The 144,179-nt window shown below is 42.8% G+C and overlaps 2 protein-coding genes and 1 long non-coding RNA gene across 6 annotated transcripts; 1 reads left to right on the top strand and 2 right to left on the bottom strand.

Annotated features, from left to right (window-relative positions):
• Positions 1-23,731: 23,731 nt before the first annotated feature.
• Positions 23,732-92,296, bottom strand: LOC110494755 (SRSF protein kinase 1). Of its 4 annotated transcripts, none has more exons than XM_036950806.2 (16): positions 92,196-92,296; positions 91,344-91,398; positions 43,842-43,948; positions 43,478-43,586; positions 42,120-42,207; positions 41,896-41,983; positions 41,214-41,320; positions 40,791-40,956; positions 38,298-38,323; positions 37,289-37,493; positions 36,624-36,974; positions 31,313-31,413; positions 30,200-30,307; positions 26,866-26,935; positions 26,388-26,480; positions 23,732-25,558 (listed from the first exon to the last, which is right to left on the bottom strand). In XM_036950806.2, exons 1-16 carry the CDS (start codon positions 92,206-92,208, stop codon positions 25,374-25,376), a joined length of 1,872 nt encoding a protein of 623 aa, XP_036806701.2. In that variant the 5' UTR covers positions 92,209-92,296; the 3' UTR covers positions 23,732-25,373. The 4 variants fall into 4 exon arrangements, with proteins under 4 accessions (XP_036806701.2, XP_090062548.1, XP_090062550.1 ...); XM_090206422.1 differs by having other exon boundaries at positions 36,717-36,974; XM_090206424.1 differs by lacking the exons at positions 91,344-91,398; positions 92,196-92,296 and adding an exon at positions 82,534-82,682.
• Positions 92,297-119,839: 27,543 nt separating this feature from the next.
• On the top strand, positions 119,840-132,898 carry LOC110494754 (bcl-2-like protein 15). The gene is made up of 4 exons (XM_021570084.3): positions 119,840-120,287; positions 120,585-120,700; positions 126,774-126,983; positions 131,590-132,898. The coding sequence occupies exons 1-4, from the start codon at positions 120,164-120,166 to the stop codon at positions 131,608-131,610; spliced, it is 471 nt and encodes a 156-aa protein (XP_021425759.1). The 5' UTR covers positions 119,840-120,163; the 3' UTR covers positions 131,611-132,898.
• LOC149976488 (uncharacterized) lies at positions 128,516-132,894 on the bottom strand. Its single transcript, XR_016488088.1, has 2 exons — positions 128,833-132,894; positions 128,516-128,559 (listed from the first exon to the last, which is right to left on the bottom strand). It is a non-coding gene; the product is annotated as an uncharacterized LOC149976488 (long non-coding RNA).
• Positions 132,899-144,179: the final 11,281 nt, after the last annotated feature.

The following is a 144,179-nucleotide window of genomic DNA, read 5'->3' as shown; positions in this document are numbered from 1 at the left end:
TCCCTCAGAGAGGAAGAGGAGAAGCAGATAGACACTTCCCTCAGAGAGGAAGAGGAGTAGCAGATGGACACTTCCCTCAGAGAGGAAGAGTAGTAGCAGATGGTCACTTCCCTCAGAGAGGTAAAGGAGAAGCAGATGGACACTTCCGTCAGAGAGGAAGAGGAGAAGCAGATGGACACTTCCCTCAGAGAGAAAGAGGAGAAGCAGATGGACACTTCCCTCAGAGAGGAAGAGGAGAAGCAGATGGACACTTCCCTCAGAGAGGAAGAATAGAAGCAGATGGTCACTTCCCTCAGAGGAAGAATAGAAGCAGATGGTCACTTCCCTCAGAGAGGAAGAATAGAAGCAGATGGTCACTTCCCTCAGAGAGGAAGAATAGAAGCAGATGGTCACTTCCCTCAGAGAGGAAGAGGAGTAGCAGATGGACACTTCCCTCAGAGAGGAAGAGTAGTAGCAGATGGTCACTTCCCTCAGAGAGAAAGAGGAGAAGCAGATGGACACTTCCCTCAGAGAGGAAGAGGAGAAGCAGATGGACACTTCCCTCAGAGAGGAAGAATAGAAGCAGATGGTCACTTCCCTCAGAGAGGAAGAATAGAAGCAGATGGTCACTTCCCTCAGAGAGGAAGAATAGAAGCAGATGGTCACTTCCCTCAGAGAGGAAGAATAGAAGCAGATGGTCACTTCCCTCAGAGAGGGAAAAGGAGAAGCTAGTAGCCTTTTTTTTTGTTTCGCTCACCAAGCCAGGAGTTTTTGCATGGATGTCAACGAGATTGTGTTGAATTTGACAAAACATGTAATGACTTACTTGCTACGTGTGGCTTATTTGATTGATCGAATATAAGTTTTGTAATGATTAGGTTGGTACTATAAATATAGGACACGTGACATCCCGGGAAACTTTGACAAAAAAACACTTAATAAAGGAGTTGACAGGTCGTGTTTAGTTACCACAGCCACAAAGTCATAAACTCCGCATGCTTCTATAATTTATATTGTTTTAAAATGTCAATTTGAAATTGAACCATAACATTAACCACACTTCTAACCTTATACTATCCCTACTCATAACCTTAAATAAAAACCAAAAAGCACATTTTTGTTTCATACATTTTTAGGACATAGACAATTTTGACTTTGTGTCTGTGATAACTAGTGGAAACCGTTGTGCCTGTTGTTCACACGCGTATCTGTCCTCTCATTGGCTAGCATGGTCCCACCTGCTCTTGCCTCCTCCCGAATACCATCCATTTTTTAAAGACATTTATTTTCATTGTTAGAACAATATAATGAATCAGCTGTGTTTCCGTTCGTCACGAGACGCGTGTCTTCCGTCTGGTGTTCTATCCATGAGAGGTGGCGCGCGGCGGCGGAGATGGATGCAGGAGCAGATGAGCGGTTATGGGTTTTTATTGATTTACCGGCGCTCCCACGAGACCGAAGCATTGTTCGTTTTTCTCACGGCCTGTTAATTCGTTTCAATAATCCTGACATATTGTGAAATTATGCGACAAGGCAGACGCCGGTTACTATGCTTTGCCTATAATTCTCCTTTAATGTCATGATCATCTTGCACATGTCATTGTTGAGAGTTGACAGTGATAATGCAAAAAGAATGTAATATGCAAATGAGGGTAATTTCATGGGCACTGGGCCAAATAAATGTTGGGGTGGACAGATGGATCTCTGTTTAAAAATAGTCAAAAGCCGTTAACATTTTAGATGTACACATACATAGCCTCCTACCAAATTCGGGAATAGACCTAGGTTTTCTGATTTCAGTCTGACTGTTCATGTGTGTGACGACCCATTAAAGAGAACTGCAGCTATTTCAATTATAAAGCTATAGCGACACCTACTGGTGAACATGGTTCTGAACTGAACCTCCAATTGGAATTAAATCATAAAATAGCCCAACATGGCCATCGACCTTTTCACATCCTATTGTTGTAACATCGTCATGACATTGTCATGCATGATGTGCCTTCATATAGGCTATAAGACCACACCATTCTGTATACGTCTGGCCCTTCTTTGGACACTGTGTTAAACTAACCTCCAGACGAGCTTCAATGCCATACAACACTCCTTCCGTGGCCTCCAACTGCTCTTAAATGCAAGTAAAACTAAATGCATGCTCTTCAACCGATCGCTGCCCGCACCTGCCCACCCGTTCAACATCACTACTCTGGACGGTTCTGACTTAGAATATGTGGACAACTATGGTTAGACTGTAAACTCTCCTTCCAGGTCTCTGCTGCTGGAACGAATGACAGGAACGAACTGCGAAAATCACTGAAGCTGGAGACTCATATGTCCCTCACTAACTTTAAGCATCAGCTGTCAGAGCAGCTTACAGATCATTGCACCTGTACAGAGCCCATCTGTAAATACCACACCCAACTACCTACCTCATCCCCATATTGTTATTATTTTGCTCCTTTGCACCCCACATTCATCTTCTGCTCATCTGTCACTCCAGTGTTTAATTGCTAAATTGTAATTATTTCGCCACTATGGCCTATTTATTGCCTTACCTCCCTACTGTTCTACATTTGCACATACTGTACATATATTATTTTCTATTGTGTTATTGACTGTATGTTTGTTTATTCCATGTGTAACTCTGTGTTGTTGTTTTTGTCGCACTACTTTGCTTTATCTTGGCCAGGTCGCAGTTGTAAATGAGAACTTGTTCTCAACTGGCCTACCTGGTTGAATAAAGGTGTTCTCTACTAGCCTACCTGGTGAAATAAAAAAAGAAATACAAATAAACTAACTAACTCGACTAACCGATGCCCACGCACATTGACTCTGTACCGGTACCCCCTGTATATAGCCTCCACATTGACTCTGTACTGGTACCCCCTGTATATAGCCTCCACATTGACTCTGTACCAGTACCCCCTGTTTATAGCCTCCACATTGACTCTGTACCAGTACCCCCTGTTTATAGCCTCCACATTGACTCTGTACCAGTACCCCCTGTTTATAGCCTCCACATTGACTCTGTACCAGTACCCCCTGTATATAGCCTCCACATTGACTCTGTACCAGTACCCCCTGTTTATAGCCTCCACATTGACTCTGTACCGGTACCCCCTGTTTATAGCCTCCACATTGACTCTGTACCAGTACACCCTGTATATAGCCTCCACATTGACTCTGTACCGGTACCCCCTGTTTATAGCCTCCACATTGACTCTGTACCAGTACCCCCTGTTTATAGCCTCCACATTGACTCTGTACCAGTACCCCCTGTATATAGCCTCCACATTGACTCTGTACCGGTACCCCCTGTTTATAGCCTCCACATTGACTCTGTACCAGTACACCCTGTATATAGCCTCCACATTGACTCTGTACCAGTACCCCCTGTATATAGCCTCCACATTGACTCTGTACCAGTACCCCCTGTTTATAGCCTCCACATTGACTCTGTACCAGTACCCCCTGTTTATAGCCTCCACATTGACTCTGTACCGGTACCCCCTGTATATAGCCTCCACATTGACTCTGTACCGGTACCCCCTGTATATAGCCTCCACATTGACTCTGTACCGGTACCCCCTGTATATAGTCTCCACATTGACTCTGTACCAGTACCCCCTGTATATAGCCTCCACATTGACTCTGTACCGGTACCCCCTGTATATAGCCTCCACATTGACTCTGTACCAGTACCCCCTGTATATAGCCTCCACATTGACTCTGTACCAGTACCCCCTGTATATAGCCTCCACATTGACTCTGAACCGGTACCCCCTGTATATAGCCTCCACATTGACTCTGTACCGGTACCCCCTGTATATAGCCTCCACATTGACTCTGAACCAGTACCCCCTGTATATAGCCTCCACATTGACTCTGAACCGGTACCCCCTGTATATAGCCTCCACATTGACTCTGTACCGGTACCCCCTGTATATAGCCTCCACATTGACTCTGAACCAGTACCCCCTGTATATAGCCTCCACATTGACTCTGTACCGGTACCCCCTGTATATAGCCTCCACATTGACTCTGTACCGGTACCCCCTGTATATAGCCTCCACATTGACTCTGTACTGGTACCCCCCTGTATATAGCCTCCACATTGACTCTGTACTGGTACCCCCTGTATATAGCCTCCACATTGACTCTGTACTGGTACCCCCCTGTATATAGCCTCCACATTGACTCTGTACCGGTACCCCCTGTATATAGCCTCCACATTGACTCTGTACTGGTACCCCCTGTATATAGCCTCCACATTGACTCTGTACTGGTACCCCCCTGTATATAGCCTCCACATTGACTCTGTACTGGTACCCCCCTGTATATAGCCTCCACATTGACTCTGTACTGGTACCCCCTGTATATAGCCTCCACATTGACTCTGTACTGGTACCCCCTGTATATAGCCTCCACATTGACTCTGTACTGGTACCCCCCTGTATATAGCCTCCACATTGACTCTGTACTGGTACCCCCCTGTATATAGCCTCCACATTGACTCTGTACCGGTACCCCCTGTATATAGCCTCCACATTGACTCTGTACTGGTACCCCCTGTATATAGCCTCCACATTGACTCGGTACTGGAACCCCCTGTATATAGCCTCCACATTGACTCTGTACTGGTACCCCCTGTATATAGCCTCCACATTGACTCTGTACCAGTACCCCCTGTATATAGCCTCCACATTGACTCTGTACCAGTACCCCCTGTATATAGCCTCCACATTGACTCTGTACCGGTACCCCCTGTATATAGCCTCCACATTGACTCTGTACCGGTACCCCCTGTATATAGCCTCCACATTGACTCTGTACCGGTACCCCCTGTATATAGCCTCCACATTGACTCTGTACTGGTACCCCCTGTATATAGCCTCCACATTGACTCTGTACCGGTACCCCCTGTATATAGCCTCCACATTGACTCTGTACCGGTACCACCTGTATATAGCCTCCACATTGACTCTGTACCGGTACCCCCTGTATATAGCCTCCACATTGACTCTGTACCGGTACTCCCTGTAGATAGCCTCCACATTGACTCTGTAACGGTACCCCCTGTATATAGCCTCCACATTGACTCTGTACCGGTACCCCCTGTATATAGCCTCCACATTGACTCTGTACCGGTACCCCCTGTATATAGCCTCCACATTGACTCTGTACCGGTACCCCCTGTATATAGCCTCCACATTGACTCTATACCGGTACCCCCTGTATATAGCCTCCACATTGACTCTGTACCGTAACACCCTGTATATAGCCTCCACATTGACTCTGTACCGGTACCCCCTGTATATAGCCTCCACATTGACTCTGTACCAGTACCCCCTGTATCGAGCCTCCACATTGACTCTGTACCAGTACCCCCTGTATATAGCCTCCACATTGACTCTGTACCGGTACCCCCTGTATATAGCCTCCACATTGACTCTGTACCAGTACCCCCTGTATATAGCCTCCACATTGACTCTGTACCAGTACCCCCTGTATATAGCCTCCACATTGACTCTGTACCGGTACCCCCTGTATATAGCCTCCACATTGACTCTGTACCAGTACCCCCTGTATATAGCCTCCACATTGACTCTGTACCAGTACCCCCTGTATATAGCCTCCACATTGACTCTGTACCGGTACCCCCTGTATATAGCCTCCACATTGACTCTGTACCAGTACCCCCTGTATATAGCCTCCACATTGACTCTGTACCAGTACCCCCTGTATATAGCCTCCACATTGACTCTGTACCAGTACCCCCTGTATATAGCCTCCACATTGACTCTGTACTGGTACCCCCTGTATAGAGCCTCCACATTGACTCTGTACTGGTACCCCCTGTATATAGCCTCCACATTGACTCTGTACTGGTACCCCCTGTATAGAGCCTCCACATTGACTCTGTACTGGTACCCCCTGTATATAGCCTCCACATTGACTCTGTACTGGTACCCCCTGTATATAGCCTCCACATTGACTCTGTACTGGTACCCCCTGTATATAGCCTCCACATTGACTCTGTACCAGTACCCCCTGTATATAGCCTCCACATTGACTCTGTACCGGTACCCCCTGTATATAGCCTCCACATTGACTCTGTACTGGTACCCCCCTGTATAGAGCCTCCACATTGACTCTGTACTGGTACCCCCTGTATATAGCCTCCACATTGACTCTGTACTGGTACCCCCTGTATATAGCCTCCACATTGACTCTGTACCGGTACCCCCTGTATATAGCCTCCACATTGACTCTGAACTGGTACCCCCTGTATATAGCCTCCACATTGACTCTGTACCGGTACCCCCTGTATATAGCCTCCACATTGACTCTGTACTGGTACCCCCTGTATATAGCCTCCACATTGACTCTGTACCAGAACCCCCTGTATATAGCCTCCACATTGACTCTGTACCGGTACCCCCTGTATATAGACTCCACATTGACTCTGTACCAGAACCCCCTGTATATAGCCTCCACATTGACTCTGTACCGGTACCCCCTGTATATAGACTCCACATTGACTCTGTACCAGAACCCCCTGTATATAGCCTCCACATTGACTCTGTACTGGTACCCCCTGCATATAGCCTCGCTATTGTTATTTTACTGCTGCTCTTTAATGATTTGTTACTGTTATTTTTATTTTCTACTTATCTATTCATTACTTAAAACTTATGTTTTCTTAAAACTACATTGTTGGTTAAGGCCTTGTAAGTCAGCAGTTGTATTCGGCACAGGTGACAAATAACATTTCATTTGATTTGAAGTGTCTGAAACTCACCTGTGTGACATGGATGTTTTCAGATGCCTGAGTAGAGATGTCGGAGTAGAGATGCCTGAGTAGAAATGCCTGAGTAGAGATACCTGAGTAGAGATGCCTGAGTAGAGATGCCTGAGTAGAGATGCCTGAGTAGAGATGCCTGAGTAGAGATGCCTGAGTAGAGATGCCTGAGTAGAGATGCCTGAGTAGAGATGCCTGAGTAGAGATGCCTGAGTAGAGATGCCTGAGTAGAGATGTCGGAGTAGAGATGCCTGAGTAGGGATGCCTGAGTAGAGATGTCGGAGTAGAGATGTCGGAGTAGAGATGCCTGAGTAGAGATGCCTGAGTAGGGATACCTGAGTAGGGATGCCTGAGTAGGGATACCTGAGTAGGGATGCCTGAGTAGGGATGCCTGAGTAGGGATGCCTGAGTAGAGATGCCTGAGTAGGGATGCCTGAGTAGAGATGCCTGAGTAGAGATGCCTGAGTAGGGATGCCTAGGCTACTTTGCCTTTTCTCTGTAGACAACAAAATGATCAGTGTCATCGTCACCAAATGACTCACTATCAATATCCATGTCAACTGTACGAGTCTGCCTTTTATCCGTCCATGATCAATAAGTGAAAGTAGCCAAGCGTTTTCCCCGCTCCCCATCTGGTAGCCAGGGGGCGCGATGTCATTCTATTCCAAGGATCTGTTTCCCGCCATCAATTAATAATGATGACATTCTGAGAAATAATAGAGGCATTACCCACTAGGCCCATTTATTATGAGTGAGTTTTTTTTACCTTTATTTAACTAGGCCAGTCAGTTAAGAACAAATTCTTATTTTCAATGACGGCCTAGGAACAGTGGGTTAACTGCCTGTTCAGGGGCAGAACGACAGATGTGTACCTTGTCAGCTCGGGGGTTTGAACTTGCAACCTTCCAATTACTAGTCCAACGCTCTAACCACTAGGCTACCACTAGGCAACCCTGCTGTCCCAATGAGTGAGTGAGTGAGTGAGTGAGTGAGTGAGTGAGTGAGTGAGTGAGTGAGTGAGTGAGTGAGTGAGTGAGTGAGTGAGTGAGTGAGTGAGTGAGTGAGTGAGTGAGTGAGTGAGTGAGTGAGATGAGAGAGTGAGATGAGAGAGTGAGTGAGATGAGAGAGTGAGAGAGTGTGTGAAACAGCGAAGGGACTCAGGGGGTATGCTAATGTTGTATAGAGCAGTCCTAACTCACTCATTTAAATTAATCAAAACAGGAACATTTAACATTTGGCTAGAAATTCAAAAGGAAATTATCTTAACAGAGAAAAATGTCCTGGAGGGGAAAATCAATCATTTCCAGGACCAGGGACATGTACTAGTCTGTGGTAACCTAAATGCCAGAACCGGACAAGAACCTGACACCCTCAGCACACAGGGGGACAAACACCTGCCTGGAGGTGACAGCATTCCCTCCCCCATATGCCCCCCTAGGCACAACTATGACAACATAACCAACAAAAACGGGTCAACTCCTGCAGCTCTGTCGCACGCTGAGTATGTACATGGTCAATGGTAGGCTGAGGGGACTCCTATGGTAGGTACACCTATAGCTCATCTCTTGGCAGTAGTACTGTAGACTACTTTATCACTGACCTCAACCCAGAGTCTCTCAGAGCGTTCACAGTCAGTCCACTGACACCCCTGTCAGATCACAGTCTACTTGAACAGAGCAGTACTCAATCTTGAGGCATCAAATCCAAAGGAACTGAGTAATATTAAATAAACTAAAATAACATTTATTCATGAAGCCCTTCTTACATCAGCTGATATCTCAAAGTGCTGTACAGAAACCCAGCCTAAAACCCCAAACAGCAAACAATGCAGGTGTAGAAGCACGGTGGCTAGGAATACCTCCCTAGAAAGCAATGCAGGTGTAGAAGCACGGTGGCTAGGAAAACCTCCCTAGAAAGCAATGCAGGTGTAGAAGCACGGTGGCTAGGAATACCTCCCTAGAAAGTAAAGCTATAAGAAATGCTATAGATGGAAGGAATGTAGTGTGGAAACCTACCAAAAAACAATTAGGCAACAACAAATTGAATTTCTTTTAGACAACATCCTGGGTAAAACGTTCCACTGTGATAGCGAAGGTGTAAACTGGGCAGGAGAAAGTCTAAACAGTTTATTTGACCTCTCAGCTTCCAAAACAAATCTAAACATTTCAAACAGAAAACCAAAAGAAAATGAGCAACAAAAAGTGACAAATGGTTTGATGAAGAATGCAAAAATCTAAGAAAGAAATTGAGAAACCTGTCCAACCAAAAACATAGAGACCCAGAAAACCTGAGCCTACGCCTTCACTAATGGTAATAAAAAAAAATCTAATCAAATCAAAGTTTATTTGTCACGTGCGCCGAATACAACAGGTACAGCCTTACCTGTGAAAATGCTTACTCTAACCAATAGTGCAAAAAGGTGTTAGGTAAGTAAAGAAATAAAACAACAGTAAAAAGACTACTATATAGAGACTACTATATACAGTAGCGAGGCTATAAAAGACACCGGTTAGTCGGGCTAATTGAGGTAGTATGTACATGAATGTATAGTTAAAGTGACTATACATATATGATAAACAGAGAGTAGCACTAGCGTAAAAGAGGGGTTGGCGTGTGGTGGGTGGGACACAATGCAGATATTCCGGTTAGCCAATGTGCCGGTTCACTGGCTGGTCGTCCCAATTGAGGTAGTATGTACATGAATGTATAGTTAAAGTGACTTTGCATATATGATAAACAGAGAGCAGCAGCGTAAAAAGAGGGGTTGGGGGGCACACGATGCAAATAGTCTGGGCAGCCATTTGATTACCTGTTCAGGAATCTTATGGCTTGGGGGTAAAAACTGTTGAGAAGCCTTTTTGTCCTAGACTTGGCACTCCGGTACCGCTTGCCATGCGGTAGTAGAGAGAACAGTCTATGACAGGGGTGGCTGGGGTCTTTGACAATTTTTTGGGCCTTCCTCTGACACCACCTGGTGTAGAGGTCCTGGATGGCAGGAAGCTTAGCCCCAATGATGTACTGGGCCGTACGCACTACCCTCTGTGGTGCCTTGCGGTTGGAGGCCGAGCAATTGCCGTACCATGCAGTGATTCTCGATGTTGCAGCTGTAGAACCTTTTGAGGATCTCAGGACCCATGCCAAATCTTTTCAGTCTCCTGAGGGGGAATAGGCTTTGTCGTGCCCTCTTCACGACTGTCTTGGTGTGTTTGGACCATTCTAGTTTGTTGGTGATGTGGACACTAAGGAACTTAAAGCTCTCAACCTGCTCCACTACAGCCCCATTGATGAGAATGAGGGCGTGCTCGGTCCTCCTTTTCCTGTAGTCCATAACCATTTCCTTAGTCTTGGTTACGTTAAGGGATAGGTTGTTATTCTGGCACCACCCGGCCAGGTGTCTGACCTCGTCCCTGTAGGCTGTCTCGTCGTTGTCTGTGATCAGGCCTACCACTGTTGTGTCGTCTGCAAACTTAATGATAGTGTTGGAGTTGTGCCTGGCCATGCAGTCATTAGTGAACAGGGAGTACAGGAGGAGACTGACCACGCACCAGTATTGAGGATCAGCGTGGCAGATGTGTTGCTACCTACCTTCACCACCTGGGGGCGGCCCGTCAGGAAGTCCAGGATCCAGTTGCAGAGGGAGGTGTTTAGTCCCAGAATCCTTAGGTTAGTGATGAGCTTTGAGGGTACTATGGTGTTGAACGCTGAGCTGTAGTCAATGAATAGCATTCTCACATAAGTGTTCATTTTGTCCAGGTGGGAAAGGGCAGTGTGGAGTGCAATAGAGATTGCATCATCTGTGGATCTGTTTAGGCGGTATGCAAATTGGAGTGGGTCGAGGGCTTCTGAGATAATGGTGTTGATGTGAGCCATTACCAACCTTTCAAAGCACTTCAGGCTACGTATGTGAGTTTTACGGGTCTGTAGTCATTTAGGCAGGTTGCCTTAGTGTTCTTGGGCACAGGGACTATGGTGGTTTGCTTGAAACATGATGCTATTACAGACGCAATCAGGGACATGCTGAAAATGTCAGTGAAGACACCTGCCAGTTGGTCAGCACATGCCCGGAGCACACGTCCTGGTAATCCATCTGGCCCCGCAGCCTTGTGAATGTTGACCTGTTTAAATCTCTTAGGAATTACTAAAACAATACAGAAATACACTACAGAAAAAGAAGGAACAGCACGTCAGAAATCAGCTCAATGTAACTGAAGAATCCATTCAATCGAACCACTTCAGGGAACATCGGAAAACACTAAACAAACAACAACACGAAGAATTATCTTTCCAAGTGGAGATATTTGGGTAAACCACTTCTCCAATCTTTTGGCTCTATAACAAAGAAAAAACAGCAAAAACATATAGATGATCAAATACAAATCTTAGAATCAACTATTAAAGACAACCAGAACCCACTGGATTCTCCAGTTACCTTGAATGAACTACAGGACAAAATAAAAAACCAAAAAGGCCTGTGGTGTTGATGGTATCCTCAATGAAATGATCAAATATACAGACAACAAATTCCAATTGGCCATACTAAAACTCTCTAACATCATCCTTAGCTCTGGCATCTTCCCCAATATTTGGAACCAAGGACTGATTACCCCAATCCACAAAAGTGGAGACAAATTTGACCCCAATAACTACTGTGGGATATGCGTCAACAGAAAATCCTCTGCATTATCATTAACAGCAGACTCCTACATTTCCTCAGTGAAGACAATGTACTGAGCAAATGTCAAATTGGCTTTTTACCAAATTATCTTACGACCGACCACATTTTCACCCTGCACACCCTAATTGACAAACAAACAAACCAAAACAAAGGCAAAGTCTTCTCATGCTTTGATGATTTAAAAAAAGCCTTAGACTTAATTTGGCATGAGGGTCTACTATACAAATGAATGGAAAGGGGTGTTGGGGGAAAAACATGATATTTTAAAATCCATGTACACAAACAAGTCTGCGGTTAAAATTGGCAGAAAACACACACACCTCTCTTTCCACAGGGCCGTGGGGTGAGACAGGGATGCAGCTTAAGCCCCACCCTCTTTAACAAATATATTGACGAATTGGCGCGGGCACTAGAACAGTCTGCAGCACCCGGTCTCACCCTACTAGAACCTGAAGTCAAATATCTACCATTTTCTGATGATCTGATGCCCAAGGAGTGTATACAGCAGCATCTAGATCTTCTGCACAGATTCTGCCAGACCTGGGCCCTGACAGTAAGACAAAAAATAATGGTGTTCCAAATAGGTCCAGTTGACAGGACCACAAGTACAAATTCCATCTAGACACCGTTGCCCTAGAGCACACAAAAAACTATACATACCTTGGCCTAAACATCAGCACCACTGGTAACTTCCACAAAGCTGGAAGGGCCTTCTATGCCATCAAAAGGAACATAAAATTTGACATACCAATTAGAATCTGGCTAAAAATACTTTAATCAGTCAAAGAGCCCATTGCCCTTTATGGTTGTGAGGTCTGGGGTCCGCTGACCAACCAAGAATTCACAAAATGGGACAAACACACTCTGCATGCATAATTCTGCAGAAATATCCGCAGTGTACAACGTAAAACACCAAATTATGCACGCTGAGCAGAATTAGGCCGATACCCGCTAATTATCAAAATCAAGAAAAGAGCCGTTAAATTCTACAACCTCCTAAAAGGAAGCGATTCCCAAACCTTCCACAACAAAGCCATCATCTACAGAGAGATTAACCTGGAGAAGAGTCCCCTAAGCAAGCTGGTCCTGGGGCTCTGTTCACAAACACAAACACACCTCACAGAGCCCCAGGACAACAGCACAATTAGACCCAAACAAATCATGAGAAAACAAAAAGATAATTACTTGACACATTGGAAATAATTAACAAAAACGCTGAGCAAACTAGAATGCTATTTGGTCCTACACAGAGAGTACACAGCGGCAGAATACCTGACCACTGTGACTGACTCAAAATTAAGGAAAGCTTTGACTATGTACAGACTCAGTGAGCATAGCCTTGCTATTGAGAAAGGCCGCCGTAGGCAGACCTGGCTCTCAAGAGAAGACCGGCCATGTGCACACTGCCCACAAAATGAGGTGGAAACTGAGCTGCACTTCCTAACCTCCTGCCCAATGTTTGACCATATTAGAGACACGTATTTCCCTCAGATAACACAGATCCACAAAGAATTCGAAAACAAATCCAATTTTGATAAACTCCCATATCTACTGGGTGAAATACCACAGTGTGCCATCACAGCAGCAAGATTTGTGACCTGTTGCCACAAGAAAAGGGCAATCAGTGAAGAACAAACACCATTGTAAATACAACCCATATTTATGATTATTTATTTTCCCTTTTGTATTTTAACCATTTGCACATCGTTACAACAGTATATATATATATATATATATATATATATATATATATATATATATATATACATATATATATATATATACACAGTGCCTTGCGAAAGTATTCGGCCCCCTTGAACTTTGCGACCTTTTGCCACATTTCAGGCTTCAAACATAAAGATATAAAACTGTATTTTTTTGTGAAGAATCAACAACAAGTGGGACACAATCATGAAGTGGAACGACATTTATTGGATATTTCAAACTTTTTTAACAAATCAAAAACTGAAAAATTGGGCGTGCAAAATTATTCAGCCCCCTTAAGTTAATACTTTGTAGCGCCACCTTTTGCTGCGATTACAGCTGTAAGTCGCTTGGGGTATGTCTCTATCAGTTTTGCACATCGAGAGACTGACATTTTTTCCCATTCCTCCTTGCAAAACAGCTCGAGCTCAGTGAGGTTGGATGGAGAGCATTTGTGAACAGCAGTTTTCAGTTCTTTCCACAGATTCTCGATTGGATTCAGGTCTGGACTTTGACTTGGCCATTCTAACACCTGGATATGCTTATTTTTGAACCATTCCATTGTAGATTTTGCTTTATGTTTTGGATCATTGTCTTGTTGGAAGACAAATCTCCGTCCCAGTCTCAGGTCTTTTGCAGACTCCATCAGGTTTTCTTCCAGAATGGTCCTGTATTTGGCTCCATCCATCTTCCCATCAATTTTAACCATCTTCCCTGTCCCTGCTGAAGAAAAGCAGGCCCAAACCATGATGCTGCCACCACCATGTTTGACAGTGGGGATGGTGTGTTCAGTGTGATGAGCTGTGTTGCTTTTACGCCAAACATAACGTTTTGCATTGTTGCCAAAAAGTTCAATTTTGGTTTCATCTGACCAGAGCACCTTCTTCCACATGTTTGGTGTGTCTCCCAGGTGGCTTGTGGCAAACTTTAAACAACACTTTTTATGGATATCTTTAAGAAATGGCTTTCTTCTTGCCACTCTTCCATAAAGGCCAGATTTGTGCAATATACGACTGATTGTTGTCCTATGGACAGAGTCTCCCACCTCAGCTGTAGATCTCTGCAGTTCATCCAGAGTGATCATGGGCCTCTTGGCTGCATCTCTGATCAGTCTTCTCCTTGTATGAGCTGAAAGTTTAGAGGGACGGCCAGGTCTTGGTAGATTTGCAGTGGTCTGATACTCCTTCCATTTCAATATTATCGCTTGCACAGTGCTCCTTGGGATGGTTAAAGCTTGGGAAATATTTTTGTATCCAAATCCGGCTTTAAACTTCTTCACAACAGTATCTCGGACCTGCCTGGTGTGTTCCTTGTTCTTCATGATGCTCTCTGCGCTTTTAACGGACCTCTGAGACTATCACAGTGCAGGTGCATTTATATGGAGACTTGATTACACACATGTGAATTGCATTTATCATCATTAGTAATTTAGGTCAACATTTGATCATTCAGAGATCCTCACTGAACTTCTGGAGAGAGTTTGCTGCACTGAAAGTAAAGGGGCTGAATAATTTTGCACGCCCAATTTTTCAGTTTTTGATTTGTTAAAAAAGTTTGAAATATCCAATAAATGTCGTTCCACTTCATGATTGTGTCCCACTTCTTGTTGATTCTTCACAAAAATACAGTTTTATATCTTTATGTTTGAAGCCTGAAATGTGGCAAAAGGTTGCAAAGTTCAAGGGGGCCGAATACTTTCGCAAGGCACTGTATATATATATACACATACATACATACATACATACTATGACAATTGAAATGTCCTTATTATTTTTGAACTTCTGTGAGTGTAATGTTTACTGTTAATTTCTATTGTTTATTTATCTTTTGTTTATTATCTACTTCACTTGCTTTGGCAACGTTAACATATGTTTTCCATGCAAGTAAAGTCCCTTGAATTGAATTGAGAGGTCAACCAGAAACGCGTTCAGCACTGGGAGCTGTCCATGGTCTTGAGTTTTCCCGAGCAGCAGCCGCTGAGCCACCTCAGGACTGGCAACGCATATACAACTCTCTCTAGTTACCTGTGCTTCTCTCCAATATTCTAAACGGAGGAATAGCCTACATCTATAAGTGATGGTTCGAGGGAGTGTAGGTTGAAAGAATCAAACTTTTCCAAAACCGGCTGCGTTTTCTCTCTCTCCGTCAGTCACTTGTAAACCTTCACAGAAACGCAATCCTCTCGCTCACTCTACTCACTCTCCTTCAGCATAGACGATATCTAGACAGCCATCATAGATATCTAGCAATAGTTTCTCCAAACGTCGCCATGCTCCCCGCACAGGAAGCAGACAAAATATAACACACCAACTACGTACGAAACGCAAGCGCAGTGGGCGTCCTGTGGACCATTTTTACTACCTGCTTTGCCACCTTGGTGATGGTGGTGTTCATACAGGTCAGTAGACAGATCTAGGATCAGATTCCCCTCCCCAATTCTAACTTTAAGCATTAGTGCGGTAAATGCACAGCTGACCAAAGATAAGGTTCTAGGGGCAACTTGACCCTAATCCGTTATGCTCCTACAGGTCAGCAGCCTAGACATTCATACATTTATTTTGAGGATTTTGACATTCAGGCAGCGGTATTTCAGTGTGAAAAAAATGTGTCCAAAGGCTGGGCAAAGGCTTTTCCCCATGGCAACAAGGTCTATTTGTGCACGTGGTGAACATAACTTCACTCTCAGTCTTTTATCTACTTCTGAAAAGATGCCTTTGACATCACTGAGTGCACAACTTTTCCAGGGTTGTTCAAGAAATTAACCGAATGAGCTGTTCAGTTGAGCATTTCAGCACCAAGGACAGCTACATAGATGAAAGAGGGTAGCTAGTTTTGTCACAAACTCTTGGTCTGGATAGCTATGTCCAAATATTTTTTTTGAACTAACCCAAGATAGACCACAGCCTGTCGTTTCCAATGGGAACACATTGGTCAATAGTGGGCAGAACAAACAAGGAGGTGAGCAGAGCCAAACACAAGCTAGCAAGATCCTATTGGCACGTTCTAGCAAATATTAGCATGTTTTAGTTTTAGGAATGCCTACTCAGTGCAGTGCGCATGTGCAATACCTAAATTCGCCTTTGCATTCCTTCTAAACAATACCATTTTTAAAAACAAAGGGTAAAGTCTACAAAACTTAGTCCACACTGTTCATAATATATTCTAGTTTTAAGAACAGAAAACTGTATTTAGATCAAATGTTAAATTGATGAGAAAAGGTGCAGAATGTTGGCCAAAATCCATCTGGTTTCATCTTCCCCACTGCCGTCCACTGGGCTTCCTCTCACTACCATATTTGGTAGTGAGTGGAAACACCAAGCATGTCCAGTGTCAGGGTAGAGTGAGAGTGTGTTTCCAGTGTCAGGGTAGAGAGAGAGTGTGTTTCCAGTGCGAGGGTAGAGAGAAAGTGTAATTCCAGTGTCAGGGTAGAGAGAGAGTGTGTTTCCAGTGAGATGGCTGAGGTCTGGTGAGATGGCTGATGGCTGAGGTCTGGTGAGATGGCTGATGGCTGAGGTCTGGTGAGATGGCTGATGGCTGAGGTCTGGTGAGATGGATGAGGGCTGGTGAGATGGCTGATGGCTGAGGTATGGTGAGATGGCTTAGGGCTGGTGAGATGGCTGATGGCTGGTGAGATGGCTGATGGCTGAGGTATGGTGAGATGGCTGAGGGCTGGTGAGATGGCTGATGGCTGGTGAGATGGCTGAGGGCTGGTGAGACGGCTGGTGAGATGGCTGAGGGCTGATGAGATGGCTGAGGGCTGATGAGATGGCTGAGGGCTGATGAGATGGCTGAGGGATGGGGAGATGGCTGAGGGCTAGGGAGATGGCTGAGGGCTGGTGAGATGGCTGAGCTCAGGTGTGAATAATAGTTTACTTTTATTTTTCTCATCAGACTTAAATTGTCAAGCAACCCCTTTCACTCCTGCATGTTGGTGTCTGTTGGTCTTGTTCAACTGTCTGTCTGTCCCTCCCCGTCCTCCGCCACCTGCAAGGTGATAAGCTATATAACCTGTCAATCTTTCTGCCCCGCTCCCTCACCAGCTACCTGCATGGTGATTGGCTGTATGATCTACCCGGACAGAGAGGAGGTGAAGAGTATGTGTGGACAGAGAACAGATAAGTACACCCTGGGTAACTGCACTGTGCGCTGGGCCTACATCCTGGCTATCATCAGCAGCATGGACTCTCTCATCCTCTCCTTCCTAGCTTTCTCACTGGGGAACAAACAGGACTAACTACTGCCTGACAACTTTCAGGTGGAGGGAAAAGAAAAATACTAAATGTATGGAGAGATGAGGAGGAAAGGTATGGAGGCAAGAGATTGTCCTGTCTCCCAAAGAGAAGGCATGGCCAACTACTGCCTGAAACCTTTTGGGTTGGAAGGGAAACAAAAAGGTATGGAAGGACTGGGAAGGTGTGAGAGGGTGAGATGGAGACACGTTGAAAAATGTCATTCTAAAATGGTACCTCAACCCTCTTCAGACTTTAAAAAAACTAGAAAGCAGAACAGTGGTGTAGAAAGAGAGAATAGAGAGAGAGAAGAGAAAGAGAATAGAGAGAGAAGAGAGAGAGAAGAGAGAGAATATAGAGAGAGAGAGAATAGCGAGGAGAGAATATATATATATATAGAGAGAGAGAGGAGAGAGAGAGAGAGAGGAGAGAGAGAATAGAGAATAGAGAGAGAAGAGAAGAGAAGAGAGAGAGAGAATAGTGAGGAGAGAATATATAGAGAGAGAATAGAGAGAGAGAGTAAAGATGAAGTCTATTATAACCTCAATTCCAGAAGTGATGTTGATGGTGTGTGAGCAGAATGTTCCTCAAAAACAAGGCGTTCACAACATTAGTCTCTAGCTGTTGTCTCCATCATTAGTACTGGGTTCAGATCACCAGAGGGCCTATCACTGAGTGCCTAACGAGAGACTGGGACCACTTCAAACACGCCTCTATTAAAAATACATTTAAGCAAAGCAACTTTCCAAAACAACATGAGTTGTTGAGAGGTACAGTGCCTTCAGAAATAATTCATACCACTTGAATTATTGCACATTGTTGTGTCACGGCCCAAATTCAAAATGTATGACTTTTTTTTCTCACCCATCGACACACAATACCCCATAACGACAAAGTGAAACATGTTTTTAGACATTTTAGCAAATTGATAAAAATGTCTTTAAGTATTCATACCCCTGAGTCAATACATTCATACCCCTGAGTCAATACATTCATACCCCCGAGTCAATACATTCATACCGCTGAGTCAATACATTCATACCCCCGAGTCAATACATTCATACCCCCGAGTCAATACATTCATACCGCTGAGTCAAGACATGTTAAAATCACCTTTGGCAGCGATTACAGCTATGAGTCTTTCTGGGTAAGTCTATGAGCTTTGCACACCTGGATTGTACAATATTTACACATTATTTTTTTAATTCTTCAAGTTCTGTTAAGTTGTTTGCTGATCATTGCAAGACATTGCCATAGATTTAAGCCGATTTAAGTCCAAACTGTAACTAGGCCACTCACAAACATTCAATGTTGTCTTGGTAAGAAACTCCAGTGTATATTTGGCATTGTGTTCAAATCAAATCACATTTCATTTGTCACATGAGCCGAATGCAACAGGTGTAAGTATACCTTACAGTGAAATGCTTACTTACAAGCCGTTAAGCCGTTACTGTTAAGAAAATATTTATTAAATGAACTAAAGTAAAAAAAAAACAAGAATAAAAACAATAAAGAGGCTATATACAGGGAGTACAGGTACCGAGTCAATGTGGAGACTATATACAGGGGGTACCGGTACAGAGTCAATGTGGAGGCTATATACAGGGTGTTACGGTACCCAGTCAATGTGGAGACTATATACAGGGTGTTACGGTACCCAGTCAATGTGGAGGCTCTATACAGGGTGTTACGGTACCCAGTCAATGTGGAGACTATATACAGGGTGTTACGGTACCCAGTCAATGTGGAGGCTATATACAGGGTGTTACGGTACCCAGTCAATGTGGAGGCTATATACAGGGTGTTACGGTACCCAGTCAATGTGGAGGCTATATACAGGGTGTTACGGTACCCAGTCAATGTGGAGGCTATATACAGGGTGTTACGGTACCCAGTCAATGTGGAGGCTATATACAGGGTGTTACGGTACCCAGTCAATGTGGAGGCTATATACAGGGGGTCCCGAGTCAATGTGGAGGCTATATACAGGGGGTACCGAGTCAATGTGGAGGCTATATACAGGGGGTACCGAGTCAATGTGGAGGCTATATACAGGGGGTACCGAGTCAATGTGGAGGCTAAATACAGGGGGTACAGGTACAGAGTCAATGTGGAGGCTATATACAGGGGGTACTGGTACAGAGTCAATGTGGAGGCTATATACAGGGGGTACCAGTACAGAGTCAATGTGGAGGCTATATACAGGGGGGTACCAAAACAGAGTCAATGTGGAGGCTATATACAGGGGGTACAGGTACAGAGTCAATGTGGAGGCTATATACAGGGGGTACTGGTACAGAGTCAATGTGGAGGCTATATACAGGGGGTACAGGTACCGAGTCAATGTGGAGGCTATATACAGGGGGTACAGGTACCGAGTCAATGTGGAGTCTATATACAGGGGGTCCCGGTACCAAGTCAATGTGCAGGGGTACAGGTTAGTTGAGGTTAGTGTTTTTGGTTATTTTCCTGCTGAAAGGTGAAATCATCTCCCAGTGTGGTGGAAAGCAGACTGAACCAGGTTTTCCTCTAGGATTTTTACTGTGCTTAACTCTATTCAGTATCTTTTTTCATCCTGAAAAACTGCCGGTCTTTAACGACTACAAGCATATCCATAACATGATGCAGCCACAACTATGCTTGAAACGAAGGAGAGTGGTACTCAGTAATGTGTTGTATTACATTTGCCTCAAAAATAACACAATGTGTTTAGGACAAAAAGTTAATCGCTTTGCCACATTCTTTAAAGTATTACTTTAGTGCCTTGATGCAAGCAGCATGCATATTTTTTAAATATTCGTTCTGTACAGGCTTCCTTCTTTTCACTGTCAATTAGATTAGTATTGTGGAGTAACTACAGTGTTGCTCCATCCTCAGTTTTGTCCTATCATAACCATTAAACTTGGCCTCATGGTGAAATCCCTGAGCGGTTTCATCCCTCTCCGACAACTGAGTTATAAAGGACACCTGTATCTTTGTGGTGACTGGGTGTTTTGATACACCATGCTCAAAGGGATATTCAATGTCTGAGTTCCCTGGTCTTTGTGGTGGAAAAGGTGTTTGAAATGTACTGCTCGACTGAGGGACTCCACATATTATTGAATGTCTGGGGTACAGAGACAAGGTCGTCACTCAAAAACCAGGTTATTAACCAAGTTACTATTATTGCACACATTCAACTTGTGAAGCACATCTTTACTCCTGAACTTAATTATGCCTGTTGTAAATAAGTGGTTAAATACTAATTGACAATTCAGCTTTTCATTTTTAATTAATTTGTTAACAATTGTAATATATATAATTCCACTTTGCCATTATGGTGCATTGTCTTAAGGCCGGAGACGCAAAATCATCAATTTTACATTCAGGCTGTAACAACAACATGTTGGCGTGAACACAGGGCTCTGCATTAACTGGGAGAATATAACGTAGTATTGGCCTTATAGAAATGTGACAACATATTAGGAACACCTTCCTAATACTGAGTTGCACCCCCTTTGCCCTCAGAACAGCCTCAATTCGTCAGGGCACAGACTTTACAAGGTGTTGAAAGCATTCCACAGGGATGCTGGCTCCTATGCTTCCCACAGTTGTCAAGGTGCTTCTACACCTGCATTGCTTGCTGTTTGGGGTTTTAGGCTGGGTTTCTGTACAGCACTTTGAGATATCAGCTGATGTACGAAGGGCTATATAAATACATTTGATTTGATGTCCTTTGGGTAGTAGATCATTCTTGATACACACAGGAAACTGTTGAGTGTGAAAAACCCAGCAGCATTGCAGTTCTTGACACAAACCGGTGTGCTTGGCACCTACTACCATACCCTGTTCAAAGGCACTTACATATTTTGTTCCTTGTCCATTCACCCTCTGAATGGCACACATACACAATCCATGTCTCAATTGTCTCAAGGCTTAAACATAATGAACCAGTCTCCTCCCCTTTATCTACACCAGGTATGAGCAACTGATGGTGGGGGACACAAAAAAACTAAACTCATCATGAGGGGCCGCAGTGGCTCCTGGGTCTGTGTACCCACATCCATAACCCCCTACACATTTTGTCCTAGGGTGTAGATTCATTTTACACAATGGACCCCATCCTGGTCAGTAATTCAACCAGGCTTTACTACAGGTTTAGATAGCTGGCCACTAGACTAAGTTACCACTAGACTAAGTTACCACTAGACTAAGTTACCACTAGACTAACTTGCCACTAGACTAACTTGCCACTAGACTAAGTTACCACTAGACTAAGTTGCCACTAGACTAAGTTGCCACTAGACTAACTTACCACTAGACTAAGTTGCCACTAGACTAACTTACCACTAGACTAAGTTACCACTAGACTAAGTTGCCACTAGACTAAGTTGCCACTAGACTAAGTTACCACTAGACTAAGTTGCCACTAGACTAACTTACCACTAGACTAAGTTGCCACTCGACTAACTTACCAATCTAAAACATGTTAGCTGACATGGGCTAATTGAGTGACTGTGTACAACCAACATTTCTAATTTGTGCAATATTCTATTCTTCTAAATCTCAACAGGAAGTTCCCAAAAAATACCAATCGTTTACTTCTTTTTGTTGTATTTGACCTTTTTCTTCCCAATTACGATCTTGTCTCATCGCTGCAACTCCCCAACGGGCTCTGGAGAGGCGAAGGTAGAGTCATGCGCCCTCCGAAACATGACCCGCCTGTCCACGCTTCTTAACACCTGCCTGCTTAACCTGGAAGCCAGCCGCACCAATGCGTTGGACGGAGGAAAGAACGTGCAAACTGACGATCAAAGCCCGGCCCACCACGAGTCGCTAGAGCGCTATGAGCCAAGTAACCCTCCCCTAACCAGGACAACACAGGGCCAATTGTGCGCCGCCCTATTGGACACCGCCTGGGATCAAACCCGGGTCTGTAGTGATGCCTCAATCACTGCGATGCAGTTCCTTAGACTGCTGTGCCACTCGGGAAGCCCAAACTTATTTTTGCATTTATTTTTAAATTGTTTTTTACTCATTGGTACGCAGGCCACCAGCTGCCCATCCCTGATCTACAGAGTGAAGTGGATTTAACAAGTGACATCCGTTACACTAGACACGCCTCGTTCTCTTCTGAATGGAACTGAGTGTACAAAACATTAGGAACACCTAATGGTGTTAATAAGGGATCATAGCTGTCACCTGGTCAGTCTGTCATAGAAAGAGCAAGTGTTCCTAATGTTTTGTACACTCAGTGTACGTTCCATTCAGAAGAGAACGAGGCTAGTCTAGCACACACAGAGGATGTAATAGAGAAATCATTTTTTTGTCATAGAAAGAGCAGGTGTTCCTAATGTTTTGTACACTCAGTTCCATTCAGAAGAGAACGAGGCGTGTCTAGTGTAACGGATGTGAAACGGCTAGCTTAGTTAGCGGTGTGCGCTAAATAGCGTTTCAATCAGTGACGTCACTTGCTCTGAGACCTTGAAGTAGTTGTTTTTGTGGAGCGATGGGTAACGATGCTTCGTGGGTGTCAGTTGTTGATGTGTGCAGAAGGTCCCTAGTTCGCGCCCGGGTATGGGCGAGGGGACGGTCTAAACTTATACTGTTACACTAGCCCACACAGGATGTAATAGATGTAACTGCCCCCTGCAGTTCTAGTCATTAGGATACTCATCCAAACCACTACTTATCTTCCTCCAAGTCTTCAACATGACCAAACTTTAGTCATGTAGTTTCTTCAGTGCAGTATTTACTGTAGAATGACCGTGGTGTACTAACAGATACCAGTGTGTAAAATGTGGTGAATACCACTAACTAGTGTGTAATAACCACAAATACCACTCCAATAGATCGCATGACAGCCTGCCCTCACTGTCGGCTGAGGAACGAGCGTAGCACACGAGTGAGGCCACCTGTCTGGAAGAGAATGCCCTCATGATGTAACAGTCAGAGAGAACTGTTTCAGAGGCAGCCTGAGGTCATCAACCCCAGACTTACTACATACAACATTAACATGAGTGAAGGCTCAGAAGTGGTGTTGATTGAGTAAAGCCCAGCTAGTTGATTGGCAATATAAACCCCCGATACAAGGACCACTTTACAATAATTAATGTAGACCGGTGATAATAAAACATAGTAATAAGAATAATGTCCAGACTAATATTTGCCGATCGTGTGTAATCACGTTTCTTCAGTGCTTTTCCTTTCCCCCACCTGGGCTCGAACCATGGACCCTCTGAACATAGACAACTTTCCCCCACCAAGCACCGGTACCTCGCAAGCACTTGACACATCGGCAACAGATGTTTTACTGGAATCTAGAAAATACTATACAGCATCCTAACAATTACAAGTCAGCCATTTTCAAAATGTTTTATTTTTTATTAAGTACAGAAAAGAGGCTCGATTTAGCAGTAAACAATCAAAGGCAGAGGAGGAGGAAGAGGCAAGGGGCGGTCAGGGAAAGAGAGAAGGGAGAGAGGCTTGTAGAAAAAGAGCAACAGGGGAGAGGGGGGGGGAGCCTTCAAAGCCTTATTCCAGCCTCATTATTATTACAATCCACGATTTAGTTTCTCTTTGATGCAGTTAAAACAGCAGACCACTGCAAGCGGGGCAACATCAGTATGAAAATATGCTTTAAAATTCAGCAAAAAAAACTAGCAAATGCGTCTCAAGGCATCAGTTGACATCCGAAACCACGCAGACATGGTCCGTCCCAAGTGGCACCCTATTCCCTATATAGTGCACCACTTTTGAACTGGGCCCTTAAGAATCTGGTCAAAAGTAGTGCACTATGTAGGGAATGGGTTGTCATTTGGGACGTAGGCAGTGTAAACGTACACCGTTGAAACAGCAGCTGTCCTGTAGAGGGAACGCAGAGAACCAAGGTCAACGTTTTGAGCACAGATATGTACAACACAGGGGTCCGTTCAAAATGGCACCCTGTTCCTAACTTTATAGGGAACAGGGTGGACATTTTTTGGAAGGCAACCACGACCTTCTGATTGGAAAATAAAAATCGGATGTTCTTGAATCAGATACAGTAGTACTCCCATTCTGATCATATTGTGAAAGTGGAACATTCTCATGATATTGTATCACACCATCTAGCTAACACCCAAATCATTTTTTTCCCTTTTCTTTCTGAGGCAAACCTTGTCTGGAACGTTAAACACCACAGGAGAGAACATATGAAACATGGTTATTCAGTAGCATTAGTCATGGTCTGTGGACCCATGCAGGTAACAGAAAGTAGTAAATTACATTTGGTTCATGGTACTATCCCCACGTTGTGCGAAGTGCTATTACAAAGCTGCTACCTGGAGTGTGACACCGAAGGACAGGGACGATCTTACGGAACCAGACGGTTCCATTCCGTTCAGGAAGTTTCAGTTCATTCACATCGGTTCCCAGTTCAGGAAGATTTCATGGAGAATCCATGTATTCTAGGCAGCTATTCTTCCCCACAAACACAAAATAAAGATCCAAACTAACCTCTATCAATACTGTACATGAAAAAAAAAAAAATTCTGATGTGCTAGTCTAGTGGTACAGACAGTTGGTGTTCTGGAGATATGATCCATTGGAGGTCTGTAAGGTTTGATCTTAACTCTGACAGGTGTGTATATTCAATCAAACAAGACAAAAAACTAAAAAAAGACAGGATATTCTCAGAACAAAAAGAGTTACCTAGGTGTCATCGTTGGTACAGAGAGAAAAGACATTGATACTCAAGTGATATTCAGTCAGTTGAAACAAAGGAACCAAATAACAGACGAACAGATAAGAATAAGAGTTCTACTGGATTATACCTAGGACACGAGGGTGTTCAGCCGTGTGTGTGTGTGTGTTGAACCACTAGGTGGAGATGCAGTCATAGTGAAAGCCCTGGCTCTCCGTTGAGGTGTGTGTTTACGTATGTTTGAATGTGTGTTTATGTACATGTCTGTCTGTATGTACTGCAATATGTGCTGCTTGTGGCTGTGGTAGCGCCGGGGATCCTCTAGGGGGCGATCCATGCGTGTCGGAGGCACTCCGCAGCCGTGGCTCTCTTCTCTGGTACCAGGTCTAACATTGGGAGCAGGAAGCTGGAGAAGGTAGCTGCCTCCTCTTTAGACCACTCATACTTCTCTACCAACACCTCCAACAGACCCCACGGCTTCAGCTTGGTGATGTGCCGGAGGTCCCCTACACAGAGAGAGGGAGTTAACTCCACACATACCGCGGAAAGACATACACCGTCACACGTAGACACGGCTCAACTTTAAATCAAATCAAACTGGATTTGTCACATGCGTCGAATACAACGCAGTTAAGGAAATATTTACAAAAATATAGTAAGAAAAAATAAATGTGAAAAAGAATACTATAAAGAGCAACATTAAAATAACAATAGCAAGATACAGGAGGGTACCAACCAGTACAGTGTCAATGTACAGGGGGCACTGGTTAGTTGAGGTAAAACGTCGGTAGAGTAATTAAAGTGACTATAGATAATAAACAGAGTAGCTGCAGCGTAACAATGGGAGAGGGGGGGGGGGGGTTAGCTGTTCAGGAGTCTTATGGCTTGGGGGTAGAAGCTGTTAAAAAGCCTTCTGGACCTAGACTTGGCACTCTGTTAACGCTTGCCATGCGGTAGTAGAGAGAACAGTCTATGACTGGGGTGGCTGGAGTCGTTGACGATTTTTAGGGCCTTCCTCTGACACCGCCTGGTATAGAGGTCCTGGATGGCAGGAAGCTTGGCACCAGTGATGTACTGGGCCATACGCACTACCCTCTGTAGCGCCTTGCGGTCGGAGGCCAAGCAGTTGTCATAGTAGGCAGCAAACTTAATGGTGCTGGAGTCGTGCCTGGCCATGCAGTCGTGAGTGAACAGGGAGTAAAGTGGGGGACTGAGCAAGAAAGTTACCTATGCAAAGACCTTGTATAGGAAAGAGCAAAAAGACAGAAAAACATCACACACACTAACAGACACACACAAACACAGTAAGAAACAGCAGATGCAACTTTTGTTTACCTTTCTTGGTGAAGAATTCCTTGGAGTATTTTCCTGCTAGGATCAGCTTCCTAGGAACTTTACCCAGCAGCTCAATGATCAGCGCGATGTGGTCTACACACAGGATGAAGAGAGGAAGAGGAGGAGTGAATAAGACAACACAAGACATCCAGAATCCTCCTCGGGGAGACAGCAGCAGGATGACATTGGATGCCAGTGTCTAAAGTAGGGCCCTGTGTTTTGTGCAAACATGACATAGTTGGATTTATTTAAAAATCTATTTTTTTATTATCAAACTGACCCCTTTTCTTTTAATGTCAGACTGTCCTGCACCTCAGACAATTGCTTTTCGTTTTGGGGTAATTTTCACTTCTTGATTAAGCTTAAAATACAGGATAAAATCTTGCTATGTCACATAAATCGCTCAAAACACACGGTCCCTAACTCTTAAAGGCGCAATCTGTAAGATTTAAATAAGAAGGGGAGGGGTGGAACATACCTTCATCTCTGGTGTAGTCCTGTCCGGAGTGAGGCTCAAACAGGTAGTCCCCTGTAGCCAGCTCAAAGGCCTGGTTAAAACACACAGTCACAACGGTTCACATAAAACACACAGTCACAACGGTTCACATAAAACACACAGTCACAACGGTTCACATAAAACACACAGTCACAACGGTTCATATAAAACACACAGTCACAACGGTTCACATAAAACACACAGTCACAACGGTTCATATAAAACACACAGTCACAACGGTTCACATAAAACACACAGTCACAACGGTTCACATAAAACACACAGTCACAACGGTTCACATAAAACACACAGTCACAACGGTTCACATAAAACACACAGTCACAACGGTTCACATAAAACACACTGTATAAACACAGTCAAAAGAACTTGTCCTTGTACCATTACTGTCCTGTCCTCTGTGTTTTCTCTCCATAACATCTCACATTCCTTTGTGGTTTAACTGCCTTCTGAATGTCAGCACACTCCTCCTGCCCTTCAAGGACGGCTGATCTCCTGTGTGTGTGTGTGTCCTTCAGGGAACGCTCTCCTTTATGCGTCTGTGTATGTAACTAATGAACTAGACCATAGCCAGCCCTTATTGTTGTTTTGAAACGCTCAGTCATACCGACAGGGTAGACTGATGACTAGCCAGCCGGGCAGCTCAATACAAGCCCATATCAAAGTACTGTCTGCTAGGCTAGTTAGACTTACTGAGGCTATACATTTACTGAGGTGTTTCAAGTTCCTGGGGGACCTCCTTAGGAAACTAACCCGTCTATTAAAACATGCTTGTATTTGTAAGTTGTAACAGGCATTCATTTTTTGTGGTGCAGTGAAATGACTTAGTCAACATCATACAGCCCTTCTGACCTACGGTATTTCTAACAGATGAAAAACACAGAAACATTCCACATTCATTTCAACTGACAGGAACACAGAAACAACTGACAGGAACACAGAAACAACTGACAGGAACACAGAAACAACTGACAGGAACACAGAAACAACTGACAGGAACACAGAAACAACTGACAGGAACATAGAAACATTCCACGTTCATTTCAACTGACAGGAACACAGAAACAACTGACAGGAACACAGAAACAACTGACAGGAACACAGAAACAACTGACAGGAACACAGAAGCAACTGACAGGAACACAGAAACAACTGACAGGAACACAGAAACAACTGACAGGAACACAGAAACAACTGACAGGAACACAGAAACATTCCACGTTCATTTCAACTGACAGGAACACAGAAACAACTGACAGGAACACAGAAACAACTGACAGGAACACAGAAGCAACTGACAGGAACACAGAAACAACTGACAGGAACACAGAAACAACTGACAGGAACACAGAAACAACTGACAGGAACACAGAAACAACTGACAGGAACACAGAAACAACTGACAGGAACACAGAAACAACTGACAGGAACACAGAAACAACTGACAGGAACACAGAAACATTCCACGTTCATTTCAACTGACAGGAACACAGAAACAACTGACAGGAACACAGAAACAACTGACAGGAACACAGAAACAACTGACAGGAACACAAACATTCCACGTTCATTTCAACTGACAGGAACACAGAAACAACTGACAGGAACACAGAAACATTCCACGTTCATTTCAACTGACAGGAACACAGAAACAACTGACAGGAACACAGAAACATTCCACGTTCATTTCAACTGACAGGAACACAGAAACAACTGACAGGAACACAGAAACAACTGACAGGAACACAGAAACAACTGACAGGAACACAGAAACATTCCACGTTCATTTCAACTGACAGGAACACAGAAACATTCCACGTTCATTTCAAATGACAGGAACACAGAAATATTCCACGTTCATTTCAACTGACAGGAACACAGAAACATTCCACGTTAATTTCAACTGACAGGAACACAGAAACATTCCACATTAATTTCAACTGACAGGAACACAGAAACAACTGACAGGAACACAGAAACAACTGACAGGAACACAGAAACATTCCACATTCATTTCAACTGACAAGAACACAGAAACATTCCACGTTCATTTCAACTGACAGGAACACAGAAACAACTGACAGGAACACAGAAACAACTGACAGGAACACAGAAACATTCCACGTTCATTTCAACTGACAGGAACACAGAAACATTCCACATTCATTTCAACTGACAGGAACACAGAAACATTCCACGTTAATTTCAACTGACAGGAACACAGAAACATTCCACATTCATTTCAACTGACAGGAACACAGAAACATTCCACATTCATTTCAACTGACAAGAACACAGAAACATTCCACATTCATTTCAACTGACAAGAACACAGAAACAACTGACAGGAACACAGAAACATTCCACGTTCATTTCAACTGACAGGAACACAGAAATATTCCACGTTCATTTCAACTGACAGGAACACAGAAACATTCCACGTTAATTTCAACTGACAGGAACACAGAAACATTCCACATTAATTTCAACTGACAGGAACACAGAAACAACTGACAGGAACACAGAAACAACTGACAGGAACACAGAAACATTCCACATTCATTTCAACTGACAAGAACACAGAAACATTCCACGTTCATTTCAACTGACAGGAACACAGAAACAACTGACAGGAACACAGAAACATTCCACATTCATTTCAACTGACAGGAACACAGAAACATTCCACGTTAATTTCAACTGACAGGAACACAGAAACATTCCACATTAATTTCAACTGACAGGAACACAGAAACAACTGACAGGAACACAGAAACAACTGACAGGAACACAGAAACATTCCACATTCATTTCAACTGACAAGAACACAGAAACATTCCACGTTCATTTCAACTGACAGGAACACAGAAACAACTGACAGGAACACAGAAACATTCCACGTTCATTTCAACTGACAGGAACACAGAAACATTCCACATTCATTTCAACTGACAGGAACACAGAAACATTCCACGTTAATTTCAACTGACAGGAACACAGAAACATTCCACGTTCATTTCAACTGACAGGAACACAGAAACATTCCACATTCATTTCAACTGACAGGAACACAGAAACATTCCACATTCATTTCAACTGACAAGAACACAGAAACAACTGACAGGAACACAGAAACATTCCACGTTCATTTCAACTGACAGGAACACAGAAACATTCCACATTCATTTCAACTGACAGGAACACAGAAACATTCCACGTTCATTTCAACTGACAGGAACACAGAAACATTTTGGGTTGATATTACATGCAGGAGGAGTGTGTGTGTGTGTTCACCCACCATAGCAGCAGTACTCCAGATATCAGCAGGCGTCCCGTAGCCCGCTCCCATCAACACCTCCAGAGAACGGTACTGGCGAGTTTGTATGTCATCTGTAAAGTGTTTGTGCTGAGGGATGGAGAGAGAGAAAAGGACAGAAAGATAAAGGGTTCACTGATCTGAAATGACTGGCATTAATAAAACTGTTGCTAATTCAGTCATTAGTTTCATCATCTGGAGTTGATGAGAAGTGAATCTTCCTGATTAATAATTAAAACCTCTTGAGGATCAAAACCTTTTTTCTTTTCAATTTTGGCCTAAAAACAACATACCCAAATCTAAGTGCCTGTAGCTCACGATCTGAGGCAAGGATATGCTGATTCATGATACCACTTGAAAGGAAACACTTTGAAGTTTGTGGAAATGTGAAACTAATGTAGGTAGGAAGTATTGAAGGATGCATTTAAATGTTTCTAAACAGTCTGGTCTAGGGTGGTCCAGTGGCCTAGGGTGGTCCAGTGGTCCAGGGTGGTCCAGTGGTCCAGGGTGGTCCAGTGGCCTAGGGTGGTCCAGTGGCCTAGGGTGGTCCAGTGGCCTAGGGTGGTCCAGTGGCCTAGGGTGGTCCAGTGGTCCAGCGTGGTCCAGTGGCCTAGGGTGGTCCAGTGGCCTAGGGTGGTCCAGTGGCCTAGGGTGGTCCAGTGGTCTAGGGTGGTCCAGTGGTCTAGGGTGGTCCAGTGGTCTAGGGTGGTCCAGTGGCCTAGGGTGGTCCAGTGGTCAAGGGTGGTCCAGTGGTCTAGGGTGGTCCAGTGGCCTAGGGTGGTCCAGTGGTCCAGGGTGGTCCAGTGGTCCAGGGTGGTCCAGTGGTCTAGGGTGGTCCAGTGGCCTAGGGTGGTCCAGTGGTCAAGGGTGGTCCAGTGGTCTAGGGTGGTCCAGTGGCCTAGGGTGGTCCAGTGGTCTAGGGTGGTCCAGTGGTCTAGGGTGGTCCAGTGGTCTAGTGGCCTAGGGTGGTCCAGTGGCCTAGGGTGGTCCAGTGGTCTAAGCCACTGCCTCCAGAACATACACCACTGCAGAATGGGTGCCAAGTCGACCCACCACTATTTCAAAACCATCTTTCAGAATGTCTGATGTACTCACCACCCAGCAGGCGTTCCCCAGGTCAGCGATTTTGATCTGGATCTTGTCTGCATTGAGAGGTTCCAGAGGGTTGACCAACAGACTACCTGCTGCTACTTTATCTAGAGACGAGAGAGAGAGAGAACGAGAGATGGACAAGGAGAGAGGAACACAATGCATTAGCCAAGAGAACATACCTACATGACCAAAAGTAAGTGGACAGCTGCTCGTCAAACATCTCATTCCAAAATCCTGGGCATTAATATGGAGTTGTTCCCCCCTTTGCTGCTATAACAGCCTCCGCTCTTCTGGGAAGGCTTTCCACTAGATGTTGGAGCATTGCTGCTATAACAGCCTCCACTCTTCTGGGAAGGCTTTCCACTAGATGTTGGAGCATTGCTGCTATAACAGCCTCCACTCTTCTGGGAAGGCTTTCCACTAGATGTTAGAACATTCCTGCTATAACAGCCTCCGCTCTTCTGGGATGGCTTTCCACTAGATGTTAGAACATTGCTGATATAACAGCCTCAGCTCTTCTGGGAAGGCTTTCCACTAGATATTAGAACATTCCTGCTATAACAGCCTCCGCTCTTCTGGGAAGGCTTTCTACTAGATGTTGGAACATGGCTGCAGGGACTTTCTTCCATTCAGCCACAAGAGCATTAGTGAGGTTGGGCCCTGATGTTGGGCGATTCGGCCTGGCTTGCAGTCGGCGAGCCAATTCCTCCCAAAGCTGTTTGATGGGGTTGAGGTCAGGGCTCTGTGCAGGCCAGTCAAGTTACTCCACACCAATCTTGACAAAACATTTCTCTACGGACCTCGCTTTGTGCACGGGGCGGCAGGTAGCCTAGTGGTTAGAGCATTGGACTAGTAACCGAAAGGTTGCAAGATCGAATCCCCGACAAGGTAAAAATCTGCCCTTCTGCCCCTGAACAAGGCAGTTAACCCACTGTTCCTAGGCTGTCATTGAAAAAAAAAAAAATTGTTCTTAACTGACTTGCCTAGTCAAATAAAAGGTAAAATAAAAAAATGAATTCTCATTCTGAAACAGGAAAGGGCCTTTCCCAAACTTGCAACAAAGTTGGAAGCACAGAGTCGTCTAGAATGTCAATATTTCCCTTCACTGGAACTAAGGGGCCTAGCCCGAACCATGAAAATCCCCAGACCATTATTACTCCTCCATCTAACTTTACAGTTGGCACTATGCATTCGGTCAGGTAGCGTTCTCCATCATCCGCCAAACCCAGATTAGTCCGTAGGACTTCCAGATGGTGAAGCGTGATTTATCACTCCTGAGAACGCGTTTCCATGTAGCTCACAACGAACAGTTCTTGTGCTGACGTTGCTTCCAGAGGCAGTTTGGAACTCGGTGGTGAGTATTGCAACAGAGTACAGACGATTTTTACTCGCTTTCAGCACTCGGTGGTTCTGTTCTGTGAGCTTGTGTGGCCTACCACTTCATGACAGAGCCGTTGTTGCTCCCAGACGTTTCCACTTCACAACAGCACTTACAGTTGGCCGGGGAAGCGCTACCAGGGCAGAAATGTGACGAACTGACTTGTTGGAAAGGTGGCATCCTACAACGGCGCCACGTTGAAAGTCTCTGAGCTCTTCAGTAAAGGCCATTCTACTGCAATGTTTGTCAGTGGAGATTGCATGGCTGTTTGCTTGACTTTATACACCTGTCAGCAGCGGGTGTGGCTGAAATAGCAGAATCCACTCATTTGAAGGGGTGTCCACAAACTTTTGTATCACAGGAGGTTGGTGGCATCTGAATTGGGGAGGACAAGCTTGTAATAATGACTGGAGAGGAATCAGTGGAATGGTATCAAATACATCAAACACATGGTCTCCAGGTGTGAGACATGCCATTTGTCCTGTTCTGGCCATTATTATGAGCCGTCCTCCTCTCAGCAGCCTCCACTGTTATATATATACAGTGCCTTGCGAAAGTATTCGCCCCCCTTAAACTTTGCGACCTTTTGCCACATTTCAGGCTTCAAACATAAAGATATAAAACTGTATTTTTTTGTGAAGAATCAACAACAAGTGGGACACAATCATGAAGTGGAATGACATTTATTGGATATTTCAAACTTTTTTAACAAATAAAAAACTGAAAAATTGGGCGTGAAAAATTATTCAGCCCCTTTACTTTCAGTGCAGCAAACTCTCTCCAGAAGTTCAGTGAGGATCTCTGAATGATCCAATGTTGACCTAAATGACTAATGATGATAAATACAATCCACCTGTGTGTAATCAAGTCTCCGTATAAATGCACCTGCACTGTAATAGTCTCAGAGGTCCGTTAAAAGCACAGAGAGCATCATGAAGAACAAGGAACACACCAGGCAGGTCCGAGATACTGTTGTGAAGAAGTTTAAAGCCGGATTTGGATACAAAAATATTTCCCAAGCTTTAAACATCCCAAGGAGCACTGTGCAAGCGATAATATTGAAATGGAAGGAGTATCAGACCACTGCAAATCTACCAAGACCTGGCCGTCCCTCTAAACTTTCAGCTCATACAAGGAGAAGACTGATCAGAGATGCAGCCAAGAGGCCCATGATCACTCTGGATGAACTGCAGAGATCTACAGCTGAGGTGGGAGACTCTGTCCATAGGACAACAATCAGTCGTATATTGCACAAATCTGGCCTTTATGGAAGAGTGGCAAGAAGAAAGCCATTTCTTAAAGAAATCCATAAAAAGTGTCGTTTAAAGTTTGCCACAAGCCACCTGGGAGACACACCAAACATGTGGAAGAAGGTGCTCTGGTCAGATGAAACCAAAATTGAACTTTTTGGCAACAATGCAAAACGTTATGTTTGGCGTAAAAGCAACACAGCTGAACACACCATCCCCACTGTCAAACATGGTGGTGGCAGCATCATGGTTTGGGCCTGCTTTTCTTCAGCAGGGACAGGGAAGATGGTTAAAATTGATGGGAAGATGGATGGAGCCAAATACAGGACATTTCTGGAAGAAAACCAAATAACAACTAAGACTTGTCTTCCAACAAGACAATGATCCAAAACATAAAGCAAAATCTACAATGGAATGGTTCAAAAATAAACATATCCAGGTGTTATAATGGCCAAGTCAAAGTCCAGACCTGAATCCAATCGAGAATCTGTGGAAAGAACTGAAAACTGCTGTTCACAAATGCTCTCCATCCAACCTCACTGAGCTCGAGCTGTTTTGCAAGAAGGAATGGAAAAAAATTCAGTCTCTCAATGTGCAAAACTGATAGAGACAAACCCCAAGCGACTTACAGCTGTAATCGCAGCAAAAGGTGGCGCTACAAAGTATTAACTTAAGGGGGCTGAATAATTTTGCACGCCCAATTTTTCAGTTTTTGATTTGTTAAAAAAGTTTGAAATATCCAATAAATGTCGTTCCACTTCATGATTGTGTCCCACTTGTTGTTGATTCTTCACAAAAAAATACAGTTTTATATCTTTATGTTTGAAGCCTGAAATGTGGCAAAAGGTCGCAAAGTTCAAGGGGGCCGAATACTTTCGCAAGGCACTGTATATATATAGAGTTTATTGTGCTGTCCACAAAAAGTCCCTGCGAAGAGAGGAAAGAGAGGAGGAAAACGAAGGAGATTGAAAGAGTACCGAAGAGGTGATATTAGAAGCACTTAAGGAGGTTAGTGGGGAGACTAACATACCACCTCGCCTACAGATAACACTACAGATACCACCACAGACAACACTACAGATACCACCACAGATAACACTACAAATATTGCCACGCCCACAGATAACACTACAGATACCACTACAGATACCACCGCGCTTACAGACTACACTAGACAACACTACAGATACCACCACGCCTACAGACAACACTACAGATACCACCACGCCTACAGACAACTCTACAGACACCACCACGCCTACAGACAACACTACAGACACCACCACGCCTACAGACAACACCACAGATACCACCACAGATACCACCACAGATACCACCACAGATACCACTACAGACAACACTACAGATACCACTACAGACAACACTACAGATACCACTACAGACAACACTACAGATACCACTACAGACAACACTACAGATACCACTACAGACAACACTACAGATACCACTACAGACAACACTACAGATACCACTACAGACAACACTACAGATACCACCACAGATACCACTACAGATACCACCACGCCTACAGACAACACTACAGATACCACCACAGATACCACCACGCCTACAGATAACACTACAGATACCACCACGCCTACAGACAACTCTACAGATAACACTACAGACACCACCACGCCTACAGACAACACTACAGACACCACCACGCCTACAGACAACACCACAGATACCACCACAGATACCACCACAGATACCACTACAGATACCACTACAGATACCACTACAGATACCTCCACAGATACCACTACAGATACCACTACAGATACCACTACAGATACCACTACAGATACCACTACAGATACCACTACAGATACCACTACAGATACCACTACAGATACCACCACAGATACCACCACAGATACCACCACAGATACCACTACAGATACCACCACAGATACCTCCACAGATACCACTACAGATACCTCCACGGATACCACTACAGATACCACCACAGATACCAGTACAGATACCAGTACAGATACCACTACAGATACAACTACAGATACCACCACAGATACCACTACAGATACCACTACAGATACCACTACAGATACCACTACAGATACCACCAGATACCACTACAGATACCTCCACAGATACCACTACAGATACCTCCACAGATACCTCCACAGATACCACTACAGATACCACTACAGATACCACTACAGATACCACTACAGATACCACTACAGATACCACTACAGATACCACTACAGATACCACTACAGATACCACCACAGATACCACTACAGATACCACTACAGATACCACTACAGATACCACTACAGATACCACTACAGATACCACTACAGATACCACTACAGATACCACTACAGATACCACCACAGATACCACCACAGATACCACCACAGATACCACCACAGATACCACTACAGATACCACCACAGATACCACTACAGATACCACTACACATATCGGCGCACCGTCAGCTGGAGTGTATTCAGTGAGGTGAAACATTCAGAATGTTGCAGAAAGACACGTAAGGAGTAGATCTGACGATCATTTAATCTACATGTTAGAGACACGTGTGATCTACATGACACCTCTGTTCCATCTGAATGTTCTGGAACGCTGTGGCTTCCTGATGAAGTACCCAGCACAGTGCCACTTCTCCACCACTAACCGTTCCTCTCCTCCTCCTCCTCTTCATCCTCTATTCCAGGCATCACCTTAGTCTCCATCTCGCTCTCCTTCCCTTGCTCTCTCCCTTGTTTACCATCTGTACCAGGATCGTGTGGGTCACCGGGACCTTTGCCGTTGTACTCTGGGTAAGTTGCATTGACCGGCAGGTCACGACCCTCCGTGCTGGCGTTGAGTTTGTTGGCTTTCTGTTGGTCCTCTTCGTCTTTCTCCTCTTCTTCCTCAGTCCTCTGTACCTCCTGGCTTGCAGTGTCTTCCTCTCTGTGGCCATTGCAGGTCACCTCCATCCTGCTCTCCTCCTCCTCCTCCTCTTTCTCTTCCGGTTTATCTGGACCTGGGTCAATGCAACAGATCAGTCAGTCAGTCACACAAATAGCAATCGATACACTGCCGTGATCGCCAAACGGAAGAAAACGGCCTGAAACAGGGAAGGTACTACGTCAACTTATGCAAGAACTGGCCGAAATGTTTTGCTGTAGCATGTCCTAATGTACACGATCCAGGTCACCAACTCTGGTCCCATGATATATGGTTAAAATAAACATATGCCTTTCAGTTCCTTTAAAAAAGGAAACAGAATCTAAGAGAGGTCCGCAGCATCGTTCTGAACTAGATTAAAGGTGAAGCACAGTCCCCGGGTGGGTTTACCTGCTGTGAAATCATTAGCTATGTCCTGTAGTGTGTCAGACAAGGGCGGGGGGGTGTCTGCAGTGGTCTCTTCCTCCCCCTCCTCCTCTTCCTCTCCTCCTTCCGGCGCTCCCTCCATCTCCTGAATCCTCTTCTCTAACATCTCTGCCTGCTTCTTCTGTTTCTTCTTCATCTTCTTCTTCTTGTTCTTAGACATCTTCACCGTCTGAGGGGCGAGGAGAGAGACGACGAGAGGGGCAAGGATGAGAGGAGAGGGACGACGAGAGGAGAGGGGCAAGGACGAGAGGAGAGGGACGACGAGAGGAGAGGGACGACGAGAGGGACGACGAGAGGAGAGGGACGACGAGAGGAGAGGGACGACGAGAGGAGAGGGGCAAGGACGAGAGGAGAGGGGCAAGGACGAGAGGAGAGGGATGACGAGGAGAAGAGGGACGAGGAGGAGAGGGACGAGGAGGAGAGGGACGAGGAGAGGGATGACGAGGAGGAGAGGGACGAGGAGAGGGATGACGAGGAGAAGAGGGACGAGGCGAGGAACGAGGAGAGTTAAGGAGAGGGGTGATGAGAAGAGGGGGGAGAGAGGGGATGGATAAGGGGGAGAGGATACGGATAAGGAGAGGATACGGATAAGGAGAGGAGACGGATAAGGAGAGGAGACGGATAAGGAGAGGAGACGGATAAGGGGGAGAGGGATGAGGAGAGGATATCGATAATGAGAGAATGATAAAGGGGAGAGGGATAAGATGAGGAGGTAAGGAGAGGATATGGATAATGAGAGAATGATAAGGGGGAGAGGGATGAGATGAGGAGGGGGCAACGGGAGGGAGATTAAAATGAAAACATGGGAAGAGAGGGTGTAAGGTTTGGACTACTGTACCATTTGTAAAACCATTGCTCAGTGTGAACAGAACCACCCACTCCAACACATTATCTGGTAGATACAGCTGGTAGCAGCCACCACACACACAAAATAACATGCTTTCAGAAATAACACAAAGACTGATAGACTCACTGGTTTGGGTGCTGGAGCTGTGCTTACTGTGGAGAGAGAGAACATTTTAGTCAGTGTTATATCCTCAGCAAAATAACAACTAAACCAGCAGCAAAGGTGATAAGTCAAATCTGCCTCAGTAATTAGCATGCAGTTTCAGTCGTACAGTGTGCATGTACTTTGTGTGCGTGTGTGTGTGTGTGTACATGTGCTCTGATTCACACACAGCAGTTCTGACAACCTCTCCAGTGTCGTGGACCAGCGGGACTCTCACACCATCTCCGCCTGAGACGGTTATTTTTGCACCAAAACCCAGTGACTCACTGAACACCTATTTTTTTATAGCCTTCGTGGTTTTGCATAATGGCCTGTTCTCTCGTGTCTTCTCCTCTGTCTGTTGAATAATGGCCTGTCCTCTCGTGTCTTCTCCTCTGTCTGTTGGATAATGGCCTGTTCTCTCGTGTCTTCTCCTCTGTCTGTTGAATAATGGCCTGTTCTCTCATGTCTTCTCCTGTCTGTTGAATAATGGCCTGTTCTCTCGTGTCTTCTCCTCTGTCTGTTGAATAATGGCCTGTTCTCTCATGTCTTCTCCTGTCTGTTGAATAATGGCCTGTTCTCTCGTGTCTTCTCCTCTGTCTGTTGGACAATGGCCTGTTCTCTCGTGTCTTCTCCTCTGTCTGTTGGATAATGGCCTGTTCTCGCGTGTCTTCTCCTATGTCTGTTGAATAATGGCCTGTTCTCTCGTGTCTTCTCCTCTGTCTGTTGAATAATGGCCTGTTCTCTCGTGTCTTCTCCTGTCTGTTGAATAATGGCATGTTCTCTCGTGTCTTCTCTGTTGCATAATGGCCTGTTCTCTCGTGTCTTCTCCTCTGTCTGTTGAATAATGGCCTGTTCTCTCGTGTCTTCTCCTCTGTCTGTTGAATAATGGCCTGTTCTCTCATGTCTTCTCCTCTGTCTGTTGAATAATGGCCTGTTCTCTCGTGTCTTCTCCTGTCTGTTGAATAATGGCCTGTTCTCTCGTGTCTTCTCCTCTGTCTGTTGGATAATGGCCTGTTCTCTCGTGTCTTCTCCTCTGTCTGTTGGATAATGGCCTGTTCTCTCGTGTCTTCTCCTCTGTCTGTTGAATAATGGCCTGTTCTCTCATGTCTTCTCCTCTGTCTGTTGAATAATGGCCTGTTCTCTCGTGTCTTCTCCTGTCTGTTGAATAATGGCCTGTTCTCTCGTGTCTTCTCCTCTGTCTGTTGGATAATGGCCTGTTCTCGCGTGTCTTCTCCTATGTCTGTTGGATAATGGCCTGTCCTCTCGTGTCTTCTCCTCTGTCTGTTGGATAATGGCCTGTTCTCTCGTGTCTTCTCCTCTGTCTGTTGAATAATGGCCTGTCCTCTCGTGTCTTCTCCTCTGTCTGTTGGATAATGGCCTGTTCTCTCGTGTCTTCTCCTCTGTCTGTTGAATAATGGCCTGTTCTCGCGTGTCTTCTCCTATGTCTGTTGGATAATGGCCTGTCCTCTCGTGTCTTCTCCTCTGTCTGTTGGATAATGGCCTGTTCTCGCGTGTCTTCTCCTATGTCTGTTGGATAATGGCCTGTCCTCTCGTGTCTTCTCCTCTGTCTGTTGAATAATGGCCTGTTCTCTCGTGTCTTCTCCTCTGTCTGTTGAATAATGGCCTGTTCTCTCGTGTCTTCTCCTGTCTGTTGAATAATGGCCTGTTCTCTCGTGTCTTCTCCTCTGTCTGTTGGATAATGGCCTGTTCTCTCGTGTCTTCTCCTCTGTCTGTTGGATAATGGCCTGTTCTCTCCTGTCTTCTCCTGTCTGTTGAATAATGGCCTGTTCTCTCGTGTCTTCTCCTCTGTCTGAGGCTGTTAGAGTTAGAACTACAGCAGCTCTCCCTCTCAATGTCACCCCTACCATTACAGATGGATCAGCATCAGACAGCTAGATAAAAGGGTCGTTTCATCACTTCAACACCACACCGGAACAAAGCCCAGTCTCATCTCAATCCATATCTACCATCAACTACTTTTATCACCAATCTAAACGCTAGGCTCAGTCTTTAGATATCAAGTCTCTCAGTAAATCGTCAGATGATTTGCCTCTGATGCTTGTGTGTCTGAATTTCCCTACAAAACTCTTGATGTACCAGCAAAACAGGAATCGAGACAATGACTGCATAACCTCAATGTTTTTTCCTATTTGTTCTGATCATTCTCCCAGACTGAAAGGCTGAATGTCTGGCTTGGCTTGGCAGGGCTCACTCTTTTTGTTCAGAACACTGGGACAAAGAACCATACAAAAAAATATATGATCCTTTGAAGAGCTTAGAATTAGGAGCTTCCGAGTGAAAAGCACTAATTAATACAATCTCATTATTCACCAGCATGCCAAGCCCTGATGGTGATGCTATTATGTCCATGTTTACACAGCTTTCCAACACTGCACCGTGTTCATTCAAAATGGTGGATGTGAGGGGTCAGTTACCAGCAGCCATCTTCCTGACATAGTGTGTGTGTGTGTGTACCTGCGGAACCGGAGGGGGGTGGAGCTCCAGTCCTCTGCCATTCTGTTGCCTCGGCAGCCATCTTCTTGATGTAGGGCTCGTTGACCGTCAACAGGATGTTCTCTGGCTTGATGTCTGTATGGATGATCTTACACTTGGAGTGAAGGTAGTCCAGGCCCTGGAGAACCTACAGGAGGGCAGAGGATCAGTAAGACCACGGCTGTATCGGAGGGTTTCAACATTGAGGGAACATTCCCCAAATTCCAGTTGGAGGACTCCTGGAACCATGGAAACGTTTGGTAAAATTTCTGGAATTTTAAACCTGCATTCAATAACAATTACTAACAGTTTCAGCATTAAAATTCTGTAGAGTCAAATGTTTGTTTTTGCAATCAAGACCTGGAACGCACCCAATGTGTGAGAAATAAGTTGTGTTGTTTTTACCTGTCGTATGATGCTCTTGACGCAGGGCAGAGGAAGGCCCTGGTAGTTAGACTTGATGATCCACTTCAGCAGGTGATGACCCAGAACCTCAAACACCATACAGACATCTGACAGGAGAGGTCAAGGACCTGTACAGGACTAGTACAGGACAGCATGGGAGAGGTGGGAAGCCTAACTCAAAACACACACCCCCTTGTCATTCGCCCTTATGCATTTGGCTTACACCTACGCAATATAAAATGTGAACACCTAAAAGATTCTGCAAAGAACCAATATGGAAGTGGGCACACCAACCCAGAACTCATTACCAACTCTTCAAGAAGCTAGGCATGCTGGGACGGAGTCTGGGCTGGTTGCCTGGACACCCAGCTGTGATCAGGATGTAACGGTCTCTAGCTAGGGGGGATAGAGAAACTGTCAGTACAATTGTGCTTCTGTGTGTGTCCTCTAGCTGGAATGTGTTGTGTTGCCAAACGTCCAGACAATGCTGGCCAAACGTCAGCAAGGCAGGGACACATCTGTAAACCACCAATAGTTAGTGGCAGGACTTGGGCAATGAATCTTTTAAGGCTCATAATATTGACCAATAGCAGGAATCTTGGAATATGCCGGTTCTCTCTTGATGTCAGTTTTCATACTATGTTGAACAGCAGTGTTGTCGTGGATGTTTAACTGAGGATACGAGTTCCGTTCATGCCAGAGATCTTGAAGTCATCCAGTAACTGAACTACCCTCTCCCTGCTGGGGTCCTTCTGGTCCGTGTTCCTGACCTGGAACACACATTAATACTAATCATATTGAGTAGAAGTGAGTGAGAGAGAGAGGGAGAGTGAGAGAGAGGGAGAGTGAGTGAGTGAGTGAGTGAGTGAGTGAGTGAGTGAGTGAGAGTGTATATGTGTTCCTCACTGATCTCAGCAGCTTGATCTCATCCAGGGCTGTCTCAGTGTAATGCTCTGCACTCTTCACCACCTTCATGGCCACAAAACACTTCCCTCTAGAAATAACAGGACAACATTTGTTACACACTGAAACACACACTGAAACACACACTGAAACACCAATAAGCCTGTACCACTTTAACAGGCCTTGCCTCAGCACCATTTACACAGACAGAACTTACTGTATGTCCCAGGGCAACCACACAGTGGAACAGACAGAACTTACTGTATGTCCCAGGGCAACCACACATTTACACAGACAGAACTTGCTGTATGTCCCAGGCCAACCACACAGTGGAACAGACAGAACTTACTGTATGTCCCAGGCCAACCACACATTTACACAGACAGAACTTACTGTATGTCCCAGGCCAACCACACATTTACACAGACATAACTTACTGTATGTCCCAGGCCAACCACACAGTGGAACAGACAGAACTTACTGTATGTCCCAGGGCAACCACACGGTGGAACAGACAGAACTTACTGTATGTCCCAGGGCAACCACACAGTGGAACAGACAGAACTTACTGTATGTCCCAGGGCAACCACACATTTACACAGACAGAAGTTACTGTATGTCCCAGGGCAACCACACATTTACATAGACAGAACTTACTGTATGTCCCAGGGCAACCACACAGTGGAACAGACAGAACTTACTGTATGTCCCAGGCCAACCACACATTTACACAGACAGAACTTACTGTATGTCCCAGGGCAACCACACAGTGGAACAGACAGAACTTACTGTATGTCCCAGGCCAACCACACAGTGGAACAGACAGAACTTACTGTATGTCCCAGGGCAACCACACAGTGGAACAGACAGAACTTACTGTATGTCCCAGGGCAACCACACATTTACACAGACAGAACTTACTGTATGTCCCAGGGCAACCACACAGTGGAACAGACAGAACTTACTGTATGTCCCAGGGCAACCACACATTTACACAGACAGAACTTACTGTATGTCCCAGGGCAACCACACAGTGGAACAGACAGAACTTAATGTATGTCCCAGGGCAACCACACATTTACACAGACAGAACGTACTGTATGTCCCAGGCCAACCACACAGTGGAACAGACAGAACTTACTGTATGTCCCAGGGCAACCACACAGTGGAACAGACAGAACTTACTGTATGTCCCAGGGCAACCACACATTTACACAGACAGAACTTACTGTATGTCCCAGGGCAACCACACATTTACACAGACAGAACTTACTGTATGTCCCAGGGCAACCACACAGTGGAACAGACAGAACTTACTGTATGTCCCAGGGCAACCACACATTTACACAGACAGAACTTACTGTATGTCCCAGGCCAACCACACGGTGGAGAAATGTCCCCAGCCCAGCTTCCTGATCACATGGTATCTACCATTGAACAGGTCTCCTATCTTCACATGGTGGTAACCTCCTGCAATAGTAACACATAATAGTTGGATGTGTGTGTGTGTTGTACCTCTACAGTAGTCAGTATGTGTGTGCTACCTCCACAGTAGTCAGTATGTGTGTGTGTATCATACCTCTACAGTAGTCAGTGTGTGTGTGTGTGTGTATCATACCTCTACAGTAGTCAGTATGTGTGTGTGTATCATACCTCCACAGTAGTCAGTATGTGTGTGGTACCTCCACAATAGTCAGTATGTGTGTGTGTCTGTGTGTATCATACCTCTACAGTAGTCATTGGGGTCTTCCTGCTCCTCATCGTCAGAGCCCAGTATCTCCTCATCCTGGTCTGGGAGAGGAGAGTCATTCTGCTGGGACGCAGGGTCTGGCCTGGAGGGAGAGAGAGAGAAAGAGAGGGAGGGATAATTGAGAGAGAAGGGTGAAGGGGGACAGGAGGGAGAGAGGGGACAGGAGAGAGAGAGAAAGAGAGATGGAGAGACAGACGGCGAGAGAGAAAGATTAGACAAAGCTTATCTTTTTCATTCAAATGGCAGAAATTTCTCTAATTTTGTGCACAAGTTTATTTACATCCCTACTGGTGAGTATTTCTCCTTTCTCAAAACAATCAATCCAGCTTACAAGTGTGGCATATCAAGAAGCCTGGGACAATGTGCTGGGACAATAAACGGCCACTTCAAAATGTACAGTTTAAAATGTAGTCTCCAAGATGAGGGAGCGTGCTATTGGCATGCTGACTGTGGTAATACCAGTCAGCAATGCTCATTTCTCTACCATAAGCCACCTCTAATGTTGCTTTAGAGAATTTGGCAGTATGTCCAACCGGCCTCACAACCACAGACCACACGTAACCCTGCTAGCCCAGGACCTCCACATCTGGCTTCTTCACCAGCGGGATGATCTGAGGGGTTGAGAAGTATTTCTGGAATAATGTCCCAGTGGGCATGCCTGGCTACAGGACTGTTTTGCTATTACAGACTGGAATATGTTCCGGGATTCTTCCGAAGGCATTGAGGAGTACACCACATCAGTCACTGGCTTAATCAATAATTGTATCGAGGACGTCCCCCCCCACAGTGACTGTACACACATACCCCAACCAGAAGCCATGGATTATACAGGCAACATTTGCACTGAGTTAACGGGTAGAGATGCCGCTTTCAAGGAGCGGGACCCTAACCCAGAAGCTTATAAGAAATCCTGTTCTGACTTCCAACGAACCATCAAACAGGCGAAGCGTCAATACAGGACTAAGATCGAATTGTACGACACCGGCTCTGACGCTCGTCAGATGTGGCAGGGCTTGCAAACTATTACAGACTACAAAGGGAAGCACAGCCGAGAGCTGCCCAGTGACACGAGCCTACCAGACGAGCTAAATAACTTCCATGCTCGCCTCGAGGCAAGTAACACTGAAGCACGCATGAGAGCGTCAGATGTTCCGGACGACTGTGTGATCACACGCTTATTGGTTGCAGATAGCAAGACCTATAAACAGGTTAACATTCACAAGGCCAGACGGATTACCAGGACGCGTACTCAGAGCATGCGCTGACCAACTGGCAAGTGTCTTCACTGACATTTTCAACCTCTCCCTGTCTGAGTCTAATACCAGCATAGTCCCTGTGCCCAAGAACACTAAGGTAAACTGCCTAAATGACTACTGACCCGTAGCACTCACGTCTATAGCCATGAAATGCTTTGAAAGGCTGGTCATGGCTCACATCAACACCATTATCCCAGAAATCCTAGACCCACTCCAATTTGCATACAGCCCTAACAGAGCCTCAGATGATGCAATCTCTATTACAATCCACACTGCCCTTTCACACCTGGACAAAAGGAACACTTATGTGAGAATGCTATTCACTAACTACAGCTCAGCGTTCAACACCACAGTGCCCTCAAAGCTCATGACTAAGCCAAGGACCCTGGGACTAAACACCTCACTCTGCAAGGACCGAGCACGCCCCCATTCTCATCGACGGGGATGTAGCGGAGCAGGTTGAGAGCTTCAAGATCCTTGGTGTCCACATCACCAACAAACTAACATGGTCCAAGCACACCAAGACGGTCATGAAGAGGTCACAACCAAACCTATTCCCCCTCAGGAGACAGAAAAGATTTAGCATGGGTCCTCAGATCCTCAAAAGGTTCTTCATCTGCACCATTGAGAGCATCCAGACGGGTTGCATCACTGCCTTGTATGGCATTTGCTCGGCCTCACTACAGAGGGTAGGGAGTACGGCCCAGTACATCACTAGGGCCAAGCTTCCTGCCATCCAGGACCTCTATAGCAGGCGGTGTCAGAGGGCCCTAAAAATTGTCATAGACTGCAGCCAACCTAGTCATAGACTGTTCTCTCTGCTACCACACAGCAAGCAGTACCGGAGCGCCAAGTCGAGGTCCAAAAGGCTTCTTAACAGCTTCTACCCCCAAGCCATAAGACTCCTGAACAGCTAATCAAATGTCTCCACAGACTATTTGTATTGCCCCCCCCCCCGCTACTGTTTATTATCTATGCACAGTCACTTTAATAACTCTACCTACATGTACATATTACCTTGACACCGGTGCCTCCGCACATTGACTCTGTACCGGTACCCCCTGTATATAGCCCCACTATTGACTCTGTACCATTACCCCCTGTATATAGCCTCCACATTGACTCTGTACCGGTACCCCCTGTATATAGCCTCCACATTGACTCTGTACTGGTACCCCCTGTATAGAGCCTCCACATTGACTCTGTACCGGTATCCCCTGTATAGAGCCTCCACATTGACTCTGTACCGGTACTCCCTGTATAGAGCCTCCACATTGACTCTGTACCGGTACCCCCTGTATATAGCCTCCACATTGACTCTATACCGGTACCCCCTGTATATAGCCTCCACATTGACTCTGTACCGGTACTCCCTGTATAGAGCCTCCACATTGACTCTGTACCGGTACTCCCTGTATAGAGCCTCCACATTGACTCTGTACCGGTACCCCCTGTATATAGCCTCCACATTGACTCTGTACTGGTACCTCCTGTATAGAGCCTCCACATTGACTCTGTACCGGTACTCCCTGTATAGAGCCTCCACATTGACTCTGTACCGGTACCCCCTGTATATAGCCTCCACATTGACTCTGTACTGGTACCTCCTGTATAGAGCCTCCACATTGACTCTGTACCGGTATCCCCTGTATAGAGCCTCCACATTGACTCTGTACCGGTACTCCCTGTATAGAGCCTCCACATTGACTCTGTACCGGTACCCCCTGTATATAGCCTCCACATTGACTCTATACCGGTACCCCCTGTATATAGCCTCCACATTGACTCTGTACCGGTACCCCCTGTATATAGCCCCACTATTGACTCTGTACCGGTACCCCCTGTATATAGCCTCCACATTGACTCTGTACCGGTACCCCCTGTATATAGCCTCCACATTGACTCTGTACTGGTACCCCCTGTATAGAGCCTCCACATTGACTCTGTACCGGTACCCCCTGTATAGAGCCTCCACATTGACTCTGTACCGGTACTCCCTGTATAGAGCCTCCACATTGACTCTGTACCGGTACCCCCTGTATATAGCCTCCACATTGACTCTATACCGGTACCCCCTGTATAGAGCCTCCACATTGACTCTGTACCTGTACCCCCTGTATAGAGCCTCCACATTGACTCTGTACCGGTACTCCCTGTATAGAGCCTCCACATTGACTCTGTACCGGTACTCCCTGTATAGAGCCTCCACATTGACTCTGTACCGGTACCCCCTGTTTATAGCCTCCACATTGACTCTGTATCGGTACCCCCTGTATATAGCCTCCACATTGACTCTGTACCGGTACTGAATATGGAAGACTCATGTTAAAAGGAACCACCAGCTTTCATATGGTCTCATGTTCTGAGCAAGGAACTGAAACATTAGCTTTCTTACATAGCACATATTGCACTTTTACTTTCTTCTCCAACACTTTGTTTTTGCATTATTTAAACCAAATTGAACAGGCTTCATTATTTATTTGAGGCTAAATTGAATTTATTGATGTATTATATTAAGTTAAAACAAGTGTTCATTCAGTATTGTTGTAATTGTCATTATTACAAATAAAAATGTAAAATAAAAATGTTTATTTTTCATTTAAAATCGGACGATTAATCGGTATCGGCTTTTTTGGTCCTCCAACAATCGGTATCGGTGGTGAAAAGTCAGTCGGTCGACCTCTAGCCTATATATAGACTATCAACAGCAGTATAGTTTGAAACTTACTTCATGCAATTTTTTTCAACTATGGCCTTTTTGAGGAGAGAAGCATCGATCCATCCTATTGCTTGCTGAATGGCTATAAAAATAGGCTGCAGCTTTGACAATGAACAGACAGGGCGGTTTGAATGACGAGAGTGACATGTAACCTAGCTCTGCGGTGACGTGATCATATTGGCCAAACTGATACCTTACAAATGTAAAAACAGGCAGAGAGATATGTATTAATTCATTCACACAACGAATACACAGACCTGTCATTCACAGTGCACAGCCTGTCAGTGGCAGCTTCCCAGAAAACAATTTATATTGGTCAACAGCTTATGTTGCAAAAATATTAAAATATCAAACCTGTTCTGAATAAATAATTGACGGATTGTGGCAAGACGATATTTCACAATTGGTGTGAAGGACTTCATAAACAAAGACGTGGCTTCTGTTTGTTTATTTCTTCCTAATTATTCAGTCGAAAACAACAGACTTGGTGAGAAAGGGCCTTTAGTGAAAATAGACCTTTTTCAAGATGAAATCATGACAGGAGCGTTTGATTCTTATTAAAAGAGAGAGTCCAGACTGGCTACTTTAGGAAACTTTCTGAATGGACATAAAGGCCTATATAGAATCAGAATGGACATATAGGCCTATAGAGAGAATCAGAATGGACATAAAGGCCTCTATAGAGAATCATAATGGACATATAGGCCTATAGAGAATCAGAATGGACATAAAGGCCTATATAGAATCAGAATGGACATAAAGGCCTATATAGAATCAGAATGGACATAAAGGCCTATATAGAATCAGAATGGACATAAAGGCCTATATAGAATCAGAATGGACATAGAGGCCTATAGAGAGAATCAGAATGGACATAAAGGCCTCTATAGAGAATCATAATGGACATATAGGCCTATAGAGAATCATAATGGACATAAAGGCCTATATAGAATCAGAATGGACATATAGGCCTATAGAGAGAATCAGAATGGACATAAAGGCCTATATAGAATCAGAATGGACATATAGGCCTATAGAGAGAATCAGAATGGACATAAAGGCCTATATAGAGAATCAGAATGGACATATAGGCCTATAGAGAGAATCAGAATGGACATATAGGCCTATATAGAGAATCAGAATGGACATATAGGCCTATAGAGAGAATCAGAATGGACATAAAGGCCTATATAGAATCAGAATGGACATAAAGGCCTATAGAGAATCAGAATGGACATAGAGGCCTATAGAGAGAATCAGAATGGACATATAGGCCTATAGAGAGAATCAGAATGGACATAAAGGCCTATATAGAATCAGAATGGACATAAAGGCCTATAGAGAATCAGAATGGACATAAAGGCCTATATAGAATCAGAATGGACATAAAGGCCTATATAGAATCAGAATGGACATACAGGCCTATAGAGAGAATCAGAATGGACATAGAGGCCTATAGAGAATCATAATGGACATAAAGGCCTATAGAGAGAATCAGAATGGACATATAGGCCTATAGAGAATCAGAATGCACATATAGGCCTATAGAGAATCAGAATGGACATATAGGCCTATATAGAATCAGAATGGACATACAGGCCTATATAGAGAATCAGAATGGACATACAGGCCTATATAGAGAATCAGAATGGACATAAAGGCCTATAGAGAGAATCAGAATGGACATACAGGCCTATATAGAGAATCAGAATGGACATACAGGCCTATATAGAGAATCAGAATGGACATAAAGGCCTATAGAGAGAATCAGAATGGACATACAGGCCTATATAGAGAATCAGAATGGACATACAGGCCTATATAGAGAATCAGAATGGACATAAAGGCCTATAGAGAGAATCAGAATGGACATATAGGCCTATAGAGAGAATCGGTGTTCACACAGCACCACCCCCTGTAAAAAGACCAGTCAATCAAAGCCACCAGTGTATGTCAGACACAAGAGCAAATATTCTTTCCTTAAAACCTATTAAAAAAACCTAGGCCTACCCTTAGGCTTTCTGAAAGTAGGCTACAAGATAATGAATTGACAAGGAGAGTACGCAGGGAGACAGCTATGATATAGTATGAAGATGAAACTGACAACCATTCAAATGGAAATAAATACACGCAACATGCCCATAGCCTATTTATCAGCATAGATTAGTCTATACATAATTAACAGATTCCATATCATACCATGCCTGGAGGGATAGCATTGTCTATTTGACACAACACTGGCGTATTACAGGGCTCAGAGCCAGAACCTTGTCGACTGCAGTTGAATAATTAAATGAATAAATCAGACGCACCCAACCTGTTTTAAAAGACCGCTTTATTTATTTTACTAGCAAGCCATGAACACGTGCACTGCATACAATAACGTCCACACATCAAAAGACTGAAGTGCCACAGCCTATAGCACTTCCACACCCCCGCGCATCTAGCCAATTAGCTGCTGGAGCATCAAACGACAGTTGGCATGAGGAGATGTAGAATGATTAAATAAGAGACAGACTTCAAAATTCGCAAAACAATTGGTTATAATCGTTAGTAAGCAATTGCGATATTAGGTCAAGTTTATCTAGATGGAAAATAAAGTTAATGAAAATAATGAAAAAATGAATGTATGACTATTTAAACTGTTTAAACAGCACTCATCCAGAACCGTCAGATAGACAGTGATTCAGTTAGTCACAGACCTAGCATATCATACACACTGTAGTTACCCAGACCTAGCATATCATACACACTGTAGTTACCCAGACCTAGCATATCATACACACTGTTGTTACCCAGACCTAGCATATCATACACACTGTAGTTACCCAGACCTAGCATATCATACACACTGTAGTTACCCAGACCTAGCATATCATACACACTGTAGTTACCCAGACCTAGCATATCATACACACTGTAGTTACCCAGACCTAGCATATCATACACACTGTAGTTACCCAGACCTAGCATATCAAACACACTGTAGTTACCCAGACCTAGCATATCATACACACTGTAGTTACCCAGACCTAGCATATCATACACACTGTAGTTACCCAGACCTAGCATATCATAAACACTGTTGTTACCCAGACCTAGCATATCATACACACTGTAGTTACCCAGACCTAGCATATCATACACACTGTAGTTACCCAGACCTAGCATATCATACACACTGTAGTTACCCAGACCTAGCATATCATACACACTGTAGTTACCCAGACCTAGCATATCATACACACTGTAGTTACCCAGACCTAGCATATCATACACACTGTAGTTACCCAGACCTAGCATATCATACACACTGTAGTTACCCAGACCTAGCATATCATACACACTGTTGTTACCCAGACCTAGCATATCATACACACTGTAGTTACCCAGACCTAGCATATCATACACACGGTTGTTACCCAGACCTAGCATATCATACACACTGTTGTTACCCAGACCTAGCATATCATACACACTGTAGTTACCCAGACCTAGCATATCATACACACTGTAGTTACCCAGACCTAGCATATCATACACACTGTAGTTACCCAGACCTAGCATATCATACACACTGTAGTTACCCAGACCTAGCATATCATACACACTGTAGTTACCCAGACCTAGCATATCATATACACTGTAGTTACCCAGACCTAGCATATCATACACACTGTAGTTACCCAGACCTAGCATATCATACACACTGTAGTTACCCAGACCTAGCATATCATACACACTGTAGTTACCCAGACCTAGCATATCATACACACTGTAGTTACCCAGACCTAGCATATCATACACACTGTAGTTACCCAGACCTAGCATATCATACACACTGTAGTTACCCAGACCTAGCATATCATACACACTGTAGTTACCCAGACCTAGCATATCATACACACTGTAGTTACCCAGACCTAGCATATCATACACACTGTTGTTACCCAGACCTAGCATATCATACACACTGTAGTTACCCAGACCTAGCATATCATACACACTGTTGTTACCCAGACCTAGCATATCATACACACTGTTGTTACCCAGACCTAGCATATCATACACACTGTAGTTACCCAGACCTAGCATATCATACACACTGTTGTTACCCAGACCTAGCATATCATACACACTGTAGTTACCCAGACCTAGCATATCATACACACTGTTACCCAGACCTAGCATATCATACACACTGTTGTTACACAGACCTAGCATATCATACACACTGTTGTTACCCAGACCTAGCATAGCATACACACTGTAGTTACCCAGACCTAGCATATCATACACACTGTAGTTACCCAGACCTAGCATATCATACACACTGTAGTTACCCAGACCTAGCATATCATACACACTGTAGTTACCCAGACCTAGCATATCATACATACTGTTACCCAGACCTAGCATATCATACACACTGTTGTTACCCAGACCTAGCATATCATACACACTGTAGTTACCCAGACCTAGCATATCATACACACTGTTACCCAGACCTAGCATATCATACACACTGTTGTTACCCAGACCTAGCATATCATACACACTGTAGTTACCCAGACCTAGCATATCATACATACTGTTACCCAGACCTAGCATATCATAAACACTGTTGTTACCCAGACCTAGCATATCATACACACTGTAGTTACCCAGACCTAGCATATCATACACACTGTTACCCAGACCTAGCATATCATACACACTGTAGTTACCCAGACCTAGCATATCATACATACTGTTACCCAGACCTAGCATATCATAAACACTGTTGTTACCCAGACCTAGCATATCATACACACTGTTGTTACCCAGACCTAGCATATCATACACACTGTTACCCAGACCTAGCATATCATACACACTGTTGTTACCCAGACCTAGCATATCATACACACTGTTGTTACCCAGACCTAGCATATCATACACACGGTTGTTACCCAGACCTAGCATATCATACACACTGTTGTTACCCAGACCTAGCATATCATACACACTGTAGTTACCCAGACCTAGCATATCATACACACTGTTGTTACCCAGACCTAGCATATCATAAACACTGTTGTTACACAGACCTAGCATAGCATACACACTGTAGTTACCCAGACCTAGCATATCATACACACTGTAGTTACCCAGACCTAGCATATCATACACACTGTTGTTACCCAGACCTAGCATATCATACACACTGTAGTTACCCAGACCTAGCATATCATACACACTGTTACCCAGACCTAGCATATCATACACACTGTTGTTACACAGACCTAGCATATCATACACACTGTTGTTACCCAGACCTAGCATATCATACACACTGTAGTTACACAGACCTAGCATATCATACACACTGTTGTTACCCAGACCTAGCATATCATACACACTGTTGTTACCCAGACCTAGCATATCATACACACTGTTGTTACCCAGACCTAGCATATCATACACACTGTTGTTACCCAGACCTAGCATATCATACACACTGTTGTTACCCAGACCTAGCATATCATACACACTGTTGTTACCCAGACCTAGCATATCATACACACTGTTGTTACCCAGACCTAGCATATCATACACACTGTTGTTACCCAGACCTAGCATATCATACACACTGTTGTTACCCAGACCTAGCATATCATACACACTGTTGTTACCCAGACCTAGCATATCATACACACTGTAGTTACCCAGACCTAGCATATCATACACACGGTTGTTACCCAGACCTAGCATATCATACACACTGTAGTTACCCAGACCTAGCATATCATACACACTGTAGTTACCCAGACCTAGCATATCATACACACTGTAGTTACCCAGACCTAGCATATCATACACACGGTTGTTACCCAGACCTAGCATATCATACACACGGTTGTTACCCAGACCTAGCATATCATAAACACTGTTGTTACCCAGACCTAGCATATCATACACACTGTAGTTACCCAGACCTAGCATATCATACACACTGTAGTTACCCAGACCTAGCATATCATACACACGGTTGTTACCCAGACCTAGCATATCATACACACTGTTGTTACCCAGACCTAGCATATCATACACACTGTTGTTACCCAGACCTAGCATATCATACACACTGTTGTTACCCAGACCTAGCATATCATACACACTGTTGTTACCCAGACCTAGCATATCATACACACTGTTGTTACCCAGACCTAGCATATCATACACACTGTAGTTACACAGACCTAGCATATCATACACACGGTTGTTACCCAGACCTAGCATATCATACACACTGTTGTTACCCAGACCTAGCATATCATACACACTGTTGTTACCCAGACCTAGCATATCATACACGCTGTTGTTACCCAGACCTAGCATATCATACACACTGTTGTTACCCAGACCTAGCATATCATACACACTGTTGTTACCCAGACCTAGCATATCATACACACTGTTGTTACCCAGACCTAGCATATCATACACACTGTTGTTACCCAGACCTAGCATATCATACACACTGTTGTTACCCAGACCTAGCATATCATACACACTGTAGTTACCCAGACCTAGCATATCATACACACTGTAGTTACCCAGACCTAGCATATCATACACACTGTAGTTACCCAGACCTAGCATATCATATACACTGTAGTTACCCAGACCTAGCATATCATACACACTGTAGTTACCCAGACCTAGCATATCATACACACTGTAGTTACCCAGACCTAGCATATCATACACACTGTAGTTACCCAGACCTAGCATATCATACACACTGTAGTTACCCAGACCTAGCATATCATACACACTGTAGTTACCCAGACCTAGCATATCATACACACTGTAGTTACCCAGACCTAGCATATCATACACACTGTAGTTACCCAGACCTAGCATATCATACACACTGTAGTTACCCAGACCTAGCATATCATACACACTGTTGTTACCCAGACCTAGCATATCATACACACTGTAGTTACCCAGACCTAGCATATCATACACACTGTTGTTACCCAGACCTAGCATATCATACACACTGTTGTTACCCAGACCTAGCATATCATACACACTGTAGTTACCCAGACCTAGCATATCATACACACTGTTGTTACCCAGACCTAGCATATCATACACACTGTAGTTACCCAGACCTAGCATATCATACACACTGTTACCCAGACCTAGCATATCATACACACTGTTGTTACACAGACCTAGCATATCATACACACTGTTGTTACCCAGACCTAGCATAGCATACACACTGTAGTTACCCAGACCTAGCATATCATACACACTGTAGTTACCCAGACCTAGCATATCATACACACTGTAGTTACCCAGACCTAGCATATCATACACACTGTAGTTACCCAGACCTAGCATATCATACATACTGTTACCCAGACCTAGCATATCATACACACTGTTGTTACCCAGACCTAGCATATCATACACACTGTAGTTACCCAGACCTAGCATATCATACACACTGTTACCCAGACCTAGCATATCATACACACTGTTGTTACCCAGACCTAGCATATCATACACACTGTAGTTACCCAGACCTAGCATATCATACATACTGTTACCCAGACCTAGCATATCATAAACACTGTTGTTACCCAGACCTAGCATATCATACACACTGTAGTTACCCAGACCTAGCATATCATACACACTGTTACCCAGACCTAGCATATCATACACACTGTAGTTACCCAGACCTAGCATATCATACATACTGTTACCCAGACCTAGCATATCATAAACACTGTTGTTACCCAGACCTAGCATATCATACACACTGTTGTTACCCAGACCTAGCATATCATACACACTGTTACCCAGACCTAGCATATCATACACACTGTTGTTACCCAGACCTAGCATATCATACACACTGTTGTTACCCAGACCTAGCATATCATACACACGGTTGTTACCCAGACCTAGCATATCATACACACTGTTGTTACCCAGACCTAGCATATCATACACACTGTAGTTACCCAGACCTAGCATATCATACACACTGTTGTTACCCAGACCTAGCATATCATAAACACTGTTGTTACACAGACCTAGCATAGCATACACACTGTAGTTACCCAGACCTAGCATATCATACACACTGTAGTTACCCAGACCTAGCATATCATACACACTGTTGTTACCCAGACCTAGCATATCATACACACTGTAGTTACCCAGACCTAGCATATCATACACACTGTTACCCAGACCTAGCATATCATACACACTGTTGTTACACAGACCTAGCATATCATACACACTGTTGTTACCCAGACCTAGCATATCATACACACTGTAGTTACACAGACCTAGCATATCATACACACTGTTGTTACCCAGACCTAGCATATCATACACACTGTTGTTACCCAGACCTAGCATATCATACACACTGTTGTTACCCAGACCTAGCATATCATACACACTGTTGTTACCCAGACCTAGCATATCATACACACTGTTGTTACCCAGACCTAGCATATCATACACACTGTTGTTACCCAGACCTAGCATATCATACACACTGTTGTTACCCAGACCTAGCATATCATACACACTGTTGTTACCCAGACCTAGCATATCATACACACTGTTGTTACCCAGACCTAGCATATCATACACACTGTTGTTACCCAGACCTAGCATATCATACACACTGTAGTTACCCAGACCTAGCATATCATACACACGGTTGTTACCCAGACCTAGCATATCATACACACTGTAGTTACCCAGACCTAGCATATCATACACACTGTAGTTACCCAGACCTAGCATATCATACACACTGTAGTTACCCAGACCTAGCATATCATACACACGGTTGTTACCCAGACCTAGCATATCATACACACGGTTGTTACCCAGACCTAGCATATCATAAACACTGTTGTTACCCAGACCTAGCATATCATACACACTGTAGTTACCCAGACCTAGCATATCATACACACTGTAGTTACCCAGACCTAGCATATCATACACACGGTTGTTACCCAGACCTAGCATATCATACACACTGTTGTTACCCAGACCTAGCATATCATACACACTGTTGTTACCCAGACCTAGCATATCATACACACTGTTGTTACCCAGACCTAGCATATCATACACACTGTTGTTACCCAGACCTAGCATATCATACACACTGTTGTTACCCAGACCTAGCATATCATACACACTGTAGTTACACAGACCTAGCATATCATACACACGGTTGTTACCCAGACCTAGCATATCATACACACTGTTGTTACCCAGACCTAGCATATCATACACACTGTTGTTACCCAGACCTAGCATATCATACACGCTGTTGTTACCCAGACCTAGCATATCATACACACTGTTGTTACCCAGACCTAGCATATCATACACACTGTTGTTACCCAGACCTAGCATATCATACACACTGTTGTTACCCAGACCTAGCATATCATACACACTGTTGTTACCCAGACCTAGCATATCATACACACTGTAGTTACACAGACCTAGCATATCATACACACGGTTGTTACCCAGACCTAGCATATCATACACACTGTAGTTACCCAGACCTAGCATATCATACACACTGTAGTTACCCAGACCTAGCATATCATACACACTGTAGTTACCCAGACCTAGCATATCATACACACTGTAGTTACCCAGACCTAGCATATCATACACACGGTTGTTACCCAGACCTAGCATATCATACACACGGTTGTTACCCAGACCTAGCATATCATAAACACTGTTGTTACCCAGACCTAGCATATCATACACACTGTAGTTACCCAGACCTAGCATATCATACACACTGTAGTTACCCAGACCTAGCATATCATACACACGGTTGTTACCCAGACCTAGCATATCATAAACACTGTTGTTACCCAGACCTAGCATATCATACACACTGTAGTTACCCAGACCTAGCATATCATACACACTGTAGTTACCCAGACCTAGCATATCATACACACGGTTGTTACCCAGACCTAGCATATCATACACACGGTTGTTACCCAGACCTAGCATATCATACACACGGTTGTTACCCAGACCTAGCATATCATACACACTGTTGTTACCCAGACCTAGCATATCAAACACACTGTTGTTACCCAGACCTAGCATATCATACACACTGTAGTTACCCAGACCTAGCATATCATACACACTGTTGTTACCCAAACACAGACACACTGCTCGCTCACACATACTGGTCTCACCCAAACACACTGCTCACTCACACACACTGTTTTTACCCAAACACACTGCTCACTCACACATACTGGTCTCACCCAAACACACTGCTCACTCACACATACTGGTCTCACCCAAACACACTGCTCACTCATACACACTGGTCTCACCCAGAGGCAGGCGGCTTGTTGATGCTGATGCTTGTCCTCCAGCCTCATCATTGCTATGAAATATTACATCTACCGTATTACCCCTGAATAAGTAACCAACCATTCACACCACTTCAATTAAGAGTCTTAAAGACACACCAGTGAATTATTAAACCATTAACCCCACTTTTGTGGTAACAGCAGACCCCCAGTTCATTAAGTGGAAAAGATGGAATCCATTTTATATACGGTAGGCTACATTGGGGTTCATTAAAGAGGCTGTTGAAATATTGAAGGTGGAAGCGGAATGTAACCAGTCCAAACAAAGCTAGAGGGAGAGAGAGATGGGAAACCAGTCCAAACCGAGAAAGAGAGAGAGAGGGATGGGAAACCAGTCCAAACCAAGATAGAGAGAGGGAGGGATGGGAAACCAGTCCAAACCAAGCTAGAGAGAGGGAGGGAGAGAGAGATGGGAAACCAGTCCAAACCAAGATAGAGGGAGGGAGGGAGGAGAGGGAGAGATGGGAAACCAGTCCAAACCAAGCCAGAGGGAGGGAGGGAGAGATGGGAAACCAGTCCACACCAAGCTAGAGGGAGGGAGAGAGAGATGGGAAACCAGTCCACACCAAGCTAGAGGGAGGGAGAGAGAGATGGGAAACCAGTCCACACCAAGCTAGAGGGAGGGAGAGAGAGATGGGAAACCAGTCCAAGCCAGAGGGAGGGAGAGAGATGGGAAACCAGTCCAAACCAGAGGGAGGGAGGGGCAACCAGTCCAAACCAAGCTAGAGGGGGAGAGAGGGAGGAGAGGGAGAGATGGGAAACCAGTTCACACCAAGCTAGAGGGAGGGAGGGAGGGAGGGAGGGAGGGAGGGAGGGAGGGAGGGAGGGAGGGAGGGAGGGAGGGAGGGAGGGAGGGAGGGAGGGAGGGAGGGAGGGAGGGAGGGAGGGGAAACCAGTCCAAACCAAGCCAGAGGGGGGAGAGATGGGATTGTCCCTGTGTGTGGTAATATCACAGTACCAAAACATCATGATACTCACGATAAACATTTTAGAAAACCGTAGTACTGTTTCATATGATACTACCAACTTTTTCAGCCCTACCAACCCAAAGAACCTGCTGGCGCCTGTTTATAAAGTCAGTTTTGTTTATAAATTCAGTTGAATTGAAACAACAGCCTCCAGTCTCTTGTATGTTCAGGTCTAATCATATCCACTTCACTTTCATATCACGTGTGGCAGCTGTGATCAGCCATCCTCATCCTCAACCAGCCTTCACGCCTGCTTCTCTCCGTCCACTCTTCACACGCTTCATTTTATTTTGGGATATATCATTTAGCAGTGAAGGCGAGCAGGGACCCAGACGAGTCTTCTGTTAGATTTGTACATTGGTTACATAAGAGCAGAGCGAAAAGCGAGCATTGTTGATACATTGTATAATTTCATCGCATGTTATAATTAAGAGCACATATCAGACGGAGTAGACTGTGCAAGTTCACTGTCATGCTGCCTCAGTGTCAAGACTGAAAATGGGGCACAGGCAGGCCTGCAGTTTTACAGCAAAGAAAACGGATTGTTTCTATATATAATAATATAATAATGACCCATGTTACCAGAGGTCTTGTTTCTAGTCTAAACAGTTATATTAATGACCCATGTTACCAGGTCTTGTTTCTAGTCTAAACAGTTATATAATAATGACCCATGTTACCAGAGGTCTTGTTTCTAGTCTAAACAGTTATAGAATAATGACCCATGTTACCAGAGGTCTTGTTTCTAGCCTAAACAGTTATATAATAATGACCCATGTTACCAGAGGTCTTGTTTCTAGTCTAAACAGTTATATAATAGTGACCCATGTTACCAGAGGTCTTGTTTCTAGTCTAAACAGTTATATAATAGTGACCCATGTTACCAGAGGTCTTGTTTCTAGTCTAAAAAGTTATATAATAATGACCCATGTTACCAGAGGTCTTGTTTCTAGTCTAAACAGTTATATAATAATGACCCATGTTACCAGAGGTCTTGTTTCTAGTCTAAACAGTTATATAATAATGACCCATGTTACCAGAGGTCTTGTTTCTAGTCTAAACAGTTCTATTAATGACCCATGTTACCAGGTCTTGTTTCTAGTCTAAACAGTTATAGAATAATGACCCATGTTACCAGAGGTCTTGTTTCTAGTCTAAACAGTTATATAATAATGACCCATGTTACCAGAGGTCTTGTTTCTAGTCTAAACAGTTCTATTAATGACCCATGTTACCAGGTCTTGTTTCTAGTCTAAACAGTTATAGAATAATGACCCATGTTACCAGAGGTCTTGTTTCTAGTCTAAACAGTTATAGAATAATGACCCATGTTACCAGAGGTCTTGTTTCTAGTCTAAACAGTTATATAATAATGACCCATGTTACCAGGTCTTGTTTCTAGCCTAAACAGTTATATAATAATGACCCATGTTACCAGAGGTCTTGTTTCTAGTCTAAACAGTTATAGAATAATGACCCATGTTACCAGGTCTTGTTTCTAGCCTAAACAGTTATAGAATAATGACCCATGTTACCAGAGGTCTTGTTTCTAGCCTAAACAGTTATAGAATAATGACCCATGTTACCAGAGGTCTTGTTTCTAGTCTAAACAGTTATAGAATAATGACCCATGTTACCAGGTCTTGTTTCTAGTCTAAACAGTTATAGAATAATGACCCATGTTACCAGGTCTTGTTTCTAGTCTAAACAGTTATATAATAATGACCCATGTTACCAGGTCTTGTTTCTAGTCTAAACAGTTATAGAATAATGACCCATGTTACCAGGTCTTGTTTCTAGTCTAAACAGTTATATAATAATGACCCATGTTACCAGAGGTCTTGTTTCTAGTCTAAACAGTTATAGAATAATGACCCATGTTACCAGAGGTCTTGTTTCTAGTCTAAACAGTTATATAATAATGACCCATGTTACCAGGTCTTGTTTCTAGTCTAAACAGTTATAGAATAATGACCCATGTTACCAGAGGTCTTGTTTCTAGTCTAAACAGTTATATAATAATGACTCATGTTACCAGAGGTCTTGTTTCTAGTCTAAACAGTTATATAATAATGACCCATGTTACCAGGTCTTGTTTCTAGTCTAAACAGTTATATAATAATGACCCATGTTACCAGAGGTCTTGTTTCTAGTCTAAACAGTTATAGAATAATGACCCATGTTACCAGGTCTTGTTTCTAGTCTAAACAGTTATAGAATAATGACCCATGTTACCAGAGGTCTTGTTTCTAGTCTAAACAGTTACAGAAATGTGACCCATGTTACCAGAGGTCTTGTTTCTAGTCTAAACAGTTATATAATAGTGACCCATGTTACCAGAGGTCTTGTTTCTAGTCTAAACAGTTCTATTAATGACCCATGTTACCAGAGGTCTTGTTTCTAGTCTAAAAAGTTATATAATAATGACCCATGTTACCAGAGGTCTTGTTTCTAGTCTAAACAGTTATATAATAATGACCCATGTTACCAGAGGTCTTGTTTCTAGTCTAAACAGTTATAGAATAATGACCCATGTTACCAGGTCTTGTTTCTAGTCTAAACAGTTATAGAAATGTGACCCATGTTACCAGAGGTCTTGTTTCTAGTCTAAACAGTTCTATTAATGACCCATGTTACCAGGTCTTGTTTCTAGTCTAAACAGTTATAGAATAATGACCCATGTTACCAGAGGTCTTGTTTCTAGTCTAAACAGTTATATAATAATGACCCATGTTACCAGGTCTTGTTTCTAGTCTAAACAGTTATAGAATAATGACCCATGTTACCAGAGGTCTTGTTTCTAGTCTAAACAGTTATATAATAATGACTCATGTTACCAGAGGTCTTGTTTCTAGTCTAAACAGTTATATAATAATGACCCATGTTACCAGGTCTTGTTTCTAGTCTAAACAGTTATATAATAATGACCCATGTTACCAGAGGTCTTGTTTCTAGTCTAAACAGTTATAGAATAATGACCCATGTTACCAGGTCTTGTTTCTAGTCTAAACAGTTATAGAATAATGACCCATGTTACCAGAGGTCTTGTTTCTAGTCTAAACAGTTACAGAAATGTGACCCATGTTACCAGAGGTCTTGTTTCTAGTCTAAACAGTTATATAATAGTGACCCATGTTACCAGAGGTCTTGTTTCTAGTCTAAACAGTTCTATTAATGACCCATGTTACCAGAGGTCTTGTTTCTAGTCTAAAAAGTTATATAATAATGACCCATGTTACCAGAGGTCTTGTTTCTAGTCTAAACAGTTATATAATAATGACCCATGTTACCAGAGGTCTTGTTTCTAGTCTAAACAGTTATATAATAATGACCCATGTTACCAGAGGTCTTGTTTCTAGTCTAAACAGTTCTATTAATGACCCATGTTACCAGGTCTTGTTTCTAGTCTAAACAGTTATAGAATAATGACCCATGTTACCAGAGGTCTTGTTTCTAGTCTAAACAGTTATATAATAATGACCCATGTTACCAGAGGTCTTGTTTCTAGTCTAAACAGTTCTATTAATGACCCATGTTACCAGGTCTTGTTTCTAGTCTAAACAGTTATAGAATAATGACCCATGTTACCAGAGGTCTTGTTTCTAGTCTAAACAGTTATAGAATAATGACCCATGTTACCAGAGGTCTTGTTTCTAGTCTAAACAGTTATATAATAATGACCCATGTTACCAGGTCTTGTTTCTAGCCTAAACAGTTATATAATAATGACCCATGTTACCAGAGGTCTTGTTTCTAGTCTAAACAGTTATATAATAATGACCCATGTTACCAGGTCTTGTTTCTAGCCTAAACAGTTATAGAATAATGACCCATGTTACCAGGTCTTGTTTCTAGCCTAAACAGTTATAGAATAATGACCCATGTTACCAGAGGTCTTGTTTCTAGCCTAAACAGTTATAGAATAATGACCCATGTTACCAGAGGTCTTGTTTCTAGTCTAAACAGTTATAGAATAATGACCCATGTTACCAGGTCTTGTTTCTAGTCTAAACAGTTATAGAATAATGACCCATGTTACCAGGTCTTGTTTCTAGTCTAAACAGTTATATAATAATGACCCATGTTACCAGGTCTTGTTTCTAGTCTAAACAGTTATAGAATAATGACCCATGTTACCAGGTCTTGTTTCTAGTCTAAACAGTTATATAATAATGACCCATGTTACCAGAGGTCTTGTTTCTAGCCTAAACAGTTATAGAATAATGACCCATGTTACCAGAGGTCTTGTTTCTAGCCTAAACAGTTATATAATAATGACCCATGTTACCAGAGGTCTTGTTTCTAGTCTAAACAGTTATAGAATAATGACCCATGTTACCAGGTCTTGTTTCTAGTCTAAACAGTTATAGAAATGTGACCCATGTTACCAGAGGTCTTGTTTCTAGTCTAAACAGTTATATAATAATGACCCATGTTACCAGAGGTCTTGTTTCTAGTCTAAACAGTTATATAATAATGACCCATGTTACCAGAGGTCTTGTTTCTAGTCTAAACAGTTCTATTAATGACCCATGTTACCAGGTCTTGTTTCTAGTCTAAACAGTTATAGAATAATGACCCATGTTACCAGAGGTCTTGTTTCTAGTCTAAACAGTTATATAATAATGACCCATGTTACCAGGTCTTGTTTCTAGTCTAAACAGTTATAGAATAATGACCCATGTTACCAGAGGTCTTGTTTCTAGTCTAAACAGTTATATAATAATGACTCATGTTACCAGAGGTCTTGTTTCTAGTCTAAACAGTTATATAATAATGACCCATGTTACCAGGTCTTGTTTCTAGTCTAAACAGTTATATAATAATGACCCATGTTACCAGAGGTCTTGTTTCTAGTCTAAACAGTTATAGAATAATGACCCATGTTACCAGAGGTCTTGTTTCTAGTCTAAACAGTTATATAATAATGACTCATGTTACCAGAGGTCTTGTTTCTAGTCTAAACAGTTATATAATAATGACCCATGTTACCAGGTCTTGTTTCTAGTCTAAACAGTTATATAATAATGACCCATGTTACCAGAGGTCTTGTTTCTAGTCTAAACAGTTATAGAATAATGACCCATGTTACCAGGTCTTGTTTCTAGTCTAAACAGTTATAGAATAATGACCCATGTTACCAGAGGTCTTGTTTCTAGTCTAAACAGTTACAGAAATGTGACCCATGTTACCAGAGGTCTTGTTTCTAGTCTAAACAGTTACAGAAATGTGACCCATGTTACCAGAGGTATCGATAAAATGCAATTGTATTAGTTTTCCGTAGCTTAGCCAGCCGATGCCATAACCCCACCGCCATCATTAGGCACTCTATTCACAATGTTGACATCAACAAACCGCTCGCCCACATGACGCCATGCACGTGGTCTGAGGTTGTAACGCTGGTTGGACGTACTGCCAAATTCTCTAAAACGCCGTTGGAGGCGGCTTACTAACAATTCTCCAGCAACAGCTCCGGTGGACATTCCTGCAGTCAGCATGCCAATTGCACACTCCCTCAAAACTTGAGACATCTGTGGCATTGTGTTGTGTGACAAAACTGCACATTTTAGGGTGGCCTTTTATTGTCCCCAGCACAACGTTCACCTATGGAATGATTCGAGGTTGACCGATTATGATTTTTCATTGCCGATACCGATTATTGGAGGACCAAAAAAAAGCCAAGAAATATATATATATATATATATAAAAAGAAAATGTAAGCGCCCATTTCTTTTATATATATTTGTAATAATGACAATTACAACAACACTGAATGAACTTATATTTTAACTTAAAATAATACATAAATAAAAACTATTTAGTCTCAAATAAATAATGAAGCCTGTTCAATTTGGTTTAAATAACACAAAAACACAGTGTTGGAGAAGAAAATAAAAGTGCAATATGTGCCATGTAAAAAAGCTAACGTTTAAGTTCCTTGTTCAGAACATGAGAACATATGAAAGCTGGTGGTTCCTTTTAACATGAGTCTTCAATATTCCCAGGTAAGAAGTTTTAGGTTGTGGTTAGGAAATGTAGGACTATTTCTCTACAACATTTGTATTTCATATACCTTTGACTATTAGATGTTCTTATAGGCAAAATAGTATTGCCAGCCTAATCTCGGGAGTTGATAGGCTTGAAGTCATAAACAGCGCAATGCTTGAAGCACAGCGAAGAGCTGCTGGCAAAACGCACAAAAGTGCTGTTTGAATGAATGCTTACGAGCATGCTGCTGCCTACCACCACTCAGTCAGACTGCTCTATCAAATCATAGACTTAATTATAATATAATAAACAAAACAGAAATACGAGCCTTAGGTCATTAATACGGTCAAATCTGGAAACTATCATTTCGAAAACAAAACGTTTATTCTTTCAGTGAAATACGGAACCGTTACGTATTTTATCTAAGGGGGAGCATCCATAAGTCTAAATATTCCTGTTACATTGCACAACCTTCAATGTTATGTTATAATTATGTAAAATTCTGGCAAATTAGTTCGCAACGAGCCAGGCGGCCCAAACTGCTGCATATACCCCGACTCAGCTTGCACAGAACGCAAGAGAAGTGACAATTTCCCTAGTTAATATAAATCCATGTTAGCAGGCAATATTAACTAAATATGCAGGTTTAAAAATATAGACTTGTGTATTGATTTTAAGAAATGCATTGATGTTTATGGTTAGGTACACATTGGTGCACCGACAGTGCTTTTTTCGCAAATGCATTTGTTAAATCAGGTTTGGCGAAGTAGGCTGTGATTCGATGATAAATTAACAGGCACCGCATCAATTATATCCAACGCAGGACAAGCTATATAAACTAGTAATATCATCAACCATGTGTAGTTAACTAGTGATTATGTTAAGATTGTTTTTTTATAAGATATGTTTAATGCTCACTAGCAACTTACCTTGGCTCCTTGCTGCACTCGCGTATCAGGTAGTCAGCCTGTCTCCTCGTGGAGTGCAATGTAATCGGCCATAATCGGCGTCCAAAAATGCAGATTACCGATTGTTATGAAAACTTGAAATCGGCCCTAATGAGACACGGGACCAACACTTTACATGTTGCATTTATATATTTTGTTCAGTGTATATCAAAAGTCTATTTCATTCCGGTGCTCCTTAAATTCTGTTTAGTGCCAATCGTTTTAGGGAGACAGTGTGGGGGAGACGGTGTGGGGGAGTCAGTGTGTCTTAACTGAAGAGTAAAGGTTTCATGCAGTATCTTCCTCCTACTGACACAATGACATGCAGATCAAAATGTTGGTATCCGTGACAAGCCTAGTGTGTGTGTGTGTCAGGTTGGTTGGGTTGGTTGGGGGTATGAATTATATAAAATCCTGAACAGGACTGACCAGGGGAAAAGACTTGTTTGAAATGGAAAGACAAGTTGTTAACACAGAGTCATAAACAAGAGAGAAAGCACTCAACGTTAACAACAGTTACCTCAGACAGGCTCCCGCCGACCACTAGACAATACACCGACGACCGGGATTCGTCTGCATCGCACGTTTGAAAAGAAAATGTTCCCGCGCTCGCAGGGGTGACATTCACCGTAAATGCTGCACATGTCAGCCCAATAGGAAACGACCTTTAAATGGCACATTGTCCAAGTCCCCGATAGCACTGAATCCCAGCCAGAATCTAAACCAGGGATTTCAGATCCTCCTCTCTCTGTCACAACTATCAGGGTAGACAGATTCAACTTCAACAAGAAATCATTTCAAGATGTTATGTGCTGCTGCCGGTGGCTAGGCAAGACACTCCCAAGAATGTCATATAGACATTCCAATTAGACACATGGGACCACAGTCCAACTAACTAGAATTCTATTCCTATGCCCTAGTTCTATTCAGAACCCAACCCACAGACATTCTAACACCACACACAGGCATCATGCTTCTAGAATATTCTTAACATTCTGATTCTATAGACAAAGACATGCCTTTAGAATGTTTACTATGTATTTTCCTTCTCCCATCAGAAGCTGTTCCACTGCCCACCAACCAATCAGCAACTAGCTAGGCCATACAGTCACAGCCTCACCATACTCAGAAGAACCAAACATCTGATCTGTGAGACCACTGTCAGGTTTTCCTGTCAGCTCAATGTCAGCTGTGACTGGCTAGCTGAGAGGGGCCAGGGGTCAAGTACAGCAGCACTATGTTGAACTTCAGGGACAATGACAAGGGATGTTTCTCAACTCATCTCCACTCGATTCCTTGCATGCCATCTCCTTGCATCCTTCTTAACCGTATTGGAGGATAAGTCCAAGGTCCCTTCCCTTGGACGTTCTCCAATAGTATATGTTTTAAAAAAGGAGGCGAAGTGAGAGGGTGCGAGGCATCAAGGAAATATAAAGAGAGAAAGAGCCAAGGTCATTGTCCACAGGGTTCCATCATCATACATAACCACACTAGCTGGTGGTAATATTCCTCTACTGGCTCTAACGCTGTAGGGGGGAGGTGGTATTTTTATCACGCACTTCCTTGGCAACCACTTACAGATAATTCTATTGCTATTCATCATCTTCACACCCACAGATATCACATAGAGGAACACTGCTCCATCTGTCTACACATCTTCCATCACTTCTCTTGATGATTGAGAAGAGATAACTCTGGAGTCGAGTAAATGTTTGAACAATAAGGCAGGAGAGGGTGCGTGCGTGCGAGTCCATGTGTGTCGCCTGCGCGGGCCAGTCTGGGCGCCTGGTATTGACGAGGGTTAAATCAATGTGAGCCTTGGCTTTCAGAAATGTTCCAGCCCACACACACCTTACGTTGTACAGCAGCAGGAGAAACACTGCCTGCATTCTGTTTATCAGTCTAACACAAACCAGAAATAGAATCCAAAACATTGTGACGTCGTCACGCACACGGCAAACAGGTCCTGTCAATGACACATCTCAGTATCCTGTCTCTTCCTTCAATGTTTGCTGCTGTGCTGTTGTCTCCCCCCCCCCCCCAACCCAAAGTTGAAGTCTGCTATATTCCGTCCCACCTCCGCTACATTCTCTCCCTCTAACACGGTCGTTATGGATGGGCCCCCCCAAAAAATCCTGAATTAAAATATTGATTGTAATGAAAATATGTAATGAAAATATTAAAATTTTGATTGTGCCGTTATACAACACATAGGAAAAAAAAAAAAAAGATTTAAGATGTCTTTAGTGCATCAATGGTCTAGCCTATACCATGATGGCAAAAAAACTAACATTTGAGAGTGCGCTGAACTTGGTGCTAGCTGGAGTAGGCAGCTGGAGGTTGAACGTTTGAAGGACTAGGCAGCTGGAGGTTGAACGTTTGAAGGACTAGGCAGCTGGAGGTTGAACGTTTGAAGGTTTGGCAGCTGGAGGTTGAACGTTTGAAGGACTAGGCAGCTGGAGGTTGAACGTTTGAAGGTTTGGCAGCTGGAGGTTGAACGTTTGAAGGACTAGGCAGCTGGAGGTTGAACGTTTGAAGGTTTGGCAGCTGGAGGTTGAACGTTTGAAGGACTAGGCAGCTGGAGGTTGAACGTTTGAAGGTTTGGCAGCTGGAGGTTGAACGTTTGAAGGACTAGGCAGCTGGAGGTTGAACGTTTGAAGGTTTGGCAGCTGGAGGTTGAATGTTTGAAGGACTAGGCAGCTGGAGGTTGAACGTTTGAAGGTTTGGCAGCTGGAGGTTGAACGTTTGAAGGACTAGGCAGCTGGAGGTTGAACGTTTGAAGGTTTGGCAGCTGGAGGTTGAACGTTTGAAGGACTAGGCAGCTGGAGGTTGAACGTTTGAAGGTTTGGCAGCTGGAGGTTGAACGTTTGAAGGACTAGGCAGCTGGAGGTTGAACGTTTGAAGGTTTGGCAGCTGGAGGTTGAATGTTTGAAGGACTAGGCAGCTGGAGGTTGAACGTTTGAAGGTTTGGCAGCTGGAGGTTGAACGTTTGAAGGACTAGGCAGCTGGAGGTTGAACGTTTGAAGGTTTGGCAGCTGGAGGTTTAAAGTTTGAAGGACTAGGCAGCTGGAGGTTGAACGTTTGAAGGACTAGGCAGCTGGAGGTTGAACGTGTGAAGGGGTAGGCAGCTGGAGGTTGAACGTTTGAAGGGGTAGGCAGCTGGAGGTTGAACGTTTGAAGGTTTGGCAGCTGGAGGTTGAACGTTTGAAGGTTTGGCAGCTGGAGGTTGAACGTTTGAAGGTTTGGCAGCTGGAGGTTGAACGTTTGAAGGACTAGGCAGCTGGAGGTTGAACGTTTGAAGGACTAGGCAGCTGGAGGTTGAACGTTTGAAGGACTAGGCAGCTGGAGGTTGAACGTATGAAGGGGTAGGCAGCTGGAGGTTGAACGTTTGAAGGGGTAGGCAGCTGGAGGTTGAACGTGTGAAGGGGTAGGCAGCTGGAGGTTGAACGTTTGAAGGGGTAGGCAGCTGGAGGTTGAACGTTTGAAGGGGTACGGGACTATATAATGTTTGGGAACCACTGGTCTAGCCTTTACTTCAAAATTCTAGTAAATCGACTTTGCGTTTGGACTGTCTGATGCATTCTGGATGGACTTCAAACGTTTTATCCAGGAGTCTGGGAGAGAACGTATAGGCCTAGGTGATGCCGTTGGATCATTGATTGTGCAGCGCAGCTTACCGTTAGCCTACAATTATAGTGAATTTGTACTTGAATAGCCTAGAAAGTAATAGTTTGTTTTTTTCCATAATTAATTAGGCTGACACATTATCTTTAGCTACAGAATCTAACCGCCGTGCGTTTCTATCCCTCTCCTTCATTGAGAGAGAGAGAGAGAGAGAGAGAGAGAGAGAGAGAGAGAGAGAGAGAGAGAGAGAGAGAGAGAGAGAGAGAGAGAGAGAGAGAGAGAGAGAGAGAGAGAGAGAGAGAGAGAGAACCCGTCAACAGTTGAATGAATTATGTTCCGTTGTGAAAACATGTTACTATCCAATGTTTGCATGACAATAAATCGGGAAACAGTCTGTCGTAACTGCCACAGCCGCACTCCAATCCTCACACCTGTCGGAGTGATGGAGGGTAAAACAAACACACCTGAACACCTGCCTCCGTTGATGCTTACCCAACATGACACTACACAGGTCTAATCAGAAAGGAGAGAGATGATCATACAAATGTCATTGCCATTTCCCATCTCCATTGATGAGCAACCGTCACACGTTTGAGCATTTGTACCCAACACACACAGACACACCTCCTTCCTTTACTGTCCCGTTTCTGTCTAACCGTGACCTGATTCAAACATCAGAGCCAGAGCAACAAGACCTCCCCTGAGCACCATTACATACCCAGTTAGGTTAGAGCAATGATTCCCCACTCCAGTCCGCCAGTACACATGTTTATTGTAGACCCGGACAAACACACCTCATTCAACTGATCATGGTTGTGATGATTAACTGACAAGTTGAATCAGTTGTGCTTGACCGGGGTTACTGTTTAGGGGGGGTACTTGAGGACTGGAATTGGAAAACAGACTGTGTTTGCAGACAAACTCTCCTCTCCCTAAATCCCTGAACAGTCTCTCCCGCGTCCTCAAACCTGGAGGACCACCAGAGAGGACAGAGTCCAGCTGTTAGAGCTCACACACACTCACCGCAGGGGTACTTCAAGGACATGCAAGTGCAGAGACCCCCGACAGACTCTCTCTCCCCGCTTACCTGCAGGATGCTCGGACGCCCATGGAGGGAGGTAGAGCGGAGGGATGCAGGTGGGGGCCAGAGACCCTCTCTCCATGCACCAAAAGAGGAGAGGAGAGGGGAATGAGATGGAGAGAAAGAGGGGGTGAGTGTGAGGAGTAAGAAGAGAGCAGACGGTAGTTGTTCGGGGAAAAAAAGAGGGGAGAAGTACAGGGAAAGAAAGAAAGAAGAGCACAGAAAGAAGGAGGAGAAGGGAGCAATGCAGAGAGAAGGATGAGAGAGGAGAAATCTGTGAGCATCAGTGTCACCACAGGCTCAGGCAAAGTAGAGCTCGACGCTGCTTCTCCCTCTCTCCCTCCCGCTCATTCACGCTCTCCCTCTCTGACAAGAAATCTCCTTGGCTGTAGTCAGTGCCTGGCCCCACCCCATATCCTCTCTGCTTAGCTCTGATTGGTTGACTCAGCCTCGCACTGCATTGCAGGTGAAGAACGCTCTCGCTTCCTCCTCCTCAGACCAAAACATCCCCTGCTCTCATTCCACCCAGTCCCTCTTCTATTTTCAACACATTCTCACCATCTGTACCATCTCTTTTCCAAATCGCTCTCCCATTTTCTCTTTCGCTCGGTGTACACTCCTCTCTGTCTGGCGTTATCTGACTGCTTCTATCTTCTCTTGTCGTACTGCGAGTGAATTCATATATTACTCAGTGGGGATGTGACGAATAGAACCATTTTCTTTAATGCTTAAAAATACGTTTTCCGATAAGAACAATTTATTAGTATTCCACGTGAATTCACAATGCAGAATATGGTCATATTGCGTAATGTCCACTAGGGAGCAATGAAGTTCTTTCTACAGCAGTCAAGGGCTGAATCTAAAACCCAACACTTTGCCCCTAAAGGCGTCCGTCCGCATGCTTCCCAGCCGAAACAGTTTGGTAGAGTTTGTGCATATATTATGACATTGATGTTTTTCCTCATTTTGGACTTCGGTGAGGGATTTAATCGGCTGTTTGGGAACACATTTTCTGGAGCCGAAGCCTACGCCCCTTCATCGGTGATCGGTCAAAAGTAGGGATTCCTCAAAGTATTGTCATTCAACAAGAGACGACTCGTATTGCACCAAACAGTAAAATTGCACGATTAAGAACTCTTTGGCCAAAATATCAATGAGATTTCTTGAGTTATCTTAGATGAATTCTGACCATTCTGAGGTAGTGTATACTGGCTACCGTTATATTGACAAAACGTAGTATTGTCGATTTATTTTCAATTATTTTTAAAGTGAATGTCTTTTGAGTATGGGAGCACGGTAGTTTGGTTCTGTTAGGAAAATGAGGCGTCGGACATTTGACCTGGAGCATTTTAAATTAACCGGCATTTGAGAAATGTATCAGACCCATATGCTCTGGGTGCTTAACCTGATTAGGGAGTCCACCCACAGTGCTCAGAATGACAGAAACCATATTTATATTATGGTAATTCATTCAATTAACAGAACATGCAAGTCGAGGATGCAATGATGTGCGCTCCTTCTTAGCAAATTCTGATAGCCACTTTGAAGATGTTAGAATGACTGTCCACATTTACTTTTCCACAGCCAACATGATGAGTAACTTACAGCAAAATCACTAGCCTGTCAATCTATTACCCACCATAGTGGAAAAGTTTCCCTATTCTATTGCCTATTCCAAACAGACCCTGGTACAGCTGTCGGACGATGGATCCCAAATTCATTCAACCAGTAGTCCTAGTTGGACTACATTTAAAAAAAAATCATATTTAAAAAGCAATGAGTCTGATGCCACAGATCAGACTACTAAAACGATTATTTCTTAACATAAGTAGGGATGCACAATATATTGGTGAACATATCGATTTCGGGCGATATTAGCCAATGTCTAGTTGGCTAATGTGTAGTTTTAACGCCCCGATGTACAAAACCGATGTCAAAGCTGACGTGCATACCTATATACCATAGGTACACGGCGGCAGGGTAGCCTAGTGGGGCGGCAGAGCGTTGGACTAGTAACCGGAAGGTTGCGAGTTCAAACCCCCGAGCTGACAAGGTACAAATCTGTCGTTCTGCCCCTGAACAGGCAGTTCAGGCACTGTTCCCAGGCCGTCATTGAAAATAAGAATTTGTTCTTAACTGACTTGCCTGGTTAAATAAAGGTAAAATAAAATAAATAAATAAAAACACGACGTAATACACAACAAAATAAACGGTAATAAAGCATCATTTGTTCAACCGCAACTTCTGGGGTAGCTAGCTTTAGCTTGGTACCTAGCTAGCACCAATACAACCAGCCTGAAAATAATTACCAGTAGAACCTGCTGTCATTTTCATTATTCTTAGCAATGATTTAGGAATCCCTGTGAGTAAGTATTAGCTATTTATTGTGTTTTACTGGTAAATTGGGACATACGTAAATGCCAACAAAATAACTTTTTGGTCAGTGTGGTGTGTAACCTTAAACTAGGCAAGTCAGTTAAGAACAAATTCTTATTTACAATGACGGCCTGACGCTGGGCCAATTGTGCACGGTACTATGGGACTCCCAATCACTGCCGGATGTGATGCAGGATCATATCACCTGCACCCTACCTGACACCTTAGACCCACTACAATTTGCTTACCGCCCCAATAGGTCCACAGACGACGCAATCGCTATCACACTGCCCTAACCCATCTGGACAAGAGGAATACCTGTGTAAGAATGTTGTTCTTTGACTACAGCTCAGCATTTAACACCATAGTACCCTCCAAACTCGTCATTAAGCTCAAGCTCGAATCCCTCCCTGTGCAACTGGGTCCTGGACTTTGACGGGCCACCCCCAGGTGGTGAGGGTAGGAAACAACATCTCCACCCTGCTGATCCTCAACCCTGGGGCCCCACAAGGATGCATTCTCAGCCCTCACACTCAACGTCAACAAAACAAAGGAGATGATCGTGGACTTCAGGAAACAGCAGAGGGAGCACCCCCCTATCCACAGCGACGGGACAGTAGTGGAGAAGGTAGAAAGTTAAGTTCCTTGGCGTACACATCACGGACAAACTGAAATGGTTCACCCACACAGACAGCGTGGTGAAGGCGGCGCAACAGCGCCTCTTCAACCTCAGGAGGCTGAGGAAATTAGGCTTGTCACCAAAAACACTCAAACTTTTACAGATGCACAATCGAGACCATCCTGTCGGGCTGACAGCAACTGCTCCGCCCACAACCGTAAGGCTCTCTCTACATTACTCATCTCATATGTGTATACTGTACTCTATACTAGAGGTCGACCGATTAATCGGAATGGCCGATTAATTAGGGCCGATTTCAAGTTTTCATAACAATCAGAAATCTGTATTTTTGGACACCGATTTGGCCGATTTTTCCCCCCACACATTTATGTAATCTTTATTTAACTAGGCGTCAGTTAAGAACACATTCTTATTTTCAATGACGGCCTAGGAACGGTGGGTTAACTGCCTCGTTCAGGGGCAGAACGACAGATTTTCACCTTGTCAGCTTGGGGGATTCAATCTTGCAACCTTACAGTTAACTAGTAGTACAGTTAACTAGTCCAACGCTTTAACCACCTGCCTCTCATTGCACTCCACGAGGAGACTGCCTGTTACGCGAATACAGTAAGCCAAGGTAAGTTGCTAACTAGCATTAAACTTATCTTATAAAAAACAATCAATCATAATCACTAGTTAACTACACATGGTTGATGATATTACTAGTTTATCTAGTGTGTCCTGCGTTGCACATAATCGATGCGGTGCGTATCGTTGCTCCAATGTGTACCTAACCATAAACATCAATGCCTTTCTTAAAATCAATACACAGAAGTATATATTTTTAAACCTGCATATTTAACTCAAATAAATCCAGGTTAGCAGGCTAAATTAACCAGGTGAAATTGTGTCACTTCTCTTGCGTTCATTGTACGCAGAGTTAGTGTATATGCAACAGTTTGGGCTGCCTAATTTGGCAGAATTTTACGTAATTATGACATAACATTGAAGGTTGTGCAATGCAACAGGAATATTTAGACTGATGGATGCCACCCCTTAGATAAAATACGGAACGGTTCCGTATTTCACTGAAAGAATAAACGTCTTGTTTTCGAGATGATAGTTTCCGGATTCGACCATATTAATGACCTAAGGCTCGTATTTCTGTGTGTTATTATGTTATAATTAAGTCTATGATTTGATAGAGCAGTCTGACTGAGCGGTGGTAGGCCGCAGCAGGCTCGTAACCATTCATTCAAACAGCACTTTCTTTGCGTTTTGCCAGCAGCTCTTTGTTGTGCGTCAAGCATTGCGCTGTTTATGACTTCAAGCCTATCAACCCCCGAGATTAGGCTGGCAATACTATAGTGTGTGGTGTGTTGGTGTAACCGATGTGAAATGGCTAGCTAGTTAGCGGGGTGCCCGCCAATAGCGTTTCAAGCGTCACTCGCTCTGAGACTTGGAGTGGTTGTTCCACTTGCTCTGCATGGGTAACGCTGCGAGGAGAGGGATGGAAGCTATACTGTTACACTGGCAATACTAAAGTGCCTTTAAGAACATCCAATAGTCAAAGGTTAACTTCTTAAGGTATAGGGGGCAGCATTTTCACTTTTGGATAAATAGCGTGCCCAATTTCAACTTCCTGCTACTCATGCCAAGAATATAAGATATACATATTATAGAAATAGATAGAAAACACTGAAGTTTCTAAAACTGTTTGAATCATGTCTGTGAGTATAGCAGAACTTATGTAGCAGGCAAAACCCAGAGGACTAACCGTTCAGATTTTTTTTTGTTTTTAGGTCTGTCTGTTCACTGAGTTCTCATTGGCAAACGATATTTCTTAGCAACTTGTTTTCAGTTCCTACTGCTTCTACTGGATGTCACCAGTCTTTGGAATTTGGTTGAGGTTATTCATTTGTACAATGAAGAAGTAGGGCCATCCTAGAAAAGGGTAATGCTGTTGAGAGTTGGCCAAGACTTGAAAAGTAGCGTTAGTTTCCTCTCGTCCTCTATTGAAAACAGACCAGTCTTCAATTTGTTCGATTATTAACGTTTAAAAATTCCTAAAGTTGTATTACAAAAGTAGTTTGAAATATTTTGACAAAGTTTATAGGCAACTTTTGAAATATTTTTTAGTGACGTTACGCATTTTGGAAGCTGTTTTTTTCTGGATCAAACGCATCAAATAAATTGACAATTTGGATATATATGGACGGAATTAATCGAACAAAATGACCAAATGTGATGTTTATGGGACCTATTGGAGTGCCAACAAAAGACGCTCGTCAAAGGTAAGGCATGTTTTATATTTTATTTCTGCGTTTTGTGTAGCGCCTGCAGGGTTGAAATATGCTACCCTTTTTGTTTACTGTTGTGCTATCATCAGATAATAGCTTCTTATGCTTTCGCCGAAAAGCATAAATCTGACATGTTGGCTGGATTCACAACGAGTGTAGATTTAATTGAGTATCTTAAATGTGTGATTTAACGAAAGTTTGATTTTTATATAAATTTATTTGTATTTGCCGCGCTGCATTTTCCCTGGTTATTGGCCAAGTGGGACGCAAGCGTCCCCTATACCAGAAGACGTTAAAGAAAGCAGAATTCTGCGTTAACGCGACTCCTGACTCAAAACGTATTTAGAAAATGGATTATTCAGAAGCAGCATTGCGGCCAAGCCCTACTTGACAGATCACTCTTCAGTCAGACTAAAACATCCAATTAACACTCATTAAGAGCAGTCCCAATTTAGGCCACTCCATCAGTGCTTTATCAACAACTAGGCCCAATCAGCCATTAATCAGGTATTCATTTCTTCCATTACTGGCTAAATAGATATCATGTATTCTATGTCCCAAATGCCACCCTATATAGTACACTACTTTTAGTAGCGCACTATATAGTATATAGTAGTAGTGCACTATATAGGAGGGTCATTTGGGATGCACACATACATACAGAATGTTGTGGCTGTATTATTCCCTCCAGACTGTGGTTAAAAGTGATTGTGAAATGTCAAGTGTACACCCCACCACCTAAACGCCAGAGGAATCAATGCCTCAACAGCTGAGCTCAATGCTGAGACAAACAGCAGAGAGACAAACAGCAGAGAGACAAACAGCAGGGTAATAGCTGGAGGTGTTAGAGCTAGGCTAGCTACCAGCTATTCAAACCACTGGATATATGCTAACAACATTAAAAGCTGGTACTCTACCAAAGTCTTGCTATGCCGATGCAGCACAGAGAAACAGCAACGAGGGAAAAAGCAGAGCAGGGCAATAGCTGGAGCTGGATGTGTTGGCTCCGCTACCTGGCTGCCATTCCAAGTGAAACCACCTGAGATATGCTAACATTTCACATAAAACAACTTGTCAGGTCAACAAACATGACATCTTGATCTCCCTGTGCATCGTGAGCCCTGAGAAGACCTACAACAAACACCTCAGCAGAAATTCTAAATGTTCTGAAGATTCTGACTGAATGAGCTTAACTTCTGGCAGAGAAAACACGAGAATGTGACTCACCAGCTAGACCAAGAGGCGGCCTATCAGTCAGTCAGTGAGCCGGCCAGCGAGCCCGCCAGTCAGCGAGACAACCAGCCAGCCACCCAGCCCGGAGACAGCCAGTCAGCTAGCCCGGAGACAGCCAGACAGAGAAACAGTCGGCGAGTGAGCAAGTGAGACAGTTGGTCAGTGAGACAGACGGCCCGCGAGCCAGTCAGCCAGCCAGCCAGTCAGCTAGCCTGGAGACAGTCGGCCAGTGAGCCAGCGAGACAGTCGGCCAGTGAGCCAGCGAGACAGTCGGCCAGTGAGCCAGCCGGACAGTCGGCCAGTGAGCCAGTGAGCAAGCGAGACAGTCGGCCAGTGAGCAAGCGAGACAGTCGGCCAGTGAGCAAGCGAGACAGTCGGCCAGTGAGCAAGCGAGACAGTCGGCCAGTGAACCAACGAGACAGTCGGCCAGTGAACCAGCGAGACAGTCGGCCAGTGAACCAGCGAGACAGTCGGCCAGTGAACCAGCGAGACAGTCGGCCAGTGAACCAGCGAGACAGTCGGTCAGTCGGTCAGTAAGCCAGTCGGCCAGTGAGCCAGCGAGACAGCCAGCCAGCCAGGAGACAGCCAGTCAGGCAGCCAGTCAGCGAGACAGTCGGCCAGTCAGCGAGACAGTCGGCCAGTCAGCGAGACAGTCAGCGAGACAGCCGGCCAGCCGGCCTGCGAGACAGCCAGCCAGCCTGCGAGACAGCCAGCCAGTCAGCCAGCCTGCGAGACAGCCAGCCTGCGAGACAGCCAGCCAGCCTGCGAGACAGCTAGCCAGTCAGCCAGCCAGACAGCCAGCCAGCCTGCGAGACAGTCAGTCAGCCAGACAACAGTAGTTCTGTAGCCTTCTATCTGCACACACAGTCTGCAGTGCTCCTTCCTCAACCCACCCCCTACCACCCTTTCTCCTCATGTCCTAACAAACTCCCTCTCACTGCTTGGGGCTTGGTTACACTAGCTCGCTCTCTGCAGTCCAACACACACACACACACACACACACACACACACACACTGCAGAAAGAAATGGGTTATATAATGAGCAGGAGCAGCAGCTATGCAGAAAGAGAGAGAGAAAGGGGAAGATAGAAAGTTAGGGGGGAAAGAGATCATATGAGAAAGAGGCCAAGAGGGAAAGGGAAGAGAGATGAGGGGGGGGGGGGGGGGGGGGGGGGTTGAGAGACAAGAGAGAGGAGGGAAATGCAGCAGAGAATTACAGTGTGTTAGAAAAACACTGCAGTAACACACAGTCCAATGCCCTGGATACCACAACTGGAACTGACTGGTCTTCCCATTCTAAATCTGTGGGACAATGGTCAGCATTGGGAGGCAGGGAAAGAAAGCAGTGATGGGCAACTTAGATGGGGGTGGGGGCCACAGTGGGGGGTGTTTTTAAAAATGTGTCCATTCATGTGTTCATTTGGACGACAAAAATATTTTTCAGCTGCAATTTACGACGGTAACTGACTAAATGGACCAAGAAATAACTATAACTAAACGAAAATGATTATTAATTTTGAGTGATGAAAATGAGACTAAATTATCTGTGTGACTAAAATCTGACAAATAAGTGGACTGGACAATAGTTCTTGGAGACATTAAGAGCTTTTCAGTTTGTTTGGTCCAATCCAAAGCATATATGACTTTAGCAGAGTTGTATGGCTTTCTCAATGCAATGCTATTATCGGTGGAAAATAAATACCATGCCTAGGTCATTCATGAGTCACCTCTGCCCAGCAACCGTTCTCCAATCTGCCAGCAAAAAAAAGACTGATGCAAATAAGGCACTTTTTTTATCCTCAGTTGCACACAAGGACAGAAACCTGACTTAAGCTTTTGGACAACCCCCACTGAATCAGAGAGGTGTGGGTGGCTGCCACCACTGCTCTTCCCACAATGGGCGTCAAGGGAGCTGTTGTTGTTGTTGTTAACTGCCTTGCTCAAGGGCAGAACCAGAGATTTTTCAACGTGTTGGATATTTTCTCCAAACGATTTCCGAGGGAGTGTGCACAATAAACTATTCTGTGTGGATCGGTTAACGAAGAAACAGGTCCTCCTATATGCTTAACTTCTTGAGTGTAGGGGGCAGGATTTTCGTTTTTTGGCTAAAAAACGTACCCATTTGAAACTGCCTATTTCTCAGGCCCAGAAACTAGAATATGCATATAATTGTCAGATTAGGATAGAAAACACTTTAAAGTTTCCAAAACTGTCAAAATATTGTCTGTGAGTATAACAGAACTGATATTGCAGGCGAAAACCTGAGGAAAATCAAACCAGGAAGTGCTGTTTTTCCTGAAAGCTCTCTGTTCCATTGGATGCCTTGCCTCCATTTAAAGTGGTATCAACCAGATTCCTTTTCCTATGGCTTCCTCAAGGTGTCAACAGTCTTTAGACATAGTTTCAGGCTTTTATTTTGAAAAAATGAGCAAGAAAGATATCACGCCAGTGGATAGTGGGGCAGCAATGGTCTCTCCCTCTCCTATTGAAAAAGCGACAGTCCCCGTTGATATAATATCGATTATATATTTTAAAAACAACCTGAGGATTGATTATAAATAACGTTTGACATGTTTCTGTGGATATTACGGATACTATTTGGAATTTGTCTGCGATGTCGTGACCGCTCGAGCCTGTGGATTTCTGAACAGAACGTGCCAAACAAATGGAGGTATTTTGGATATTTAAAAAAAAACATTTATTGTGTAACTGGGAGTCTCGTGTGAGCAAACAACCGAAGATCATCAAAGGTAAGCGATCTATTGCTTTTCTGACTTTCGTGACCAATCTACTTGGCTGCTAGTGTTTGTAATATTTTGTCTACTGAGAGAGATGTTCTTACACAAACGCTTGTTATGCTTTCGCCAAAAAGCTGTATTGAAATCTGACACGCCAGGTGGATTAACAACAAGCTAAGCTGTGTTTTGCTATATTGCACTTTTTAGTAATTTAATTTGAATTTGGCGCGCTGCAATTCAGCGGGTGTTGATGAAAATGATCCTGCTAAAGGGATGGATGCGTCAAGAAGTTAATTTAGAGTTATTTGTGCAAATTTAGTTGAGATACAAACATTGGGCTATATGTTTAGATGTCTAATACATTCTGAGGCTGCATGAAGAGACTAATGAGAAATTGAAAAAAGTTGCATGAAAGACATGAGCTCTGCTTCGTTTCTTGTGCAGGCGGTACACACTCCCATCAGTCGCTCATTACCAATTTAACAAGCACTTGATTATATTCTCACCAGGCCTCGAATTTCCCGGCGGCATCCCCCTTGTCTGGCTGCCAATCACCGCGCTCTGAAGCACCTCTCAATCACATAGCTCTCTCAGATATCGCAATTCTTATTATCAAATGCCTGTCACGTGATCGGGCCCTTCTCACCGTCATCTCAGCTACTTATTTATTTAACTAGGCAAGTCAGTTAAGAACAAATTCTTATTTACAATGACGGCCTAGGAACAGTGGGTTAACTGCCTTGTTCAGGGGCAGAATGACAGATTTGTACCTTGTCAGCTCAGGGATATTCCCTTCCCCAGTTTGGTGAAGTTGGCTGTCTTTGTTAGGAAGAAATGGTCTTGACACAGTTCGCAACGAGCCAGGTGGCCCAAACTGCTGCATATAGCCTGACTCTGTTGCACAGAACGCAAGAGAAGTGACACAATTTCCCTAATTAAAAGAAATTCATGTTAACAGGCAATATTAACTAAATATGCAGGTTTAAAAATATATACTTGTGTATTGATTTTAAGAAAGGCGTTGATGCTTATGTTTAGGTAAACATTGGCGCAACAACAGTGCTTTTTTGGCGAATGCGCTTGTTAAATCCCCCATTTGGCAAGGTGGGCTTTGATTCAATGATAAATTAACAGGCACCGCATCGATTATGAGCAACGCAGGACAAGCTAGTTAAACAAGAAATATCATCAACCATGTGTAGTTAACTAGTGATTATGTTAAGATAGTTTTTTTATAAGATATGTTTAATGCTAGCTAGCACCTTACCGTGGCTCCTTGCTGCACTCACATAACAGGTAGTCAGCCTGCCACGCAGTCTCCTCGCGGAGTGCAATTGGCCATGATCGGTGTCCAAAAATGCCGATTACCGATTGTTATGAAAACTTGAAATCGGCCCTAATTAAATCGGCCATTCCGATTAATCGGTCGACCTCTAGTTGGAGGCGGCTTATGGTAGAGGAATTAACATTCAATTATCAGGCAACAGCTCTGATGCACATTCCTGCAGTCAGCATGCCAATTGCCCGCTTCCTGAAAACTTGAGACATCATGTCATTGTGTTGTGACAAACTTGCACATTTTAGAGTGGCTTTTTATTATCCCCAGCACAAGGTGCACCTGTGGTAATGACCATGCTGTTTTAATCAGTTTCTTGATATACCACACCTGTCAGGTGGATGGAATATCTTGGCAAAGGAGAAATGCTCACTTACAGGGATGTAAACACATTAGTGCACAAAATTGGAGAGAAACACTTTTTTGCGCATATGAAACATTTCTGGGATTGTTTATTTCAGCTCATGAAACATGGGACCAACACTTTACATGTTGCATTTATATTTTTGTCCAGCGTAAATGAGATTTCTGTATTTTAGTTTAAATACATTTGCAAACATTTCTAAAAACATGGTTTTCAATGTGTCATTATGGGGTATTTTGTGTAGATGGGTGAGAATTTAATTTAAGGTTAGTGAGGCAATTCAAATGTGATGACTAAAATGTGACTAAAACAAAATAACATTTAGCTGACTAAAACGGCCCACTGTCATTTTGACAATAACTAGACTAAATCGTTATTTAAATGACAAATGTGACTAAGACTTAATTATATTTTAGTCTAAAAAAAGCGCCAAAATTAGGCCTAACAGGGATGGAGTCAGAGCCGGCCCTTGATTTTTTGAGGAGAAAGAGAGAACAAGAGACTAGAGGAGAGAGGGATGAGGGCAGAAAGAGAGAGAGAGAGAAAGAGGAGGGGGGGGGGGAGCGAGCGGGAGGGTGGGAGGGGAGCCATTGAGAACGAGAGGGATGGGATAATCAAGTCTTACTTAATAAAAACAGTCAAATCTGCCACTCACTTGCACCTCAGGCCGGTGGCCAGCTTGACCACGGTGGTATTGAGAGAGACGATCCAGTCAAGGAGCCACATGGCCCAGGAGACTCTCGGCCAGGCTAACCAAGGAACGGTGCTCTAATCTGGGGCTCGCTCACAACGCCGCTCCCCTCTCCGGCTCTCCTCTTCTCTGTACCACACCAGAACTGAACACACTGCGCTGCCTGCTCAGCTAATATTACTGAGCTACTGAGGTAGGGGGGGGGTGAGAGAGGAAGAGAGAGAAAGGGAGGGGAGGGTGAGCAGGGAGGGAAGAGAAAGGTAGGGGAGGGTGAGGAGGGAGCGAAGCGAAGCGAGCAGGACTCAGACAGACGAATGGGAGGGGGAAAAGAGAGGCAAGTTGTGAGAAATGAGAGAAGAGTGAATGAGAGAGTGGGGGCAAGGTAAGAGGCGAAGGGAGAGAGGAAGAGGTAAGAGGCGATGGGAGAGAGGGCGAGGTAAGAGGCGAAGGGAGAGAGGGCGAGGTAAGAGGCGAAGGGAGAGAGGGCGAGGTAAGAGGCGAAGGGAGAGAGGGCGAGGTAAGATGTGAAGCGATGGGTAGAAGATGGGAACGTAAAGAAAGTTGAAGTTGTGTTGTGTAGACCATCTTAGGACAACCAGACAAAGCCTGAGGACGGAAGGCAGCGTCTTTCCCCCTGAGCCCGGGAAGCAAAGTAGGTGTGTGTGTGTGCGCACCGTGTGAGAGACAGTGAGATCTGCAGTATCCCAAAAAGACAGCCAAACAGACTAGGCAGACACGCAGTCCCTCTTCATACTGAAGCTACCAAGACCCTAGGCACTAGTTACAAGGATTGGGATTGGTGTGTGTGTACCATAGTGTTCTCACTTCGGCAGCCTTACGTAACAGAGTCCTCTGAGGGCCGGGGCTCAGCCGTTTGGAGAGCAGCCGCCAACCTAGACACTTTTTCATTTAACCCTCATTTTATCAGGTAAGTTGACTGAGAGCACATTCTCATGTACATCAACGACCTGGGGTATAGTTACAGGGGATGAATGAGCCAATGGGAAGCACACACACGCGCTTTAGAGAGCAAACCCCATCCCCAATCAACTTCAAGTGTCCTGAAACTAATCCAAGCCTCTCTGGGACCACAAAACTCTGTTCCAGGGGGCGACGCTCCATGATATCTAATGATGCCCGAAGACAACACACCATCTATCTCTGTCGGTCGGTCGGTCGGTCAGTCCTCTACATACAACACAACCCTACAGCTCCACTGGCCTTCAGGCCCTATGAGCACTGCTATCTCCCTCAGAACCCAAAACACCAGAGCAGTTGAGTATGTGTGAGCTGTAGATTCAAGCCGTCTCCCTGAATCTCAAAAGGCAGAGCTCTGGCTAGAGAGCCGTCTCCCTGAATCTCAGAGGCTAGAGGTGTACATAGAGTAGCCAGCCAGGCCCCACTGGTTCGTCATGTGTTTATGCCCTATAAGCTCTATTTTTGTGGCCTCTGGTACATTCTAATGCCTCGACTCCATCTGAAAAGTACAACACTGAGTTCACCTCCCAGATTAGAAAAATGTTGTGGTATTGTGTAGAAAGACATGACTTTTGAATTCAGTGCGTTGGTTATTTTGGATATTGTCTACGTCTAGATGATCATGGTTGTGTTTCCCAAAAGCATTGTACCATTCAGATCATTTAGTTTCAGTGGAATTAACATATGCACCAAAGATCTTAGTACTGCCATGCTTTAGGGAAATCCAACCACGGGCTATTTTCTAACTAAGATAACATTAAAACACTTAACTTGTCTTCTCTTGAGATTAACCCCTAGAGAGTCTATTTCCTTAGCCCCTCAGAAATCTAATTAGCATAATAATACTAAATCCACATCTGCCAGTTTAAGCTACATCCGCCGATGTTCCCCTTCCAACATCTGAGGTGAAAGGTGACAGAGCTAAAGCGAAGTTTGTCAGACCGTGAGAGATCACGAATAAAACGTCTGTAGCGTCCAAACGGTTTGGGCCTAGAAACTATTACGACCCATCAGCGTCACGGGACTAGTCTGAAGTCGGTACATCCGATCTGCTATCAGTACCATCCAAACGGTTTGGGCCTAGAAACTATTACGACCCATCAGCGTCACGGGACTAGTCTGAAGTCGGTACATCCGATCTGCTATCAGTACCATCCAAACGGTTTGGGCCTAGAAACTATTACGACCCATCAGCGTCACGGGACTAGTCTGAAGTCGGTATATCCGATCTGCTATCAGTACCATCCAAACGGTTTGGGTTACACACTAATATGGAGAGTCTCACACAAACGTGTAAATGTCGGTTGTTTTGTTCTAGGACACCCACAAGCCTCACAAGACTAGTCTGAAGGTAGCTGGGTACCAGTTGAACACATTCATGGAAGTATATATGGGAGATAATATTGTGCTTAAAATAGGAGGTTAAATACATTTGGGGAAATGGTTTCCGGATCTTTCTTATACATCTCAGATATAGGACAGACAAAACTTCATTTAGATTTTTGGGGGGACAGTCCGTTTATCCATGTATGATGCTGTTTTTCAATGCATTTATGAGCTAGAAGCATTAAGGTCAAAATCAATGTTTCATCAAATAATTGTTTTATACCTTAAAACTCCAAATCAAATAGTCATACCAAGGATCATTTAGCTATCTTAAAACAATTCCATATGTTATGTTAGTAGAAACCCGCTCCCCTGGCTTAGACTCTAAGGTTTTAGTCTTATTTACACTTTTACTGCAAGATATGAAATGCCACAATCTTTGTTTTTCAAATTATGTATTTTATTAAAACAGAAAAATGATGTAAATAGCCCACATCCTAAAAATAAATTGATTGTTTTCTTTTTCCAGGTTTCCATTCTTACCAATTTGTACTCACTCTCTAAATACGAAGTGGAAAATGTAGCTGGCTAAAAAAAATGTGTAAGCAGCTGATTAGCCGACGCTAATGAAAACACTGGTGTATGTATGGTGGGGGGGCACAATGGGGACAGGCTGAAGACAGATGTGTCTCTAATGAAAAGGCTCTTGGCCGTTAACCCTGTAGTGATAGCAGCCAGAAGTTCCCTCCAGACACAGGAGGTATTCAGTGATAAGAATGACTATCGTCATGGGAACACCACTGTCATCAGGAACAATGTCAACGGTCGTTTAAATGTATTCATTATTTCATTAATGATCAGTAACAGCAGCACTCAGGACTGGCGACTTATCTACTACCCCGGAGGTATATAATCACACACACACACACACACACACACACACACACGTCCATATTATGGCAAGAACAGCTCAAATAAGCAAAGAGAAATGACAGTCCATTACATTTAGACAATTTCAATAATTTTGAAAGTTTCTTCAAGTGCAGTCTCAAAAACCATCAACGTCACACCTTGATCCGTTTCACCTGTCTTTGTGCTTGTCTCCTCCCATCTTCCCCATTATCCGTGTCTTTGTGACTCCGTGTGGGTGAACGGATGATCTCCGCGTGTGTGGTTCCCACCGTGAAGCAGGAGGTGTGATGGTGTGGGGGTGCTATGTTGGTGACACTGTCTGTGAGTTACTTAGAATTCAAGGCACACTTAACCAGCATGGCTACCACAGCATTCTGCAGCGATACGCCATCCCATCTGGTTTGCACTTAGTGGGACTATAATTAGTTTTTCAACAGGATAATGACCCAAAACACCTCCAGGCTGTGTAAGGGCTATTTGACCAAGGAGAGTGATGGAGTGCGGCATCAGATGACCTGGCCTCCACAATCACCTGACCTCAACCCAATTGAGATGGTTTGGGATGAGTTGGACCGCCGAGTGAAGGAAAAGCAGCCACAAGTGCTCAGTATATGTGGGAACTTCTTTTTTTATTCTTTACTTAACCTTTATTTAAGTAGGCAAGTCGGTTAAGAACAAATTCTTATTTAAAACGACGGCCTACCAAAAGGCAAAAGGCCTCCTGCGGGGACGGGGGCCTGGGATTTTTAAAAAATATTTAAAATATATACCATATAAATATAGGACATAACACCCATCACAACAAGAGAGAGACAACACTACATAAAGACAGACCTAAGACAACAAGGCAGCAAAACATGACAACGTGGTAGTAACTAGAGGTCGACCGATTAATTAGGGTCGAATTCAAGCTTTCAAAACAACCGGTATTTTTGGATGCCGATTATGGCAGATTACATTGCACTCCACGAGGACACTGCGTGGCAGGCTAACCACCTGTTAGCGCAGCAAGGAGCCAAGGTAAGTTGCTATCTAGCATTAAACTTATCTTAGAAAAAACAATCAATCTTAACATAATCACTAGTACCCTTTTGTGACTAGGGGGCAGTATTTTCATTTTTGGAAAAATAACGTACCTAAAGTAAACAGGATATTTTGTCAGGACACGATGCTAGAATATGCATATAATTGCCTCGTGTTTTGAAAGCTCTGCGTTCCAATGCGTCCCTATTGAGCAGTGAATAAGCTATCAACCAGATTACTTTTTCTACGTATTCCCCAAGGTGTCTACAGCATTGTGATGTAGTTTTACGCATTTATGTAGAAGAACACCTGTAAGCGGCTACATTGTGTAGGTGGTCACCTGATGACTCTGAGTGACTCTTGCGTAAAATACAGAGGTAGCCATTTTTCCTTTCGCTCCTACTGAAAAAACAATTGTCCCGGTGGATATATTATCGAATAGATATTAGAAAAACACCTTGAGGATTGATTATAAACAACGCTTGCCATATTTCTGTCGATATTATGGAGCTAATTTGGAATATTTTTCTGCATTTTCATGACCGTAATTTCCGGTCGATTTCTCAGCCAAACGTGAAGAACAAAAGGAGCTATTTCACCTACAAAAATAATATTTTTGGAAAAAATGAACATTGGCTATTTAACTGGGAGTCTCATGAGTGAAAACATCCGAAGCTCATCAAAGGTAAACGATTTAATTTGATTGCTTTTCTGATTTCCGTGACCAAGTTAGCTGCTGCCAGCTGGACAAAATGCTATGCTAGGCTATCGATAAACTTACACAAATGCTTGTCTAGCTTTGGCTGTAAAGCATATTTTGAAAATCTGAGATGACAGGGTGATTAACAAAAGGCTAAGCTGTGTCTCAATATATTTCACTTGTGATATAGGAATATTTTCTAGGAATATTTATGTCCGTTGCATTATGCTAATTAGTGTCAGTCGATGAGTACGCTCCCGCATGCGGGATGGGGAGTCACTAGAGGTTAACCGCGGTGCTTGTTAATTTATCATCACACCCAACTCACCAAACAGGTGATGATTTAACAAGCGCATTCGCAAAAAAAAGCACCGTCGTTGCACCAATGTGTACCCAACCATAAACACTCATGCCTTTCTTACAATCAATACACAAGTATATATTTTTAACCTGCATATCAAGTTAAAAGAAATTCATGTTAGCAGGCAATATTAACTAGGGAAATGGTCACTTCTCTTGCGTTCTGTGCAAGCAGAGTCAGGGTATATGCAGCAGTTTGGGCAGCCTTGCTCGTTGCGAACTGTGTGAAGACCATTTCTTCCTAACAAAAAATGTCATTAATTTGCCAGAATTGTACATAATTATGACAGAACATTGAAGGTTGTGCAATGTAACAGCAATATTTAGACTTATGGATGCCACCCGTTAGATAAAATACGGAACGGTTCCGTATTTCACTGAAAGAATAAACGTTTTGTTTTCGAAATTATAGTTTCCGGATTTGACCATATTAAATGACCTAAGGCTCGTATTTCTTTGTGTCTATTATATTATAATTAAGTCTATGATTTGATATTTGATAGAGCAGTCTGACTGAGCGGTGGTATGCAGAAGCAGGCTTGTAGCATTCATTCATCCTGCGTTTGCCAGCAGCTCTAAGCAATGCTTGAAGCAGCGCTGTTTGACTTCAAGCCTATCAACTCCCGAGATTAGGCTGGCAATACTATATTGCCTATACTATATTGCCTGTTTACTCCATGTGTAACTCTGTGTTGTCTGCTCATACTGCTATGCTTTATCTTGGCCAGGTCGCAGTTGCAAATGAGAACTTGTTCTCAACTAGCCTACCTGGTTAAATAAAGGTGAAATAAAGAGCTTTTTCATGCGCATGTGCATTTCTTGTTTACCTTTTATATTGACAACGTTATTGTCCGGTTGAAATATTATTGATCATTTAGGCTAAAAAACAACCTGAGGTTGAATACAAACATCATTTGACATGTTTCTATGAACTTTACGGATACAATTTGGATTTTATGTCTGATTGTTTTGACTGCGTTTGAGCCTGTGGATTACTGAAGAAAACGCGCTAACAAAACTGAGGTTTTTGGATATAAAAGGACTTCATCGAACAAAAGGAACATTTACTGAGTAAATTAATGTCTTCTGATTGCCACCATATGAAGATCATCAAAGGTAAGGGATTCATTTTCTCTATTTCTGAGTTTTGTAACGCTTCTGCTTGGCTGGTTACTGTTTGTAATAATTTGTCAACTGGGCTATGTTCTGGGCTAGGTACGCTTTCGCCGATAAGCATTTTATAAATATGACACTGTGGTTGGTTTAACAAGAAGTTCATCTTTAAACCTATGTAAAATATGTTTTGTTTTCTGAATTTTTATAATGAGTATTTCTGTAATTGACTTTGCCGCTCTGCAATCTCACTGGCTGTTGGCCAGATGGGACGCTAGCGTCCCACATACCCTAGAGAGGTTAAACGTTATCTTTTTTTACATGACACATACTGCACTTTTACTTCTCCAACACTGTGTTTTTGCATTATTTAAACAAAATTGAACATGTTTCATTATTTATTTGAGACTAAATTGATTTCTATTTATGTATTACATTAAGTTAAAATAAAAGTGTTCATTCAGTATTGTTGTAATCATCATTATTACAAAACATATAAAAATATGCCGATTAATAGGTATCGGCTTGTTTTGGTCCTCCAATAATCGGTATCGTTGTTGAAAAATCATGATCGGTCAACCTCTAGTAGCAACTCAATAACATGGTACAAATATTGGGCAAAGTCAACAGCACAAAGGTCAAGAAGGTAGAGACAATAATACATCATACAAAGCAGCTACAACAGTCAGTAAAACTGTTCAAGACTGTTGGAAAAGCATTCCTCATGAAGCTGATTGAGAGAATAGCAAGAGCTTGCAAAGCTGTCAACCATGCAAAGGGTGGCTACTTTGAAGAATCTCAAATATAAAATATTTTGATTTGTTGTTTTAACACTTTTTTGGTTACTACATGATTCCATATGTGCTATTTCATAGTGTTGATGTCTTCACTAATATTCCATAATGTAGAAAATACTACAAATAAAGAAAAACCCTTGAATGAGAAGGGGTGTCCAAACTTTTGACTGGTACTGTATATTTATGAGAAAAAATACATTTGAAAAAAAACACTAACAAGATTTTAACCTCTATAAAGCATACTTTTACATTTGAATGATGTCTATAATTATACCTAACACTTGCTTGTGCCTAGCCGGGTGGAAATTGCTGAGTGAGACATACAAACTAACATGAAACATAGATTAAACTGAGTGTTTATTTATTCAGCTTTGAAATGATTCCCACCAAAGAAATGACACTTCCCGAATGTGTCGTCATTGTCGGAAGGGGTTGTTTTCTTACGGGAGAATTACAAACTAACAGGGTGGATAGGGATATCAGGGACACAGAAAATCTTCATAAAAATAAGAATAAATATAATACGTTTTGACAAGACAAGGGACATAAAATGAATAAAGATAATACATATTTTTGGCTTAAATTTCTCATGGAAGCTGATGAATACTACCCAGGGAAAAACACCAGACATCCGCTGAAATAAAGTGTTCAAAAGGCATAAAATTCCCTTTCAAGAACCACATTTTACACTAAATAAGAAGAAATATGTCCTGGGGACGGAAAAGGCACCGCATGGTAGGAATGACAACCACACAAAATCAGGATGAGGAATGCAATGCTTTAAAAAAAATGTTTTAACTAACACCAGGCAGCTACCAATTTTGCTCTGCCCTGATGTACCCCTGATTTACCCCTGATGTACCCCTGATGTACCCCCTCATGTGCATTTTACCAGTAGGCCTATGGTCTCATGTGTCTTCTCAATTACCCCATTTGGATAGGCTAAATACCCCCAGGGGTCCCCATTACACCTGGTTGGGAACCACTGTACTATATGACAAAAAGTATGTGGACACCTGCTTGTCGAACAACTCATTCACAAATCATGGACATTAATATGAAGTTGCTCCTGTGAAGATTGCATGGCTGTATGTTTGATTATATACAACTTTCAACAACGGTTGAGGCTGAAATAGCCAAATCTACTAATTTGAAGGGGAGACCACATACCTTTACACATAAAAAGTATATATAGTCATCAATCAAACATATTTATAATTCCCATTTTACATCAGCAGATGTCAAAGTGCTATACAGAAATATAGTGTACATAAATGATTGCTTTATCTAATGTTCACCAGTTCCATGTCTGGACTGTCATGGCAGTGCATGACTGCCCGCGTGCTGCCCAGCTGACCCTACACTTTCAAATCAGTTATGCACAGCCTTTACAAAAAAAGATTAATGCTTTGAAACTGCCGTGGACTGTGGTATTTTGAACGCAGTAATTGGAGAATAACTGCAGTTATACTGCACTCTTGACTCCAATATTTTTTTTCGTAAGGGAGAGAAGCACTCGACAGTTCATATGGCTAACCAACAAAAGTTACTAGCTAGGTACTCACTTTTTGCCGGGTTTCTTAGTCTTTGTCCTTTTCTTCCTCGCCTGCAGTGCAAGAACTGTCACGGGGATAGATGACAAAATACCATTTAATTCGGGAGAACCCCCACTTTCATGAACATATTAGTTAGCTAGCAGGCGGTGTATCGAGCTAGATAGTTACATATAATATTGATCGCAGGCTATAGCCAACACACCAGTGAGACTTTTTGCATAGCGAAAACCAGGGATACAAAGTGGTTGCATAAATTACAAGTGTGGAGGTAACTAAAATAGCAGCACATATACTGATAACTATCGTTAGCGATAACGACAGTTGCTAAAAATGGACAGACTAGTTATAGTTAACAGATGGGTTTTGTTTATTCAATTACACAAACGAGTTTAATAATCTGTTTATAAACGTCAGAAATCAGGATGAAGCAAACTGAGATGGTCGACGTTGATTTGGACTCATGCTGAAAACACCAGGGCACGCCTGACGCCCAAACCGATATTTATTTCCAGAATGTAGTTATACAATCTGAGTATGGGTGATGTTAAAGCAGTGGTTAGTTTTAGTTTTGCTAGTCTGTTTAAGCGTCAGCGGTGTCCTTAGCCCCCCCCCCCCCACTCAAGCACTGTGCAAATTAGCAATGCTAGCTAGCTTTTACAGCTCATTTTAGTTAGCATGTGGTGGCTAGCCAGCTACAACGCGTGGTTCGCTATTGTTCAGTTTAGCAAAAACTGCTCGGCCTTGACAACACCTTTAATAACAGTCATATGTCCAAAATCAACAGTCTCAGTATGTTGGCGTATTACTGTGCGAATTCACTGATACTATTCATTTAGCATCCCTATTCTTTGGGCAGGTTACCTTTCCTTTCCATGCTGTAAGCGAGGCGGCTGGAGTTCAGCAGTAGTAGTTTTTAGTGTAGCAGTCTGCGCATGCGTACTTTCACAAGGAAAAGTTATACTAACTTTCACTATTGGCCACGCCCACCTATTGTCCTTGCCCCTTGGTAGACCTCTTTAAACAAAATAATAATTTATGTCAAATATATCCTATTAGAAAATAAATGTGTTTAGGGATCATATTGCTTTATGATTATATCGAATCGTATTACCTGAATAAACCGTAGTATTGGTTCACTTGCCCCAAAAATCGATAATCATTAATCAACCAGATGTGGCCTACTGTAGGCCAAGTCTAGGTCTACTTTATTTGTAACAGAAGTTTGTCATGCATTTGATCTATTCTGTACATTTTCCACACGCCTTCGTGGCATGCAGGTTGGATGATGCACTGTCAAGTGCCAACCTGACCAACACCAGTCTAGTAGCTGCACCTAGTGGTACCAGTATGCACACACACAGATCAGTACAAGTATAGATTCTTAAATGGCTCGTTTCCCCTGTTCATCTGAGGTAAAAGTGTTACTTTCCTACTATATATGTCAGGGGAGGGGGAACATGTCGTTGTCGCTAACAATGACCAGGAAAATCGTAAGTGACTTGCTTCAGCTAGTTTCATCTTGATAACAGTAGTGAGGGTAAGTTAGTACGGTCAGGTACGGCATCCCGTCAAAATCAATCCTGGGGATACGCCGTACCGGTAAAACGTGAGCCTATTACAATCAATGCAACATTACTAATAAACTATAGGCTATTATACCATTATTTATGTCAACCGCATGAAACATTTACGAATTGACTGGAAACCGGGTGATATATGCTACAAATTGTGTTGCGGTTTCAGGAGATGAGTGGTGGAGACGCTCCAGCAAAAGGCAAGATCAGTGGCCAAGAACGAGGCGCGCGTGGACCGTGGATGCATCAATTCCGGCTACAAGTGTAGGCAATCGCATAATGTCATTACAATGTCTCTTTCCATTCATCAAATTGCGGATGCACAAGTGCTCTGTTGGGGTTAGGATGCTGAAATTATTTTGTGAGTGGCCATGTGCGGGTAGCCTGCAGGAGCGCCTTTGTTATTAAGTTATTGTTTGACAATCAGATGAAAACGTCATGAATGGTTGTGTTTATGCCACATTAAAAATGCCCCTAAAGTAAGCTTCTTAAAAAAAAGCTGTTGATTGTTTTAAATTGCATAGCCTATAGTCAGAAGGGCCCACAATTTTGGCAGTGCCTGCTGCAAATACACGGAACTAAAATATAAATGCAACATGTAGTGTTGGTCCCATGTTTCATGAGCTGAAATAAAACATCCCAGACATTTTTCCACATGCACAAAAATATTATTTCTCACACATTTTGTGTATAAATTGGTTTACATACCTGTTAGTGAGCATATCCTCCTTTACCAAAGGAATCCATCTAGCTGACGGGTATGGCATATCATGATCATTACACAGGTGCACCTTGTGCTGGGGACAATAAATTGTCACTCTAAAATGTGCAGTTTTGTCACGCAACACAATGCCACAGATGTCTCAAGTTTTGAGGGAGCGTGCAATTGGCAAGCTGACTTCAGGAATGTCCACCACAGCTGTTGACAGATCATTTATTGTTCATTTCTCTACCGTAAGCCACCTCCAACATCATTTTTGAGAATTTGGCAGTACGTCCAGCCGGCATTTCACCCGCAGACCACGTGATTGTGGTCGTGTGGGCGAGCGGTTTGCTGATGTCATCGTTGTGAACAGCTGGCTCCATGGTGGCGGTGGGCTTATGACGAGATCCTGCGGCCCATTGTGAGGCCCATTTTCTTTAAGGTATGTGTGAACAACATGCATATATGTGTTCCCACATTCTGGGACTCATCCACAAACAGGACCAAGCCTGGCCTGCTGAGGAGTGACGGACTCCATCCTAGCTGGAGGGGTGCTCTCATCTGACCTATGAACATAGACAGGGCTCTAACTCCTTAAGCTCCACAATGAGATAGGATGCATGCCAGTCTGCAAACTGTCCAGCCTGCCAGCTTAGTGGAGTCTGCCTCTAACATAGTCAGTGTAGTCAGCTCAGCTATTCCCATTGAGACCCTGTCTGTGACTCGATCTAGGTTGGGCAAAACTAAACATGGCGTGTTTAAAGTGTTTGTACCATTTACGATAGCAAATTTAAAGCTTCTAGACATGAAATCTCTGCAGCCTACTCAATCACTTTTTATAGCTACTGTTTACAGGCCTCCTGGGCCATATACAGAGTTCTCTGAATTCCTATCGGACCTTGTAGTCATGGCAAATAATATTCACATTTTTGGTGACTTTAATATTCACATGGAAAAGTCCACAGACCCACTCCAAAAGGCTTTCGGAGCCATCATCGACCTACTCACTGCCACAGTCATACTCTGGACCTAGTTTTGTCCTGTGGAATAAATATTATGGATCTTAATGTTTTTCCTTATAATCCTGGACTATCGGACCACCATCTTATTACATTTGCAATCGCTTCAAATAATCTGCTCAGACCCCAACCAAGGATCACCAAAAGCCGTGCTATAAATTCTCGGACAAGCTAAAGATTCCTATATGCCCTTAGAGACTCTCTCCACCTATCCAAGGACGTCAGAGTACAAAAATCGGTTAACCACCTAACTGAGGAACTAAATGTAGCCTTGCGTAATACCCTAGATGCAGTCGCACCCCTAAAAACAAAAACCATTAGTCATATGAATCTAGCTCCCTGGTATTCAGACAATAACTGAGCCCTGAAGGAGGCTTCCAGAAAATTGGAACGGAAATGGTGCTCCTCCAAACTGGAAGTTTTCCGAATAGCTTGGAAAGACAGTACCGTGCAATATCGATGAGCCCCTCACTGCTGCTCGATCATCCTATTCTTCCAACTTAATTGAGGAGAATAAGAACAATCCTAAATGTATTTTTGATACTGTCATAAAACTAACTAAAAAGCAGCATTCCCCAAGAGAGGATGGCTTTCACTTCAGCAGTGATAAATTCATGAACCTCTTTGATGAAAAGATCATTAGAAAGCAAATTACGGACTCCTCTTTAAATCTGCGTATTTCTCTAAAGCTCAGTTGTCCTGAGTCTGCACAACTTAAACAGGACTTAGCATCAAGGGAGACACTCACGTTTTTAATCCTATACAGTGCCTTGCGAAAGTATTCGGCCCCCTTGAACTTTGCGACCTTTTGCCACATTTCAGGCTTCAAACATAAAGATATAAAACTGTATTTTTTTGTGAAGAATCAACAACAAGTGGGACACAATCATGAAGTGGAACGACATTTATTGGATATTTCAAACTTTTTTAACAAATCAAAAACTGAAAAATTGGGCGTGTCTTTATTGAAGACGCGTCTCTTCAGTAGGTCCTATGATTGACTGTAGTCTGGCCCAGGGGTGTGAAGGTGAACGGAAAGGCACTGGAGCAACGAACCGCCCTTGCTGTCTCTGCCTGGCCGGTTTCCTCTCTCCACTGGGATTCTCTGCCTCTAACCCTATTACGGGGGCTGATTCACTGGCTTGAGTGGGTTGAGTCACTGATGTGATCTTCCTGTCTGGGTTGGCGCCCCCTCGGTTTCGTGCCACCTCGGTTTCATGCCGGGGGGAGATCTTTGTGGCTATACTTAGCCTTGTCTCAGGGTAGTAAGTTGATGGTTTGAAGATATCCTTCTAGTGGTGTGGGGGCTGTGCTTTGACAAAGTTGGTGGGGTTATATCCTGCCTGGTTGGTCCTGTCCAGGAATATCGTCGGACAGCTCCACAGTGTCGCCCGACCCCTCCTGTCTCAGCCGCTAGTATCTACGCTGCAGTAGTACTTCTCCTGTCTTATCCGGTGTCCTGTGTATATTTAAGTATGCTCCCTCTAATTTTCTCTCTCTCCCTGGGACCACGCCTCAGGACTACCTGGCCTTATGCCTCCTTGCTGTCCCCAGTCCACCTGGTGGTGCTGCTGCTCCAGTTTCAACTGTTCTTCCTGCCACTATGGAACCCTGACCTGTTCACCGGACGTGCTACCTTGTCCCAGACCTGCTGTTTTCGACTCTCTCTACTGCACCTGCTGTCTCTATCTCTGAAAGCTTGGCTATGAAAAGCCAACTGACATTTACTCCTGAGGTGCTGACCTGTTGCACCCTCTACAACCACTGTGATTATTATTATCTGACCCTGCTTGTCATCTATGAACATTTGAACATCATGGCCATGTTCTGTTATAATCTCCACCCGGCACAGACAGAAGAAGACTGGCCACCCCTCATAGCCTGGTTCCTCTCTAGGTTTCTAATCTCCACCGGCACAGCCAGAAGAGGACTGGCCACCCCTCAGAGCCTGGTTCCTCTCTAGGTTTCTTCCTAGGTTCCTGCCTTTCTAGGGAGCTTTTCCTAGCCACCGTGCCTCTGCATCGGCATTGCTTGCTGTTTGGGGTTTTAGGCTGAGTTTCTGTACAGCACTTTGTGACATCGGCTGATGTAAAAAGATGTTGATTGATGTGAAATCTATAGATTAAGGCCTAATACATTTATTTCAATTGACTGATTTTCTTATATGAACTGTAACTCAGTAAAATCTTTGAAATTGGTGCAGGTTGCATTTTTTTTGTTCAGTATAGATGATTGTTGAGTTGCGACTGCCAGTGAAAAGCAGAGACCCAGCCAGGCATTCCGCAATATTTAAAAATACTACCGCGGGAAAACTGTTTGGAAAGCAAATGGCTATTGCTGTAAAGAGGTGACAATGAAAAGACTCCAATCTGTCTTTTAGTTATCAAAATTCTCAACTTAATTGATCAAACAGTGGCCTATCTTATTGGCGCCAGCGGAGAACATCGGCCATATCCCCAGTGAGTGTGCACATTCACTGTCTTTGTCATTGTGTCAGTGCAAATCTTGTTTGTTTTTGGACAGTAATGTCCTCCTCCAGGTTAGATGGACGTCATATTGTATTTGTGTCTCCCCTTTTCACAGGCCGATTAGATGGATCAGACCTTGTTTTTATTGATCTGTTTGTCAGTGTCAGCAGAGAAGGCTACCCTGTCATTTTTGTAGTATAAAAAAAATGTGAGCGCGCACTTGAATGTCCTGTACTGGTAAGAAATGACATCTATATCTACATCCCTGCTTGATACCATGTCTTGTTCTGAGGTGTTTTGACTGATTTTATGTCACTGCTAATGTGGAAAAATTTGCAATTTAGCTAACCAAGAACTAACAATTTATTTGAGAGACAAGTGCTCATTGTGCATGTTTACTTATGTTTTCAATAAACATTGGAGACAAAATATAGTTGACATGTTGTCAACAATCTGTTTTCCCCCATAGTTGCATGCGTGTTTTTGTTGTTGTTGCTAAATAACCAACCCATCGCCTCATAGTCCGCACCAAGATAACACAGTAAACATAAATCCGGGACACTCAAATTAGTGGTGCTCGACTCCAGAATTTTTGGAGTTGACTGTGGTTGGAGTGGAAAGAAGTTGACTCTTGCTCAACTCTCAAAACATGCTGAAATGGATGTCTGAGTGTGCCCCTGGCTATCCATCAACAAAAAAAAAAAAAAAAAAGAAAATTGTGCCATCTGGTTTGCTTAATATAAGGAATTGAAATGTAAACTTTGAGTTTTGATACTTACAGTGGCTTCGGAAAGAATTCAGACCCCTTGACTCTTTCCACATTTTATTACGTTTCAGCCTTATTCTAAAATGGATTTAAAAAATAATAATTCTCAGCAATCGACACACAATACCCTTTAATGACAAAGCAAAAACAGGTTTTAAGAAATGTTTGCCAATGTATTAAAATTTAAAAACAGAAAACCCTTATTTACATAATTATTCAAACCCTTTGCTATCAGACTCGAAATTGAGCTCAGGTGCATCCTGTTTTGATTGATCAGCTTTGAGATGTTCCAACAACTTGAATGGAGTCCACCTGTGGTAAATTCAATTGAACGGACATTATTTGGAAAGGCACACACCTGTCTATATGAGGTCCCACAGTTGACAGTGCATGTCAGAGCAAAAACCAAGCCATGAGGTCGAAGGAATTGTCTGTAGAGCGCCGAGACAGGATTCTATCATGGCACTAATCTGGAGAAGGAGGAGGAAACCTGGCACCATCTCTAAGGTGAAACGTGGTGGCTGCATCATGCTGTGGGGATGGATGGTTTTCAGCAGCAGGGACTGGGAGACTAGTCAGGATCTAGGCGAAGATTAATGGAGCAAAGTTCAGAGAGATCTTTGATGAAAACCTGCTCTAGAGTGCTCACGAGCTCAGACTAGGGCAAAGGTTCACCTTTCAACAGGACAACAACCCTAAGCACACAACCAAGATAATGCAGGAGTGGCTTCGGGACAAGTCTCTGAATGTCCTTGAGTGGACCAGCCAGAGCCTGGACTTGAACCCAATCAAACATCTCTGGAGAGACCTGAAAATAGCTGTGCAGCGACGCTCCCCCATCCAATCTGACCGAGCTTGAGAGGATCTGCAGAGAAAAATGGGAGAAACTCCCCAAATACAGTTGTGTCAAGCTTGAAGCGTCATACCCAAGAAGACTCAAGGCTGTAATTGCTGCCGAAGGTGCTTCAACAAACTACTGAATAAAGGGTCTGAATACTTATGTAAATGTGAAATGTCAAAAAAATGTTTTTGCTTTGCCATTATGGGGTATTGTGTGTAGATGTGGGAAAAAAATGTGTAATCAATTTTAGAAGAAGGCTTTAACGTAACAAAAAGTGGAAAAAGTCAATAGGTCTGAATACTTTCCGAATGCACTGAAGTATATATTAGCAATTACATTTACTTTTGATACAGTACCAGTCAAAAGTTTGGACACACCTACTCATTCAAGGGTTTTTCTTTATTTTTACAATTAAAGACATCAAAACTATGAAATAACAAATATGGAATCATGTGGTAACCAAAAAAGTGTTAAACAAATCGGAATATATTTTAGATGGTAGATTCTTCAAAGTAGTCATCCCTCTGCCTTGATGACAGCTTTGCACACTCTTGGCATTCTCTCAACCAGCTTCACCTGGAATGCTTTTCCAACAGTCTTGAAGGAGTTCCCACATATGCTGTGCACTTGTTGGCTGCTTTTCCTTCACTCTGCAGTCCAACTCATCCCAACCATCTGAATTGGGTTGAGGTTGGGTGATTGTGGAGGCCAGATCATCGGATGCAGCACTCCATCACTCTCCTTCTTGGTCAAATAGCCCGTACACAGCCTGGAGGCGTGTTGGGTCATTGTCCAGTTGAAAAACAAATGATAGTCCCACTAAGCGCAAACCAGATGGGATGGCGTATCGCTGCAGAATGCTGTGGTAGCCATGCTGGTTAAGTGTGCCTTGAAATCGAAATAAATCACAGACAGTGTCACCAGCAAAGCACTCCCACTACATCACACCTCCTCCTCCGTACTTTACAGTGGGAATCACACATGCAGGGATCATCTGTTTACCTACTCTGCGTCTCACAAAGACATGGTGGTTGGAACCAAATTTGGACTCATCAGACCAAAGGACATATTTCCACCGGTCTAATGTCCATTGCTTGTGTTTCAATTCGACCAAGAAAGCCTGATTCAAGCAGTCTCCTCTGAACAGGTGATGTTGAGATGTGTCTGTTACTTGAACTCTGTGAAGCATTTATCTGGGCTGCAATCTGAGGTGTAGTTAACTCTAATGGACTTATCCTCTGCAGCAGAGGTAACTTTGGGTCTTCCTTTCCTGTGGCGGTCCTCATGAGAGCCAGTTTCATCATAGCGCTCGATGGTTTTTGCAGCTGCACTTGAAGATTGACTGACCTTCATGTCTTAAAGCAATGATGGACTGTCATTTCTCTGGTTTTCGGTCGGTTGCGTGTAGAATAGCTCAGCCTACTCATTGATCGCCCCTACTTTAGTGAACTTGGCGAAACTTTGCAAGCCTTCTCTACAGCAGCTACCACAACCTCTTTTCTGTGACATCCAATCCATTTCTGCAGTTTAATTGACAACCATGGCTATGAATGCTAACCCACCTTACTGAAGCACATATTCTTCCCATCACTCTCTCTTGGTCTCTGCCTATCCACAGGAATCCTCTCAGGATCCCTCATCCTGTATCCATCTTCCTCTACCACTCTCTATACTGCTTCTGCATAAACACTTTTTGTACTACTGTAACCCTGGCAACCTCAACCTGCCTTTCTCTCACCGAACACCTCTGATCTCTAAACCAATGGACACAAGTATAACAAGTATTTTCAGAACAAAAGTTCTCACAAGATAACTTACACTTTCTAAATTGACCTTATCGGGAAAATACTTTACATCAAAACTCAGCGGGACAGAAAAGGTATTCTCCAAACGCAGGCATCACAGACGTCAGGAATTTTACATTTCAACTGATCTTGCTCAACACTTCATTATCACTCCATTCAATGGTGCCCTGCTCCGGTGAGCAAAACACGTCACATTTCTTGTCCCTAATCGCGCCCGCTCCCTCTGGACTGAAGAAACACAATAAATCAGCGCTAATCCACTCCCAGTTACTCTCACCAACTCAACAGTACCCAACCTCATCTCCATCCAATCAGACACCACATATGGGTCAGCCAAAATGCAAGGATCCAAGCGCTTCCCCCTACACACAGCTCCTTCTCCGCAGTCATCACTGCACCTGCCACAACAATTACTTCTCCCTCACTCTCCTCACATTCCCTTTGCTTCTCTATCTCTTCCAAAAGGTCTGTGTGCTCTTCCATTCCGTATTCCATCAAAACATATTCCAATTTTCTCTTTATTCGCCATCTTCTCCTTCATCAGAACTTCCAGAAGGCTTGTGCAATCCCCACTCCAAAATTATTCAGAATATGTTCTACTTTCTCCCTTTTTTGTATTTTTTTCGCCATCTTCCAAAACCTCCATCCCCTTGTTCCCAAAAAACGAAATACTTGTGAACCTCTAAATACAAATCTTAACCCGATAGCTAGCTATATGGCACGTGTCAAAATCATTTCCACCCTCATAGTCTACCCGTAAGAAAATGATTGCAGGCAGAGTGCAGTGTAACTACAGTACGTTTTTTTTACTGCAGTAATTTTGCAGTGTAACTACAGTTACAGTGCAGTATAACTGCAGTGCACTATGTACCATATTTTTTAAAATTTTACCTTTATTTAGCTAGGCAAGTCAGGTAAGAACAAATTCTTATTTTCAATGATGGCCTAGGGACTGCCTTGTTCAGGGGCAGAACAAAAGAGTTGTACCTTGTCAGCTCAGGGATTTGATCTAGCAACCTTTCGGTTACTAGTCCAATGCCCTAACCGCCAGGCTACTCTGCACATCTACGATTCCAGTGTTTAATTGCTATATTGTAATTACTTCGCTACCATGGCATTATTATTGCCTTATGAGGAATCCTACCTCATTTGCACATACTTTATATAGACTTTTTCTGCTGTATTATTGACTGTTTGTTTACTCCATGTGTAACTCTGTGTTGTTGTATGTGTCAAACTGCTTTGCTTTATCTTGACCAGGTCGCAGTTGCAAATGAGAACTTGCTCTCAACTAGCTAACCTGGTTAAATAAAGGTAAAATAAAATAAATAAATAAATGGTGACCAGTAAGCTGAGATAAGGTGGGGCTTTACCTGGCAGAGACTTGTAGATGACCTGGAGCCAGTGGGTTTGGCGACGAGTATGAAGCGAGGGCCAACCAACGAGAGCGTTGGTGGGTAGTATATGGGGCTTTGGTGACAAAACGGATGGCACTGTGAAAGACTGCATCCAATTTGTTGAGTAGAGTGTTGGAGGCTATTTTGTAAATGACATCGCTGAAGTCGAGGATCGGTAGGATGGTCAGTTTTACGAGTGTATGTTTGGCAGCATGAGTGAAGGATGCTTGGTTGCGAAATAGGAAGCCGATTCTAGATTTAATTTTGGATTGGAGATACTTAATGTGAGTCTGGAAGGAGAGTTTACAGTCTAACCAGACACCCAGGTATTTGTAGTTGTCCACATATTCTAAATCAGAACCGTCCAGTGTAGTGATGCTGGACTGGCGGGAAGGTGCGGGCAGCGATCGGTTGAAGAGCATGCCTTTAGTTTTACTTGCATTTAAGAGCAGTTGGAGCCCACGGAAGGAGAGTTGAATGGCATTGAAGCTCGTCTGGAGGGTTGTTAACACAGTGTACAACGAAGGACCAGAGGTTTACAGAATGGTGTCGTCTGCGTAAAGGTGGATCAGAGATCTGCCAGAGCTCCGGACAACAGGCCCTCCGATTTGACACACTGAACTCTATCAGGGAAGTAGTTTGTGAACCAGGCGAGTCAATCATTTGAGAAACCAAGGCTGTTGAGTCTGCCGATAAGAATGTGGTGATTGACAGAGTCAAACGCCTTGGCCAGGTCGATGAATACGGCTGCACAGTAATGTCTCTCATTGATGGCGGTTATGATATTGTTTAGGACCTTGAGCATGGCTGAGGTGCACCCGTGACCAGCTCTGAAACCAGATTGCATAGGGGAGAAGGTATGATGGGATAAGAAATGATCGGTAGTCTGTTTGTTAACTTAGCTTTCAAAGACCTTAGAAAGGCAGGGTAGGATAGATATAGGTCTGTAGCAGTTTGGGTCTAGAGTGTCTCCCCCTTCGAAGAGGGGGATGACCGCGGCAGCTTTCCAATCTTTGGGAATCTCAGACAGAGAGAGGTTGAACAGACAGGCTAGTGATATGGGTTGCAACAATTTCGGCAGTTCATTTTAGATAGAGGGTCCAGTTTGTCTAGCCCAGCTGATTAGTAGGGGTCCAGATTTTGCAGCTCTTTCAGAACATCAGCTATCTGGATTTGGGTGAAGGAGAAATGGGGAGGCTTGGGCGAGTTGCTGTGGGGAGTGGAGGGCTGTTGATCGGGGTAGGGGTAGCCAGGTGGAAAGCATGGCCAGCCGTTGAAAAATGCTTATTGAAATTCTCAATCATACTGGATTTATCGATGGTGACAGTGTTTCCTAGCCTCAGTGCAGTTGGCAGCTGGGAGGAGGTGCTCTTATTCTCCATGGACTTTACAGTGTCCCAGAACCTTTTTGAGTTTGTGCTACAGGATGCAAATTTCTGCTTGAAAAAGCTAGCCTTAGCTTTCCTAACTGCCTGTGTATATTTGTTCCTAACTTCCCTGAAAAGTTGCATATCACAGGGGCTGTTTGATGCTAATGCAGAACACCACAGGATGTTTTTGTGCTAATCAAGGACAGTCAGGTCTGGAGAGAACCAAAGGCTATATCTGTTCCTGGTTCTAAATTTTTCGAATGGGGCATGCTTATTTAAGATGGTGAGGAAGGCACTTTTAAAGAGTACCCAGGCATTCTCTACTGACGGGATGAGGTCGATATCCTTCCAGGATACCCGGGCCAGGTCGATTAGAAAGGCCTGCTCGCTGAATGGCTTTAGGGAGCGTTTGACAGTGATGAGGGGTGGTCGTTTGACTGCAGACCCATTACTCATGCAGGCAATGAGGCAGTGATCGCTGAGATCTTGGTTGAAAACAGCAGAGGTGTTTTCTCCTTAATCGCCATCTTCTCCTTCACCAGATCTTCCAGAAGGCTTGTGCAATCCCCACTCCAAATTTATTCAGAATATGTTCTACTTTCTCCCTTTTCTCCTTTTTCTCCATCTTACAAAACCTCCATCCCCTTGTTCCCAAAAAACAAAATACTTGTGAATCTCTACATATAAAAGCATACATTAAATATTTAACATTATAACTTGAAAATAAAATGCATATTCATCATTTCAATAAGGAAAGAGCAACACCAATATTAATGGCCATTAGGCTCAGACAACAACCACTTCAAGACGCTATGGTCTGATTGCTCATCATAAAGACACCATGATAATTAATAGAGTCCAAGTATTTGTGTGTGTCTGGGGGGGGTGGGGGGGTCAGTGACTTGAGGGGGAGGCAGAACCCGTGGAGGCAGCCACAGGCAAGTAGCAGGAAGAGGGAGGCCATGTGGGATTGGGCCAGGCACATCCTGGTGTCAGGCCAGGGTGTCCTCGGTCACTGTCCAAGAGCCTCAGGCTGAATGGGAGACAGAGAAAAGATGAGGGTTAGTGACAGCATGGCTAAGATCATAGTACACCACATGTACTGGAGGTAAAGAATAATCAATAGTGTTGCTGTGGACACTGGATAATCTGACTAACACACACACACACACCTGTTTGACCTCGCTGTAATACAGTAGGCCTGCTTATGTTACTTTTCTGAGTCAATTCAGCTAGCATTCAAAGTCCTGTGTTTGTGTTAACCATGGCAACCAGCATTGTTAATAAAGAGGTGTACAGAAAGATAATCAGCCTCTGTGTCTGGATTCTTTCCTCTGAATGTATATTTCTTGTCAGCCAGGTCCATCTTTTAAAAAAAACACAATTTCATTCAATCTGAGTAAAATAAGGAGCCTATTGCTTCAGTCCTTCAGTTGTATTTATGTTTTATTTTCACTTGTTGTTTCCTGGTAAATAACTAGCAACCATGGATAACCACAAGGATAATAAGGTGAGGAAACAGTCCATGTCAGCCAGCCCCATCTTTTTAGAGAAACACAATTTATTTCCATCTCTAGTTAGGTAAAATAAATTGTTTTGTTCCAGAAGAATGCGTTAAACAGCGCCACACTCAGGCAGAAAACGGAATGTTCTATTCTCGGCTACGTTCATCTTATCAAAGAAAACACAATTTAATTATATTTCTGTTTGAGCAAAATAAGTTGTTTTATTGTGATCACAAGAAAATCCTAACAGTTCAGGCAAAGAGCATCACAGTCAAGCAGACAAATCAGAATGTTCTATCATAAAGTGAGAACAATTCCTTTTCCCTGGCTACTTAGAAGTACTACAACTGTAAATGAATAGACGACATTCACTGCTATAAACCTGTCTCCAATATAAACGCATGTCACCAAATAATTGATTATGAAGGTCTACAGTAGCCTCAACAGAACTCTGTAGGGTAGCACCATGGTGTAGCCTGAGGACAGCTAGCTTCCTTCCTCCTCTGCATACATTGACTTTAATACAAAACCTAGGAGGCTGATGGTTCTCTCCCCCTTCCATAGACTTACACAGTAATTATGACAACTTTTGAAAGACGTCCTGCAACATATCAGAGCTCTTGCAGCATGAACTGACATGTTGTACACCCAATCAAATGATCAGAGAATGAAGCATAAGCTTCAGCTAGCTAGCACTGCAGTGCATAAAATGTTGTAAGTAGTTGACTCACAGAGAGAGAAAGACTATAGTTGAACAGTTTTGAAAAAATTAATTTCTTCCATAATGAAGGAGAAGCAATAGAGTTAGAGTTATTTTTCAGTTTCACGTATTTAGCTAGCAAACACAACTAGCTAGTTTAGCCTACTCAAACACCCTGCTCAAATGGAGGGGTGCTATGTTAGCTAGCTGGCTATGACTATCCAACACAACACTGGAACTCTTCCAAGTCAAGGTAAGCTTTTGGTTTTACTAATTTATTGCCACTGGGGCCTGCCGGTGTAAGTGCTAAACTGCTTACTGACTGTACACTCTAAAGTTACTGCATGATTGTAGTGGGTTTACTTACGTGTTAGTTCTATTAGCTATGCTGCATATGAAGTTACTTTAGCTAATATGGTGACAACGAGGTAGGCTGTGTGTAGTGGTTATGATATGGCTTGCCTGGTCACATAAAGCTGATGTGTTGTGCATTGAAGTCCAAAAAAGAAGTGAAACGGTGAGGCGGGAGAGCCCATAGATGTGAGAAGGAATACTACGTGGCTGCTATGAAAGTGAACTGTGTTTACGCATGATCAGGGGTGTATTCATTCCAGCAAATCTGTTGCAAAACATTTCTTAAACGGAAGCAAATGGAAGGAAACAGGAAAAAAACAACATACCTGAATTTGTCCAATAGAAACTCTTGTTTGCTGTTGGACTACTGATTACACCCTAGACCAGCTAGATGCAGGCAACAGTGTGCAAGGCAGTATTGAATGTGTCACTGTCTGTCCATGTGTCACTGTTTGTTGCCTCAAATGTTTCTCTTAACCCGTGTGCACCTACGTTGTAAATTTTAGTTCATAAGCTAGGTTGTAGCAACCTCATGATGGGTGAAAAGAAGGGGTAGGTTTGTGGGGAATCAAATGACCATGAATATAATAAGAAACCTTAGTGCTGGCTTAAGGCTGGTAGCAACCAGTATAGAATGTCCGGTCAGAACAAGGATGAGACAGATGTCCAGGTTAAGGGGAGTTTATTAATGGAACATTTCCACACTCACACACACATCAAACACTCATCTGACCACTCATGGTTCAGATAACTGAGAATCACGTCCAGTGATAACTTAACTATGTGCTTGTTTAGATGCATACACAAATAAATATCAGACATACAGGGATTCAGTCCATAGGAGGAAAAGTTCAGTTGGGGGGAAAACTGTGGAAGAGCTTATCAGGACGGGGAAAGCACAGACTAAGACTAACTGAAACTGAAGTCCTGGGATTAAAGGCCACTGATGGGCTGAAGGAGATGTGGTGATAAGTATTTGGCATGACTTTGACCAATAAGACACTAACAAAAGTGGGGGTCCTCTGAATGGGAGACTAAGCTGCCCAACTAGAACTAACCAGAAAGGATGGCTAGAATCAGCTGACTGAGGCTGGCCATTTTAACAATGGGTAGAGGGAACATTTTAGTATCATGTAGTAGCCTAAACCTGTCGATGTTACCTTGAACTGGGTGAATGGAATATAAATGACAGTCATCCAAAATGCTGTAATAGAAATAAGGCCATGCTCATGAAAGCAATCATTGTCCTCCCTCATCTTAAACAGCACCGACCGCCAAACACATCATATGGAAGTATTCCCTTTGTAAAATTATAGTATTTATTATAAGCATTAGTAGTATATTTTTCTTCTACTGTACGGTGCATTCGGAAAGTATTCAGACCCCTTGACTTTTTCCACATTATGTTACAGCCATAATTCTAAAATTGATTCCATAGTTTTTGTTCCCCCTCATCAATCTCCACACAATACCCCACGTTGACAAGCAAAACAGATTTTGTGAAATGTTTGCACATTTATGAAAATAAAAAAAAACGGAAATATCACTTTTACTTAAAAGTATTCAGACCATTTACTCAGTACTTTGTTGAAGCACCTTTGGCAGCAATTTACAGCCTCGAGCCTTCTTGGGTATGTCGCTACAAGCTTGGCACACCTGTATTTGGGGAGTTTCTCACATTCTTCTCTGCAAATCCTCTCAAGCTCTGACAGGTTAGATGAGGAGCATTGCTGCACAGGTATTTTCTGGTCTCTTGAGAGATGTTTGATCGGGTTCATGTCCGGGATCTGGCTGGGCCACTCAAGGACATTCAGAGATTTGTCCCGAAGCCACTCCTATGTTGTCTTGGCTGTGTGCTTAGGGTCGTTGTCCTGTTGGAAGGTGAACCTTCACCCCAGTCTGAGGTCCTTAGCACTCTGGAGCAGGTTTTCATCAAGGATCTCTGAACTTTGCTCCGTTCATCTTTCCCTCGATCCTGACTAGTCTCTCTGTCCCTGCCGCTGAAAAACATCTCCACAGCATGATGCTGCCACCACCATTCTTCACCGTAGGAATGGTGCCAGGTTTCCTCCAGACGTGACGCTTGGCATTCAGGCAAAATAGTTCAATCTTGGTTTCATCAGACCAGAGAATCTTGTTTCTCATGGTCTGAGAGTCCTTTAGGTGCCTTTTGGCAAACTCCAAGCTGGCTGTCATGTGCCTTTTACTGAGGAGTGGCTTCCATCTGGTCACTCCACCATAAAGGCCTGATTGGTGGAGTGCTGCAGAGAAGGCTGTCCTTCTGGAAGGTTCTCCCATCTCCACAGATGAACTCTGATGCTCTGTCAGAGTGGCCATAGTGTTCTTGGTCACCTCCCTGACCAAGGCCCTTCTCCCCCGATTGCTCAGTTTGGCCGGGCGGCCAGCTCTAGGAAGAGTCTTGGTGGTTGCAAACTTCAACCATTTAACCATTTGCATCAGAATTGTTTTGGTACTCTTTCCCAGATCTGTGCCTCGACACAATCCTGTATTGGAGCTCTACGGACATTTCCTTCAACCTCATTGCTTGGTTTTTGCTCTGACATGCACTGTCAACTGTGGGACCTCATATAGACAGGTGTGTGCCTTTCCAAATCATATCCAATCAATTGAATTTACCACAGTTGAACTCCATTCAAGTTGTAGAAACATCTCAAGGATGAACAATGAAAACATTGTGGATTCAGACTCATAGCAAAGGGTCTGAATTGTTCCTTATTTTTTTATCAATTTGAAAACATTTTTAAAAAACTGTTTTTGCTGTGTGATTATTGCAAACATTTCAGAAAAATCTTGTTTTTGATTCGTCATTATGGGGTATTGTATGTAGATTGATAAGGAAATTGTTTTAATTTAATCCATTTTAGAACAAGGCTGTAGTGTAACAAAATGTGGAAAAAGACAAGGGGTCTGAATACTTTGCGAATGCACTGTATATACTGTATACCATACATCGCCATAACGTTTCCTGCCTACTGCTGTGTAAAATCACCTCAGACTTCAAAACTTTGTCTTTGAATACAAACCATGTCTACTTATTTGCTATATTGACAGACTAATCTACTGTTTAAATTGAAACATGTTTAAATGCCAGCAAAGTGTAAATGATTCACTAACTCCCTGCATCATTTGTTTTAGCAGTAAGTCTTAATGAAGCTAGTTTATCCAAATATATTTAATGAATTGATCAAGAAGTTAAAGTCAACACTTAATTGGTTTCTAATGCAGCTGGAATCATTTAGTCACTTGACAGTACACTTGTAAAAAATAGGATATAAAACACCATTATTTACATATGTACAACAGCTAGCAGTATCAATAGCACAATGCAGTTGTGAGCATACTAGGCATTATGTAGTGTACTACAACATCAGTCTAACTGAATATGGATGTTGTGTTGGTTGAATGTTCCAGGCATTTTCCAGAATGTTCTTCAGATGGTGAACCTCTTCTTTTGTTGGGTGATAGCAGCTGGTTTAGCAGGCTTTGGCGCTGTGGCGATGTTCGAAGGGATGTTGGATTTGAGGGCTGTTCCTTGTAGACAACCGTCGGGTCGTTGCTGCACTCCACAGCCAGGTGGACAAGTTTCTCTATACATTCTTCAGCACCCCCAAAAAATGTTTTTTGTGCTGAAATTCTCTTAAATTAAGACTGATCATGAGGATGTGTTGTGTAACCACACAATAAACTATGTTCATCTGTAAACACAAAAGGGTACAGTAGACTGGTATGTGTTTTGTTACACTCAGAGTCAATAATGGGGCATTGTAATGGGCTGTCAGGAAACTGGGCGTCACTACTTCACAGGAGAGACATTTGAACGTGAAATGACTTATGGAACATGTGAACTTTCACAGGCCTTAATAACAAACTTGTATGCCATCTGTAAATACGAATACAAATGTTAAATTACGAACCTAGTTGGTTTAGCGATGGAAAAAGTCAGGAACCTTCCCGCTAGCCATGATTGGCTGAGATAATTGATGGGCTGGACATGCCGAGAGATGAGTTTGGATTGGTCTGCCATGTAGCACACTTCTGTCTATAATATGACCTGGTTAGTATGTGTTGGTAATCCTTTATAATGCTGCTTTTTTGAAAGAGATCATGAAGAACTGCAAAAGTGTTGTTATGGCTCTACACTTTCTGGGGGACTGAGTTTTGAAATCCTTGGAAAGGCCGGTGGAAGCAGAATATGACAGGTAAGGAGATGGAGAAAATTCAGGCGTTTGATTGCAAATGGAATCAGTTGTATAATACACGTGTCTCCGGATTACATCTTCAAACTAAGGGCAACCATGGCATCTGTGACAGAGAGGGAAAAGCGTTCATCCATGTGAAGAGAGTCTAGTTAGCTACATTTTCAGATATTATACGTTTCTAATTTTGTCAGAAAGTAATTTTTTTTGCAAGTTAAACCGTACTGTTAGCTAGCTATCTAACTTTACGTGTATTATCTGTGTAGTAATATTATTCATATCTCAGAGCCATTTGCATTGGTAGTTATAGCCTAGCTAGCTAACATTGAACCTAGTTGGTTAGCTTTAGCTACCTGTAGATTCATGCAAGGTGGTAACGTTATGAGTTGGGATTATGGTACATTGTTTAGCTACAAGACTCCACTATGCAAGTAACCATGTCAATGTACCGTATCCCACGCATGTGACAAATACACTTTTCTTTATTTGATATAGTGTGTTTACCAGAGATGGTCATGTAAAGAACAACATGACCTGTACCAAAGTCAAATTAGGATATAACGTTAGGCCAACGAGACAGTGTCCAAGTTCTAAAATTCTCCGGTAGAATGCCCTGCTTTTATTTCGGCACACTCACAGTAAGTAACAGTAAGCTATTTTCTGTAATTAGCTCGCCGTTAACTTGTAAATAATGATCTTGTTGTGAGTTTATTTTCCTGTAATAACGAGTACAAATGAGCTAAAGTGAAGACGTTGTCAGCTATATGATATGGCCATTATTTGAACTGGCTAGCCAGCTAACTTAACGTTACCTAGCTAGCTAACAAGCTAGAAATGAACCAAAACATTGTTTAGAAAGTTGCTTTATTTTGCCTGGTTTTCTAGATTGACATATACTAAATTCGTTTTTAACAGATGGGTTTATTGGTGCAGATGTTATGCAGCCTGTTGTTTTTGTGTTTATACTTTTTCGTAACGCCAACGATAAGTTTTATATCGGACGACAATAGAATGTTCATGATGTCACTGCGACAACTGTATACAGACATGTCGATCAGTGGCGATTTTAGCATGTAAATCTTGGTGAGGCCCCAAAAAGAAAAATGTGGGATGCATGCCAGCAAAGCCACTACACAACACAACACTAAACAATACATTAATTACACTATAGCGGTGCCCACAAACTGTTAGAGCCTACATAAAGCTATCCCAACAGCAGAGTCCCAACAGCAGTCCCAACACCTTACCACTGCTACAGTACACCTGGCTATCAGCGGAGCCTTGTCTGGCAGCAAAACAGTTCATTCAGTCTCATTTACTGCCTTTTAAAAAAACAGCTGCAATGGCTGACTTGCTTAAACAAATGTGGTTTCTACTGACAGTTGAGAAGTACAAACTAAGGCATAAGGGGACAACAAATGGATAATAGGCAATCCGTAATTAAAATTAAGACCTTAATGAGCGAGCTAGGACGGACGTAGTCAATATAACTATTTGTTCAGCACTTTTAAAATGTACAGCGACAGCATTCAGAACATGGGCCATTCTTAGTGTTCTCCCTGTACACCAAGTCATAACCGTAGGATAAATAAAGGGGGCATATAAGCAGACAATTAAAGCTCTTAAAATATTTGATGATTACATTTCTCAAAAACAGGTCATAGGCTACATGTGCACCACCAAGTCAGAACAGTAGGCAAAATTTAAGAAGTGAAAATAGACCATAAAATACATTTTTGAACTCACCTTGTTGTGCTGTGCTCACTTGAACAGGAAGGTGACGCAGAGGATTTTTGTGGGCAAATTTTGTCATCAAACTTTGACATCAAAGTCTGGCATTCTCTGGATTTATGGTGCTTTCAAGACAACTAGGGTCTCAAAGAAAAAAAGGTTGAATCATGATGGCATCATTGATCTTCAGGTCGTAGCTCTAGAAAGAGGTCAGAGTTCGCGATTTACATTTCAGACTTGAATGAAAGTTCAAAACATATTTTCCCAGTTGTAGCTCGTTTATCCCGATTTCCTATTTGTCGTGAACGCACTAAAGTCAGTGTGCCATTCAGAGTTAACAGTTGTGTTGTGCATGGCACAAATCATACTTCATTGACAGCATGGCCAATGTTGAATGTTTATCATTTTAAACTAGGAAAAGAGACCCTTAATCTTAAACTTGGGACCACACAGCCACTCCACTGAATAGCAGGCAAATGATTGCTTTGCAATGACTGCAGTTAGCCACTGATTCCTTCCAGACCACTCATTGCGGAATAGTCGATTTCCAAATGGTTGTGTAATGTTTATGTCCAATGGCCGATGAGCACTGGTACGTTTTATCTATAATTTCTCTTCATAACAGGATTTAACAGGATTTGTCAGTGGATTGTTGACTTGATTCATGATGATGACTGCTAGCTAAGTATGATGTTGACATGATCATTCCAATCAAAGCTACAGTAGATCTAACGTGATTTGACGTCATTTTATCTCTGGCCAATGACCTTGAGCCTTCTTGGATGGGCACTTCTAATGTAACTCTATGGCAGCACCCAAGGGGCTAGAATTTTCAAGCTCTACCCTTAGACCACCACCACAGAAAGCCGAAGCACCTGCATTTTGGAGCTGCCTTACTCAAGAAAACAAAAAAGAGACCATGTTTGTATGCAGATCAATTTTTTTATTATATCAAAAGAAATATATACAGTGCCTTGCGAAAGTATTCGGCCCCCTTGAACTTTGCGACCTTTTGCCACATTTCAGACTTCAAACATAAAGATATAAAACTGTATTTTTTTGTGAAGAATCAACAACAAGTGGGATACAATCATGAAGTGGAACGACATTTATTGGATATTTCAAACTTTTTTAACAACTAAAAACTGAAAAATTGGGCGTGCAAAATTATTCAGCCCCTTTACTTTCAGTGCAGCAAACTCTCTCCAGAAGTTCAGTGAGGATCTCTGAATGATCCAATGTTGACCTAAATGACTAATGATGATAAATATAATCCACCTGTGTGTAATCAAGTCTCCGTATAAATGCACCTGCACTGTAATAGTCTCACAGGTCCGTTAAAAGCGCAGAGAGCATCATGAAGAACAAGGAACACACCAGGCAGGTCCGAGATACTGTTGTGAAGAAGTTTAAAGCCGGATTTGGATACAAAAAGATTTCCCAAGCTTTAAACATCCCAAGGAGCACTGTGCAAGCGATAATATTGAAATGGAAGGAGTATCAGACCACTGCAAATCTACCAAGACCTGGCCGTCCCTCTAAACTTTCAGCTCATACAAGGAGAAGACTGATCAGAGATGCAGCCAAGAGGCCCATGATCACTCTGGATGAACTGCAGAGATCTACAGCTGAGGTGGGAGACTGAGGCCATAGGACAACAATCAGTCGTATATTGCACAAATCTGGCCTTTATGGAAGAGTGGCAAGAAGAAAGCCATTTCTTAAAGATATCCATAAAAAGTGTTGTTTAAAGTATGCCACAAGCCACCTGGGAGACACACCAAACATGTGGAAGAAGGTGCTCTGGTCAGATGAAACCAAAATGGAACTTTTTGGCAACAATGCAAAACGTTATGTTTGGCGTAAAAGCAACACAGCTGAACACACCATCCCCACTGTCAAACATGGTGGTGGCAGCATCATGGTTTGGGCCTGCTTTTCTTCAGCAGGGACAGGGAAGATGGTTAAAACTGATGGGAAGATGGATGGAGCCAAATACAGGACCATTCTGGAAGAAAACCTGATGGAGTCTGCAAAAGACCTGAGACTGGGACGGAGATTTGTCTTCCAACAAGACAATGATCCAAAACATAAAGCAAAATCTACAATGGAATGGTTCAAAAATAAACATATCCAGGTGTTAGAATGGCCAAGTCAAAGTCCAGACCTGAATCCAATCGAGAATCTGTGAAAAGAACTGAAAACTGCTGTTCACAAATGCTCTCCATCCAACCTCACTGAGCTCGAGCTGTTTTGCAAGGAGGAATGGGAAAACATTTCAGTCTCTCGATGTGCAAAACTGATAGAGACATACCCCAAGCGACTTACAGCTGTAATCGCAGCAAAAGGTGGCGCTACAAAGTATTAACTTAAGGGGGCTGAATAATTTTGCACGCCCAATTTTTCAGTTTTTGATTTGTTAAAAAAGTTTGAAATATCCAATAAATGTTGTTCCACTTCATGATTGTGTCCCACTTGTTGTTGATTCTTCACAAAAAAATACAGTTTTATATCTTTATGTTTGAAGCCTGAAATGTGGCAAAAGGTCGCAAAGTTCAAGGGGGCCGAATACTTTCGCAAGGCACTGTATCATCAGTGGTAGTATATATACCCCAATTTGGGTGAAGCTTTCTCCTTCCCTCGAACATGACATCTTTATTGCTAAGCAGGAAGTTTATTGATGCGGGCAATAAACTGTTCCTTCTCCCTTAATGTGACCTGACCTCCATTCCTCACTAAACCACATCTCTCCACCTTTTATCTTATCAGTGACTGCAACTATGTGATTGCCTTTCCTTTACTCAGTACATTCCAAGCTTAATTGCCTCCACCATATACATTCCTCCTACAGATAACCATTAACTTCTGTTGTAGAAAGCAGACTATGCCACTCCTCATTTCCATAGAATACCAGATAATGAACAATATTTCAAGTTTAGGAGTCAGAACCCATCATATTTGTATATTTTTTATTATACTTTGGTGTAATAGGCCATCATTGTAAATAAGAATTTGGCCTTAACTGACTATCCCAGTTAAATAAAGGTTGAATAAATAAAATACTAGATCATATGGGTTGAAAAGTTTTTTTTATTCTCAGACATAAATAAACAATTCTAGGTGAAAGGCCTTCTAAGGGGGGGGGGGGGGGGACACTACTACATTAATTAAACATTGCCCTCTTACTAGATTGATGACTAAAAGTTCCTCGGTGTACACATCACTGACACACTGAAATGGTCCACACCACACAGACAGTGTGGAGAAGAAGGCTCAACAGCGCCTCTTAAACCTCAGGAGGCTGAAGAAATTTTGCTTGGCACCTAAAGCGCTCACAAACTTTTACAGATGCACAATTGAGAGCATCCTATCGGGCTGTATCACCGCTTGGTATGGCAACCGCAACCACAGGGCTCTCCAGAAGGTGGTGCGGTCTACCTGCCCTCCAGGACAGCTACAGCACCCGATGTCACAGGAAGGCCAAAAAGATCAAGGGCAACAACCACACAAACTGCTGCCTGTTCACCCTGTTATTATCCAGAAGGCGAGGTCAGTACAGGTACATCAAAGCTGGGACAGAGAGACTGAAAAACAGCTTCTATCTCAAGGCCATCAGACTGCCTATATAAATAGACTTGAAATCACCGGCCACTTTAACCTTTCTGATCTCCCCATCCCGGATCCGGGTTCGTGAATACAGACTCAAGCTCATTACCATAACGCAACGTTAACTATTCATGAAAATCGCAAATGAAATGAAATAAATATGCTAGCTCTCAAGCTTAGCCTTTTGTTAACAACACTGTCATCTCAGATTTTCAAAATATGCTTCTCAACCATTGCAAAACAAGCATTTGTGTAACAGTATTGATGGCTAACGTAGCATTTAGCATTAGCATTCAGCTGGCAACATTTACACAAAAAAACAGAAAAGCATTCAAAAAAATCATTTACCTTTGAAGAACTTCAGATGTTTTCAATGAGGAGACTCTCAGATAGCAAATGTTCAGTTTTTCCTGAAAGATTATTTGTTTAGGACAAATCGCTCCGTTTTCTGCGTCACGTTTAGCTATGAAAAAAACCCTGTATCCAGGATTGTGTAAATCTATCAGCAAGCTCATTAGCATAACACAACGTTAACTATTTATGAAAATCGCAAATGAAATGAAATAAATATGCCATCTCTCAAGCTTAGCCTTTTGTAAACAACACTGTCATCTCAGATTTTCAAAATATGCTTCTCAACCATAGGAAAACAATCATTTGTGTAAAAGTAGCTAGCTAGAGTTAGCATTTCGCGTTAGCATTTAGCGTTAGCATTAGCGTTAGCATCCAGCACGCAACATTAACAAAAACATAAAAGCCTTCAAATAAAATCATTTACCTTTGAAGAACTTCTGATGTTTTCAATGAGGATACTCTCAGTTAGATAGCAGATGCTCAGTTTTTCCAAAAAGATTCCTTGTGTATTAGAAATAGCTCCGTTTTATACATCACATTTGGCTACCAAAAAAAATCCATAAATTCAGTCCTCAAAACGCAAACTTTTTTCCAAATTAACTCCATAATATCGACTGAAAACATGGCAAACGTTGTTTAGAATCAATCCTCAAGGTGTTTTTCACATATCTCTTCATTGATACATCGTTCTTGGAAACATGCTTTCTCTCCTGAATCCCAGGAGAAAATGCCTGCACCTGAAGATTACGCACAAATTTAGACAAAGGACACCGGGCGGACCTCTGGAAAATGTAGTCTCTTATGGCCAATCTTCCAATGATATGCCTACAAATACGTCACAATGCTGCTAAGACCTTGGGCGAACGACAGAAAGTGTAGGCTCATTCCTTGCGCAATCACAGCCATATAAGGAGAGAATGGAAAACAGAGCTTCAGAAATTCTGCTAATTCCTGGGTGATGCATCATCTTGGTTTCGCCTGTAGAATGAGTTCTGGGGCACTTACAGACAAAATCTTTGCAGATTCTGAAACTTCAGAGTGTTTTCTTTCCAAAACTGTCAAGAATATGCATAGTCGAGCATCTTTTCGTGACAAAATATCGCGCTTAAAACGGGAACGTTTTTTATCCAAAAATGAAATAGCGCCCCTAGAGCTCTAAGAGGTTAATAAAAGGAACACTAGACACTTTAATAATGTTTACATATCTCGCATTACTCATCTCGTATGTATATACTGCATTGTATAACATTCTACTGTATCTTAGTCTATGGTGCTCTGACATTGCTCCTCCATATATTTATATATTCTTAATTACATTCCTTTACTTAGATTTGTGTGTATTGGGTATATGTTGTGAAATTCTTAGATATTACTTGTTAGATACTACTGCACTGTTGGAGCTAGAAACACAAGCATTTCGCTACACCCACAATAACATCTGCTAAACACGTGTATGTGACCAATAAAATTTTATTTGATTTAAAAGCCAGAGGTCCCTCCACTCTGACCTTCTCCTCCAATGGGTTTTGAGAAGGAGGTGAGGATAGAGGATGCGAGGATATGCAAGACAGAGAGTGAATACAAAGGCTGTGTTTGAGAGGATCAAAACCGTAAGAGGCTGCAGTTGCACACTATAGCGTTTTTTGTCCGAAGGCAAAGAAGGCCGACATCCCTAGGGGTTCCTGCTGATTGTACGGAGATTGTGACAGCCGGTTAAATGGCATCCCTTGAAAAGGCAATAACAAGATGTATGTCAGGAGAAGTGCAGTATTATCACAAGGAGAAGTATACTTGGAATGGAGGGAAAAAGATAGGCAGCGGAGGTCTAAGAGAGAGAGGGAGGTAGAAGGTGAGCTTGAGTCGGTTAAAAATGGCAGAAAAAAGGGAGATGGTTTGTTAAAGAAGAACAGTAGAAAGTGTAAACAGAGTGAGCTGAAGACGAGGAGACATGGATGTGAATGAGGTCGAAGTATCGGAGGTGGTAGATATGGTGAAGATCTCGGAGCCTGAGGCTTGCAGCGAGGGTCAGGATAAAGATGAGTCTGTGACAGTAGGAGTGAAGTTTTTGGAAAAAGTGGACCCTTGCCTTTTGGCTGATCCATTTGTGGTTTCAGGGTGGGTGAAAACAGAGTTGGGTGCTGTGGAATCGGTGAGGGTAACCAGAAAAGGTCTTGTGATAATTGTTTGTTTCTGCTGGTCAGAGGGAGAAGGTGCTCCGCGTTAAACGAATGGGGGCAAGAAATGTGAATGGTTTTGCTCTCAAGAAAAGGGTGCCATTGAAAGGAGTGATTACTTGGGTAGCAGTAAATGTAGAAGTTGACCAACTGAAGGGGAAGATTCTCAGTGCTTGGGATGCTTGTCGTTTGGTGCAACGCAGACAGGGTGGTGTGAGTGGTGAAACAGAAGAGTTATTGTCTGTTCTTTTGAGTTTTGATGTTGAGTCTTCGCTCGTTAAAGTGATGTTAGGATATATAAGTTATCCTGTAGAAGTTTTTATGCCAAATGCATTACGTTGTTACAGGTGTCAAGCTTATGGGCATGTGGCAGCAGTGAGTAGGAGGGAGGTTCCTAGATGTTCCTATGTGGCAGCAGTGAGTAGGAGGGAGGTTCCTAGATGTTCCTATGTGACAGCAGTATGTAGGAGGGAGGTTCCTAGGTGTTCCTATGTGACTGCAGTATGTAGGAGGGAGGTTCCTAGGTGTTCCAATGTGACAGCAGTGTGTAGGAGGAAGGTTCCTAGGTGTTCCTATGTGGCAGCAGTGTGTGTAGGAGGGAGGTTCCTAGGTGGGAGAAGTGTGTAGAAGGGCATGAGACAAAGGAATGTGTAGCATTGGGGAAAGTGCGAGAGTGGCAGGTTGACGTTTCCAGAGTTAGATTAGTACAGAAGTTGTCATATGCTGAGGCAGTGAAGAAAGTAGAGGAAGATGGGTCAAGGGGGAGGGATCCTGAGGGGAGTGTTGTGAGTAGTAGATCTGTACCAGTACAGAGGGATGAACCAACAAGTGATATATGTTTAAATTAAGATTGGATTTTTAGCATTTATACCAATGGTTATCAACTGTACTGCAGGGATGGAACGTAAAGTCGCAGAACAGTGAGGTTGTGGTGGCAGCTGCAGAGAGGTATTTTGGTGTGTGAGACTTGACATCAGAAGAGTTACACACGGAACCAAAACCGGGCTGCGCGAGTGCGCCATCGTGTGCCATCGTGCATAAATGTATTTTGTCAACCCACACCAAAGGCGATCATGACACGCAGGTTAAAATGTCAAAACAAACTCTGAACCAATTACATTCATTTGGGGACAGGTCGAAAAGCATTAAACATGTATGGCAATTTAGCTTGCTAGCTTGCACATGCTAGCTAATTTGTTCTATTTAGCTAGCGTGCTGTTGCTAGCTAATTTGTCCTGGGATGTAAACATTGAGTTGTTATTTTATCTGAAATGCACAAGGTCCTCTACTCCGACAATTAATCCACACATCAACCGAAACGTTTCTAGTCATCTCTCCTCCTTCCAGGCTTTTTCATCTTTGAACTTATATGGTGATTGGCATCTAAACTTTCATAGTATTACCACAACGACCGGCAAAACAGTTCATTTTTCAATCACCCACGTGTTTATAACCAATGAGGAGATGGCACGTGGGTACCTGCTTCTATAAACCAATGAGGAGACGGGAGAGGCAGGACTTGCAGCGCGATCTGCGTCAGAAATAGGAATGACTTCTATTTTAGCCCTTGGTAACGCAGACGCTCGTTGGCGTGCTCGAGCAGTGTGGGTGCAATAATTGAATAACATGGATTTCTACATTTATTTTGCAACACTCATGTAAGTGGTGGTGTTCCATCCTTTCAGGTTGTTGGACTAAGGTAGGACTAAATAGATTTAAATAGTGGAGTAGGGTGGTGTTATTTTGAATTTGTGAGTGCAGTGTTAGATGGTAGAGTATTAGTTTTTTTTTTTTTAAGCAAAGCATAAGGGCGTTATACTCCAATCTAATAGGGGGCGGTAATGCAACATTTATTGGATGAAGACCGCCTTTAAACCTCATCAAAGAAGATCACAACCGTAATGTATCATGGGTAAATTGTGACTAACTGATCTACAAATAATAATGAGTAGTTATTTGTATGGAAGATGATTTGGAGATCAGTTAATTTGATCATCAAAGAAGCGCAAAACCGTAATGTATCATGGGTAAATTGTGACTGACTGATATACAAATAATAATGAGTAGTTATTTCTGATGGAAGGTGATTTGTAGATCAGTTATTCGGCTGCACTGTCGAGCAAGCCCATATCTCCGGTTGATGAGATCTAGGCGTGCCGCATTTACTCGTCTAGTCACGATTGAGGAACCGTCGACATAAATTATCTGTCTTCCGTTTCACGGACGCTGTTGAAGGTGTTTAACTATGTCTCCAAGAGATATAGAACAACAGACATTTGATATTATTAGGTGCTTCTTTGAAGAGGAGCAGAACCCAGTATGTAATCGGAAGGTGTACGGAGGAATTGAGTCTGATGGACCTGGCGATGGTAATAATTTCACAATGAGAACTGTCATTTCTTCAGGCATATTATGTTGATTAAATTGAAACACCGTCTACTCAACAGGAGGCTAGGGTTTTCTTATTTTGAATCGGAATTTGTTTTTCAATGCTCGGTTTGGTTGGATCCTCTCCAGAACCGAAGTTCGTCAGTAAGACTGGAGAGAGTAAGATTGAGTACCTGCCCCTGTTTTCTACCCTAATCATACAGTACAGTTAGGATTTGGCGATGGTAAACTGATCCCAGATCATGAATGACTTACAGATCACCTGACGTGTTTTGCAGATGACGGGTTTGACCCAGTTGTAATAGCTGATAAACTGAGGGAACTTGGAGATGATTTTGAAGTTAAGTTTATCCAGCCTCATATCAGAAAACTCCAACAAGCAGTTGCAGACAAGGTAAGCTTACTGTTTGTTCTATGAGGCCGTGTTAGGAGGATACATTGGCACTGGTGTTGTTGGTCTTGGACCGGCGAACCGTGCCAATATATCCTCCAAACACCGGCTTCGATGGCATTCTCACTTTTATACTACGGGTTACCAACATATTCAAATAATGATTGACATATTTTCATTAAAGTTATTTTGATAATTGTATTCATACTATGTCATCTTTCCACAAGATTTAGTCCCGAAACAAATCTAGGGTTGCTACCTAAACCGGCTGGTCGTTTGTTCTATTGGTTCGGTTGCCAGAAACACGACCCGGTCATTGTCTTTGTTCTGTATGTATAGACGTGACCCAGTCATTGTCTCTGTTATGTATCTATGGACTCGACCCAGTCTTTGTTCTGTATGTATAGACGTGACCCAGTCTTTGTTCTGTATGTATGGACGTGACCCAGTCTTTGTTCTGTATGTATGGACTCGACCCAGTCTTTGTTCTGTATGTATGGACGTGACCCAGTCTTTGTTCTGTATGTATAGACGTGACCCAGTCTTTGTTCTGTATGTATGGACTCGACCCAGTCTTTGTTCTGTATGTATAGACGTGACCCAGTCTTTGTTCTGTATGTATGGACGTGACCCAGTCTTTGTTCTGTATGTATGGACGTGACCCAGTCTTTGTTCTGTATGTATGGACTCGACCCAGTCTTTGTTCTGTATGTATGGACTCGACCCAGTCTTTGTTCTGTATGTATGGACTCGACCCAGTCTTTGTTCTGTATGTATGGACTCGACCCAGTCTTTGTTCTGTATGTATGGACTCGACCCAGTCTTTGTTCTGTATGTATGGACTCGACCCAGTCTTTGTTCTGTATGTATGGACTCGACCCAGTCTTTGTTCTGTATGTATGAACGTGACCCAGTCTTTGTTCTGTATGTATGGACTCGACCCAGTCATTGTTCTGTATGTATGGACGTGACCCAGTCTTTGTTCTGTATGTATGGACTCGACCCAGTCTTTGTTCTGTATGTATGGACGTGACCCAGTCTTTGTTCTGTATGTATGGACTCGACCCAGTCTTTGTTCTGTATGTATGGACGTGACCCAGTCTTTGTTCTGTATGTATGGACGTGACCCAGTCTTTGTTCTGTATGTATAGACGTGACCCAGTCTTTGTTCTGTATGTATAGACGTGACCCAGTCTTTGTTCTGTATGTATAGACGTGACCCAGTCTTTGTTCTGTATGTATGGACGTGACCCAGTCTTTGTTCTCTATGTATGGACTCGACCCAGTCTTTGTTCTGTATGTATGGACTCGACCCAGTCATTGTTCTGTATGTATGGACGTGACCCAGTCTTTGTTCTGTATGTATAGACGTGACCCAGTCATTGTTCTAAATGTTCCATTGCCATACTGGCTGGCAACGGTCTTATCCCTTGTTAGCCAACTAGGGCTAATTTACAGTCCCGTCAAACGGTGCAGACAGAATAACAACAGTAGCTGCATTTGTTTAAACTATTCTCTAGTGACATTTATTTAAACTATTCTCTAGTGACATTTATTTAAACTATTCTCTAGTGACATTTGTTTAAACTATTCTCTAGTGACATTTATTTAAACTATTCTCTAGTGACATTTATTTAAACTATTCTCTAGTGACATTTATTTAAACTATTCTCTAGTGACATTTATTTAAACTATTCTCTAGTGACATTTGTTTAAACTATTCTCTAGTGACATTTGTTTAAACTATTCTCTAGTGACATTTATTTAAACTATTCTCTAGTGACATTTATTTAAACTATTCTCTAGTGACATTTGTTTAAACTATTCTCTAGTGACATTTATTTAAACTATTCTCTAGTGACATTTGTTTAAACTATTCTCTAGTGACATTTATTTAAACTATTCTCTAGTGACATTTATTTAAACTATTCTCTAGTGACATTTATTTAAACTATTCTCTAGTGACATTTATTTAAACTATTCTCTAGTGACATTTATTTAAACTATTCTCTAGTGACATTTGTTTAAACTATTCTCTAGTGACATTTATTTAAACTATTCTCTAGTGACATTTATTTAACCTATTCTCTAGTGACATTTGTTTAAACTATTCTCTAGTGACATTTGTTTAAACTATTCTCTAGTGACATTTATTTAAACTATTCTCTAGTGACATTTATTTAAACTATTCTCTAGTGACATTTGTTTAAACTATTCTCTAGTGACATTTATTTAAACTATTCTCTAGTGACATTTGTTTAAACTATTCTCTAGTGACATTTATTTAAACTATTCTCTAGTGACATTTATTTAAACTATTCTCTAGTGACATTTATTTAAACTATTCTCTAGTGACATGTATTTAAACTATTCTCTAGTGACATTTATTTAAACTATTCTCTAGTGACATTATTTAAACTATTCTCTAGTGACATTTATTTAAACTATTCTCTAGTGACATTATTTAAACTATTCTCTAGTGACATTTATTTAAACTATTCTCTAGTGACATTTGTTTAAACTATTCTCTAGTGACATTTATTTAAACTATTCTCTAGTGACATTTATTTAAACTATTCTCTAGTGACATTTATTTAAACTATTCTCTAGTGACATTTATTTAAACTATTCTCTAGTGACATTTATTTAAACTATTCTCTAGTGACATTTATTTAAACTATTCTCTAGTGACATTTATTTAAACTATTCTCTAGTGACATTATTTAAACTATTCTCTAGTGACATTTATTTAAACTATTCTCTAGTGACATTATTTAAACTATTCTCTAGTGGCATTTATTTAAACTATTCTCTAGTGACATTTATTTAAACTATTCTCTAGTGACATTATTTAAACTATTCTCTAGTGACATTTATTTAAACTATTCTCTAGTGACATTTATTTAAACTATTCTCTAGTGACATTATTTAAACTATTCTCTAGTGACATTTATTTAAACTATTCTCTAGTGACATTTATTTAAACTATTCTCTAGTGACATTATTTAAACTATTCTCTAGTGACATTTGTTTAAACTATTCTCTAGTGACATTATTTAACCTATTCTCTAGTGACATTTATTTAAACTATTCTCTAGTGACATTATTTAAACTATTCTCTAGTGACATTTGTTTAAACTATTCTCTAGTGACATTATTTAACCTATTCTCTAGTGACATTTATTTAAACTATTCTCTAGTGACATTATTTAACCTATTCTCTAGTGACATTTGTTTAAACTATTCTCTAGTGACATTTGTTTGGATACATCTTTAACAATAAGCTAATGAGGCACGCTTCTGCCTGGTATAGAACATGTGCTCTCTCGTTAAGACAATGTTGTTCAGAGGAGCTAGCCAACAACACAGCTAACACAATAACTTCAAGCTGAAGCTGGAAAGAACAGCAAACTAGCTGCGTTTCGTTTGACCTTTTTTCAATTTACATTTCTTTGTATATATCCATAAAAAGGATGCCAGCTGATTCAGGATTTCGACTGGCTGAGAAACGCTGCCTGCCTCTCTCTCGTCCCAACACCTAACGTTACACGTTCATTACTATGGGACAGTTGGAGATGGAATTTAAATATTGAAACAATGTTGCAAATATCGGAGAGACAGAGAGCAAGGTTTATACACATCTCCACTGTTGAAAACGAAATGTGAGATAATGTCTAGATGCTTTTTATAGTGCAGATCAAGTTACTAACTTCCCTGCCTGTGTTGATGGAACAGAGTAAATAAGCAGTTTAAGGTCATAGATTTAGCAGGTATACACATGCTGGAGTGCGCTTTTAATTAACCAATCAGGATTCAGGATTAGACCCACCCGTTGTATAATATGACACACACACACACACACACACACACACACACAATAATGCCTTGTCAAACCCCACAATATTCCTGTTTGTGGCCTACATACAACCTGCACTACAACCATTGGCTTAGTTAAATAGTTAGACAGACGTGTGTGTATAGTGTTGGTGCTACAGGTGTCGTGAAATAGTGGTACCTATTGAAGTGTGTGATAATGTGGGGTTAGATAAGTTTCATTATCACATCATGGTAGAGCACACAGGCGGAACATTCCGAATCAGGAAGTGTTTCGATTTAGAATGATTGTTTACGTCAAGTAGTCGGTTCCTCAGACATAATGCAGGTGTCCTGCATGTTAACTAAGAAGGGACAACTCTAGCTTGTTGTTGACTCACTGCTGCCCTACATGTTAACTCTGTACACTCCCAACTGAGTCACAGGCTATAGCAGTAGTCCAACCTAGTGTAACAATGTTACTGTTTGAGTTTCACTTTAGAGATCCTTTTTCTCTGAACAAAAATATAACACAACAGATTTTTACTGAGTTACAGTTCATATAAGGAAATCAGTCAATTGAAATAAATCAATTAAACCCTATGTATTTCACATGACTGGGTATACAGATATGCATCTGTTGGTCACGGGTACCTTTAAAAAAAAAAGTAGGGGCGTAGATCAGAAAACCAGTCAGTATCTGGTGTGACCACCATTTGCATCATTATGTAGTGTCGACACATCTCCTTCGCATAGAGTTGATCAGGCTGTTGATTGTGGGATGTTGTCCCTGTCGTCTTCAATGGCTGTGCAAAGTGGCTGGATATTGGCGTAAATTAGAACACGCTGTCGTACATATCGATCCAGAACATCCCAAACATGCTCAATGGGTGACATGTCTGGTGAGTATGCAGGCCATGGAAGAACTGGGACATTTACAGCTTCCAGGAATTGTGTACAGATCCTTGTGACATTGGGCCGTGCATTATCATGCTGAAACATGAGGTGATGGCGGTGGATGAATGGCACGACAATGGGCCTCAGGATCTCGTCACGGAATGTCTGTGCATTCAAATTGCCATTGATAAAATGCAATTGTGTTTGTTGTTCTTGGCTTATTCCTGTCCATACTGTCCCTGGTTCAAATCCAGGCTGTATCACATCCAGCCGTGATTGGGAGTCCCATAGGACGGCGCACATTTGGCCCAGCATCGTCCAGGTTTGGCCGGGGTAGGCCGTCATTATAAATAAGAATTTGTTCTTAACTGACTTTCTTAGTTTAAATAAAATGTCAAAAATTATCATGCTGTTTAATCAGCTTCTTGATATGCCACACCTGTCAGGTGGATGGATTATTTTGCTAAAGGAGAAGTGTTCACTAACAGAGATGTAAACACATTTTTGCTCAACATTTGAGAGAATTAAGATTTTTGTGCGTATTGAACATTTCTGGGATCTTTTATTTCAGATAATGAAACATGGGACCAACACATGTTGCATTTATATTTTTGTTCAGTATACATAAGAAACTTACATAAGAGACTTCCAAACGTACTAACGTAGGCTACATTCAATTATTTGGTAGTCGTTTTGTAATTGTGTGTGGTTAGGTTCTTTGGTTAGGCTGGACAAAGTTGAATTACTGTTTAACAGATGCCCTGCCTCAGTTTTCTCCACACACCGGGCTCTTTCTGGGCTCTTTGTTTATAACGCATTGTCCACTCTTCCTTGAGTCTTTCCCAAGTTGATGCCCAAGAGACCTCCTCAGATCACGTCAGGTCATTTGTGAGCCTCTGATTGGACAGTGAAACACACACGCTGGCACCTGCAAGAGGTTTCATTTCTCTCTCATGCCGTCATGGCTGAAACCAGCGCAAATGTCTAATATTTTTGTGTCCAGGTTAAACGTGGGAAGTCCCTCATTATAAACAAACAGTCGGGTTAAATTCATGGTTATTGCATCATCCTTAAATATAGTGAATCAATTTTCTCTGGCCTAAGAGTAAATTAAAGAATCAAATAAATAAACAACCCACAAAGCACGATGCAACATGTTTGACTCAATTAAAGGGACCGTTAGAACAGGATATGAAAATAGTGTAATACTTCCTCTGAATTTTTATAGCTCTGGGGCTGAACTATCATATAGGGCAGAATCCCAACTTGAGATACATGCTTTTACAGAATCATATTGAAAAGGACGACGCCCTGGAGTTCGAGGGTAACCGCCTGTCCTCCCCCCTCCCTCTCTCTCTCTCCCCAGGCGGTGGAGGAGTTTGCGCGTACCGTGGACAGCCTGTGTGCGGCCCAGAGAACAGAGGTGGCCCCTGAGATGCAGCTGCTGAGGGCCTCCATGGCCCTGGGTCTGTACGTTAAGAAGACCTGTCCTGACCTTAGAGCCACCATCCAGTCTTGTATGACTGCCTTCATTAACACCCGGCTGGCTGGCTGGATCACCCAGCAGGGAGGATGGGTGAGTACCAAAAAAATACCCATGAATTATGTAAACCCTCAGGACATGTTCAGGCATGTATTTTATGACTGGGTGGAGTTATTGCAATGCTGCCTGGGCCTTACTGGCATTTACAAAGCATCATTGCAGATGGTACAGGAAACGATTAGTCACAAGATGACAGTGAGCAGCTATTTGCATGGAGAAAAGTCATCTGTTTTTAACTTAGCTTCTATTTGCGTACACTAGTTGCTTACACTTTCATCAAGACACGTTTGTGTGTTTACTTTGTCTTGAAGACAAATGTACTACTCTAACATTACAGTAATACCACTGCTATAGTACCACTGCTACCAGTGATAGTCCCAGTGGTATTGATAGTGGTTCTCAACCCACCCACCCTACTGGGTGTAACAGCAGTAATGGTACCGTTTCTAGTACACATGACAATATTTCCTGTACTCAGTGGTGATGGTGCTAGTACCAGTGACAGTACTATCTCCGATAATACAGCGCATTCAGAAAGTATTCAGACCCCTTGACTTTTTCCACATTTTGCTACGTGACAGCCTTGTTCTAAAATAGATTCCATTTTTTTCCACCTCAGTCTATACACAATACCCAATAATGACAAAGCAAAAACTGTTTTTTTTTTTTAAAGAATTTTGAGCAAATTTATTAAAAAGAAAAAACTGATCACATTTACAGAAGTATTCAAACTTGTGATGCACCAATATGACATTTTTGGCCAATACAATATCCGATATTTTCCTTGCCAAACAAATGATAACGATAACCGATATTTACAATTTTAGCCATCTTTTAAGCATTCTAGTTAAACAGTTAAATAGTTAACACACACATATGGACGCAGTGGTCTAAGGCACTGCATCTCAGTGCAAGAGGTGTGACTACAGTCCCTGGTTTGAATCCAGGCTGTATCACATCCGGCCGTGATTGGGTGTTCCATAGTGCGGCGCACAAATTGGCCCAGCGTCGTCTGTGTTGTCATTGTAAATAAGAATTTGTTGTTAACTGACTTGCCTAGTTAAATAAAGGTTACACACCACACTGACCAAAACGTTATTTTGTTGGCATTTACGTATGTCCCAATTTACCAGTAAAACATCATCAGAACCTATTTCTTTCACTTACTTGCTGTGCTGTTTCATTGTTCATTTGTTCAGTCGTTTTATTCTCAACCAGGATTTCGTGTCAAAGAAGATACACGTCAAATAACACATCTGTTTCAGTAGCTATAGTTAGCTAGCTAACTACATAGCTAGGTGTCATCGAAAATAACCCTAAATTATAAGACAGTTCTTAATTGATTAATGGTCAGACTCATCTATGTGAAGCTAGCCACAATAAGGATTAGCCACAATAGCGGACTTTGCGTTTTAGCCTTCAAAATAAAAGTATGGCTTAATTCTACTATTTGTATTCATTTGCATTACTGTCAATTACATACTTTTATTTTGATAGCAAACCGCAAATTCCACAATTGTGCCTAATCCTTATTGTTGCAAGCTTCACAACACATAACCTGGTGCGGTCGAGCCTCACTAGCCAGATGAAGCTAGCTGGCTGCTTATAACTTTAGCTTTGGGTAACAGGGTTAAGTTGCTGACTAGCTATTTATTTTCATGAACTGAATTTCAATAGGCGAACAAGTGGAAACCTAGATAATGCTTACTCACAAGGATTCCTAAATCATTGCTAAGAATAATGAAAATGACTGCAGGTTCTACTGGTAATTATTTTCAGGCTGGTTGTATTGGTGCTAGCTAGGTACCGAGCTAAAGCTAGCTGCCCCAGAAGTTGCGGTTGAACAAATTATGCTTTATTACCAACGCGGTATTGTAAGCACATTGTTCGTGGCTGGTGTTTGCTTGTTTGCAGCCTTTTTTCTGTACAGCTTTGACAGTGCTACTGTATCTTTTTTGACACGAAAAGACCCAAACGGCGTTCCATAGTGTGTATGTCGTGAAGCTGATAGCAGTGACGGTATTACTGTGTAACTCTGGTAGGGCAACATCTGAAAAATAGCGCACTTGGTAGTGTGTACCGGTGCTCGACCAGTCGGCGAAAGCCAACATCACCCACAACAGAGAACGGTTGATTGTCAAGTGCAATGAATTCAATTATCTTGGTTAATGGATTTCACCCATTTGAATGGTCTCGCTGAAATTTTGTTCATCTTTCAAATGACTGCTCGATCCACACAGCAGACATTGTGGGCTAGTTTAGGAATGCTGTGTTGTGCAAAATTTTACGTGCAGTTATTACATCATGTTACATGGCAGGGTAGCCTAGTGGTTAGAGCAGCAACCGAAAGGTTGCAAGTTCAAATCCCCAAGCTGACAAGGTACAAATCTGTCGTTCTGCCCCTGAACAGGCAGTAAACCCACTATTCCTAGGCAGTCATTGAAAATAAAGGTTCCAAAAAAAATATAGAGGTATGCAAGTCAGCTTTGACATAGGTTTAGCACATCGGGGCATTAAACTAGAAATCGATGTTGGCCGATACCGATGTTGGCATTTTTAGCTAATATTGCATGATTCCGATATGTTCACCGATTATATTGTGCATCCCTAATTCAGACCCTTTATTCAGTACTTTGTTGAAACACTTTTGGCAGCAATTATAGCCTCATGCCTTCTTGGGTATGACACCAGAATGTTGGCACAACTGTATTTGGGGAGTTTCTCCCATTCTTCTCTGCAGATCCTCTCAAGCTCTCAGGTTGTATGGGCAGTGTCGCGGCACAGCCGTTTTCAGGTCTCTACAGAGATGTTCAATCAGGTTCATGTCTGATATCTGGCTGGGCCTCTCAAGGACAGTCTTTTTCCGAAGCCACTCCTGCGTTGTCTTGGCTCCTGCGTTGTCTAGGATCGTTGTCCTGTTGGAAGGTGAACCTTCGCCCCAGTCTGAGGTTCTGAGTGCTCTGGAGGAGATTTTCATCAAGGATCTCGCTGTACTTTGCTCTGTTCATCTTTCCCTCAATCCTGACTAGTCTCCCAGTGTCTGCTGCTGAAAAACATCCCCACAGCATGATGCTGCCACCAACATGCTTCAGCATAGGGATGGGACCAGGTTTCCTCCAGACATGACACTTGGCATTCAGGCAAAAGAGTTCAATATTGGTTTCATCAGACTAGATCATCTTGTTTCTCATGGTCTGAATGTCCTTTAGTTGCCTTTTGGCAAACTTCAAGCGGACTGTTATGTGCCTTTTACTGAGGAAAGGCCTGATTGGTGGAGTGCTGTAGAGATTGTTGTCTTTCTGGAATGTTCTCCCATCTCCACAGAGGAACTCTAGAGGTCTGTCAGAGTGACCATCTGGTTCTTGGTCACCTCCCTGACCATGGTCCTTCTCCCCCGATTGCTCAGTTTGGCCGGGTGGCCAGCTCTAGGAAGAGTCTTGGTGGTTCCAAACTTCTTCCATTTAAGAATGACGGAGGTCACTGTGTTCTTGGGGACCTTCAATCCTGCAGACATTTTTTGGTACCCTTCCCCAGATCTGTGCCTCGACACAATCCTGTTGCGGAGTTCTACAGACAATTCCTTTGACCTCATGGCTTGGATTTTTGCTCTGACATGCACTGTCAACTGTGGGACATTTTTAAATAGACAGGCGTGTGCCTTTCCAAATCATGACCAATCAATTGCATTTACCATAGTTGGACTCCAATCAAGTTGAAGAAACATCTCTAGGATGATCAATGGAAATAGGATGCACCTGAGCTCAATTTCGAATGTCATAGCAAATGGTCTGAATACTTAAATTAAGGAATTTCAGTTTAAAAAAAAAAAATGTTTTAATGCATTTTCAAAAAATAACTGTTCACTTTGTCACTATGGGGTATTGTTCTAAAATCGATTAAAATAAGGCTGTAATGTAACAGAATTTGAAAGGGAAGGGGTTTGAATACGTCAGAGTCAGACCGGTGTATTAGACTTAGTTACTGATTACCTGCTTCAATTCACTCTATTTTCCTGCCAGTGGAAATACTGTGCATTTCTAAAGGACCTGAGCGATTTACTTCAGAAAGGCTGAGACTTCTTAACTTCTTTAGAAATGTGATGTAAGGTTCACTAAAGCTGGACTTAACTCTGAAGCAGTTTTAACAAGGCCTTTCCCACAGAACCACTTCAGAGATTTACTCTCACATTTTGACTCTAGGCAGCACTCCTGTTAGGTTTCTTCTCTCCATAGATACTGTCTGTGGCTGTTTAACTCTGCTGCGGTTAGCTATTATTGTACTGGTGTTAAAGAGGTAGCCAGATGTGGCCATTGTGAAGGTCATCGACACAAACAGACTATTGTCTCAGTGTTTTCACCTTGTCGTCTTTATAACCCAGCTAAAGAAACACAGTTTTATTGCCTGCTATTCAGAAGCTGTGATGACTTTGCTCTATTAAACAGATTTATACTGATTGCAAGTTTTGAGGCTGTGGTGACTCACTAAACCTGTATCATACCTGGCATGAGGTTATACCTGCTTTGGCAGAGAGACGGTCTGCCATGAATTCAGTTCCTTCTCTGTCTGAGTACCCATGAAGCCTGTTTCAGTCCCTTAATGACTCATGAATAATGCTTTTGTTTTGTTGGTTGTTTTTCAGGATCAAGTTACTATGGTTTAAAAACATGGAGAAGATGTCATCCACATCATTTTTGTCTTAATGAGGAGGAGGTCTTAACTCCTCAAGTCTGTATATGTGTTAAGTCTTCCCTCTTTCTTTTTCTTTCTTCCCTCTTTCTTTCTTCCCTCTTTCTTTCTTCCCTCTTTCTTTCTTCCCTCTTTCTTTCTTCCCTCCTTTCTTCCCTCTTTCTTTCTTCCCTCTTTCTTTCTTTCTTTCTTTCTTTCTTTCTTTCTTCCCTCCTTTCTTTCCTCTTTCTTTCATCTGTCTTATGTTCCTATCATGGCCATTTTGAACTTGCCAGTTGTATTCCCTCTTCACTTCCCCTAAGTTGGTTCTTTGAGGAAGAGACTGCGTCCCACTATCAACAGAATGTGACGTCTCCACTGACTTTTTGACCGTCCTCTCCTTGTTATAAGCAATGGGCACCTGCATCTGAAGTAACGTTGCACATTGGAATCATGACGTATTGCAATCCATGGCATTTTCTACATCACATTGTCAAAACAAGCAATATATTTTTGTAGAAAAACAATCCGATGCAATGTTTTGTGCTTTTGAAGCCCTTTCCTAAACAATAGAGGCAGGTTACCAGATGATCACAACAAGCTTTCATTTTTACGCCGATGGACCGTCTTTCATTTAATGTGAGAATGAACTTTGACCTAATAACATGACTCACAATAAAAGTCCATGTAATCGCCGAAGCTGTGATGTTGAATACTTGAAAATGAACCGTCACTGAGTCGTGCATCGCTTGATGGAACCTGAAATGCTTTACGTCTTGTTTGACCATGTTTTCTAATATGCTCTTATCCTCAATCACTCCGTGCTTGTTAAACATGCTTATTGTTAGCTCTACTCAACAAATCAATGTGCGACTTTGTTAAATGTGTGTGTTGCTGGTGTTAGCTCATCTTGATTTGAGTAAAAGGAAAAAGTCTTTAATATGATATGCGTTAAGAAAACGAATTAGTGTTAACCAACTGTGAGTTAAGAGTTATTTATAGTTTTGTAGACTTCCTCAGAGCTTGTGTAGAGGGAAACTACAGTAGGAAAGTGCCTCTGGTCAAAGTCAGTATTGTTTCAATGTCAGCTCTGACTCATACCATTTACAGTCACTTCACCTTTATTAAAGATGCACAGAACCATCATGTGGAAATGGACCAAAGGGAATTAGAAAGTAGATGAGGTTTTATTGTAATTTTTTTTTTCAATTGTACATTTGTGCCTATTTGTGTGTAATTCTGTCTGGTTTTAATAAAACATGGAGCTTTGTTGTGAAGTCTCAGGGCCTTGCCTCTGTTCTGGTGTGATAATGAACACTATTTATATTGTCATTCTTCTGCATTTGATTCATTCTGTAGGAGGGCTCAGCCTGCTTGTTCTATTCAATGAAAGACATTTCAATCAATGAGTTCTTTAAAAAGAGGTCAAACAACATTCCTTTAGACACTGTTTGTAATGGACTGGAATGACCTCTCTACTCCTGTTGTCTTACATGTCCAAAACCTCATATCATTTATTCTAAAGAACGTTTACGACCACAAATAACAGCTGTTTTCATAAAAGTGGTTATCAGCTTTGACACTTCAGCAGTCGATGCCACACAGGGCTAAGAGCAAGAAGATTGAGGGTTCTCTGACCGTCACAGTCGCACTCAATCTCCCTGCCTGTTTCACTAGACCTACACTACGATCAGAGCCGGCTGCAGACAATCATCAGCTAGGAGGACATCACATTTTCAACATTTTGATGCCATATTTATAATTATATAAAATATATGCAAAACAAAAAATAATTGTACCACCAACAGGTTTCTGTGCCAACGCATCACACAACCAATAAACAAAGCATACTGACTTTGGGCTCTTCAATATCATGGTTTGCGTTTTCAACACCACAATAAATAAGACTGTCAATCTCCACAAACAGACAATACATCCCTCCATACCCAATATCAAATGCTTGGCTCGACAATCTTTTAATGTCATTGAACTTTTTGCTGTTTTGTAACCGTGTCTCTTACTATTCATCAAATGTCCGCTGCACAGTTTTGTTGATGAATTCTTGATTTCATTTTTCAGTAAAGAAATATATACTGTGTATATATATATATATACAGTACCAGTCAAACGTTTGGACACACCTACTCATTCAAGGGTTTTTCTTTATTTTTACTATTTTCTACATTGTAGAATAATAGTGAAGATATAAAAACTATGAAATAACACATGGAATAATGTAGTAACCAAACCAAAATATATTTGAGATTCTTCAAAGTAGCCACCCTTTGCCTTAATGACAGCTTTGCACACTTGGCATTCTCTCAATCAGCTTCACTTGGAATGCGTTTCCAACAGCCTTGAAGGAGTTCCTACATATGCTGAGCACTTGTTGGCTGCTTTTCCTTCGCTCTGCAGTCCAACTCATCCCAACCCATCTCAATTGGGTTGAGGTTGGGTGATTGTGGAGACCAGGTCATCTGATGCAGCACTCCATCACTCTCCTTGGTCAAATAGTTCTTACACAGCCTGGAGGTGTGCTGGGTCATTGTCCTCTTGAAAAACAAATGATAGTCCCACTAAGCGCAAACCAGATGGGATGGCGTATCACTGCAGAATGCTCTGTAACCGTGCTAGTTAAGTGTGCATTGAATTCTAAATAAATCACAGACAGTGTCACCAGCAAAGCACCCCCACACCATCACACCTCCTCTATGCTTCACGATGGGAACCACACATGCAGAGATAATCCGTTCACCTACTCTGCGTCTCACAAAGACACGGCGATTAAAACCAAAAATCTCACATTTGGACTGATCAGACCAAAGGACAGATTTCCACCGGTCTAATGTGTCCCCAGCCAGCCCAACCACTCACTGGACCCATGCGATCACTTGGCTACGCATACCTCTCTCTAATATCAATATGCCTTGCCCATTACTGTCCTGGTTAGTGATTACTGTCTTATTTCACTGTAGAGCCTCTAGCCCTGCTCAATATGCCTTAACCAACCATGTTATTCCACCTCCTACATATGCGATGACATCACCTGGTTTAAACATCTCTAGAGACTATATCTCTCTCATCATTACTCAATGCCTAGGTTTACCTCCAATGTACTCACATCCTACCTTGCCTTTGTCTGTACACTATGCCTTGAATCTATGCTATTGTGTCCAGAAATCTGCTCCTTTTACTCTCTGTTCTGAATGTGCTAGACACCCAGTTCGTATAGCCTTTAGCCGTACCCTTATCTTACTTCTCCTCTGTTCATCTGTTGATATAGAGGTTAATCCAGGCCCTGCAGCTCCACTCCCGCTCTCATTTGTTGACTTCTGTAACTGCAAAAGTCTTGGTTTCATGCATGTTAACACTAGAAGCCTAATCCCTAAGTTTGTTTTATGTACTGCTTTAGCACTCTCTGCCAACCCAGATGTCTTAGCCTTGTCTGAATCCTGGCTTAGGAAAACCCCCCAAAAACTCTGAAATCTCCATCGCTAACTATAACATTTCCCGCCAAGATAGAACTGCTAAAGGGGGCGGTGTTGCAATCTACTGCAAAGATAGCCTGCAGAGTTCTATCTTACTATCCAGGTCTGTACCCAAACAATTCGAGCATCTACTTCTAAAAATGCACCTTTCCAGAAACAAGTCTCTCACCGTTGCCGCTTGCTATAGACCACCCTCTGCCCCAGCTGTGCCCTGGACACCATATGTGAATTGATTTCCCCCATCTAACTTCTGAGCTCGTGCTACTAGGTGACCTAAACTGGGACATGTTTAACACCCCGGCCATCCTACAATCTAAGCTTGATGCCCTCAATCTCACACAAATTATCAATGAACCTACCAGGTACATCCCCAAATCCGTAAACACGGGCACCCTCATAGATATCATCCTAACTAACTCGCCCTCCCAATACACCTCTGCCTTTTTCAATCAAGATCTCAGCGCTCACTGCATCCGTAATGGGTCTGCGATCAAACGACCACCCCTCATCACTGTCAAACGCTCCCTAAAACACTTCTGCGAGCAGGCCTTTCTAATCGACCTGGCCGGGGTATCCTGGAATGACATTGACCTCATCCCGTCAGTAGAGGATGCCTTGTTATTCTTTAAAAGTGCCTTCCTCACCATCTTAAATCAGCATGCTCCGTTCAAAAAATGTAGAACTAGGAATAGATATAGTCCTTGGTTCACTCCAGACCTGTCTGCCCTTGACCAACACAAAAACATCCTATGGCGTCCTACATTAGCATCGAACAGCCCCCGTGATATGCAACTTTTCAGGGAAGCTAGAAACCAATATACACAGGCAGTTAGGAAAGCCAAGGCTAGCTTTTTCAAGCAGATAAAAAGTTCTGGGACACTGTAAAGTCCATGGAGAATAAGAGCACCTCCTCCCAGCTGCCCACTGCACTGAGGCTAAGAAACACTGTTACCACTGATAAATCCACTATAATTGAGAATTTCAATAAGCATTTCTCTACGGCTGGCCATGCTTTCCACTTTGCTACCGGGGTAGGCCCCGGTCAACTGCCCGGCACTCTCCACAGCAACCGTCTAAGCCCCCACCATTTCTCCACCCAAATCCAGATAGCTGATGTTCTGAAAGAGCTGCAAAATCTGGTCCTCTACAAATCAGCCGTGCTCGACGATCTGGACCCTTTCTTTCTAAAAATTATCTGCTGAAATTGTTGCAACCCCTATTACTAGCCTGTTCAACCTATCTTTCGTTTCGTCTGAGATTCCCTAAGATTGGAAAGCTGCCACGGTCATCCCCCTCTTCAAAGGGGGTGACACTCTAGACCCAAACTGCTACAGACCTATATCTATCCTACCCATATCTATCCTACCCTGTCTTACTAAGGTCTTCAAAGGCCAGTTTACAAACAAATTACAGATCATTTCGAATCCCACCGTACCTTCTCCACTATGCAATCTGGTTTCAGAGCTGGTCATGGGTGCACCTCAGCCACGCTCAAGGTCCTAAACGATATCATAACCACCATCGATAAGAGACATTACTGTGCAGCCGTATTCATTGACCTGGCCAAGGCTTTCGACTCTGTCAATCACCACATTATTGGCAGACTCGACAGCCTGGGTTTCTCAAATGATTGCCTTGCCTGGTTTACCAACTTCTTCTCTGATAGAGTTCAGTGTGTTGTCCGGACCTCTGGCAGTCTCTATGGGGGTGCCACAGGGTTCAATTCTCGGGCCGACTCTCTTCTCTGTATACATCAATAGTGTCGCTCTTGCTGCTGGTGATTCTCTGATCCACCTCTACGCAGACGACCCCATTCTGTATACTTCTGGCCCCTCTTTGGACACTATGTTAACTAACCTCCAGTCGAGCTTCAATGCCATACAACTCTCCTTCCGTGGCCTCCAACTGCTCTTAAATGCAAGTAACAGTCTCCTCTGAATAGCTGATGTTGAGATGTGTCTGTTACTTGAACTATGGGGAAGCATTTATTTGGGCAGTCATTTCTGAGGCTGGTAACTCTAATGAACTTATCCTCCACTGCAGAGGTAACTCTGGGTCTTTCTTTCTTGTGGCGGTCCTCATGAGAGCCAGATTTATTTGAAGAGTTTCAAAGATAAAATATATTTAGATTTGTTTAACACTTTTTTGGTCACTACATGACTCCATATGTGTTATTTCATAGTTTTGGTATCTTCACTACTATTCTACCATTTAGAAAAGAGTAGAAAAATAAAGAAAAACCCTTGAATGAGTAGGTGTTGTAAAACTTTTGACTGGTACTTTCTTGTATAGAAAGTTCTTAGAAACATATAACTTACCAATATATTATAAAGAATTAAATTTTATATGCAAAGCAATACCTCCAGGTCTTAATTAATGAAATCTCATATGTGTTTTGGAGAACATGTCAAGATAGATGCACAATTTATGTTAGAAGGTTTCCCCCTGCTGGATAAGAAATGTAATAATACATACTTTTTAATTCCATGAACAAGATCTAGAGGGAAATTCATCTGGGATTGCATATATTACTGAAATTGAATGTAAGAAAGCTTGGTTGCTCCCTCACACATTTTGTATATCAAATAAAGTAAAATAAAGAACTGTTATAATATTTCACAAAATATACCCTTGCAATGATACATTAATGGATTTAGAGAACATGTGCCTGTTCTGTGATTAATAACAAGGGGAAACTATAATACACATTTTCTATGAGTGTGACTCTGTAAAGTTATTTTGGAGCGAGTGTCTACATTTTTTATTTCATTAATAAGACCAATGTATTTACAATGAAATATGTAATGTGTTATTATTCAAATGAAAACAAAATTAAACGAGTCGTTAATTTCTTTATTCTCTCTGATAAATGTAATATACACAAAAACAAATATTTGAAATCTGTCCCCAAATGCAATACATTTTTACTTGAAATCTCTAGAATTTGTCAAGAACAACAAAAAAAAAAAAACTGTATTCTTTCAACTCTATCATATGTACAATTGTAACCCCTGACCGTATTTTCTATTTTAGGTACTTTAACTCAATTCATATGTAGTGATTTTATTATTTTACTTTAATCCGTTACGTACCAGCAAAAATATTGTATCAAATACTTTTGAAAAGCTAGATGATTACTTCGAGGGTTACTTGTTAAATTCAGAGTGGAGTTTGTTTGCGAAAAAAAAATCGTTGACACTTCTCTGTTTTCTCAATGACATTCAAATCAGCATTGAAAAAAGGCGCACATTTAAATTTGTTCCACCTGAGCGAGTCTGACCGCTATGAAGACGCACCAAATGTGTTTGATGGATCATGGGAAGAGCAGGAATAGGCTTTTGTAGGCTACAGTCCAAGCTATGTCTTCCAATGGTGAGACTGCTGTAGGCATCCAAAGATGATCAAATTTGAATAAACGCTTGGAGGTAAGGATGACAGCAGTGGTGTCGTCTACGGCGATACGGATATCACTTATTATTGATATGTACATAGCGCATTGATGTGAATCACACTGCTGCTGTCTCGTTTAGTTATTTATGCCTTACGGACTGTGGTTGTTGTGGATGGCTGTTCACAAATGTAAATGTATGTTTGAACCCAATAATAGTTGAATTCAAGAAGTTTAAGGTGCCTGTCAATCATTTTTTTTTCAAACCAGTGGACAGCCAGTGATTATGCTTTCTTCCAACAGCTGCATAGTGCAGATCCCAGCCTATGGAATAACAGCTGCATAGTGTGGATCCCAGCCTATAGAATAACAGCTGTATAGTGTGGATCCCAGCCTATAGAATAACAGCTGTATAGTGTGGATCCCAGCCTATGGAATAACAGCTGCATAGTGTGGATCCCAGCCTATAGAATAACAGCTGCATAGTGGGGATCCCAGCCTATAGAATAACAGCTGTATAGTGGGGATCCCAGCCTATAGAATAACAGCTGCATAGTGGGGATCCCAGCCTATAGAATAACAGCTGCATAGTGGGGATCCCAGCCTATAGAATAACAGCTGCATAGTGCAGATCCCAGCCTATAGAATAACAGCTGTATAGTGCAGATCCCAGCCTATATAATAGCAGCTGTATAGTGCAGATCCCAGCCTATAGAATAACAGATGCATAGTGGGGATCCCAGCCTATGGAATAACAGATGCATAGTGTGGATCCCAGCCTATAGAATAACAGATGCATAGTGTGGATCCCAGCCTATGGAATAACAGCTGCATAGTGTGGATCCCAGCCTATGGAATAAAAATTGGTATTTTATTGCTCAATCTAATTCATGCTGATAAAATAAATAAATCCATAGGCCAAATGGACACATGTTCAAACTCGCACACTTTTGATAGACTTAAAGGGGCAATCTGTAGTTGCTACATCAATTTTTGGATTTAGAAATTATATATATTAATGTAAAGATATCATGTAATCGTATTATATGTAATAGAAAGTGATGGGTTAAAAAGAAGCCTACATAACCAACCCATAAAGTAACATGTAACATCCATATATGGCCAGCTATGTAAACATTAACATTTACTTATCCTGCAATAGGTTACTTATCCTGCATTAGGTTCAATTGGTAAAATAGATGTTTGTCTTCTTCTAATGCCTCTTAAGGGGAAAGTAATCAAAAAATGTACTGAATGTAATTACATTAAGTTACTGAGTTTGCGTAATCCAAAAGTAACGTTACCGATTACAATTTGACAGGTAACTAGTAACTAACGGATTACTTTTATTATTATTTAAAAAGTAACCTACCCAACTCTGCGTGTAGTGATGTCTGGTATATATTGTTTTGTTATTGTATTGTAATTTCAAATTTAATTTAAAAAAATGAAACAATATTTTCAATAAACTGGGACAAGCAAGCTAAGGTTAGCTAGCGAGGCAGGGTAGCTAATGTTTTAGCTAACGTTATCTACCGCATTACAATTTAGTTTGGTTGTAACTCATACAAGTTTATTGTCAAGATACTGCTGGTTATGTAACGTTATCATTTGATAATGCTAAGGAGGCGGGCTAGCTAACGTTAGCCTACAAATCGGATTAGCAAATTAGTTCGTAGCTCATACAAGTCTATTATGTTTTGTCTAGGGCAAAACTAAATAATGGATGCAGCTATGGTGGTAGTTAACTCATCTCTAAATCTTTTATTATAATTTTTTTTTAGAGTGAACTAGGAGGAACGTCACCGGCCTGATTCTAATCCAATCTGGATCTACAGTCAATCTACATCTGTAAAGCCAAGTTAATAAACAGATCACTGACCATTTCGAATCCCACCGTGCCTTCTCCTCTGTGAAATCCGGTTTCCGAGCCGGTCACGGGTGCACCTCAGCCACGCTCAAGGTCCTAAACGATATCATAACCGCCACCGATAAAAGACAGTACAGTGCAGCCGTCTTCATCGACCTGGCCAAGGCTTTCGACTCTGTCAATCACCGTGTTCTTATCGGCAGTCTCAATAGCCTCTATTTTTCTAATGACTGCCTTGCCTGGTTTCAGTGTGTAAAATCGGAGGGCATGTTGTCCGGACCTCTGGCAGTCTCTATGGGGGTACCACAGGGTTCAACTCTCGGGCCGACTCTTTTCTCTGTATATATAAATGATGTCGCTCTTGCTGCGGGCGATTCCCTGATCCACCTCTACGCAGACGAGGTATACTTCTGGCCCTTCCTTGGACACTGTGCTAACTAACCTCCAAATGAGGTTCAATGCCATACAACACTCCTTCCGTGGCCTCCAACTGCTCTTAAACGCTAGTAAAACCAAATGCATGCTTTTCAACCGTTCGCTGCTCGCACCCGCCCGCCCGACTAGCATCACCACCCTGGACGGATCCGACCTAGAATATGTGGACAACTATAAATACCTAGGTGTCTGGTTAGACTGTAAACTCTCCTTCCAGACTCATATTAAACATCTCCAATCCAAAATCAAGGCTGGCCCTTGCTACATATTCGTCGCCAGAACCACTGTCTCCAGGTCATCTATAAGTCTATGCTAGGTAAAGCTCCGCCTTATCTCAGCTCACCTGTCACGATAACAACACCCACCCGTAGCACACGTTCCAGCAGGTATATCTCACTGATCATTCCCAAAGCCTACACCTCATTTGGCCGCCTTTCCTTCCAGTTCTCTGCTGCCAGTGGCTGCAACGAATTGCAAAAATCACTGAAGTTGGAGACTTTTATTTCCCTAACCAACTTTAAACATCAACTATCTGAGCAGCTAACCGATCGCTGCAGCTGTACATAGTCCACCTGTAAATAGCCCACCCAATCTACCTACCTCATATGTTTTTATTTTATTAACTTTTCTGCTCTTTTGCACACCAGTATCTCTACTTGCACATCATCATCTGCTCATTTATCACTCTGCTAAATTGTAACTATTCGCTCTTATGGCTTATTTATTGCCTACCTCCTCATGCCTTTTGCACACACTATATATAGACTTTCTTTTTTCTACTGTGTCATTGACTTGTTTATTGTTTACTCCATGTGTAACCCTGTGTTGTTGTCTGTGTCACACTGCTTTGCTTTATCTTGGCCAGGTCGCAGTTGTAAATGAGAACTTGTTCTCAACTAGCCTACCTGGTTAAATAAAGGTTAAATAAAAAATAAAAGGCTCTGAGGGGTGGCCAGTCCTCTTCTGGCTGTGCCAGGTGGAGATTATAACAGTACATGGCCAAGATGTTCAAGCGTTTATAGATGACCAGCAGGGTCAAATAATAATAATCACAGTGGTTGTAGAGGGTGCAACAGGTCAGCACCTCAGGAGTAAATATCAGTTGGCTTTTCATAGCGGAGCTTTCAGAGTTAGAGACAGCAGGTGCTGTAGAGACAGAGTTAAAAACATCAGGTCCGGGACAAGGTTGCACGTCCGGTGAACAGATCAGGGTTCCATAGTCGCAGGCAGAACAGTTGAAACTGGAGCAACAGCACGACCAGGTGGGCTGGGGACAGCAAGGAGTCATCAGGCCAGGTAGTTCTGAGGCATGGTCCTAGGGCTCTCTCTCGAGAAAGAGAGAGAGAATTAGAGGGATCATACTTAAATTCACACAGGACACCGGATAAGACAGAAGAAATACTCCAGATATAACAGACTGACCCAGCATAATAACTGAAGGCTGAGACAGGAGGGGTCGGGAGACACAGTGGCCCCGTCCGACTATACCCCAGACGGCCAACCAGGCAGGACATAACTACATCCACTTTTCCAAAGCACAGCCCCCACACCACTAGAGGGATATTTTCAACCACCAACTTACTACCCTGAGACAAGGCCGAGTATAGCCCATGAAGATCTCCCCCACGGCACAAACCCAATAGGGGCGCCAACCCGGACAAGAAGATCACGCCAGAGACTCAACCCACTCAAGTGACGCACCCCTTCTAGGGAAGAGCATCAGTAAGCCAGTGACTCAGCCCCTGTAATAGGGTTAGAGGTAGAGAATCCCAGTGGAGAGAGGGGAACCAGCCAGGCAGAGACAGCAAGGGTGATTTGTCGCTCCAGTGCCTTTCCGTTCACCTTCACACTCCTGGGCCAGACTACACTCAATCATAAGACCTACTGGCAAGATGAGTCTTCAATAAAGGCTTAAAGGTCAAGACCGAGTCTGCGTCTCTCACATGGATAGGCAGACCATTCCATAAAAATGTAGCCCTATAGGCGAAAGCCCTGCAAGGGGAACCTTGGCATCACCCAGACATGCCCTTCCTGTAAATGTATTTTTATTTTTTATTATTTAGTCAGTTATGAACAAATTCTTATTTACAATGACGGCCTACCCAGGCCAAACCCGGACAACGCTTGGCCAATTGTACGCCGCCCTATGGGACACCCAATCACGGCCGTATGTGATGCAGCCTGGATAAATGGAAAAGGGAGGACACTTGATTCAGGTTGGTGACATTTTACCTGGTCAAAACAGTTGAGTTTTGTCCCAATTCACCTTCATAACCTAGCCTGGTTGAACCAGCCTGATCGCTGCATTTACCATTATATTTATGATTATACTTATTACCCAAGATGACATAGCAGTCAGACGTCCTTTGTCCTCGTCTTTTATATTTATGTACTCCTTTCTTCGCATATAATTAAAATATTTTATTTTCCAAAAACTCAACTTCAAAACACTCTCCTGTAACCCGCCTCACCAACTAAAAGAAAAAAGTATTATTTACGTCAAATCTGAAATCCACAATAGAAACTAGCCAGAAGCTAGCCTGTTTACTGGCTAACGTTAGTATTCAGCTCACCACGGTTTGTGGTCATCAGCTATCCTTTAGCTCGAAAAGCTATCGGCAGTTTTGTACAACACGACTCAGACCAGAACATACCCAACCTATTTTTTCTCTCCATATCCCCGGATTTCAACCGCAAGCTCTGGACATTTACACCTGGATCTCGCAGCTAGCTAGCTGCTATCCGTGTGACTATTGGCTTACGTCGATCACGGAGCAAACATCAATTATTCCGGAGCTAGCCAGCTGAAGAGTTCCATCAGCCACTCCTGGGCTACAATCACCTATCCGGACCCATTTTACTGCCGATGCGGAGCCCCACCGGGCCTTCACGACTGGACTACCGACGTTGTCTGCCCGAGGGAGTTATCCAACTGGCCCCTCCGTCGCGACGTAACCTGAACGCCCATCTGCAGCCCGCTAATCGTTAGCTGTCTTATCGACTGCTATCTGAATAGGTCTATCGGCCAATTTTTCTTGGGTCACTATAACTATCTATTTTGCCAATTGGATTGATCCCACAAGGAACCACACTAATCTACCGACGGAAATGCACGAAGTGGCTAAAAACAGACATCCTATGCTAGCTTGCTACCGATGGCCCGGCTAGCTGTCTAAATCACCATAACCCCAACCAACCTCACTACTCACTGGACCCTTATGATCACTCGACTAAGCATGCCTTTCATTAATGTCAATATGCCTTGTCCATTGCTGTTCTGGTTAGTGTTTATTGGCTTATTTCACTGTAGAGCCTCTAGCCCTGCTCATTATACCTTATCCAACCTTTCAGTTCCACCACCCACACATGCGATGCCATCACCT

Source organism: Oncorhynchus mykiss, chromosome 17 (genome assembly GCF_057628025.1).
Source record: "Oncorhynchus mykiss isolate SJ-2025 chromosome 17, ASM5762802v1, whole genome shotgun sequence".
Taxonomy (NCBI): domain Eukaryota; kingdom Metazoa; phylum Chordata; class Actinopteri; order Salmoniformes; family Salmonidae; genus Oncorhynchus; species Oncorhynchus mykiss.
Note: the sequence above shows the minus strand (reverse complement) of the source record. Positions and strands in the feature narration are given on the sequence as shown.

Coding starts and splice junctions, on each gene's coding strand:
- LOC110494755 (XM_090206424.1), bottom strand. CDS start 82,604: ATGTGGCTCCTTGACTGGATCGTCTCTCTCAATACCACCGTGGTCAAG. Junction 43,949..82,533: donor GCCACCGGCCTGAGGTGCAA/GTGAGTGGCAGA, acceptor CTCTCCCTCCAG/GCCAGACCCTGCGTCCCAGC. Junction 26,936..30,199: donor TCTGGAGTACTGCTGCTATG/GTGGGTGAACAC, acceptor TGTTTTAACCAG/GCCTTTGAGCTGGCTACAGG.
- LOC110494754 (XM_021570084.3), top strand. CDS start 120,164: ATGTCTCCAAGAGATATAGAACAACAGACATTTGATATTATTAGGTGC. Junction 120,288..120,584: donor GTCTGATGGACCTGGCGATG/GTAATAATTTCA, acceptor CGTGTTTTGCAG/ATGACGGGTTTGACCCAGTT. Junction 120,701..126,773: donor AACAAGCAGTTGCAGACAAG/GTAAGCTTACTG, acceptor CTCTCTCCCCAG/GCGGTGGAGGAGTTTGCGCG.